At 40.9% G+C, this 144,179-nt stretch overlaps 3 protein-coding genes and 1 non-coding gene across 5 annotated transcripts; 3 read left to right on the top strand and 1 right to left on the bottom strand.

Annotated features, from left to right (window-relative positions):
- Positions 1–3,845: 3,845 nt before the first annotated feature.
- KLHDC1 (kelch domain containing 1) lies at positions 3,846–48,029 on the top strand. Of its 2 annotated transcripts, none has more exons than XM_004602006.2 (13): positions 3,846–4,241; positions 15,477–15,547; positions 16,000–16,117; positions 16,538–16,656; positions 20,254–20,332; positions 23,380–23,463; positions 27,222–27,305; positions 27,729–27,787; positions 29,639–29,751; positions 31,014–31,086; positions 35,752–35,836; positions 39,581–39,633; positions 46,179–48,029. In XM_004602006.2, the coding sequence occupies exons 1-13, from the start codon at positions 4,146–4,148 to the stop codon at positions 46,372–46,374; spliced, it is 1,230 nt and encodes a 409-aa protein (XP_004602063.1). In that variant the 5' UTR covers positions 3,846–4,145; the 3' UTR covers positions 46,375–48,029. The 2 variants fall into 2 exon arrangements, with proteins under 2 accessions (XP_004602063.1, XP_054986701.1); XM_055130726.1 differs by lacking the exon at positions 3,846–4,241 and adding an exon at positions 4,251–5,288.
- Positions 48,030–55,536: 7,507 nt separating this feature from the next.
- Positions 55,537–68,601, top strand: KLHDC2 (kelch domain containing 2). The gene is made up of 13 exons (XM_004601715.2): positions 55,537–55,972; positions 58,845–58,924; positions 61,689–61,806; positions 63,597–63,712; positions 63,970–64,051; positions 64,267–64,350; positions 65,033–65,113; positions 65,190–65,248; positions 65,717–65,826; positions 66,179–66,251; positions 67,463–67,550; positions 68,102–68,154; positions 68,308–68,601. Exons 1-13 carry the CDS (start codon positions 55,820–55,822, stop codon positions 68,429–68,431), a joined length of 1,221 nt encoding a protein of 406 aa, XP_004601772.1. The 5' UTR covers positions 55,537–55,819; the 3' UTR covers positions 68,432–68,601.
- Positions 68,602–69,062: 461 nt separating this feature from the next.
- On the bottom strand, positions 69,063–119,589 carry NEMF (nuclear export mediator factor). Its single transcript, XM_004601716.3, has 33 exons — positions 119,466–119,589; positions 118,574–118,642; positions 118,320–118,422; positions 111,847–111,972; positions 108,784–108,932; positions 106,757–106,824; positions 104,232–104,318; positions 102,568–102,641; positions 100,791–100,861; positions 100,633–100,708; positions 100,060–100,122; positions 97,526–97,603; positions 97,204–97,412; positions 96,789–96,980; positions 95,829–95,892; positions 92,688–92,776; positions 90,916–91,019; positions 90,446–90,508; positions 84,708–84,820; positions 82,888–82,945; positions 81,877–81,935; positions 81,662–81,782; positions 79,626–79,902; positions 77,524–77,566; positions 77,355–77,404; positions 76,119–76,272; positions 74,794–74,871; positions 74,046–74,243; positions 71,913–71,945; positions 70,491–70,591; positions 70,363–70,406; positions 70,198–70,277; positions 69,063–69,815 (listed from the first exon to the last, which is right to left on the bottom strand). Exons 1-33 carry the CDS (start codon positions 119,522–119,524, stop codon positions 69,738–69,740), a joined length of 3,231 nt encoding a protein of 1,076 aa, XP_004601773.2. The 5' UTR covers positions 119,525–119,589; the 3' UTR covers positions 69,063–69,737.
- Positions 119,590–133,350: 13,761 nt separating this feature from the next.
- Positions 133,351–133,454, top strand: LOC129403985 (small nucleolar RNA SNORA65). The gene has a single exon (XR_008629603.1). It is a non-coding gene; the product is annotated as a small nucleolar RNA SNORA65 (small nucleolar RNA).
- The last annotated feature ends 10,725 nt before the right edge of the window (positions 133,455–144,179 follow it).

Genomic DNA, 144,179 nt, shown 5'->3' with positions numbered 1-144,179 from the left:
CAAGTTTCATCCAAGATGCAGTGAACTCCAAGATTTTATCTTTTCTTTATAGTGGCATATTATTCCCTTGTGTGTATGATTTCTTTTTCTGTATGTCTTTCACTGGACATTTGAGTTGCTGCCATATCCTGGCTAAACACTGCAATGAACACAGGTTTACATATCATTTTGAATTAATATTTTTGCTTTGGGATTAATGCTAAAATTGGAATAGCTGGATCACATGCAAGATATATGTGTGTGTGTCTGTATTTTTTTTCTGTTCAGGCCACATCTGCTAGTGCCCAAGGCTTACTCCTGGCTCTGTACTCAAGGATCACTCCTGGCTAGACTCAGAACTCTGTATGTGATGCCAGGGATCATACCTGGGTTGGCCCCATGCAAGGCAAATGTCCTACCCTCTCTACTATAGTTCTGGCCCTGTGTTTTGCATGTTTTTAAACCTTACAGAATCATACCATAGGTATTCTCTAATTTGCTTTTTCTATTTTAACCCACTATCAAATGTCTGAGGTTAATTCAGGTGTACAAAGAAATAAACCTATCTTGGGGCTGGAGGGACAGTACAGCAGGAAGGGTGTTTGACTTGCATCGGCCGACCCAGGTTCGATTCCCAGCATCCCATATACTCCCCGAGCACACCAGGAGTAATTCCTGAGTGCAAAGTCAGGTGTGACCCAAAAAAGCAAAAATTAAAAAGAAGAAAGACAGAAAGAAACCAATATTTTCACTGCTATTGCATTTTACTCTGAATTTTTTCTGAATATATGTGTTCATTATGCTGTTAAAGGACACCTATATTCTTCCTGGTTTTAACGATCACAACAAGATTGTTATAAATTTTTGTGTGCATATCTTCTTGTGGACATATGAAAATTTTCCATAAATCAGAAGCCAACAAAATTTTATTGCCAAAATTTAGGGCCAGATGGTGAATATTTAAGGTCATATGACATAAAGATATTTGTTTCTTCTCTGGCTAAGTGCCAATGAACCCAGCTATCAGCACACAGATCAACTCTGTTAATACCTCCCAGAGACTTCCTGAGACATACTGAAGCCTGTTAAAATCCTGTCTTTTATTTCTATGAAGTAAGCTTAGTCCATACTAGACCCTTTTCTTCATTACAGTGGCTATATTGCCTAATAAAATCTATCCTCATTTCCTAAATTAGTGTCTATTTGTGACAAAAGCTGCAATGGTGGGATAGCTGGTGTTTCAGGAAAAAAGGAATTTGAAATAATTTTATTTCTGTGATACAGGTCTTCTATCTTTTTGTCATTGTTGCACATTTGCTTCTGCATGCAAAGGAGGCACCCAGCTGTGCTCAGGGCTTACTGCTGGCTCTGCACTAAAGGATCAGTACTGGCAGACTTGGGTGTTTCTGGGATTACAAAGTGGCTGGACTTGGAAAACCAAAAGCTCACTCACAAAGCCCTAGAAGCAGGATTTATTTCACTCCGGGAACCAGGTGGAGCTCATGCTCTTTCGGTCTGGGCCAGGAAAAAAGGTGAGAGTTCGGTTTTATAGAATATCTGATCCAGGGGATGAGGAATTTGCAGACAGCAAGGCAAGAGAGTAGAGAACCAGAAATTCTTTTTTTTTTTTGGTTTTTGGGTCACACCCAGCGATGCACAGGGGTTACTCCTGGCTCATGCACTCAGGAATTACTCCTGGCGGTCCTCGGGGGACCAGATGGGATGCTGGGATTCGAACCCGGGTTGGCCTTGTGCAAGGCAAACGCCCTACCCGCTGTGCTATTGCTCCAGCCCCAGAAACAGAAATTCTTTTTTTTTTTTCTTTTTGGGTCACACCTAGCTCTGCACAGGGGTTACTCCTGGCTCTGCACTCAGGAATTATCCCTGGCGGAGCTCAGGGGACCATATGGGATGCTGGGAATCGAACCTGGGTCGGCCGCATGCAAAGCAAACGCCCTACCCGCTGGGCTATCGCTCCAGTACCAGAAACAGAAATTCTTATGCACTTACTTTCTTAGCAGACCAACAACACTTCAAGGACACTCTGTGTCCATTCTGTGGTCACAATGTAGAGCACCATCCCCTAGTAGCAGTTTGTTTCTTGCAGTCGTTCATTTCTCCTGCTCCTCAACTGTTCCTGAAGGCAGGGTGGGCAGGGGCCTAGTTCCCCCATTAGAGGGCCATATAAAGTGCCAGGGATTGAACCAGGTTGGTGGCATGCAAGGAAAGTGCCATACCTGTTGTGCTATCTCTCCAACTCCACAAATATCTTAGTTTTTATTTTTTGCTTTTTGGGTCACACCCGGCGATGAACAGGGGTTACTCCTGGCTCATGCACTCAGGAATTACACCTGGTGGTGCTCAGGGGACCATATGGGATCCTGGGACTTGAACCTGGGTCGGCCATGTGCAAGGCAAATGCTCTCCCTGCTGTGCTATCACTCCATCTCCTACAAATACCTTATTTATTTAAAAATTATTGTTATTATTATTATTATTATATTACTTGTGACTTGGAGATCTCAGATCTCAGTCCTGGGTCCCACATACTGCCCCTGGTACCATGTAATCTCATCAATGGCCAAGATCCAAAGACTATAAAACAAAGCTCCTGGAAGAGAGCAATGCAGAGTCTCACATGGCAGAGCCTGACAAGCTACTAGTGGTGTATTTAGTATGCCAAAAACAGTAACAAAAATGGGCCCCATTTCCCTGATCTTGAACATGACAGGGATGAATGGAGATGTTACTGGCGCCTGCTCAAGCAAATCGATAAACAATGGGATTACAGTGATTATTATTATTATTAGGTTTCAGGCCTAGTAATGTTCAGGGATTATTATTGGATCTGCACTCAGGGCTGACTGACTCCTGGCAGCACTTGGGGGACCATAGGGGATGCCAAGGTTAGAATCTGGGTTGGCTGCATGCAAGGGAAGCGCCCCACCTGCTTCATCCCCTGACAATTTCCTTAAAAGTTAACTCTTTAAAACCTAACTCTAAAGCATTGGCAGAATTAGCTTCCTGCTAACCCAAATTTTACTTCAGTAGCAGCATTTTGTTCTAAGACTTAGACAATTCTCTATAGGAGTTTCTTAGAAAATATTCTCAGCAGGCAGACTATATGGTCTGGTCCTTGTTGAAAATACTCAGAACTCTAGTTTCGGTGTAGGTGTAAAAGTATTTGAAGAATGGGATGGCTGTATTCCATCAGAACTTGATTAAATAGTGAAATTTGATTTAGCACTATTTACAAATCCTTTCCATGGGGCCAGATAGATAGTACAGCAGGTAAGGCGCTTACTTTGAACATGACCCACCAGGAATCATTTTCCCAGCATGCCATGAGAACCCCCGAGCACCATTAGGATTGATTCTGGAGTACAGAGCTAGGAATAATCCTTGAGTATTGCCAGGTGTAGCCCAAAACAAAGAAACAAAACATTTAAATAAATTGACTAAAAAATGCCCTGCAACAGAAGGCGGACTAGGATTTAACTCCTGACTGTGACTTGCAGGCATACGTTTTAGGTGGGGGGAATATGTATATTTGTATATATATATATTTATAGGATATATGTAGATATATCCTATAAATATATGATATATCTCATATATGTGATATGTGTCACATATTCACATATTTATATATATCACATATTCACACCATTCTATGGATAGTTTTCTGTGCTGGGGGTCGACTGGAAAAGACAAACCCTCCATAAGCATCAATTTATTAACATACTGATTACCGATGTCTATCACAGCACCGGCAGCGGCAGCAGAGGCGGCGGCGGCACGGTGCAGCGGTCCAATCAGAAACAGGCTTAGATCGCACCGTCCAATCCGTGCAACCCTAAGCGGAGCCACCGGCCACCCCGGGGAGCGGGCAGCAGGAGCCATCCAGCAGCGGCCGAGGAACCTCCGTAGCCATCTTTCGAGCAAGTCGAACCCGGAGCAGCTCGGGGCCCGCCTCGGCGCTCCTGGGCACCGCGGGCCCCGGCCGCCGCCGCCGCCGCCGCCGCCGCCGCGCTGCTTCCGCCTCCCCAACAATCTCGACCCTCGCCGCGTTCCGTTCGTGCGCGGAGGAGCGGGGCGGGAGGAGAGGCTGCGCCCTGGGCCGGGGCCGAGACGCGTCGCGAACGGCCCGGCCCAGCGGCTGCGCGATGGCGGACGCGCAGCTCTTCTGCGTGGCCGAGGAGCGCAGCGGCCACTGCGCGGTGGTGGACGAAAACTTCCTCTACGTGTGGGGGGGCTACGTGGTAAGGGGAAGAGGCGGGACGGGGCGGCCTGGCGGCGGGAGCCCGCCGGCCCGGGGCCAAGAGCGGACGCCGAGCGCCCGCCCCTCCGCGGCCCCGAGGAGGGGGCCGGTCCGCGGCCGAGGCTCCCGGCGCTCCCGGGCTGGACGCCGCCCCACTCGTGCTTCCTCGGTGGTAGCCTTCCGAGGCGGCTTGGCGGGCGCTTCCCGGGGACTCGCCAGCCCCCTCCCCGGCTCCCAGCCGCGGCCCTCGAAGCCCAGAATCAGTTACTGCGCGATTCATTAGCCAGACTGAAAGGCACCCCGAGCACGCCGTGTGGTTTTTATAGACATATACATATGTATATAATATATATGTATATATGCATATTTCCCTTATTCTTGTGGCGTAATTCGAAATAATCGAAATCCCCGAAGCCTTTAAATATAACCTAGCCTTTTTTTTTTTCCGTTGCGCTTCCTTTCTAATGGGTAATGAGCAAAGCCCCCCTCCCCCATCTCAAATATAGCGTGTGTGTTGAAAAATTTCTATCACAATGAACGTTTGAATGTACGTACTTGTTTTTCTGTGATCATGGGATTATCGAATCATGGATTCTCCAGCTGGACAAATCGTTCAGAAATATATGCCTACGCCCTTAGTGTACAGATGATTAAAGACAAAAAAAAAAAAATACAAAACCCGGTCTGGAAGTTCTAGTGAAAGTAGAACTACGTCTCTGTTTCTATATTATTATGTGTGATGTAACCTGATTGAGTCACTCTCTGAAATAAAGTACGTACTGTCTATGCTAAGTGATTGTCACATGCAGGTTGGATCTCGATGTTTCGATTGTGTCTTTAGTGCAGAATGAGGATGAAAAAATGAAAACCTTTGAGTGCCTACTATACCTGGCAAGTGCTAGGAAGCGTTTATCCCTAATCTTATTAAGTCTTACGATACCTTGTTCCTAATATCCTTATCTTTATTTTTAAAGAGATGGATGAGTCACTGAATAGAAACAACTTAAGTCACCATTTGACTTCAGGGGCATCAGGTTCCAATCTTTAAGTATGTTGGATTTCTTAAAGTTTTTTTTTTCTAACAGATTAGGTTACTATGATTTCTTATCTTGTAATATTTGCACCATTTGTTTTTATAGACTGTATTTTGGTGGTTTATGCAGATGAAATATTTTTACCGTTTTTTGAACAGTCACTTGGGAGTGTAGAGATGCAAAGTTCATCTGCTACGTTGATTTTTAATATTGTAAAAGTAAATTTTTTTGTTTAAAACTAATGTTCCTTAATAGTTAACATCTGGTGGCTATAGATTTTTTGAATCCATAAATTTAATGTCTGAATTTTTGTTTACTTTTTGGTCAGACACAGTGGTACTCAGAGCTTACTCCTGACTCGGGATGGGGTATCACTTATGGCAGGGTTGAGGGTATTATATGTGGTACTGGGGATCAATCCCCAGCCTCTGCTTGCAAGAGACGCACCTTAACCCCTGTACTATTTCTCCAGCCCCCAATTCTGATTTTTTTCATCTAAATTTAATTGTGAAAAGGTGTGATTGATACATGCTAAGTCTTCAGGTGGTTGTCATTAAATAGAAGTATTTTTTTCCCCTGCTGTTTTACCTCCACAAATGGAGTGTTTGTCAGAACCATCTTCGAAAGGCCCACACAGATTTTGATCACGTCTACTACTTTTTAATTTCCAAGGATTATTGTTGCCGGAAATCAGGCTTAGGTAAAACCACAGAAATAAGGGAGGATTCAGTGAATTCCATCTCACTCCTGAACTTCTTGGGACACAGAAATGAGGGAGGACTTTGGTGGGAGACAGTTCAATGACTAAGGCACTTGCTTCTACATGGCCAACCCAAGTTAAGTCCTGGAACTACATATGGTCCCTTGAGCACTGCCAGAGTGATTCATGAGTACAAAGGCAGAAGTAAGCCCTGAGTGCCACTGTGTGGCAAAACCAAAAAAAATAATAAGGGAGGACCCAAGTAAATTCTTCCTTGGCAGTGGCAGTTACTTTGCCAATCCGCCCAAGTGGCCAGTAAAGTCACGCCTCACACCAGTCTGATTCATCTGCTTTGTCTTGGAATTAACCTTTGCCAACTAAGTCTCAGCAATAGCAACACCTAGGCTGGAACCAAAGAGCAAACTGAGCTCTTCGGTTCTCAGAGACATGAATCACCTTGAATGCAAGGTTCTTATTTACTTGCAGGAAAGAATTCAAGAACAAGATGGCATGTGGATAAGAGCAAAAAAGTTATCTTAAAGATAATACATATCTGAAGCATGGGTGTGGGTGTTCTGGGAGTTATTTCTACTTGATCTTAGAGCAAGGGTTTTGAATTTTTTGTTTGTTTTGGGTGCTTTTTTTTTTTTTTTTGCCTTTTGGGTCACACCTGGAAATGCTCAAGGGTTACTCCAGGCTCTGCACTCAGGAATTACTCCTGGCGGTGCTTGTGGAATCATGGGATGCTGAGTATCGAACAGGACTGACCATATGCAAGGGAAGTGCTCTACCCACTCTACTATTGATCTGACCCTTGGGGCAAGGGTTTTTAAGAAGTAAATTAAAGGGGAGACTGTGTAAGGGTTTGGGTATAACTTGTATGGTTTAGGTGTTGCTAAAGTTGTGCCATGTATAAGGACTAAATGCTCATACATCTTGTGTATCACTGGCATCTATACAGCTAGTGGCTGTGTGAATTAATATGTATTAGGTGCTTGATGAAGGGAAAACTGAAAATAAGGTCAGAATTCTGCTCTTTAAGCATGCTTTAGTAACTGGTTGAAATTGGCTTTTTTCCCTCTTCAGTTACTTGAGATGGTCCTTTTATCCACCTGATAACAGTTACCCATTCTGCCTCTCCTACCTCATTATCAGCAGTTAAAATATGTCTCAGGTATCTAAGTGGAAGAAAAGGGAGAGAGGAAGACTGAAAAGAATAAATGCCATAAAAGAAATATAATTTAGTAATTTTTTTGTTCAGATTTTTCTGAATAGAAGATAGCTATTCAAAATGATCATGGAATCTGGGAGTGATGCAATAGTAAGTCATTAAGAGTATGGTCAGATAATTCTAAATTGTGTTTTAAATGCAATTTTCCTTCTCATTAACACAGAGTCTACAATGAACATTTAAGTTGATAAACATATTTTGAATCCTAGAACTTTTATGGCTCATAATATTTATCTAAATTGCTTGTTGCTCTATTGTCACATATTCTAAAGGACACTATCAGAAAATAGCTCTGCCTCTGAAGATAAGAGTAGTAATGCTGATTCAAGTAAGTGGTAAATTCTATATGGTGCCAAATATTTTTTTGTTCTTTGTTCTCCCATGTTCTTTCCAAATTACTAAGCCATACAAGCCTCAGTGCTGCTACTAGGAATTTGTAAACATTGTGAGTGGTATCATGGCTTTGTTGAGAAAAAGTGGTGTGTCAGCATATTTGTGGATCATAAGCTTTCCTGTGTGACTTAATCATACCAATAGATTTAATTCCATAACACAATTGCTATTAATACATTTTGCCTTTCAGAACATATCTACATAAATTATATTAAGTTCATATTTCTATTATGGGTATGAACTTACAAGGAAGAATCTTAGAAATTTATAAATTTTTTTCAAAGAATCAAAATGGGAGGCTTGAAGAGTGAGGTATTAAAACATATCACAATAATATAATAATTCAGTCATTACTCATGTGTTGAGATATGTTGATGAATTGGAAAACAAATTACATAAACTGCCAAACTTGCAGAATTATTTTGTAGAACATTTCAATTCTGGAAAAAATGATTCCATATTCAAATATGTTCCTGGAATAAAGGAAAATTATATTGGTGTTATAAGATTGAAGAGTTATATGTAGAAAAATTAAACTATACCAGAAGAAAATTTGTGATTCAGGTAAAAGCATAAGTTGGGGAAAGAAAAATTGTCCAAAGAATAGGCAAATCAAACTTAAGAAAATACCATAAAATGAGAAGGCGAAATGATAAACCAGGAAGGGTATTTGCAAAGTAAATAACAGGAAAATTTGCCGTTATAAAGTGGGCAATGCATAAACAGTGTACAAAAGAAATACAAATACAGTAAGAATTAACGAAACCCAATTGAAAACTTCAATTAAGTCTCCATTTTGCAGAGATTAAGATGATTGTTGATAGAACATGGGCAATTGAATTTCACATAGATTAGTAAAGGGAGTACAAATTTGTGTAAACTTTTTTTGAAGAGAAATTAGCAATATGTATTAGAAACCTTTAGTGTGTATCCTCTATATAAAACATATATTCCTAGAAAATCAAATAGGTCATTTTTGTCATGTGGATGCCTAGAATTTAATTCACCTTCCTTTGTATTATTCCCCATGGAATATATAATAAAACATTATATATTCCTAGAAAATCAAATAGGTCATTTTTGTCATGTGGATGCCTAGAATTTAATTCACCTTCCTTTGTATTATTCCACATGGGCAATTGAATTTCACATAGATTAGTAAAGGGAGTACAAATTTGTGTAACCTTTTTTTGAAGAGAAATTAGCAATATGTATTAGAAACCTTTAGTGTGTATCCTCTATATAAAACATTATATATTCCTAGAAAATCAAATAGGTCATTTTTGTCATGTGGATGCCTAGAATTTAATTCACCTTCCTTTGTATTATTCCCCATGGAATGAGTCTTGTTTGGGTAATAATTGTTGGACTACTTCATTCCTACACTGGTAGAATGTGACTTTTTTAAAGGTAGGATTCGTATTTTCCTACTGTATCCCATGCCTAGAATTGTACATAACTCAGTAAAGCTGCCCAAATGAAAAATAATATGAAAAAGCCTGGTATTCACTTTTATAATCTCCTTTCTAGGTTGTAGGTAGCTGGCTTGGCCTCTGTTAGAATTCTCTGCTAGAAAGAAGTTGATGCAAGAGTTAAGATGTAGAATAAGGCTTGAAGGAGAGTTTGTATTAAGATCAAGGTCCTCCATAGAATGTGGTGCCACAATTGCTCCTTAGGCTGAATTTTGTTTGTTTTCTATGATGGTTCTGTGAACCACCTAATATTTCTTTTTCTTCGGGGGGGGGGGGGGGGGGGGGTGTGTGTGTGTGTGTGTGTGTGTGTGTGTGTGTGTGTGTGTGTGTGTGTGTGTGTGTGTGTGTGTGTGTGTGTGTGTGTGTGTGTGTGTGTGTGTGTGTGTGTGTGTGTGTGTGTGTGTGTGTGTGTGTGTGTGTGTGTGTGTGTGTGTGTGTGTGTGTGTGTGTGTGCGCGCGCGCTGTGGTGCTGTGCTTGGTGTACATATATATGGTACTGGGGATTGAACCCAGATTGATAGCATGCAACATAGGTGCCTTATCCCACTGTACAGTTGCTCCAGCCCTACTTAATAATTCTTAAATTTTAATTCATTAGTAATTTGAAGAATACTAATGAATGTAAAATAAGTATAAAGGCAAACATTTATTCAGTTTGCAGTGATTAAGAAATAGAATCATTAGATGCTTTCTGTTTATCCTTTATTACATTGCTCCTCCAACCCCATCTTTTTTTGTTTGTTTTTGCACCATATCTAGCTTTGCACAAGGATTTTCTCCTGGCTCTGCACTTAGGGATACTCTTAGGGGGGCTTGAGGGACCATAAGGGGTTCTGGAGATTGAATGCCAGTCAGATGCATGCAAGGCAAGTGCCTTCCATGCTGTACTATCCAGTCCCTCCAACTCCCATCTTTATAGGATATCTCTATATTGATTTCTTATTGATATTTTTTATTATATGTTTGTATCTCTGAACAGTACTTCTGGAACATCAGTTTGTTTTCTTTCGTGACAATTCTTTAGTTCACATGTTGTTAAGATTCGTACATTGGTTGGATTTTGCTTTTATGTAATTTAAGCTGTATCAATTTATGCTTGCTCTCCCAGCCAAGCTGTTCAGTACCATGTGGCTGAGTTTAATATTATGAAAATCACTTTGGACCTATCCATCAAATCAGAAGTAACCCTTAAATACTGGTTTGGCCCCAAAACAAACAAAAAATTTCAATGACAATTATTGGGTGAGGTGTTTTATATGTGTTCATTTCATCAGTTTTGCTAATTATATGGTTCAAATTACTTGTATCTTTATTGCTTTATTTCCTGTTCCATCAATTAGTGTCATGGGTATTAGAAACTTCTATTGTGGATATTGTAACTTCTCCCTATGATATAATCAGTTTTTTCCATGTATATCTGTATTTTTATGTGTAGCTTTTTTAGGTTTTTATTAATTTAGACTTATATCTTCCTAGTTAATTGCACATTTCATGGGTCTGTAATTATCTTCCTTATAGAAATATTTACCTTAACATCATTTTGGTTGTTTTTTTTTGTTTGTTTGTTTTTTTTTGGTTTTTGGGTCACACCCGATGATGCACAGGGGTTATTCCTGGCTCTTCACTCAAGAATTACCCCTGGCGGTGCTCAGGGGACCATATGGGATGCTGGGATTAGAACCCGGGTCGGCCGCGTGCAAGGCAAACGCCCTACCCGCTGTGCTATCGCTCCAGCCCCCTTAACATCATTTTGTTAACATTAAAACATCGATGTAGCTAGGACTATTATGACAGAGTATTGGTAAATATGAGAATAGATGCAAATATCAAAAGATATAAAGTTCTTTTGATGCTTATTTTGAAAGTAGAACTATGAAAGGGGTCATCAGACTTAAAACTCTTCTAAAGGTTTTATCTATGGGAAGAAGGAAATTAGTAGTTTTTGAATATTGCTAAGTATTAAAATAGAAATAGACTAATATATAACTAGAATCATATAGTTTATATAAAGTCAAAGCAAAGAGAAGAATTGGAAAAAAACAAAAGAAATGTAAAAAATCAAAAACTTTAATGGTTTTATAAAATCCTAAGCCTTTGTTACTTCAGATATTCCTTGTTTTCACTCTTTTAGTTCCTAATGTAGTATTGTTTTGTTTTGGCAGGGCAGGGGGGACGGGGCACGAGTTGATGCAGGAAATCAAATCCAGAGCCTCCCACATGTCATCAATATTCTACCCCTATTCCCAGCCCCCTGATCTTAATTCTGATTAGACTTAGTTTTACCACTTTATGTGTTTAAAATTCTTTAAAAGTATAGCCCATATTTCGGTCTATATTTCTATATACATTTATTTACTAGTTCTCTCTTTGTAGGGTTACTTTAATAAGAACAGTTTTAGTGTAATGATTGGGGTTGAAAAGCTAGATTAGTCTGGGTTATTGTAAGGTGAGAGGTGAGATACTGGATATAGCCCTGTAGTCAGTGAGTGTACTATGGAAGTTTTGTTAGAGGTATGAGAGTAGTAGGAATTAAGAAGGTTTTTTTTTAATATAAATTTGTTGGGGAGGGGGTGATACATCTGACAATGCTTTGGGCTTATTCTTGGATCTGTGCTCAGGAATCATTCCTGGCACTGGTCAGGGTACCAAATATGGTTTTTGGGAATGGAACTGGGGGGGTAGTCATCTGTATGCAAGGCAAGCATCTTAATCCCCCATACTATCTCTCTTGTCTCAAGAGGAAGTGTTTTTAAAGACGAGTATTATCAGGGAATATTTGAGTATTGATAGGGATTATTTAGTCAAGAAGGAAAACTTGAATCATTTCGAAGAAAAATATGTAAAAGAATAGGATTAGGTTCAACCTTTTCAGTTCTGCAGTTCACTGTGCTTTTGTATTATTGTTTTAAAAATTAGTGAAAAGAGCTTTTTAAAAAAATCAGAGTAGGAGGCTAATAACCAAAGGCAGTGGAAATAAGGGCGAGAACTGGACCATGGTTGGAAGCTTGCCACAAATTGTGGGTGGGGAGGACAGTTAGTACAAAGAAGAGACAACTATGACAATGATAGTTGGAAATGATCACTCTGGACAAGAACTGAGTGCTGAAAGGAGGTAAAGGAATTTACATGATAACTTTTCAGTACCTATATTGCAAACCATAATGCCTAAAAACAGTGTGGGGGGGGAGGTGGCGGAGGTGGCGGGAGGGAAATGTGGATTCTGGTGATAGAAAATGTACACTAGTAAAGGGATGGGGCTTGGAACATTGTACGATTGAAACCCCAGCATGAACAACTTTATATCTCATGGTGATTCGGTAAAATCTGAAAAAGAAAATCAGATGATGAATATACTGGAGAAATACTACAGAAGTTAAGGCATTACCTTGCTTGCAGCCAGTTTTGTTTTGATCCCTGGCATTGCATATGGTCTTTTGAATGACACCTCCTAGAGTGACCGCTAAACATAGAGCCATGAATATGCCCAGAGCACTGCTGGGAGTGACTCAGACAGAGCCCGGAGTAGTCCCTGAGCAGCACCAGCTATGTTCCCAACACTTCACAAAGAAAAATAGGTGGCACTGCACTTTTAGAATTGTTGAATTGCCTGCATCCCATATTGGGGTGTGTAATTTCTTTACTTCTTTTTGTCCATGGTCTCTTCCCTGTAGCCGTCTGGATACTCTTGGATAGTTTTTCTTCTTTCCCCTTTTAATGAAATGTCTGCTTCACACAAACACATACACACTAAAATGAAGTAAGCTTAGAGTTGATTTAACCGGTATTAATCACACATTCACTCATATCAACAAACAGTCCTGGAACCTTTTAATTTAATTTTTTTTTCAACTGGAGCAATAGCAAAGCGGATAGGGCGTTTGCCGTGCATACAGCTGACCTGTTGGGTGTGATTCCTTCATCCCTCTCGGAGAGCCTGGCAAGCTACCGAGAGTATCCCGCTAGCACAGCAGAGCCTGCAAGCTACCCGTGGTGTATTCAATATGCCAAAAACAGTAACAAGTCTCACAATGGAGATGTTACTGGTGCCCAAGCAAATCAATGAAAAACAGAACGACAGTGTTACAGTGCTTCTTCAAGGGTGTGTGTGTGTGTGGGAGGAGCACATCTATTTGTGCTTAGAGTTCTGTGCTCTAATGGGGTCATTCCTGGAGGTGTATGGAGGAATATATGCTATAACAGGGATTAAATGGATCTGGTGCATGCAAGGCAAACTCCTTATCCACTATACTATGTCTTTGGCCCAATCTTTTAATTTTATTCTAATAAATTAGAGAGAGATAACATTTAAACTGATTACTGAAGAATGAGCAAATAGCCAGACAAATTCTGGGGAAATGTTCCAAGAGAGAAGATCACAGATGAAGCTCCTAATACAAAGAAATTGCACAGATTTAGGAGCTCAAGATGAAGTTAGAAAAGATATCAAGTACTATGTAGCACAAAGTTATAATTATAGTAGACTTTCCTAAGAATAGTAGGGAACCATTTAAGAGATTCAAATAGAAAAGCCACAGAATCTGTTTTCATAATATTCCTATAATAAAGGTGTCCAATTGAGACGGCTAGAGTCGGAGATGCGTTAAACCTTAGGATCACGTAACTGACTCGTCTAACAGTTACTCTATTTGATAGTCATCTAATGTGGCTTCCCCAGACATGATTGGACATTTTCTTGGATTAGTAGAATGATTTTCTTTGTATGTGTTTATAGGGGAGGGGGGAAAAGAGCTAATAGTTAACTTATTTTAAAATTTTAATAGCAATAAGAAAATTGCCTAAGCTGCCATAGTATTTTATTAATTTAAGTATAAGATAGCCTTAGAAATTTTTCTTTTCTTTTTTTTTTTGCTAATAGCAGTGGACCCCAGAAATAAGGTGGTATAATGTACATATATCATACCAGGCATTGAGCTCAGTAGCTCATGCTTGCTCTGGGTACTTTCTCAGTCACTGAGCCATCTTTCAGGACTTTTTTCTGCCAGGATCATTACCAGCAGGGCTGTCAGGATGACGACATCACTTGTAGGTACTACTGGAGTTTGAACTCTTCATTGCTTTAAAGTCTTTTTTTTTTTTTTTTGCCTCTTTATGGCAGTCAAAAAATACACGACTCTTCTCAGTTCATGCAGTGGCACTAAGGTTTGAACTCATGACTTTGCTCTTTCTGGCCCCTTAAAAATTCCTAAATTGCTTTTAATGCTATTTTTAGAGACTAGACAGATGGTACAGGAATTAAGGCATATAACCTTGCATGCAGTTGACCTTGGTTTGATTCCTGTGGTCCCCCAAGTACTGATAAGTGACCCCTGAGCAGTACCAGGAAGTACCCTCCAATCATTCATAACCCAAACTATTTAAAATCATCATTGCATATTGGGCCACACCTGGTTATGCACAGCATTAACTCTTGGCTCTCTACTCAGGGATCACTCCTGATTGACTCGGGTGACCATACCTGAGGAATCTAAACCCAGTTCCACTGTGTGAAAAACAAATGCCCTACCCAATGTACTATTGCTCCAGCCTTAAAACTATTTATGGACTCAAGAAGTTTTGACAGATTTATGTAAGGATTTATTTTAACTCCTAACTTTTGTTGTTGTTGTGGAAGTTACACCCAGTGATGCTCAGGAGCCACACAGAGCTGAGATAGAATTCCTTGGGAGAGCATGCCCTATTACTGAGCCACATCCCTGGTTCAGTGGTTGATATGTATGTATATAAGTATGTATGTGTGATGCCAGAAATTGAACCTAGGGCCACGCATGCAAGGCAATTGTTATACCACTTGGCCACATCCCTGACCTGCTCTAACCCTGTAGCCCCTAAGGTTTTTAACTTCATAATCCACATTCTCATTTTGACTAATTAAATTTTTCTGGATCCTCAGATTCTACATTTTATAAATGCCATGCCATGTACATAGTAGGCACTCAAGATGTTAGCTGAATCAAGGTGATAAATCAATCTGGTACTGTTAATTAATTATACCTTAAAAAATACCTTTCCTTTATTCCTTCCCTTTATCCTGTGCTGCCTTTTCTGGTTTTGGGTTTTTTAAAAAAAAAATTTTGCTGATGTTACTTTTTTTCCCCTTAGCTTTATGTTTTTCAGCAGTCTGCCTCATAGGTAGTTATTTGACTCATTTCCCTTACATAGAATCCCCTTTTCAGTTTCACTTGTCCTGAGTCTTTTTCATAAACTTCTGTTTTGTATTCTAAATCTTTTTTTTCCCCACTTCTCTTAGAAAATGCCTTTATATTAAATGTTTTGATCCTGTTAATCTTTTTAATAGTATTTTTATTGCAGTTCCTCCAGCCTGAGAAAATACTTAATTGTTACTATATAATTGATAAACATAATTTTATGTATTCTATGTTTTTAGTCTATTGAAGACAATGAAGTATATTTGCCTAATGATGAAATTTGGACCTATGATATTGATAGTGGGTTGTGGTAAGTAATTTTAAATTGCAGAATGTCCAATATTAATATCATTGTAATTTTTTTCATAAGCTAAAGGGATTTAGGAAACCTAGAAACCTAGAACATACTGCGGCATTTCCTCCCCTTTTTAGTACTTTATTTTATTTTACTCTTTCCCTCTATCCTTTTTCCACCTTTTGTACTTTATCATGCCTTTTAAGACTAAAGCTATCTCTGAAGACTGTTTATTCTTCTAAGTATTCCTGATACTGGTGACAATAGAAGAATTTTTGTCATTTCCTGCCCCCCCCCCAGTAGGTTGAAAATTCTTTACCATGAACCTTAGAGTTTTTGCTGTATTGGTTGCCATTGCATATTAATTGTCAGTAACAGTGTTTATTGAAAAACTACTCATGGAAGTCAAAGGGAGTTTTATTTTGACTTTCTAAAGGTTATGGAATTCTATGTTATTCTTGCTACAGGACAATGCACCTAATGGAAGGAGAACTCCCTACCTCCATGTCAGGAAGTTGTGGTGCTTGCATTAATGGAAAGTTGTACGTTTTTGGCGGATATGATGACAAAGGATACAGCAATGGAGTAATATTTTCTTTCAATTCAGGAGTGAAGCAAATGTAGTTTTACTGTATTCTGTATTGTTTCTATCACAAGTTTGAAAATATTTATAAAAGAAGATATTTGTTGAAAATGTTTATTTTATGATTCTTAAGGGATGAAATATAGAGTAAAAATGCAGTAGTTTTGCTCTTCTGTGTCTCAGCTTCAAATTTAAGTACATAATTTGTTGACATAAATAGGTCAGTAGTATAATGGGAAATTATCTATCTCAGGATATTTTTTTGGGTATTATTTTTGCTTCTAAAGGAATCTAATTTTTATCAAGTATAAATTTTTATCTTTTAAAGGGAAAAAGTAGTAGTAGTAATTTTGCATTTCAAATAGATGTAAATTTAATTTTCAAGTAGCCTCTCTGCTAAATGTCTTCTCCTCTTTTAAAAGCTTTATTTTGTTAATTTGCGAAGAAGTGATGGAAACTACATTTGGGAAAAAGTCTCCAAAGTCAAAGGACGGCCACCCACACCACGTGATAAACTTTCCTGCTGGGTATACAATGACAGGTAGTACAGCAAAATCTTGTGAACAGCATTTCAGTTAGGAACCCTGAGAAAGAATCATACCATAGAAAAATAGTGGAAGCAACTGTTTGGTTTACTAAGCTGTATTTATTTATTTATTTATTTATTTGTTTATTTATTTTTGGGTCGCACCCAGTGATGCACAGGGATCACTGGGTCACTCCTGGCTCTGCACTCAGGAACCACCCCTGGCAGTGCTCAGGGGACCATATGGGATGCTGGGAATTGAACCCGGTCAGCAAGGCAAATGCCCTACCTGCTGTTCTATCACTCCAGCCCCTATATTTATTTATTTTGCTACACTCAGTTGTGCTCAGGACTTACCACTGGCTCTGCACTCAGGGATATCTGTGTGTGTATGTATGTGTTCCTTCTTCTCCTTCCTAACATAAATATGAGTTTATTCTTTATATTGTTCGGTAGCATGCTGTTTTTTCTTTTAGGTAACATTACATCATGGAGCTAAGACAAGATTAGGGTGCTTGCCTTGCACGAGACCAACCCTGGTTCAATCCCTGGCAGTGCAGTGGCCCCCCCCAAGCATTTCCAGGAATGATGGAATGATGGAGTGACCCCAAACATTTCCAGGAATGATGGAGTGATCCCTAAGTAGAGTTAAGAGTAAGCCCTAAGTTCCACTGGGTATAACAAAAAAAAAAAGTGTTTTTAATATACACATATGTATATATAAATGAATCACGAATCACGAAATCCCGTTGATCATCGATTTCTCGAGCGGGCTCAGTAACCTCTCCATTTGTCCTATCCCTGAGGTTTTAGAAGCCTCTCTCCACTCGGCCTTCCCAATGACGCTGCATTGGAGGCTCTTTCAGGGTCAGGGGAAGGAGATCCAACTTGTTACTGGCTTTAGCATATGAATACAACATGGGAAGCTTGTGAGGCTGTCCCATGTGGGCAGGAAACTCTCAGTAGCTTGCTAGTTTCTCTCATTCATATATATGTATATATATATTTATATTTTTATATATAAATGAACAATCTTTAAAACAAATTTTTAAAAGTGAACAGTCTTCATGAGTTACATAGGTATATGTGCATACACATACATTAATGTGTATATGTGTGTATATATTATGAAGATTTTTCAATTAAAAAATCTCTAAATAGGGGCTGGAGTGATAGCACAAGGGGTAGGGCGTTTGCCTTGCACGAGGCTGACCTGGGTTCGATTCCCAGCATCCCATATGGTTCCCTGAGCACCGCCAGGGGTAATTCCTGAGTGCAGAGCCAGGAATAACCCCTGTGCGTCGTTGAATGTGACCCAAAAAGGAAAAAACAAAAAAAACAAAAAATAATCTCTAAATATCTAGTTAGAAAACATATGTTTGCATGTTTTGGTTTTTGAGCCATACCTGACTGTGCTCAGGGATTATTACCTTTGGCTGTGAGCTCAGGGATCACTCCTACCAGGGTTTGCAGGGCTTGAGGGACCATATTGGGTGCTGGGGATCAAACCTGGTTGGACTTATGCAAGGCAAGTGCCTTACCAGCTGTACTGTCTCTCCAACTCGAAAGCCTATTTTTTTTTTAAAACAACTGCATAGCCATGTTGGTGTGGAGGGCCTGCCCTGGACCCGGGAGCCCTGCTGAGCGGAGCCCCACTCCAGTACCTGGTGCGTGACCAGATTCTCCCCAAAGCTGCTGCTAACCCCACATCTTCAGGCCCTCCCCACAGCCTCGGGGAGCCCCCAAGAGCCTTAGCCCCTCGGCTCCCTGCTTCCAACACCCTCCCAGTTCTGGGCTTCACCTGCATAAGGACCCAGCTGTGGACCCCCCTCCTCCCACCTACTCACCCGACATGTTCCCAGGCCCACCTGGATCTGCAGCCTCAGCAACTGGCTCTGGGTCTCTTAGCCCTTCTGCTTTGCTCTCATCCCTCTGTCTTTGTCTGTCACTCTGTCTATGCCCCTCTCGTCTTTTTGTCTGTTCGTGGGAAACTCATCACTGTCGGCCTTGGCACCTTCCCAGTCTGTCCCCAACTATCCTCCATAAACTCATCTTATTACCTGCAAAAAAAAAAACAAAAAAAAAAAACCAACTGCATGGTATTATCTTTTGTTGGTATACAGTAGTCTAACCTTTCCCTATACATGAAACAATGAAACAGTACTTAGATTGTTTCATTTCTTTTAGTGTTGAAAGGATTTTTAATGACTGTGTATGTGTGTGTGTGTGTGTGTGTGTGTGTGTGTGTACATACACACATATCTATGATGACAAATCTCTCAATTGGATAAAATTTCAGAATTTAATTGCTTGGCTAAAGTAATATACTTATAATTTTGATAAATACTTAATTTTCTAGGACTACTTAACAAAATATAAAACTAAATGGCTTAAACAACAGAAATGTTAGTTTAGAGTTTTGAATTCTAAGATCAAGGTATCAGACGTTGGCTCCTTTTCTTCTTTTTTTTTTGGGGGGGGGTCATACCCAGAGATGCTCAGGGTTTACTTCTGGATCATGCACTCAAGAAATACTCCTTGCAGTGCTCAGGGGACCATATGGGATGTTGGGAATTGAATTCGTGTCAGCTGCGTGCAAGGCAAACGCCCTACCTGCTCTGCTATCGCTTCAGCACCCTGGTGTTTTGGTTTTGTTTTTTTTGGGATGTTTGCTTGCTTTGTTTTGGGGCCACTCTCAGGGACTATCAGGGGTTACTCCTGGTTTTGTACTCAGAAATTACTCCTGTCAATGCTTGGGGGACCATATGGGATACCAGGGATCGTACCCGGGTTGGCTGTGTTCAAGATAAGTGCCCTACCTGCTGTACTATCTGTCTGGTCTCCAAAAATAAAAGCGTTTTTTATTTTGTTTGTTTCAGATGGAAACAATTTTTATTTGTTTCAATTTTTACTAATATTTATTAATTATAACAATTTAACATTATTTTCTAAACATGTATGGGGCTGGAGTGATAGTACAGCCCGTAGAGTACTTGACTTGTATGCAGCCAACACAGGTTTGATCCCTGGCACCACCTATGGTCCTCCAAGCCCCTCTAAGAGTGATTCCTGAGCACAGAGTCAGGAATAATCCCTGAATGTTTAAGGGCCATTTAGATATTCAAATATCTTTCCATCTTTGAATTCTTTCCTCCCTTGATCTGGTTCACTTTTATTTATGTTGGTTTGTTTTTTTATTTTGGGGCCACACACAGTGATGCTTAGGGATTACTCTGGCTCTGTGCTCAGGGGTTACTCCTGGCGGACTTGGGGAATCATGTTGGGTACTGGGGACTGAACCTAGGTTGGCCATGTGAAAGGCAAGTGTTCTACCTGCTATACTATCACTTTGGTCCTGGGTCATATTGATCTAAAAATTTGTTACAGCTTTAGTTTGTTTTAATTTTGCTACTAGCTTCAGATGTGTTTTGATTTTGTTTTTTTGGGTGCCACTTCTGGAGCAGGTTAGGTACCCAGAAACACATGGTCTCCTGAGAGCACTGAGCAGGGAGTGCATGCACATGTATAGATTTTTAGAGTGAGGAAAATGATCTCTTTCAACTTTCCATGAAAAAGTTGAACTTTGAGAAGTGTGTCTTTTTTGTCTTTCAGCATAATATATTTTGGTGGCTATGGGTGTAGGAGACACAATGAACTCCAAGACTGTTTTGATGTTCATGATGCATCTTGGGTAAGACAGTAATCACTGCTTTAATTTTTTCGCTCTTTTTATTTACCACTAATATAAGGTCTTATAAATAATGATCCTAACTTTTCTCATTTTATTTTGTTATCATTTACACCAGAAAAATGTGTTTTCTCTCTTTTGCTTTTGGACTTTTTCTGAGGAGGTTTTCTTCTTAGAGGTATTAGTCTTCATGGTTACTGGCAAAATTGTTTCTTGGACCTCATTAATTTGTTACACAGTATGTAAAGGCTCAAGGAAAAGTTGGACATTTTTGATTTTAGGTTATTGCTCATATATGCATACTTTTAGGTATGTTCGTCAGAACTACAGACTGGCCTCAGTATAAGTTAGCAAACTGGCAATGACATTACTTTTCCTCTTACTCTTTTTGTTTTTTGGTCACACCTGACTGTCCTCAGGCTTGCTCTTGGCTCTGCACTCAGGGATCACTCTTGGTGGTTCTTGTCCTCAGCATATGGGGTAACTGGGATGGAACCCAGGTTGGCCAAATGCAAGGCAGCAAATGCCCTACTTGCACTACTTTCACTCTGCCCTCCTATTTATTCTTATTGGTTCGTGGATAGGCTATTATTACTGAAAGACTTCATGACTTATAAAAGTAAAATATATTTTTGGGTTTACTCATTGACTTTTGGTGACAGCCAGCTGTGTTTAAGGGTTACCCACTGTACCCTTAATATTTCTCCTGCCCAGAAATACTTAATTTCTGGGCTCCTGCCCAGAAATATTTAATATATAACTGGAAAAAACATTAATTTCACCACCAAGATGTATAAGAACACTTCAGATTTACTATCTGTTAACATATTTCATTTTATATTATTAGTATAAATGTGTGTTGTATATTTTATGTATATACCTTTGGATATAGATATATTTTTTTTGTTTTTGTATTTTTTGTGCCATACTTGGCAGTGCTTAGAGCTTAGTCCTGACTCTCTGCTCGGGGGTCGCTGTTGGCAGTACTCAGGGACCATCTGTGGTTCCAGGGATTGAATCTGGCTCAGCTATTTTCAAGGCAAGTACTATATCTCTGGATTTGTTTATTTTTTAAAGTTCCCATGTGTTCACATGTCTTTCCAACTTTTTAAAAATGAAATATTATATGAGTCAGGAAATAGTATAGCAGGTAATGTGTGTGGCCAGTCCATTTCAATCCTTGGTAGTGCTGCTGGTCCCCCAAGCACTGCCGGGAGTGATTCCTGAGCAGAGAGCCAGGAGTAAGCCCTGAGCAGAGAGCTAGGAGTAAGCCCTGAGCACAGCTGGGTGTGGCCTAAAACACCCTCTAAAACACTTTATTTAGTGCCAGGAATTGAACCCAGGGCTCCCCTATGCAAAGAGTACACTCCAACCCTTTTTGCCATCTCCCTGTCCCTAAAATATACTTAAAACATTTCTACTTGCAGTACAATTAGGAGTACAATTAGGATACTGAATATATGCTAAAGTTTCTGATATATAAGTAGTTCAGTACAATCCCCTTATAGGGGATTTTAGTAATTTTTTTTCCTGATAAGTACTGAGTTTATTTTAAAATAAAATTTTCATAACCCAACATTCAGTTACATGACCCTGTGTGGGTGAATAGTAAGTTAGACTTTAAAGGAAATAAGTTTTAGCCTTGAATAGAAACAATTTTCTTCCCACTTCATTTTTCTTTCTGTTCTCACATCTTCCATCCATTAAACTAGAGCAAATATCCTTTTTTTAAAAAAATCCTTTTCCCATCCATTTTTGTTGTGGTGGTGATAGGGGATCACAGACCAGATTGTGCTGAGAATCAACCTTGGTGCATATGGGGCGATTTTAGTAATCTTAACTATAACTGCTAAGTCTTTATCTTGCAGACATTTTGGTCTTTTAAAAAATAAAGAAGGCAGGAGAGATAACCCAAGAGATAATGTGCCTGCCTTGCATGCAGCTGAGCCCAGATTCTGGGTACTGCATACGAAACCCTGACCCCTACCACTAGTGATACCTGAACACAGAGGCAGGAGTAAACCCAGAGCACTGCTGGATGTGACCTAACGCTCCACTTCCCTCAAAAAAAAGAAAGAAAATAAGAAAATGAGCACTAGTTTGATTAAAGAGAGCCTTATTGTTTGGATAATGGGAAGTCATTGAAACTTCTTAGAAAAAATAATCTAATCCCCTCCAGTATTTTCTCTAATGGCAGTAGTTTAAAATTCTAACCATATTCTTCAGGAAACCATATCTTGGAATAGATATATCTGTCCTCTTCAATAGTTTTTCAGTTGAATCACTGTGAAATAGACCCTTACAAAGCTGTTCCTGATTAGGTTTCAGTCATACAGTAATCCAACATCCATCCCCCCACCAGTGTACATTTCCCAGCACTAGTGTTCCCAGTTTCCCTCCCGTCATCCCCCACCCCAACTTCTTTTCAATTTTAAAAGAGAAAATTCTTTGAAAACATTGGAGTCAGTAACTAAAGTTTTGATTTATACCATCACATTTAGTGAGCCACTCTGTGGATTTAGTTTTATGCTAACACTTAGCTCTGTTTTTAAATTTTTTAAAATTTTATTCAATTTTTGTTTTGTTTTGTTTTGGGCGACCCTGGTAGTGCTCAGGGCTTAACTCCTAACTCTGTACTCAAGAATCACTACTGGTGGTGCTTGGAGTACCCTATGGGATGTCAGGGATTGAACTCTACCTGTTATGCTATTGTTCTGGCACCAGCTCTGTTTTTAAAAAAGTACCTATTATGCAGCACTGCGGGTAGGGAGTTTGCCTTGCACTCGGCAGACCCGAGTTTGATTCTTCCATCCCTTTTGGAGAGCCCGACAAGCTATCGAGAGTATCCCGCCCACATGACAGAGCCTGGCAAGCTACCCGTGGCGTATTCAATATGCCAAAAACATAACAAGTCTCACAATGGCTACACTACTGGTGCCAGCTCGAGCAAATCGATGAACAATGGGACAACAGTGCTGCAGTGCTAACTATTATGCAATGACACTATGGAAATCTGAAAATTATAAAAGTCTTAAATATTTCTGTTTTAGGAAGAGCAGATATTCTGGGGATGGCATAATGATGTTCATGTATTTGACACAAAGTCACAGACTTGGTTTCAACCAGAAATTAAAGTAAGTATTTTAAAAAGTTGCCTTATACTTGTATATTGATTGATACTTTAACAATGTTTTTAGGGAACAGAGAGAGTACAATAGACCTGAGAGCATGTAAAGAAGGCTTTGTATGTGGGATTCCATTCTGGGCACAGGAGGATTCTGTTCCAGACACTGCTGGGAGCAGTCATCGAGCCCAGGATTAGCCAGGATTAGCAGTAAGCACCACAGACTGTGTCACAAAAACAAACAAAAATGATAGTTTGTTTTGGGGTGGGGATGGTAGGGAGGAAACTGGGGACTCTGGTGGTGGGAAATGTACACTGGTGAAGGGAAGGGTGTAGGAACATTATATGACTGAAACCCAATCATGAACAACCTTGCTAACTGTTTATTTCACTGTGATTCAATTTAAACAAAAATAACAGCCAAAAATTATATATATACATATATATATATATTAGTTTAAGCAATAGTGGGGGCAGGAGAGATAGCACAGCAGGTAGGGCGTTTGCCTTGCACACAGCCGACCCAGGTTCGATTCCCAGCATCCCATATGGTCCCCTGAGCACTGCTGGGGTAATTCCTGAGTGCAGAGCCAGGAGTAACCTCTGAGCATTGCTGGGTGTGACCCCAAAAAAACAAAACAAAACAAAAATAGTGAATTTACATATAACTAGAAAGTATCTTTTGTAATGCCTTATGCAGTGAAAGCAAGAGCTATAGTATGAGGTTCTCAAAAGCTCGGAAGATGGAGCAAGTTATTCAAAACATCATAGTACTTGGCTTTCTTATATACAAATAATGAAAGAGAAGAAAGAGACATTAAAAAGAAAATCCCATTCACAATAGTACCTCAGAAAATCAAGTACCTTGGAATCAGCTTAACCAAAGAGGTGAAGGACCTGTACAAGGAAAATTACAAAACACTACTTCAAAAAATAAAGGAGGACACTAAGAAATGGAGACACATTCCCCTGCTCATGGATAGGGAGAATTAACATGATCAAAATGGCAGTACTGCCCAAAGCACTATACAAATTTAATGCAGTCCCTATCAGGATAACCATGACATTTTTAAAGAAATAGACAAAACACTCCTGAAATTTATATGGAACAATAACCCCCCCGAATAGCTAAAGACATCCTTGGTAAAAAGAAGATGGGTGGTGTCACCTTCCCCAACTTCAAACTCTATTACAAAGCAGTAGTAATTAAAACAGCATGGTATTAGGATAAAAACAGACCTGCAGACCAATGGAACAGAGCTGAATATCCTGTCACAGACCCCCAAATACATGGCCACTTAGTCTTTGACAAAGAAGCAAGAAATGCAAAGTGGAACAAGGAAAGCCTCTTCAACAAGTGGTGCTGGGAAAACTGGATAGCTACTTGGCCTCTGTCTAATGCCAGGCACAAAAGTCAGATCAAAGTGGATTAAAGACCTCAGTATCAGACATGAATCTATAAGGTTTATAGAAAAAAATGTAGGCAGAACTCTCAATGATATTGAAGCTAAAAGCATCTTTAAGGATGAAACAGCACTGACCATGCAAGTGGAAGCAAACATAAACAAATGGGACTACATCGAACTAAGAAGCTTCTGCACTTCAAAAGAAACAGTGACCTGTATTCTGCACTTCAAAATACAGAAAGAGCCCACAGAATGGGAAAGAATATTTACCCAATACCCATCTGATAAGGGATTAATATCCAGGATATACAAGACACTAGTAGAATTGTATAGAAAAAAACTTCAAACCCCATCAAAAAATGGGGAGAAGAAATGAACAGAATTTTCCTCAAAAAAGAAATACAAATGGTCAAAAGGCACATGAAAAAATGCTCCACATCACTACTCATCAGGGAGATGCAAATCAAAACAACAATGAGATATTATCTCACACCACAGAGACTGGCACACATTCAAAAGAACAAAAGCAACCAATGCTGGCGTGGATGTGGGGGAAAAAGGGACGCTCTTTCACTGTTGGTGGGAATGCTGAATGGTCCAGCCTTTATGGAAAACAATATGTCAATCCTTCAAAAACTAGAAATTGAGCTTCCATATGACCCCGCAATACCACTTCTGGGAATATATCCCGAGGATGCAACAAACACAGTAGAAATGACATCTGTACCTATATATTCATTGCAGCACTGTTCACAATAGCAAAAATCTGGAAACAACCCGAGTGCCCTAAAACAGATGACTGGTTAAAGAAACTTTGGTACCTCTACACAATGGAATACTATGCAGCTGCTAGGAGAGATGAAGTCATGAAATTTGCTTATAAATGGATACATGGAGAGTATCATGCTACGTGAAATGAGTCAGAAAGAGAGGGACAGACATAGAGGGACTGCACTCATTTGTGGAGTGTGGGGTAGCATCACATGAGGCTAACACCCAATGACAGTAGATACAAGGGCCAGGCGGATTGCCCCATAGCTGGAAGACTGCTTCATGAGTGGAGGGGAGAAGACAGATGGAATAGAAAAGGGATCACTAAGAAAATGATGGCTGGAGGAGCCAGTCGGGATGGGAGATGCATGTTGAAAGTAGATAATGGACACAAACATGATGACTTCTTAGTGTGTGTGTTGCAAGCAATAATGCCCAAAACTAGAGAGAGAGTATGGGGAATATTGTCTGCCATAGAGGCAGGGGGAGGGTGGGAAAGGGGGTGTATACCCGGGATATTGGTGGTGGGGAATGTGCACTGGTGGAGGGATGGGTATTTGATCATTGTGAGATTGTAACCCAAACATGAAAGCTTGTAATTATCTCACGGTGATTCAATAAAATTAAACAACAACAACAACAACAAAAAAAAACCACATGGTACTTTGCAGCTCTTCCTTGGCTTCTCCCTGCTTTTCTTTGTATACTATTTCTGTCTTTGGAAGAATAGTTTGCTCATTTAAGAAGAATATGGCTCTGGACACTCAAACAACTTCTACTGTTATTGCATAATCTCTCAGTGACTTTAACTTTTAAAAATGGGTTTTAACTCTTTTTTGAGAAAAGGACTGAGCATAGTCTTTATATTATCCAGACTGTATCTGTCCCTATTGCCAAAGTACAGAGTGACCAAGTCACAGTCTCCAGCCTATCTCTATGGGAGTAAGTCTTTATCACTGACAATTTACCAGAACTCTATAGATTGGAATGATTACTAGACAAAACCAAAATGTACATAAAATTTGATCTACTTTAATTTATTTTGATTTTAGGGCCACATCTGGCTCTGTTCAGGACTTACTCCTGGCTCTGCACTCAGAATGTTTGTGGGGGGGAATCTTGCCAATGTGTAAAAATTAATTTTTTATTGAGACACCAAGATTTACAAAGTTATTCCTTGTTGAATTTAAGCTATACAGTTTGTTAACAAATATCCCATTACCGGTGCTCACTTCCTTCCAGCAATGTCTCATTTTCTCTCTCACCCCCAGTCTGCCTCCTTGATAGGCACATTATTACGTTTGTTAAACATTAGTATTTATTTGTTATTTATTTTTGGATGCCTTACCTGCTGTTTATCTCTCCAGCCTCAGAAACCACTTTTAAAAGGTGAATAAATGTAATTCTAGAGAGTAGTACAGTACTTGTCTATAATTATTACTATCTTAAATAATATTTTGCATATGTTTTAATTAGCTTACACTGGTAATAGTAGCTAATCAGTGAGGGATTCCTTATACTGAGCATGAAATATTATTTCCTTTCACATGTTTTCATTTGTTGCATTCTATTTACTGATCTTTGTTTGCAGAGCGGAGTTCCACCACAGCCACGAGCAGCACACACTTGTGCAGTGCTTGGAAATAAAGGCTATGTCTTTGGAGGACGTGTTTTGGTTAGTGTTTTTAATGGAAATTGTCTTTTTATATGCTACGCTTCTAATAAAGTTTGCTCCTGATGTTTTGAAACTATTCATTATGTAAATAATCTAAATTGAAATGTAATTCAGCAAATTGGTTACTTATCCTTTACTCCCAAATCGATCATTTATGAGTAATCATTGCTAATTATACATGATAATGAGAAAACTTCATTTCAAATTACCAAAAAAGTTTGATGTATTTTCTAATGCAATTACTTTAAATTTATTTCTTTCTCCTTTGACATATTAATGTGGTGTCTCTGTTAATCTCATTAATGTGTGGTGTTGTTTCCTAGTATATAAACTTCTGGTGTTATAAATAATCTAATTTCGATCTGAATTTAGTTCTAGCCCATGAAAAATATTTAACACTAACTTGATACACTTTTATTTTAGCAAACTAGAATGAATGATTTGCATTATCTAAATTTAGATACCTGGACTTGGTCTGGAAGGTAAGTTTAAAATTTAAGTGCTTTAATCTATAGACATTTCTTTGTGTGTGTATGTTTCTGTGTGTGTGTGTGTGTGTGTGTGTGTGTGTGTGTGTGTGTGTGTTTGACATAATCTAAATTTGGGTGACTAAACATAACTTGCATTTTTACCCTTTAGGCCATTTATGTAAAACATGGTGTGTTAATTTAAATATATAATTGTTTTTAATCAAACAGTATAAAACAAGAATGCTAATCGCTGGAAATTGATTATGGGAAGTACTGATTTCATAACTATAATTAGGTGCTTCTCAGTAGATGAAAGAAAAGTATAGTAGGGTAATCATATGACAGATTTTATTTACAGCTCATTATCTATAAAATAAATATATCTAGCTATCATTTCAGCTCTTTATATAAAGAGGTAGAATTAGAATCCCAGGGGCCAGAGCGATGGTGTAGCTGGCAAGATGCTTGCTTGCCTTGCATTTGGCAGACCTGGATTCCATCCTGAGCACTGTCAGGTATGAAACAAAAACAAAAAATGAATTAGAGTCCTAAAGTATGATACTATCAAAAGAAAATATAACTGTCTATCTTTAATTTACCTCTCTCTTTCTCTTTCCCTCTCTCTCTCCCTCTGTCCCTCCCCCCCTTCCTTTTTTCCTTCCTCTTTGTTTTTGAACCACACTTCCTAGCTCTGTGTACTCAGTCTTGGCAGGGTTTGGGGGGACCCTATGGGTTTCCAGAGATTGAACCAGGTTGTTTGCATATGAGGCAAGAGCCCTTGGACTTCCTGCATGCAAAGCGTATGCACTAGACTTTTTTGTTTGTTTTTTGGTTCACACCTGGTGGCAGCAAGGCTTATAGGTTACTCCTGGCTCTGCGCTCAGAAATTACCTCTGGACCTTATGGCGTGCCAGGAATCCAACCCAAGTCATCTGTGTGCAAGACAAACGCCCTGCCCACTGTACTATATCACTCCGGCCCCCGCTCTGGACTTTTGAGTCCTCTCCCACCTCAAGTTTATTTATTTATTTAAAAAGTAGAAAAGAGGGGCTGGAGCAATAGCACAGCGGGTAAGGCGTTTGTCTTGCACGCGGCCGACCAGGGTTCGAATCCCAGCATCCCATATGGTCCCCTGATCACCGCCAGGGGTAATTCCTGAGTGCAAAGCCAGGAGTAACCCCTGTGCATCGCCAGGTGTGACCCAAAAAGCAAAAAAAAAAAAAAAAGTTTGCTGGAAGGAAGGAGAAAGAGGAAAAGTAACTCCCCATGTGGGAATTTAGTATAGGACTAAAGTTTGATAAACTTTTTAAAAGATGATATACGGTGATTCACTAATAAAAAAATAATAAATTTTAAAAAAGATATAAACATAAGATTTTAAAAAAATGAAGAATGATTGATAACATTGCTTAATAATGAAATATTTGGGGGCTTTAGAGATAGTACAGCGGGTAGGGCGCTTATCTTGCATGTGGCCAACCTGGGTTCAATCTCTAGCATCCCCTGAGTACTTCCAGGAATAATTCCAGAATGCAGAGCCAGGAGTAACCCCTGAGCATTGCCAGCTGTGGCCCCTCCAAACAAACAAATTAAATTTTGCTTTTGTTTTTGGGGCCATACCCAGCTGTGCTCAGGGCTCTTAATTTTCATTCTATGTTTTATAGCCAGGTGGGATAGAAATTTAGAGGGAAAATTCTTTCAAATTCATCTCAGAATTTTAAGAATGTTTTAAAAATAATCCTATTGGTAAGATTAGGAAATCAACACTTTTAAAGTAATGACGAATTTTTTCCCCTTCAGGTCAGAGCCTTAAAAAAAAATGAATACAATGCCTAAGTTTTAATATTTTGTTCTTTGTCACAGGATTTCTATTAAAGGAGAAAACCCTAGACATCGGTCATGGCATACTCTAACGGCAATAGCTGATGATAAGCTTTTCTTATTTGGTGGATTAAGTGCAGACAATATTCCCTTAAGTAAGTCAACTAAAGTTTAATCTGCATAATTTTTTTCATTGAGTTTGACACTTAACATCTCTCTCTTCATTTGTTTTATGAAATCTGATTTACATTAGTCTCCAGCTATATACTCACCTGAGGTGTAATTGAATATAGGATCTGGAAACGGTTTTTTTCAACAAAAACTTAGGACATTATCTGTGTACCTGCCAGTCTGCTGACCAGCAAATTCTACAATCTAGTTGGAGAAGCATTAGTTTCCAGTAGGAGATGTTAATTGCATATTGTTATGAATTTCCAGTGTGTGGATTTTTCAATTGATAGGTATTTATATTGGTTTTTTTGGAGGAAAATTATCTTTACCAGGAGTATGACACAGGATTAGACAGAATGAAGCAAATCTCTATTAAAAGAGATTTTCATCTATTTACTTATTTATTTATTTTGGTTTTGGGATCACACCTTACTGTGCTTAAGCCTTAACTCCTGATGGATTCAGGAAACCATTTAGGGTAGCAGGGATAGAATCTGAGTCGACTATGTGCAAGGTGAGCTGTAGTATTCAATCCACTGTATTATCTCTCTCGGCTCCAAGATTTGGGTCTAACTGAAACCTAACATGTATTCATTTCTGTTGGGTTTGTTTTCTTTTTTAGCATTTTAGCCTCATAAATTTAATGTTTTTAATTTCTGTTTACTATTGTTGGATATTGATTTATGGGAAATTAAGTGTCCAGTCACTTTCTTTTATATTCAGATTAAGATATCATCATATGATGGCTGGTGATGTGACTTAATGACAAGGTACATGCTTTGAAATACATGTCTCTTGGGTTCAGTCCCTGCCACATCACGCACCCCTGCCAGAAGCCCCAAAATACTGTTCATATGAATGAATATTATATGATACCAGTACTTTTTTTTTGTTTTGTTAATTGTGAAATGGCAATATGGTTTTGTAGAAGTACTCATTTTTTGAGGAGTGCTTGCTAAAATCTCTATGGGGAAGAAATAAGATCTAAGGTTTGTTTGATTGTAATTCAGCAACAAGAATAACAAAGACAAATGGAACTCATGTGGTAAATTTTTGGTAGTTGTTGAATCTAATATATGTGAGGTTTTATTCTCATGTCTACCCTAATTTTGTATATTATTAAAAATTTTTATGAAACACATACATATGGTAGTCTTATAAATGTAGTATCTTTATTTGGGGGAATAAATTTTAATTTTATCCTAAAGACCTAATCTTAATTTCTGAAATGTTCTGATGTTGGCAGGTGATGGTTGGATTCATAATATTAAAACAAATGGCTGGAAACAGCTTACTTACTTACCTAAAACAAGACCCAGGTAAGTCTAGAAGCTGACACATAGTTCAGTAGTTAAGAGTTTTTAAGTATTACATATATATGTTATATTTATAGTGTTTACTACTAAAAAACTATAAATCATAAGAGAGAATATTTTTCAAATAAACATGATGTAAACCAAATAATTATAATTTTAATTATATCTGATAGAAATATCTTTTCTGTTTTTACTCTTATTTTTTATATTTTATATTTACATTACATAAATGTCTTTTATGTAAATTCAAGATCTTGCCAACTAAATCTGAAAAGACTTAAAATTAAAAGTATCATAATAAAAAGTATAATATTGCTGTATTTAATAAGTAGATAAGAATGGGATTGCTATATTAGCAACTTTTTGAATGAGGGTTAGAGCATTTTATTGAGGAAATTGCTTTCATGTTTTTCAAGTATATGCAAGATATTATTTCATTATTTTATAAATATTAATGTGAGTTTAAAAAACAGTAAATAAAAACAATGTGCTTATATTAGACTACAAAGAAAGTCATATTGGTACTATAATTCTCAATTTGGTAATTTCATTGAGTAGTATAATAAAGATATGTTAATAGGAAAGTAAAATTCAACACATTATAATTTAGCATCGTTATAGTTAGCAATATATTTTATTCTTCATGTAATGTATTTCAGAACTTTTAAATCATAAATATGCTGTGTGAAGTCAATTTAATGATGTATGTATTTTAGCAATTTAATAAATAATGAGTAACTTATAAAAACAATCTGTAAATATCTCAGTGCATATATGTTAATATGCACAATGCATTTAGAATTTATCATAAGTTTATGATTCTTACATTTTTATGTATGAAGTTTACTGTATTTCAACAATTTCAGATTTTTTAGAGATTTAATGCTTTAAAGAGTTTTATATTAATATGTGGGAGTCAGAGTTCTAGTCCTTGCTCAGCTTTTTATTTCACTTTGAGAAATTCACCTAAAGAAACTGAGCATCTTCTACTTGTATGAGGCCTTGGGTTTGATCCCTGGCATACAAAAGGAAAAAAAAGGCATCATTTTCTTTATCTGTGAAATGAAAGAGTTGGATAGATAAGATTTTTTTCTCTTGTAGTTATTTGATTGTTTGAATGCATTAATTGTAGACCAGAGTGATAGTAAGAATGTTTAATTTTTTAATATTCCTATTTCATATTTCAATCCTTAATAAGTAATTAGAACAACAAAACTATTATCAATAATATATTAGTTAGATCTGAGCTATGTAAAGAGATTTCTTTGAATTCAGCTGATGTGTCATGTAAACATATGCTTTATTAGAATATTTAGGTGATAAGTTTAGAGCAGCTGTGAGAGGACATAAACTCTCAGTCTGTAGAAAAAACATCAGGTTGCAAGCTAGATGTCACCAAAATCAAGGCAGGAAAGGCTTTCCAGTGTTCCTCGATGATGAAGTCCAGGCCAGAGTTTCCCTAAGGCAGATAAGACAAGGCAGATCTATCTTCAGGTATGAGGTGAGGAGGAGAACAGGTGGGATACAGTTTAGTGTAAGGAGAACATGTGTGTGTATATATATATAATGTATATATATTAATTTTTTGAAAGTGAGAATATAATTAACATTTGAATGAATTTTGAATTCTGTGCAGACTTTTCCAAGTTTATTTTTAAGTGTAAGCTGCTCAATTCTCCTCTTGTACTCTACAGCAGGGATTCTCAACCTTGGCATTATTGACATTTTTTGGAACAAATATTTCTTTGTTGTTAGGGGCAATCCTGTGCACTGTTTGCTGTTCAGCAGCACCTTTGGCCTTCTCCCTATAGATGCCAGGAGCTCTCTTCCCCCAAATCTGTCGTACTACTGCCCTGGACAGCCAAGCATATTGTTCCATTTTGTATAACAGCCCCTTGGTAGCAACAAATCTTCTGGTTGAGAACCATTATACACTATACACTCTCTTTTTCAAGTCTCGGTATTTAAAAAAATCTGCTTGTCTGAAAAACCAATATATATGTCCTATACTTCGTAGAGGTGACTGCCAAGGACCCTTCCAAATATGTCTGTAAAATATGGTCTTGCCATATAGAGCCTTATTGGATTTCATAAATTTTGCCAAAGTTACATACAACTTTCTCTATCAGAATTTAAATGTTCCTTTCCACATAGAGGGTATTTGTTATAATTTATAGTTCTTGTACCTAAGTGTTTCTTTGGGTGCCCTAATGCCTCTGCTGGCCCCCCCAGACATCCCAAGGGGGGTCACAGAAAAAAATCATGTAAATGGGGTCCATGGCATGAGACCAATGAACCAACCAGAAAGACAGGGGGGCCACAGGAGGTAACAAGGTTGGAAGGGAGCCAAGGTCAGAAGAGGTTGAGAAACACTGTTTTACCCAATCCATCTTCCAATCCTCATCCCCATCCCAGTCCCATAATATAATCTGAAATTTTCTGAAGATGTACAGAGATTTCTATTGTGACATTGTAAGTTGGAGAATTGGGCAGTTTTTCATTAAATAAAATCTCTAATACTCAGCTACACTGAGTGCCAAGTGTGTTTATCCTTTCATGTGTGTGAGTGAAAAAGGTATTTTGTTTAAAAAATTGTGCACAATCCCACCGTTTGCACTAAGTAAAAAGTTAAGCTTAAAGGCTTAATGTGCTAAAGTAAGATATGGGACTGAGATGTTTCTTAGGAGTTGAGCACAAGCTTTGCACTTTTGGTCCTCTGAGTTTTACACCAAAGCTCCTCCTGCCCCCTGCCCAAAGTGTTGTCTGAATTTTAAAACTAAATTAATAAAAATAAGTCATAAAACAAGTGATAATATATTATTATCTGGGAAATATGGGAATTATGTTGCTTTAGTAATCTGGCCTAATAATATAAATTATCAAGGGCTGAAGAGCTAATAGAGGGGTTAAGGTGCTTATCTTGCAAACAACTGACCTGTATTCCATCCCCAGAACCAAATATGGTACCTTGGCACCACCATGAGTGATCCCTGAGCACAGAGCCAGAAATAAATATGTAGCACAACAGGGTGTAGACCAAACACAGAAAGAAAAAGAAAAGTAATAAAAATAGACTGATAGAAAGCAATGTTTTTTTAAAATATATTATTTGTTCTCTAAAATTGAGAAATATATGTGCACATTTTTTTCTGAGTTAGAACATCCCAAAGTATTAGACTTTATAAAGTCATAAAATTATTCTTGGTAAATAGTATGAAATTAGAATATCAGCTAGCTGACTATTTCCAAAAGAATATTAAATGTTATATTAGTTTATGAAATTGTTTAATCACTAAATATCTAATGTTAATATTTAATGTTTGCTTTTGTTAATCAAAAGTTTTTGAATATTGGATACAAAACACCTTATTTGGCCTTTTTAAGGAGTAGCTTAAACTTAAATTATCTAAGTTTCATTGGTATACTGGTAAATGGTTTACTGCTCTCCAGGAAAACAAAACAAAACAAAACAAAATCCTACTTTGCGGAATTGGCTGATGATTCGTTTTAGGCTTCTAATGCAATTTTGTTGGATTTGGATAGAGATACACATAATTGGCTTCAGGCAGCCAGTAAGCTGTTCCAGCACACGACAGTGTGAATTTTTCACCTGAAGGACGATAGGGTATTTGTGAGGAACTAGAGAACACACATATCAAACACTTAAGTAGTATAGAGGGTTTTTTTCCCCAATATAAATTGAGATTATAAAATGAGCTTCTAAATGTTTCTGCACAGAAAGGGTAATGGTCAGTTTGGATGGCTATTTAGATCACTTCCTAAAGATTTAGAACCTGTTGCTTTTAAACCTCAGAGCGAACGATCTGTCATTCCTAACCTACAAAATAGTTTGGGGAAAAAATAACAACCAAGAGGTGGATATAAGTGTTTCCCCATGGAATATTTGACTAAAATGAAGAGTTTATTTGAAAAGAGTTAAAAAGTCCAATTCTAGGAAAAATAGTTATTGGTCATAAATATTATGCTAAAAAATAGGGGCTTACTGATCAGAAAATATCTATGGTTAAAAACAATATTAGGAATAGTATAATTTGTCAGATATATATGTATATGTATATATATATGTATATATATATATGGGAGGAATTAGAGACAGAAAAATCTGTTACAAGCCATCTCCTTAATAACAGTGGTATTAGGGCCAGAACAATAGTACAGGTAGGCCTCTTGCCTTATACGAAGCCAGCCCAGGTTCTGTCTTTAGCATCCCATATCCTCTGAGCCCCTCCAGGACTAATCCTCAAGTGCAGAGCCAGGAGTAAGCCCTGAACACAGCTGGTGTGGCCCCCAAAACCAGAAAAAATAGGAGTGGGCTAGTTTAATTAAACTCTAGAATTGAGTTCTTTAGGTTTCTAGAGGAATCTTTAAAAATAAAACTTTTGGGGACCAGGGGTTAGGCACTTGCCTTATATATGACACCCCTGAGTACTCCTGAGTATTGCCAGGGGTAATTCTGAGTGCAGAGCAAGGAGTAATAACCCCTGAGCACAGCTGGGTGTGGCCCAAAAACAAACAAACAAAACACCTATAAGTTTAATCATATCTCTTTTATAAAATTTATAGTGTGCAATTGAAAAATTGGTTTATATGTGATATACAGTTTTTTCCTTGAGAGTATTTCATCTTACTTATAATTTTCAACCATAGGTTATGGCACACAGCCTGTTTGGGAAAAGAAAATGAAATAATGGTGTTTGGTGGGAGCAAAGATGATTTACTTTCCTTGGATACAGTAAGAAAATTTTATATCTAAATATTTCTTCTGAATAATTTTATTCAAATTAAATCATTGAAATAAGTTTAGTTTTATTCACACACTGCAAAATATAATGCAGAAATGTTACTTATGGTGAGATTAATTTTTAGAATGAATAACTACTGTGAATAATTTCCTGATGTTTTGGATTTAAAAATCTGAAGGTTCTAGTGAGCAGTTCCAGTTTGTGAGTGTGCATGTAGTAGAGTGGGGTGGAGGTAAGAGGATGTTCACTACACCAACATGTAATTTCCTCCACCAGATTGAGATCCTACAATTCAGCTCAATTCTCACTCTACACCTATCAGACTCACAGCTTAGCAGGTTTGTTCTACTGAACCTAAGCCCCTTCTTCCACAGACACTAGTGGTTAAGTTCAGGCTGTCAGCTGTGCTTCTGACTGACCAGCAGAATGTTGGAGATACCAGTAATTTCCTCTGTGTGGCTAGAGTAGCTCACAGAACGCAGACAAACGGTTTAATTACTAGATGACAGGTTTGTTTTAAAAGGTTTTCATTCATAGGCTGAGGAACAAATTTTGCATGCTGGAGCCCTATGGTTAATCCCTGGCACCACACGGTTTCCTGAACACTACCTGGAGCCACCTTTAAGCACCTATCTAGGAATATTTGTCTCTGAGCATCTCTGGGTGTGGCCCCAATCTCCCCCCCCCCCCGCATTGTTTTTTTTTAATGAGTGGTAATACAATGGTAGATCATTTACCTTGCACGCAGCTGACTTGGGTTTGATCCGCTGCATCCAATATGGTCCCCCAAGCACTGCCAGGAGTAATTTCTGAGTGCAGAGCCAGGAGTAACCGCTAACATCTCTGTATGTTGCCCAGAAAGCCACAGATAAATAAGAATAAATATTTTTCACTCAGAAGCAGCCAGAGGAAGATGCGCTTTGGGCTGGGGTATTGGGAGGATCTGGAAAGGTCATGCTCTCTGTGTGCACTGATTCCCCCAGATCTGTGAATGGGTACCAGCCCTCAGCTATTCTGATGCTCATCTGGGTGTCTGTGGAGGTTTCATTACAAAATCATGGGCCACTGGTGACTCAGCTTCATCTTCTGCCCATCTCCCCTTCTGAAATGGGAGTTTCAGCCTCCATTCACAGGGTTGAGTCTTCTAAGCACGCAGCCTCCATCCTTTTGTGACATAGGGACTTTTCCAAAAGTGACCTCCAGTGGAGCGAGTGTAACAGGGAAGGCACTGGCTGTCCCAGGATCGATTCTCAGCATAGCATATATGATCCTCAAGCCCTGCTAGGAGTGATCCCTGAGTGCTGACCCAGGAAGAACCCCTGAGCATAGCTAGGTGCGGGCCCCTCCAAAAAACGGTTACTTCTGAAAGTGAATAAATTTATAAAATATTTATAAAATAGAAGACACCTACTTCTCTCTCACTGTTTAGGAAATCCCCTGAAACTTACTGGAAACAGATGAAGACCAAATATATATTTGTTATTAAAAAATCACAATCATTAAATCAAATTAAGAAGCACTTTTAAAGGGTGACTTCCTTTTATTTTCTTTGTGAGTTTTCCTGTTGTTATGTATGTTATAATTTTATTGAATTAAAATATTTATAAGTAATATTTGATACAATTGATGAGCAACGGGGATGACAGTGACGGTGAATATTTGATACACTGATATAGGTTATATATGTATAAGTAGTATTTGATGCATAAAAAGATGACATAAAGGGGCTGGAGTGATAATACAGTGGGTAGGGTACTTGCCTTGCACATATCTGACCTGGGTTCGATCCATGGCACCCCATAAGGTGCCCTGAGCCCCACCAGGAGTGATGCCTGAGAGCCAGGAATAAACTCTTTAAGTACCTCTGGACCTGGCCTGAAAAATACCAAAATTTTAAAAAAATGATATATAATATGCTTAGTAGTGTAAACTGTTATGTAAGCTACTATTTATCCTACTACTATTATACAGGTAATAGTAAACTACTAAGTATCAAAATAACTGATCTGGGTTTGATCCCTGGCACCACCAGGAATGATCCCTGGGCATCTAACCTGAAAGGAAGCCCTGAGCAGTACTGAATGTGGCCCAAATCTCCTTTCCCCGCCCCAGTAAACCACCTTTCTCCGCCCCAGTAAAAATTACCAATGAAATAATTTTAGGGGCCAGAAAGATTCTACAGGGATTAAGGTACTTACCTTTAACACAACTGAACCAGCTTGATCCCAGCACTTTATACAATCCCCTGAGCATTACCAGGAGTGTGATCCCTGAGTACAGAGCCAGAAAGAAGCTCTGAGTAAACTCAAGCCTGATCTGACCCCCAAATCAATCTACACCAAACAAAAAACCCTCATGAAATTTGCTACTATTACCATCATTAGCACTAGCTTCTTTTTTTTTTTTTTTTTTTTTTTGGTTTTTGGGTCACACCCGGCGATGCACAGGGGTCACTCCTGGCTCATGCACTCAGGAATCACCCCTGGTGGTGCTCAGGGGACCATATGGGATGCTGGGATTCGAACCCGGGTTGGCCGCGTGCAAGGCAAATGCCCTACCCGCTGTGCTATTGCTCCAGCCCCAGCACTAGCTTCTTTTTAAGAGAAATCTATTTTGAAAAGTTTAAAGTGTGTTTTCTTTGTATTTTATCTTTTGTCATTGCTTCATCCTGTTTTACATTTGAATTTGGGGGCAGTTAGGCCACACCCAGCTATGCTCAGATTTACTCCTAACTTTGTGCTCAGAGATTATCACCATCAATCCTGATAGTGCTTGGGAGAGCCATATGTGGATTTAGCTTGATACAAGGCTTTTAACATTTGTGAATTTAGCTGGATATGTGGATTTAGCTGGATACAAGGCTTTTAACATTTGTGAATTTAGCTGGATATGTGGATTTAGCTGGATACAAGGCTTTTAACATTTGTGAATTTAGCTGGATATGTGGATTTAGCTGGATACAAGGCTATAAACATTTAAGTTTAAAGCGTCCTAGTTTTAAAATCTGATTAAACTAAGGTTATAGGAAGAAGTCACTAACTTTGAAAAAATTTTGTTCGTTCACTCCAATAACTTGGAAAATTCATTATAGGGTGACCACAGGCAGAACAGATGTTGAGTGACTGCTCTGGCTTACATAGGGTGCTTGTATATAGCAGGACACAACCATCAGGAGTCACACAATGCTAGATTCCACCTGGAGGGTGCCGGCTACATTGCTGCTCTTCAGACATAGTAGTCATCAGAGCAGTTTCTGAGGAGTAAGGTACCTACTAATGAAGTGGCATTTCTAAAGGGAAATTTGGTGATGCTCATGGGGCTTCAGTGCTGCACCCCATGATGCTTGGGGGACCATCTGGTACTAGATATTGAATCAGGGCCAGCTGCATACAGTGCATATACCTTAAGAGATATGCACTATCTCTTTGACCTCACTATTCTTATTTTTAATTCATTGCTCATGGAGAAAAGCATGTTTCTTATTTAGTTTATGATTATTAGGCCTGTGTTTAGGTAAAATTCACTGAGTAATGGTAACACTTATTCAGAGTTTGAGTAGATAGCAAATATATATATTATATACATATGTATGTAATTATGCATGTGTATGAATAGAGGTTTATTTGCTGCTTTAAATGGTTATTTTAATGTTTATAAGAATAAAATCACTCAATTATTAGTACATTATTATTTTTATAAAAAACCTTTATGATTTCTCTTTTTGTTTTCATTAGAGTCATTGTAATGATTTGTTGATATTTCAAACACAGCCTTATTCACTGGTCAGGTAAGGATATACTTTATTTTTTATTCTGTGCTATTATTAATATATAATGATTCCTTCTTTCATTTTGGTAATTATTTTAATATTTTCAAGGTAGTTTATGACTTGAATTTAAGAAGATAATTTACATCTTCTTTTTTTTTCTTTTTGGGTCATACCCGGCGATGCACAGGGTTATTCCTGGCTCTGCACTCGCGAATTACTCCTGGGGTACTCAGGGGATCATATGGGATGCTGGGAATCGAACCCAGGATTGCCGAGTGCAAGTCAACACCCTGCCCGTTATGCTATTGTTCCAGCCCCAGTTTACATCTTCTTAAGAGTATATTCAAACTTGTAGTGGTGAACCATATACCAGTGTAATTAAAAATGATAAAATACGCAGTGTCATCACATTTTTGTTTTGTTTGTCAAATTGCATTTATTTCATAGGAGAATGAAGCAGACTGTTTCCTTGAATCTAAACTGATGTTTTTGTTTGTTTGGGGACCACACCTAGCTGTTCTCTGGGCTTATTCCTGGCTGTGCACTCTGCTGTTCTCTGCACTTATTCCTGGACTTGATTTTGTCCCATAGGGGGTGCAACTGACCAAATCTGGGTTGGTTGTGTTGCAAGGCAAGCACTCTATCCACTGTACTATCACTCTGGTTCCTTAAACTGTCTTTTAAACATATTTTTTATTTTTTTGAATTTTGAATATATCTAATAATAGGCATTTGTATACATACACTTGTCATTGTCACTGTCATCCCATTGCTCATCAATTTGTTCAAGCGGGCACCAGTAACGTATCTCATTGAGAGACTTATTGTTGCTGTTCTTGGCATATCCAATATGCACGGGTAGCTTGCCAGGCTCTGCTGTGCGGCTAGATACTCTCCGTAGCTTGCCGGGCTCTCCGAGAGGGGCGGAGGAATCGAACACGGGTCAGCTGCGTGAAAGGCGACCGCCCTACCGCTATGCTAATACATACACTTAATGGATTTTTTTTCTTTTTTCAAAGTGACTTTTTAAATTATTTAAGAAATACAGGGCCCAGGGGCTGGAGCGATAGCACAGCAGGTAGGGCGTTTGCCTTGCACGCGGCCGACCCGGGTTCGAATCCCAGCATCCCATATGGTCCCCTGAGCACTGCCAGGAGTAATTCCTGAGTGTAGAACCAGGAGTAACCCCTGTGCATTGCCGGGTGTGACCCAAAAAGCAAAAAAAAAAAAAAATACAGGGCCCAGAGAGCTAGTACAGCATATGAGGTACTTGCCTTGCACAGAGCCGATGCTGGTTTCAATCCTTGGCATCCCATATGAGCACTACTAGGAGTACTTCTTCTTAAGTGCAGAATCAAGAGTAACCCCTGAGCATTACCAGGTATGTTCCAAAAGCTGAAGAAAAAAAGAAAAGAAATATATGTGGATAAATAGTATAGCGGGTAGGGTTCTTGCTTTGCATGTGGTCAACCTGGGTTTATCCCTGGCATCCCATATAGTCCCTGAGCAGCACCTGGAATAATTTCCAGAGTGCAGAACCAATACTGTTGGGTATGGCCCCCAAAGCATACATATACATAGGTACATATATGGATATGTACATGGGTACATATATGTACATATATGTATATGTACACACATATATACACACATGTGCCATATATTGAGTCATACACACACATACATACACATATGCACATATGTATATACTGAGCCAGAATTAACACAAGGGGTAAGATACTTACCCTGCAAATGACCGACCCAATTGGTGTGGGGGGGATCACATCTGGCAGTCCTGAGGGTTTAGTATGGGCTCTGTGCTCAGGAATCAATCCTGGCAGGGCTTAGCTAAGGATTGAACCCAAGTTGGTCATGTGCAAGGGAGGCACCCCACCTGCTGTACTATCTCTATTGCCCTAAATATATATCTTATTTCTCCAAACTTTTTTTTTTTTTTGCATTTTGGGTCACACTCAGCAAGGCTAAGGGGTTACTCCTGGCTCTACACTCAGGAATCACTCCTAGCAGTGCTCAGGGAACCATATGGGATGCCTGGGATTGAACCCAGGTCTGCCGCATGCAAGGCAAATGTTCTACCCACTGTACTATCGCTCTGGCCCCTCCAAACATTTTTTGATTTAAAAATTTTTCGTCTCCAATCATTTCTTCTCTTTTTTTTTTTTTTTTGCTTTTTGGGTCACACCCAGCGATGCTCAGGGGTCACTCCTGGCTCTGCACTCAGGAATTACCCCTGGCCATGCTCAGAGAACCATATGGGATGCTGGGAATCGAACCCGGGTTGGCCGCATGCAAGGCAACGCCCTACCCACTGTGCTATCACTCCAGCCCCTCCAATCATTTCTTGCTGGTTTTAATTTAATATCTGTTTTGAAATTTACTGCTAAGGGGCCCCCTACCTGACTGACTGTCTACCTAAGAACCATTCTCTGTCATAAGAATTTTATTTAATACAGTAACAGCGGGCTGGAGCAATAGCACAGCAGGTAGGGCATTTGCCTTGCATGAGGCCGACACAGGTTCGATTCCTCAGCCTCTCTCAGAGAGCCTGGCAAGCTACCAAGAGTATCTCGCCTGCATGGCAGAGCCAGGCAAGCTATCCATGGCGTATTTGATATGCCAAAAACAGTAATAACAAGTCACACCCTGGAGACGTTACTGGTGCCCGCTCGAGCAAATTGATGAACAGTCACAGTGGGCTGGAGTGATAGCACAGCAGGTATGGTGTTCAACTTGCACACGGCCGACCCGGGTTTGATTCCTCTGCCCCTCTCGGAGATCCCAGCAAGCTACCAAAAGTATCTCGCCTGCACAGCAGAGCCTGGCAAGCTACCCGTGGTGTATTCAATATGCCAAAAACAGTAACAACAAGTCTCACAAAGGAGACGTTACTGGTGTCCGCTTGAGCAAATCATTGAACAACAGGATGACAGTGACAGTGACAGTCACACTATTTGTAACAGTATATTGTATTGTTGCTTATATCTTCATTAAATTGTAATCTCCTTGAAGATTGAAATAGGGTTTTTGTCACTTTTGGGTTTCCTATGCCCCCAAACAATATGCTAATAGTTTGATGACAAAGAGTCCTCTTTTCCCCTGCTGTGGAAGCTCAGGAATTTTGTTGGGTTTTTTTTTGGGGGGGGTGGAGGAAGGATTTGGGGGCCACACATCGCTGTGTTCAGGACTTGGTCCTGGCTCTGCAATCCTGGAGCTTGGGTGACCATATGTGCCCGGGTGGAATCCGGCAAGGTGCGTGCAATGCAAACACTTTTCCCCCTGCACTATCTGGCACAAAAATCATTTTCTGAAAAGAATTATTTTTTGGTTTGAAAGTTTTATCTGTTGAGACATAAAAAGATTGCACTCATCTGTGTAATATAAAATAACAGAGTAGGAGACTAATACCCAAGAATAGTAGTATATAATACCAGGAGGTTGGCTCCATAGCTTGGAAGCTGGCCTCATATGCTGGGGAAAGTCATCCCAGATAGAGAAGGGAACACCAAGTAATATGTGATTGGAGATCCCGTGCGGGAAGGGAGATGCGTGCTAAAAGTGAACTAGTGACTGAACATGATGGCCACTCAATACCCCTATTGCAAACCACAACACCCAAAAGGAGAGAGAGAGAGAACAAATTGGAATGCCCTGCCACAGAGGCAGGGTGGGGTGGGCGGATGGGTTTGGGTGGTGGGAGGGATACTGGGTTCATTGGTAGTGGAGAATGGACACTGGTGGAGGGATGGGCTCTCGAACATTGCATGAGGGAAAAACAAGCACGAAAATGTGTGAATCTGTAACTGTACCCTCACTGTGACTCACATTAGTAATTTTTTTTATAAAAAATTTTAAAAAAAGAAAGTTTTATCTGTTGAAATAGATGCTTTTATGCTAGTTCTAAATCAGTTTGTTTTGTACCAAAGTACAGACCCCAGTTCAGAATAGTAAGTTAAAAAAGGATATTTGGTAGGATACAGATGTCCAGTGGAGTCAACGTGGGAAAATGAGTCCCTGGGCTCCCAGAAGGAGAGTATCTCAGTGGTGTCCTGGTGATTCTTTATTGCTGCACAGTTCCTCTCCTCACACCTAATCTCTCTTGCTCAGATTAAGTACTGTGTCACCCAGGGCAGCCATTAAAGATAGTGGTAGGGATAGTCACATGTTATGAAAATTGATGTCAGCTGCTTCATCTCAGGGGGAACAGATAGGCAGTTCTCAGAACAGAGTAAAGAGTTATTGGACCTGGGGCTAGAGTGATAGCACAGAGGGTAGGACGTTTGCCTTGCACATAGCCAACCCGGGTTCGATTCCCAGCATCTCATGGTCCCTGAGCACCGCCAAGGGTAATTCCTGAGTGCAGAGCCAGGAGTGACCCCTATGCATCACTGGGTGTGATTTAAAAAGCAAAAAAAAAAGAAAAAGTTATTGGACCAAACATGATGGTCACTTAGTGCCTGTATTGCAAACCATAACATCCAAAAGGAAAGAGAAGTAAGGATATGTGCCTGCCACAGAGGCCAGGGGGCGGGGATGGGGGTCGCGGCGGGTGGGAAGGATACTGGGAACATTGGTGGTGGAAAATAGGCACTGGTGAAGGGATGGGTAGTCAATCATTGTATGACTGAAATGTAAAAATGAAAATTTTTAAGTCTGTTAACTAGTTGTTTCTCATGGTTATTCAATTAAAAGCAATAAATGGAAAGGATATGGTACAAAATAATCTGCTTTAAAATCCAACCTGGAGCCAAGGGTTCAGCATAGAGTACTGTTTTGCTTTTAAGGCTCTTCACTTCTATCTCTAGCACTGCAGAAAAGGATAAGTAAATACATTTTTAATTAAGTTTGAATCTTTTTTACTTAACTTATACGTGGTAAGTTTTTTTTGTTTCCATTACATCTTGGTCATGAAGTCAATAAAAGAAATCAGAAGGGGCTGGAGCGATAGCACAGCGGGTAGGGCGTTTGCCTTGCACACGGCCCACCCGGGTTCGATTCCCAGCATCCCATATGGTCTCCTGAGCACCACCAGGAGTAATTCCTGAGTACAAAGCCAGGAGTAATCCCTGAGCATAGCTAGGTGTGACGCAAAAAAAAAAAAATTGGAAAAAAGTATGCATGTATATATGCACACACACATATATACACATATATGTGCACATACATATATGTATATGTTTATATGTGCATATATATGGGCTGGAGCAATAGTGCAGTGGGTAGGGCATTCGCCTTCACGCAGCCGACCCAGGTTCGACTCCTCCATCCCTCTCTGAGCGCCCGGCAAGCCACGGAGAGTATCTTGCCCACACGGCAGAGCCTGGCAAGATACCCGTGGCATATTCTATATGCCAAAAGCAGTAACAATATCTCAGAATGGAGATGTTACTGGTGCCCGCTCAAGCAAATCGATGAGCAACGGGATGACAGTGACAGTGACAATGCATATTACATATCTGCACAGCAGATATATATAGGTATATGTATATACCTATATATACAGCAGTTGGTAACTAGTATCTCAAAGTGGAAATATTTTCCTCTTTTACTTATTCTATGGGCTGGAGCGATAGCACAGAGGGTAGGGCATTTGCCTTGCATGAGGCTGACCCAGGTTCGATTCCTCCGTCTCTCTCGGAGAGGGTGGCAAGCTATTGAGAGTATCTCGCCTGCTCGGCAGAGCCTGGCAAGCTCCCCATGGCGTATTCGATATGCCAAAAAGAGTAACAACAAGTCATGATGTAGACATTACTGGTGCCCACTCAAGCAAATCGATGAACAACGGGACAACAGTGCTATAGTGCTACATCTTGGTCAGTTATAGTCTTTGTGCCATAAAAATATACATGTATTGGGGCTGGGGGGAAAACATTTCTCCCTTCATGATCAGGTAAAGATCTGGAGGCCCCTGAGCCCTGCTGTGTGACCTTGCTGGCAAACAGTGCCACCAGACCTGCCAGTGCTTCGTCCCTGGGCTGCAGTGAGTAGCTGCCAGGCCCTCAAGCTCTGCTGGGGAAGCGCTGGAGCGATAGCAAAGAATAAAATGTACACACATTATAATGCTCTGGAAGAGCATGTATTCTTCATGTGCAAAATGTACCATGGAGATAACCTCTCAGTATCTGTATTGGAGACCATGGTGACCAGAAAGTGAGGAGAGGGAAGAGAGAGAGTGGGGGCAGGTAGGGAAAAGAAGAGAAGAGAGAGGGAGGGTTGGAGGGAAGGAAGGGAGGAAGGTAGGTCTCTGTCACTGAGGCAGGCTGGAGGGGAGGTGGTAGAAACTGGGGTCATTGGTGGTGGGAAATGGACACTGGTGAAGGGATGGGTGTTGGATTATTGTATGACTGAAATCTGATTATGAACAGCTTTGTAACTATGTATCTCATGGTGACTGAAGTTAAAAAATAAAACCTAAAAAAAAAAGTACTGTGGAAGTACCTAATACTGTACAAATGTCATGATTTTTATATTTAATGCTTCTTATCTCTAGATATATTACTATTTCGGGATCAGAAACCAATAATTCTTCTGTGATTTGTTTCCAGGTTATGCCTTGACTGCATTGGTAGAAATGCTCTACTTTTAGAGACTCAGATATCTTTATTACCGCCTAAACTTCTGCAGCCAGTACTGAAAAAAATAACATTTTGGACGGCAACTAATCACCGAGAAGAACAGAAAGCCCAAAAAGAAAAAACCGGAAATAGATATCAGTGGACTAGTAGCTTTATAACAACTTGAAAATACAATTGTTAAATAATATTAATAGTATTCAGTTCTTTAATTATTAATTATATATAAATAAATATTAAATATTAAGCTGTTAAAAGAAAATGTTAATAAAGTAGGTATTAACAACGTTAAGTTGTTATATACCCAATATATATAATTTGTTTAAATACTTTAAACAGGCTGTATGTATATATATATACTCCCCAAATTGGAGGCTTTAGTTAGAAGAAAAAAACTTGAACAAAAATGCTGTGTTAAAGTAACTGTATGTCATGGGAGACATAAAAACAAGATGTTCTGATATATTAGTTTATATCTATGTTTGTAAGTTAACTTCCTTATAAATTGCAGAAAAAATATTATTTCTGAAAATGAGTAAATATTAAGGATTTTAATTAGTTGTATATGCTTTTGTAGAAAGATTCTATCTATTTGAGGAGAATAAGAAATTACCCAAAGTATTCAGAAATCTCCCAGGATTACAATAAATTACCATCACTTTCAGAAACTCAAGTGACCAAAAAAAATACCTGAAGCTCTCTTTAAATAACCAAGACATTTAAATAGCATCTCCTTAAAAAACTAGTACAAGCTGGCCAAAAATCATAAAATAGCCAAACCTAGTATGATATTAAATATTGAACTCCTATGCTTTTGGAACTCACCTAGTAACCTTAGATATTATTTATTTTTGAGTCGGGAAGAATGTCTTCTCTTGTCCTTTTCTTGTCTCTAGATTGTGTGTTTATCCAGTTTTATAATGACCATGTTTAAAGTTTAAACAGGAGATTTATTTAGCACACTGACTTTACGATGTTGAGAGTCATCTGTACTAGCTTTTCAGATGTGTTATAATACATTTTGCTCTTGAAGAGTATTCTTCAAGGCTGGGGAGATGGCTCAAAGTTCTGGATCGCATGTTTGGAACCATTATGTGATTCCCCAAAACAGCTGTGAGCAGTTCCCCACTCCTGGCACCGAGGCAGGAGTAATTTGGTATAGCAGAAAAAAAGAGAAAAGAAAACCAGAAATAAAAAGAAAAATAGTTCTCCTATGGTTCTTTTATAATGCTGTTATATAATGGTATATAACCTTATTACCAAATAAGGATGGTAATCTAATAATTTGCCTTTATAAATACCCTCTACTGAGCCTACACAGTACTACAGAGTTGGTGGTCAAAACTCAGAATATTGGAAACGTTAACTTCCTAGTTATGTTCAGTATTGATGCCTGTACAGCAATGGAACACTGTTTCTTTGGTATTTAACATTTTTCAAATGGTACTTTTATTAGAGTTAAGGAATTGTTCATATATCACAGTCATATCCTTTTACTGAACTACTAGCAAAGAATTACTAAAAGTTATGCATATAAAATTACTTCCCACAGTACAAAAATGCATGTTTTATCTGAAATTTTAAGTGTTAGAGAAAGCATATTTCTATATTAAGATGTAGAATTGTGTAATTTATAAAGAAAAAGTTGTTTGTAGTATCGTTGAATTTTGGAGATACATTTTATATATATGCTGTATTTTGGATGTGTAAAGCTTATACTATCCTAATACTTTGTGTTTACATTTTATTTATTGTACAAAGCATATACCAATGCTGTTTTCCTTGTTAGTGTGACTCCATCATTAGAATCGGTGGTTCAAGTGATATTATTGTGTAAGTTTTTTCTTTTTTCTTTTTTTTTTTGCCTCACTGTTTTTAGGCCAAATAACAAATTTAGAAAGTCAAACTCCCAGGTAATTAATCTCTTAGAGAAAAAGACCAAAAAAAAAAGAGGGAATAGAAAGATAGTATAGCTGGTACAACACTCGTCTTGTATGTAGCCAACCTGAGTTCATCCCCAGCACTGCACATATGCGTCCCTAAGCCCCACCAGGAGTGATCCTGAGGGCAGAGCCAAGAGTAAGCATTGAGCACTCCCCCACCCCCCAAAAAAAACAAACCACAAAAACCAACAACCAAAAAATCAGATGTAGTTAATTTATTACTATGAACTTTAGTATTAGCTTTTTTTTTTTTTTTGGTTTTTGGGTCACACCCAGCGATGCACAGGGGTCACTCCTGGCTCATGCACTCAGGAATGACTCCTGGCAGTGCTCGGGGAACCATATGGGATGCTGGGAATCGAACCCGGGCCGGCTGTGTGCAAGGCAAACACCCTACCCACTGTGCTATCACTCCAGCCCCAGTATTAGCTTTTTATATTTAAGAAAAGTATCAGGGCCAGAGAGAGACAGAGAGAGAGCTCAAGGGGCTGAATGCACACTTTGCAGCAGGATGCCCAGCTTCCAGGCTCCCATTGATAGTACCATGAGAACACCTGTGCACTCCAGGAACAACTTTAGCACTTCCCGGTGTACCCAAAAACCAAAAAAGTAAAAGAAAAATAGGAGCCAGAGAAAGAGTATACCTGCTAAGGCATGCACCCAACCACTCAGATTCAGTTTCCTACACCCTATTGGGCCCCTGAGCCATGCCAGGAATGTTCCCTGAGCACAGAGCCATGAGTAAGCTTGACCACCACCGGGTTTGCCCAAAATCCAAAAAGAAATAACATCAAGACCTATCAAACAGTGATGAACAACAGAGAGAAAACAATTTAAAAATAGCGTTTAGACTAAGTAAACAGCTTTTTTGTTTACTTATGTGTGTGTATACGTATGTATGTAGCAGATTTTTAACTTGTGTGTGAACCTTTTTTAATCTCTTACAAAAGCATTTCTATTTTATATTTTTTTGGTTCGGGGGCCATACCCATGGTGCTCAGGACTTATTCTGGCTCTGAGCTCAGAGGTCACTCCTGGCAGTGCTTGGGGGCACATATGGGGTTCCAGGGATCAAATCTGGGTCAGCTGCGTGCAGGGCAAGTGCTCTACCCACTGTATTATCACTCCTGCCCCTGCTTTTAAATAGTTTACTTAGGGATGGAGCAATAGTACAGTGGATTGGGCACTTGCCTTGCATGCGACTGACCCAGTTTTGATCCCTGACACCTTACCATATGTTTCCCCAAGCACTGCCAGGAGTGATCCCTGAGTGAAAGAGCCAGTAGTAACCCCTGAACATTACCAGGTATGCTCCCCTAAAATTCTTAAATATCATTTACTTAGAACAGAGGTCCCCAAACTTGTTTAGTTTACTGGTCCCTTTTGTGGAAAAAAATTAACTTTGCGCCCCCACCCCCATTCTTCCTTTTTCAGTGAACAATTGAAAAATTTAAATTTGGTAAGCCCCCTCAAAACAAAGTGATGGTGGTGGTGGTGGTGGTGGTGGTGGTGGTGGTGGTGGTGGTGGTGGTGTGTGTGTGTGTGTGAAAGAGAGAGGGTTCCAAGGCCTTGCACATGTGCCACACTGAGGTACATACCCATCCCTCCTATTTGACCTAATACACGCAGCTGTTTCAGAAAGTTTTATGTCCAAACAGTAGGACTCCCCAATCATTCTGGTTTTTACCTTGTTTCCAGAACTATGCTTCAACCAAGACATATCTACTGTTAAGATATAGTAGAAATTCTGGGAAATAGAAGGGCCAGTTAAGAATTTCCATAGCTGCAGAATCTCCTGCCCCCGCAGCAGGCTGTCTTCACTCTGGCTCCCTCAGAGGGGGCAGGTTGAATTTCCTTCCTAGCTCCAAGCAGAGCCCAGGCAGCCAAAAACCTCCAGAACCCAGCCACAGCTATGCTCAAGGCCACTTTCCACATGCTCGGATGAGCCTCACCCATGAAGGAACCGGCAGAGGAACTCAGGTATGCGGAACCCTTGGCTGAGATCCCCAAGCCTGCTTGAATTGGGACTGGGTCTCCTCCACCTAGATCCCCAGTTTTCCAGTAGCTTGATAGTCACACCCACAAACTGCCCCCTGCACCATGTAATATCAACAGCCAAGATCCAGAGACTATAAAACAAAGCTCCTGGAAGAGAGCGACACAATTTTTCCTGGAGTGCGCTAGCCCACTGATGTACCTAAGGCAGCACACATGTTTGGTTTTAATATACTTGCTTGTATTCTCTTTTGTACGGGCTTAAAGGGCCCCAGAATGAAATCAACATTTACACACTTCCCTCTTCTCATGGTGGGAAGATGCTAGCTAGTTGAGTGGGTGTTTGAGTACTATCTGTAATGAACTATTGTGAACTACCTTATGAAAATGTATAAAAATTGCAAAAAAAAAGAATTTCCATAGCCAAAGAGCATTCATCATTCACTGTTCCCAACTGATAGTTTTCTATTAATTTTTGTGCTGTTGACCTCCACATTGTATAGGAACCACAGATAATAACGACAATCTTATAACTCCCTGGTTTAGCCTTTCTGAACCCTTAAAATTCTGGTTGGAAGATAGTACTAGGGGAATGATGTTTTTGTTTTCCAGATGGCACACAAATGGGTTTTTCAGTCTAGTTTGCAAGGAAAAAGTTTTTCTGACCATCTTTATGATGTTTTGGAAGATATCTTTCAAGTTGTCAGGAAAAATTCATTTTTTTATGGTGCTAGGGATCAAGCCTAGAGGTTCACATTTATGAAGCTTGCACTGTACCACTGAGTTATTTTCCCAGCTCAGATATCTTTTTGTTGTGGGTGGTGATGGTGGGGGTACACATGACGGAGCTTGGGGGAACAGGTGCTCTAAATCGAAACTAGAACTCCTGCTTGCAGAGCATGTGCTCCTGCCTTTAAACTATCTCCCTGGATCTAGCCCCAAAATTATTTGAAATATTCTTTTAGCTATAGTATGGTAAACAGCCCATGAAAATTAATGGATGCTATTCTAAGTAGTGTCTTAGTACATTTTTCTTAAAGTTTGCCCTCTTGATAATCTAAAAGTATTCTTTAGGGGACCAGGAAGAGATCTGGTCCATGTTTTGTGCTTTCCCTCTCTAAACTGCCTTGAATATCTTTGTCTTGAATTCTTGATAGTTTTCCTGCTGAGGACTAATGTATATCCTTTGCATTTAGGTAATCAGGTGTTCTGCCTCTTCTCCAGGTCTGGGAAATTTGCAGCTATTATTTCTTTGAAAGGCATTCGGTATCTTTCTGTCTTATTTTAACAGTGAACCCAGTTTCCATGTGTCTGTCTTTTCTATTGGTGTCTGGTAGCTTTGTTTTGTCTCTTGAAATTTTTACATCTTATTTGTCTCTCCTTTTGAGACAGGGGAGTAGTCATTATACATGTAATATACTACTATGTCAGCTGTATTTCATATGTATACGACTTGACCTAGATGGGAAAGGAATCAAAACACTTTGTCTCTTGGGAAAACATTCCTTGCAGAGACACATAAAACTTGCCACACAATAGTCTGAGCCAGAGACATGGCTCAAAGGGTTGGCATGCAAAATTTTAGTGGGAGCTTTGCATTTGATCCCCAGCATCACACTGGTCCCTAAGTATCACTAATATGTGCCCCTGCACAAAACCAAATCAGAATGTAGGAAACTACAGCATTATATTATTATCTTATGCAACAAGTATCATTATATTATCTTATGCAAGTATCATTATATTATTATCTTATGCAATATCACAAAGATATTACTATACTTCATCCTTAAATGTGTTATCATCAATTACTCTCCCTTCTATCTTTGATAAGCTCCCATATCTGATGAGTTTTTTTTCTCTTTTTTGCGGGGTTGGGGATGGAGCCACACCTATTAAATGCTCCTGGTTTACTACTGGCTCTGTGCTCAGGGATCACTCCTGGCAGGGCTCAAGGAACCATATGGGATGCCAGGAATAGAGTTTGGAACACCTACATGCAAGATAAATGTCTCACTCTCAGTAAGAACTCTCTGGCAGCCTGATAGTTTTTTCTTGCAAAGCCCAGTGCCAGCAGTGCTAATGATCCATAGATGCTGGGTGAAAACATTTACATTATCAATATCATACCCACTTGTGCCAAGATAATTTACATTTGCTATAATGACCCAGATAGTGACCAGATATAGTTAGAATCTAGTAGTGCTTTTGGCTCTAGGTCACCAACTCCAAAGTTTCAGCCTTCTCTGAAATCCCATGCCCATCTCATCCCTTACTTGCCTCATTTCATTTTCTTTAGAAATGGTGCTGTTCTCTTAAGCATGCCGACATGCTGACTCTGTCTGGTCTTATGTTAGTAAACTGCTTTAGAAACAATGCAACTCTCTAGATTACATCTGCATTTTGATTCTTAATAAACTGCTTTCTGTGTTTTATCCTTCTGACTCACTCTCAAATTCTTTCCTGTATCCAAGTCCAGAAACTAATTACCCAGGTAGGGATAACAATTTTAGCTCTGACCAGGATTTCCCCATAACACTACCCGAATCATCTGTACTGTCTTTGAACTCATTTATTATTCCATGTGTCCTGCTTTCATAGCTTAATTCAGCATGCTCAGTCTTATTTGTTATTTTTCTCATGCACTGTACCCAGTCCTCACATAAGAGGACTTGAAGAGCATCATTTGTCACATGTTATTTTAGATTTTCTGGTAATTGGGTGAATCTACAGGCATCAGTCTGTTGTTAGCTAACTGAGTTGATCCAGAGGGAAAACCAACTTCTCTTTAAACTGAAGGTTGTTCTGCAACCTAGACCAAGATGCCTCTGAAAACAGGCTCTCCTGTGAAAATGGAAATAGGCGTGCAAGCACCCTTGATATTTTCTGGAGAAATACTTCTGGACCATAAATCTGGCAAAAGAAGACCTATTTTTAAATGTGCATTGCAAAGAAGTGGAAAATACACATTTTAAAAAATAAAAAGAGAGGTTACCTTCACTTTTTTCTACCAGGGATAACTAAGCTTACTATTTTAAATTTGTATTTGACTCTACTGTGCTACTTGCTTTTGCTTATAATGGTAAATATAACAGATGAAACTCTTGTTTCCTTGAAATTTTTTTGCCAAGGAATAATTATGTGATGGTTTTTATTAAGTACTATGAAGTCTAGATGTATGAATGGTATTAGATACGGAAATTACAAAGATCTGGAAAGTTTCCCTGAAGAAGTTCTATTGATTTGAGAGAGAAAGGACTTCCCAGGACAGGTAACAAGTATGGAGGCCCTGTTACTGAAAACACTAGGTGTGGCTGTAGATCTGAGAGAATGCTGAAAATATAACTGGAGCAAGCAATAGACAACCAAGAACTGAAGCAGAAAAAGGCCAGCTGAGGTCTGGACACGTAGGGTGTTGAATACCACTATGATCACTTCGGATTCACTCATAAAAACAGTGAGAGCAAACTCAAAGACTTAATGTATAGTGACAGGTTTAAATTGTTCACAGTTGGGTTAAACCTAAGTTCTGCTGAGAAGAAAAGCATTACACCAAGAGGGGACACATGCCAGAAATTCTGACGAGCTGAGAGACCTGAGACCCCAAACACAATGACAGGTACCCAGTGATCTGTTTGATCCCTGCTGAAGGCTTAAGTTAATCCTCACGGGTAACTGGCAAACACACAGGCAGTTGCTATGGAAGAAATTCCAGGCGATGGCATTTTTATTAAAATGTTGGTGATTTATGTAAGTGGGGAAGAGTAGGTGGCATCCTCAAGAAGGGAGTCTACTGCTTCCCTCTCTTCTCACCTAGGTCACCTGGGGAAATGACCCGGCAATTTGGACTGATGAAAGTTGGTGATGAGCACCTGCTTGGTACAGACCTTCCTTCTCACCAGCCCCAGGGGGGGATGATCAAACCACATCTGAGGTCGACTTGCTCTGCAGGTGTGGGAAATGATCCCTGGCCCCTGATTTCTCAAGGAGATAAGGAGCCTGGGGGAGTGAGGAATTACAGGCAATTTGTCAGCCCTAACTTCTGACTCTCTTGAAAGCTAAATTCTAGGTTTCCCAGGAACATCACTTTTCCTCGCAGAAAAGAATTTCAGGAAGGGGCTGAATAATGAGGTAAGATATGTTTATTTGGGAACCAAGGGGAGAGAAGGAGAGTTCCATGCTAAAGAGAGTGCAGCCTTCTCTAGGGTGCAGAGCACCAAGTACACAGCCACATCTTAAATAGACCTGCAGAGAATCTCAAGATGAAGAATGTGCACCATAAAGTCCACATCTCCGAGACACGGACCACTTCTCCAGAGTGGGGCAATGTGCCCTTTGACCTCTATCAAGTTTATATAGTTTTCCCAAGTCTTTCTGGGATGTTTGCCACGGGGGAGAGTAAGAACTATTGATGGTCTCCTCTGATTGTCTTTGTTTCGGGGCCACGCGGGCCTGGTTAGCCAACTGTGGCTCTGTGCTTCGGGGACCATAAGCGGTGCCAGGGATCGAACCGGTTCAGCTGCTAGCACTTTCCCCACTTGAATTATTTTCCTGGCCCTTCTTTGGCATAGCCTTTGTTCCAGGATGGAGCTGCTCCTCCGAGGGGGGAGAGGAGTCCAGACAAGCTCTGGACTTCAGATTCTGCATCTTTCCAGGCTCCTCAGATGGGTCTTGTCTGATTCCGTGTTTTTCTCCCAGTACGACTTACCGGCACCACTGTCCGCCCCCTCCCCCCCACCTGCAATAAGAGTATTTTTTTCTGCATACTGATCCCATGTGAAGATAGCAAATCCTTCTCATCCCAGTACGAAGGTCGGATTAGCATTTATTCCAGGAAAACTTTAAGATGAGCAGATTTAGACGATAGTGATTCTCCGTTTTCTTCTGACATGGTTGAAATGTATATATAAGACGTGAAAGTGTCATGAGTAGACCCTTTCCTCCCTGAGGCCGGGGGCGGTGACCGCTGCCAAACTCACTTTTCCTAGTACAACTGTCAAGCTGGGTGCAGGATGCAACAACCAAGCTCTTGGCAAAGTGCCCACCGGCCAGGAGCGGCGCTAAGCTCGGTCAGGCGGCGGCCTGCTCCCCGCGTCTGTCCACCGCGTCATCTGCACCGGGGGCAGCAAACGCTGCCAGGACACGGACCTCCCCCCTACCCCCATCCCCCCACTCTTATTCCTGCTCCGCGGTAGAACCCAATCCTCCGCTCCTGACTCGGAGCCCCGGAGTACACGCCCCTAGCCCGGAGTTTCCGGGAAGAGTCCCGTTCTGCAGAACCGAGCTGAAAGTCCAGCTCACTGCAGCTCCGACGGCGCTCGGAGACGGGCCCGGAACGCAGCTGCAACGGCGGCGGCGGGAGGACCCGGGAGACAGAGGGCGCCGAGCACTTCCGGGCTCGGGGGGCGGGGCGGCGGCGCGGGGCCCGGGCGCCGCGTAAACAAGGGCAGGCGGCCGCGAGCGGCGGCTGGAGGCGGGGCCCGGGCTGGCAGCTGGCAGCGGACCCGTAGCGGCCGCCGCGCTCCTGCCGCTCGCCCGCAGCGGCCCGCCGTGCTCGCGCTGCTCTGGGAGCGGCCTTCGCGCCGTGCCCGCCGCGCGCTTCTCTCGCGCTCCCTCTTTGTCTCTGAGCGCTCGCGAGCGCGGGGCTGCGGGGCCGAACCCGAGTGTCGCGTCAAGATGGCTGATGGCAACGAGGAGCAGCGGGCGGACGACTCGCCGGGGCCGGCCGACGAGAGCTACGAGTCCCTGGAGCTCGCCTGCCCCGCCGAGCGCAGCGGCCACATCGCCGTCGGCGACGGGCGTCACATGTTCGTCTGGGGCGGCTACAAGGTCGGCGGGGGCCGCGCCGTGGCGGGCCGCGCGCGGCGTCGGGGAGTTGGGTCGGTGTCTGTTAAGACACTGACGCTTTCTGAGGCGCGCGGGGCGGCGGCGCCAGGTGATGTCACGGTGGCTCTGTAGCGGGCGTTCTCCAGCCCGGGGGGCCTTCCGGGCGCGGCGTGGGGGGTGTGACCTGGTCGCGGGGAGCCCTTGATTCGGTCTTCCCGCCTCCCTCGGGGTCTCCGGGCAGGTGGCGCAGATATTCTTCCCTTGGGCAGCAGCCGCGTCCCTGAAGAAGCCCCTGCTGCAGGGGCCGCCGCGCTGGGCCCTTCTCCCCGTCGCGCGGCTGTTTGCCCAACGGCCGTGTGAGTTACGGGGCGGGGGAGCGAGTGTGTCGGATCATCCATCATCCGTTGCCCACCGTTTCCCGTTTCGCGTTTGCAGCGTCCCAGTGACATTCCAGATTCTAGGCTGGCCTCACTACACTGGCCGGGGTGAACCGAGGCTCCATGCCTCCCTAAATTAGGAACGTGGCCCCTCCCCCCCTCACACCCCTCTAGTCTGTCGTCTGATAGGTAGTCCGATCGCCGTCCCTCCTCCTGCTCTGTGATGGCTGGGTCTGGAACTGGCCACCTGGGAGAGGGCTAGCACGAGAGAGCACTGCCGCCGGCTGTCTTGAAAACCGTTGTTGGTGTAACCACGAAAGTGATTTTGTTGTTGTTGTTGTTGTTGTTGTTGTTCTCTGAAACGTAATCTGCAGTGTTTCAGCTTCCCATCAGTAGAGATGGGGAGTTGATTGAAAGAGGACCAGGTATGTGGTGAACATTTTAGTATGTACATGATCCCCTTGGAGAGAAGCCTCTGAGAGGCAGTCGCGGCAGGATTTATAATTTTGTCTGTGGAGATGGCAGCATTCAGGGAGTGCACTTGGCATAGGAGTGGGAATCGGGAGGGTGATCAGGGTAGCTGATGGTGCTGGTGATGAGTTTGGAGGGACCTGCAGCCTTCGGTCTGGCCAGTGTGGAGGCCACTCCACGGGCTCTTCATTTTTGACTGTGACCATGAGCCCTAGGGGTGATTGTTTTGAAAGCTGTAAGCCTAAGGTTTACTGTTCAGTTTCACACAGGCCATTTTCCTCACTCATGAGCCTGCTGTCACATTTCCAGCCTTGCCTTTTGTTAAGTGGTGCAGTGGAGAGAGAACTGTCAACAGGGTCAGCTGTTCTATTTCCGTGTGCATAATACTCAGGCTACTGACTCAACACCATTCACAGAGAACTGCTGTTGATGCTGTGTTGACACTGAGGATGTGGAAGAGCAAAGGCTGGAGATGGCTCGCAGCCGCTGAGGTTGCAAGTCCAGGGAAAGGTGGCTGGAATCCTGATTCCACCACTACTTTGCTAAGTGGCCTTGAGCAAATTATTTCTCTAAAATTCCTATATGGGGGGGGGGCAGAGAGAGAGAGAGGAGAGGAGAGAGAGGGAAGAGAGAAGAGGAGAGTGGAGAGGAGAGAGAGAAGAGAGGAGAGGAAGAGAGAAGAAAAGAGAAAGAAAGCAGAGCGGCTAAGGCTCCTTTTTTGTGTGTGTCAGTGACTGACCCAGCTTTGATCTCAAGCATCCAGTATGGTCCCCTGAACTCCTTACCAGAGTGATTCCTGAGCACAAAGCCAGGAGTAAGGCCTGAGCACAGCCAGTTATCCACCCTTCCCCCAATCCTGTTTTCTTGGAATATCAACTACTTTTCAGGATTGCTATCAGGATGAAGCACTCCATGGGTAGCACTCTAGTTCTGGCCTATTGGTAAATTCAATCTATTTATTAGGAATTATTATCTGAAAGGAAATGGTGCTCAACAAGGAATTTAAGTATTTGCATAAAGAATTAATACTGGCATCTTTGCAGTTTTGTGCTTTATCTCTGCTTCTTGAGAGCAGACAAGGGGTGAAAGGAAGCTTAGTTAGAAAATGATGCAAGCTGCATTAGTGTGGGTCAGGCATTTTCTGGATAGACCTCCAGATAGATTCTTTAGCCTGTCATCCATGGCACAGGACACATCTTGCAGCCCAACAGCTGGAATTTGGCATATGATCTATCAGAGATTTTCTTTTTTTTTTTTTCTTTTTGGGTCACACCCGGCAATGCACAGGGGTCATTCCTGGCTCATGCACTCAGGAATTACCCCTGGCGGTGCTCAGGGGACCATATGGGATGCTGGGATTCGAACCTGGGTCGGCCGCGTGCAAGGCAAATGCCTTACCCGCTGTGCTATCACTCCAGCCCCCCTATCAGAGATTTTCTAAACATCTCTTCCTGTGCAGTTGTAACTGCTGTATGAAAATTTTAAAATAGGAACTGGAGGGACAGTACAGCGGGTAGGGTGCTTGCAAGTTTGATCCATTCCCCTGCACTTGAAGGTTGTGCACTTGATAGCATTAAGACCATTGTTAAAACCCAAACATCACCAGGAGTAATTCCTGAATGCAACACCAGTAGTAACCCCTGAGCATCACCAGGTGTGGCTTCAAAACCAACAACAAAAAAGAGAATTTGAAAATACGGGCTGGAGAGAGTATAGCCACTAGGTGCTTGCTTTATACATGACTGACCGATGTTTAATCCTGCATCTCCATGTGGTCCCCTGAACCTGCCAGTAGTGACCACTGAGCACAGATGTCCTGGGCACAGCCAGGTATGACTCAAAAACCAAAGATAAAACCTAATAAACTACAAAAATTTGAAAATGAGTGATACTAAATGCTGCTTGAATATGTGGGATGGGAGGGAAGGTTGTGTACTTTGGTACCATTGTTAAAACCTGTTTAACTTTCCATAAGTAAAGAAAAAAATCCAGTAAAATCTTAAGTATGTTAATTTTTTTTTTCTTAGAGTAATCAAGTCAGAGGATTGTATGATTTTTATCTGCCTAGAGAAGAACTATGGATCTACAACATGGAGACTGGAAGATGGTAAGTGGACAGTATAAGGAGGCACTAAAAAAGTTCAAATACTGCTACAACGAAAAACTGTAAAAAAAACATTTTAACAGACAGAAAGGTTTAATTAAGGATGCTAAGGTATGTATATGTTTTTAAAACAGTGTTCTCCTCATTTAGCTTAGCAGAGAAATTTAGATACTTCAGACCTCCAGAAACTGATAATTACTAGATCTTTATATGACTTATGAAGAAATTTATCTTCAGGGTTCTTTAATTAAAGTATTATGATTATACTAAAAGCAAAGAAGCTTGAGAATCTGGAATGAAAATGTCATCAAAGTTTTGTTATGAATTCATCAAGATGTAGATCTAATATTTGAACAAGATGAGAATTTTTATATTTTATCTACTACAAGTAATGGTGTGGTATTCTGTCTTAATGAACTCTAACATTAAAATTTGGGGCTGTAGTGATGGTATGGCAGGTTGGGTGCTTGCTTTGCACATGGATGATGTGGTTCAATCTCTAGGACCACATATGGTCATCTCAACCCCTCCAGGAATGATCCCTGAACATACCTAGAAGGAAACCCTGAGCACAGGTGGGTGTGGCCCCCAAATCAAAAATTAAAAAAAAAAAAAGAAATTTATTTGCAGGTATCTCTAAAACAATATTGCTAGAAGAAAAGAACTAGTTGCCAGAAAGGTAGTACAGTGGGTAAAGCGTACAGTAGCTGGGTTACTCCTAAGTGGGGATTTATAGTCTTTCCCATGATTTGTTTTGTGAAAATTTTGTTCTTGTCATATTTTATGCATTTAAAATTTAGATCATTTGGAAGCTAAACTCAGCAGTGTTAAGGGAGCTGTGTGGTGCTAGGAAGCATATCTGAGGTTATAGCCTGTAAAGTGTGTGCTTCAGCCTTTGGAGCTATCTCCCCAGCTTTAAACATAGATTATCTTTTTTTTTTTTAATTTATTTTTGTTAGTGAATCACTGTGAGGTACAGTTACAAACTTATGAACTTTCATGTTTGCATTTTGTTTACATCCCTCCACCAGTGCCCAGTCCCCTCCATCAGTGTACCCAGTATCCCTCCCACCCTCCCACCCCATCCCCCCACCCCACCCCACCTCTGTGGCAGGGCATTCCCTTTTGTTCTCTCTCTCCTTTTGGGTTAAACATAGATTATCTTATGCACATAGAAAAACTGGTAATCTGAGCAATTTGCAAATCTTTTTATGGAGTAGAGACTTATAGTATTCTTTTTGTTTTCTTTTTTTGCTTTTTGGGTTACACCTGGCTTTGCACAGGGGTTAGTCCTGGCTCATGCATTCAGGAATTACCCCTGGTGGTGCTCAGGGAACCATATGGGATGCTGGGAATTGAACTCGGGTCAGCCATGTGCAAAGCAAATGCCCTCCCCACTGTGCTATCGCTCCAGCCCCATAGTATTCTTTTAATACAAGAATTAACCTTTTTTTTTTTTAAAAGAAACTGAGCCCCATCAGAAATGTTCTTAAGATCCAGAGAGATAGTATAGTGGGTAAAGCTCTTGCTTTGCACACAGCTCACCCGATTTTGATCCCTGGAACCCTATATGATCCCCCAAGCTCACCAGAAGTGGGGTAGCCTCTTCCAGTGATCATTTTAATTACTCTTAACTTAAATTTTAACCACCATACACATATCAAGGAAAAGTGTCTTTAAAAACAAATGCAAACCCTGAAATGTATATTTGGAACTATAGGGCAACTGCAAAAATGATACCTTGGGTACCCTGCTTCAAGTGGAAACTCCCCATTTTTTTCCCCCCAGGAGAGAGAGGTTGCTCCATGGATCTGTGTGTATACAGTGCAATTTTTATGAAAGTCCTTTGGGCACACATGAGGAACCACTGTGTACAGAAAGTGGCTAAGTGCTCCTGTGCAACAGGTTTCTGGGGGAAATTTCTGAAAGGCCTACACCACCACCAAAAAGGATTTTTAAAATAAATCTTTAAAATTATTTAAAAATATAATCTTCAATATGAAAACTTGAAATTAGTAAAAGTGGTAAACAGAAGAGCTAAGTATGCAATTAATATATTGAGTCTTGGATTTCTTAAGCTTTTAGATTCAAAATGAGTCTTAACTTTATTTTTAAGGAACTGAGTTGCAAAGCACTCAGGAGTGCCTGGCCTACAGTAAGCACTACCTCAGATAATTTACATAAAGTCTTCTTTTTTTTTGCTTTTTGGGTCACACCCGGCAATGCATAGGGGTTACTCCTGGCTCTGTGCTTAGGAATTACTCCTGGCAGTGGTTGGGGGACCATAAGGAATGCTAGGAATTGAATCCGGGTTGGCCTCGTGCAAGGCAAATGCCCTACCCACTGTGCTATTGCTCCAGCCCCATCAGATAATTTATATAACGTCTTAATCAGATTTCTTTGAATGACTAAAAACTGAGTAGAAAAACACCTATTATCAGGATTCGGATGCTAAGGTTTCTTTTGTAGCTCCTGGTTTACAGAAAAAAAAAACCCAAGGACCTCATACAGCAATATAAATAAAGATTAAAATGGTATGTTCCTAGAGTAAATGATATTTAGGCATCTAGAACCACTTATATGTAGGAACAGTTGGCATTATGTGAGAATGGGTGATAAGAGGGAAGAGCTCATGTTTTGAATCAAATTCAGAGCTAGAGGAAACTCTTAACCTACACATTCTATTTCTCCCCCTTTATTGTGAAGATAGAATTAAGACTTGTATTTCTTTTTTTTGGGAAACTTTTACACTGTTTTTACTTCATAGGAAAAAAGTTAACACCGAAGGTGATGTCCCTCCTTCCATGTCAGGAAGCTGTGCGGTATGCGTAGACAGGGTGCTGTACTTGTTTGGGGGACACCATTCAAGAGGCAATACGAATAAGGTCAGTGTTTGTAGGGATCGTAGTTCAGGGCAATTTCATTCTTTTCCAGGCAACTTACTATGACTGAGTTGTCATATATCTTCCTATCCCTGTTTAAAAGTGTTTTATTATGGTGTGAATGTGCATATATATTTTTTGGTTATTTTGTTTGGGAGCAGCACTCACAGTGTCGGGCTGGTAAGAGACAGATAAGTAAAAGTAGTAGTGGTCCATATGATACAGGTGGAATGATGCCATGCCCCCAGCTCTAGTTCATTTTTTAGAAGGGATACATCTAGGTAAGCAATTTCACTACTATGTGATAGATACTACAGAGTAATACGACAGTTCAGTAAATATTGTGAATCAAAGAGTCTTTGGCATTGTGTTTGGTAGGATTAGAAGAATAGAAAGTCTTCACCCAAGAAATGTTGAATAATAAAATTGGAAGCTGCAAAATCTGCAGTAAGATGCAGAGGTGTAAGTACACATGCCTTATTCCAGGAAATGCCATTGGTTTGGTGTAAATGGGAACATATTGCTGGTATAGTTTCAGATTTGCACTTGTAAAAACTCTTAAAGATTTGAGGTGCCTTGGGAATATAAGGGAATAGAATGATGTTGGGCAGACTCCAGGCTCCTGCCTCCTTTTTAAAAATTGAAGTCCCGCTATATATAGCTTTTGCTTATTTTCATGTTTGCATTTTGTTCTATGAAAGAGTTCTGTGCATAAAAGATTGTGAAGCCTGCTTGTAGGGGGAGAAAAACTAACAAACTTGCTTACGTTGTACAGTTAAGAAGTTATGAGGCTGGTAAGATAGTATAGTGGATAAGGTGCTTGATCCCTAGTACCACGTGGATTTCTGAGCCCTTCACAAGTGACCCCTGAGCAAAGATCTAGGCATAAGCCCTGAGCATTGCCAAGTATAGCCCGGAAATGAAAAATATTTTTCAAAAGCAACCACAGAAAAACTCCAAAGAAATTAAGCTTTTAACGAATGGTCAACAAAACACTAGAGGCTAGGGTTCAGTTGCTCACAAGGACGCTTAAGTCGGATATTTTGGTTTGTTTTTTGGGTCACACCAAGTGATGCTCATGGTTACTCGATTCTGCACTCAGGAGTTGCTCCTGATGGTGCTCCAAGGAACATATGGGATGCTGGGGATTGAACCTGGGTCAGGTGCATGCAAGGCAAGCACCCCACCCTCCCCACTGTACTGTCTCTCTGGCCTCATGTTTTTAATTCTGAATAATATATCAGAATTATTCAAGTACTGAGATGTGAACCCTTTGAAAGACATACCATACTTAATTTTTTAAGATTCATCCTTAACTCCTAGAGTTAAATATGCACTTAAAATGTGCTTATTAAATTGATGCTGAAATTTCTATCAGTACAACTCAAATGCATATCCAAGGCACTGATTGAATGTACTTCAACTTGCTTTTATCAAAACAGTGTGGCTAGGGCCAGGGAGATAGCTCAAAGGAGTGCTTTGCATGTGGGAGGCCTCTGTTCAAGAGTGCTAAGAGGTTCAGCATGGTCCTCTTAGCACTGCTTGATGTGGGTCAGAAACAAAACAAAGTGGCTGTGGACAAATCTAGCTGAACTAAATAAAAGGAGGATTGCTCAGTGACTGCAGAAAGTACATTCTTGTAAAAATTGCTTATCTAGACTCAGCTGCAATCATTTGTACACTGGCAGCCACAGTCAGAAACTACTGAGTTAGATACATTCTTAAAGATAAGATTAATTACTGAGGTTGGATTTGATAGAATCAAATCTAATTGAAACCATTGCTTCTGATAGTTCTACATGTTGGATACAAGGTCTACAGACAGAGCACTACAGTGGGAAAGAATTGATTGCCAAGGAATTCCTCCATCATCAAAGGATAAACTTGGTGTCTGGGTATATAAAAACAAGTAAGTGAAGTGAGCTAGCAACATTGAAAATTCAAATTTTATGTGAAAAGCGGTCTGCCATTCAAGTATCTTTGCCAAGAATATAGACCGTATTTCTTAGAATGTGAATTAATGTGAAAATAGGACCTAAAATTTGTTAGCCATATTAGCCATTGTTGAAGTATTTTTATATAATAAGTGTGCCTTTAAGGGAATACTACATCCTTAACTTATGGAGGTTTGACTTTTGAAGTATTTTTGTTTGTTTGGTCAAATAGGCTAATATTTTTTGGTGGATATGGATATTTGCCTGAAGATAAAGTATTGGGAACTTTTGAGTTTGATGAAACATCCTTTTGGGTAAGTAAATTTTCCTATTTTTGTATAACCTGTGCTCAATCACTTTGTTCATTTTTGCTTAGCTAATCAAATGCCAAAAACAGTAACAAGTCTCACAATGGAGATGTTACTGGTGCCCACTTGAGCAAATCGATGAACAACGGGATGACAGTGCTACAGTGCTAATCATACCATATCACTTTATAAACATTTTAACTGATTCTTACTTTTTATAGAATTCAAGTCATCCAAGAGGATGGAATGATCATGTACATATTTTAGACACTGAAACATTTATCTGGAGCCAGCCTATAACTACTGTGAGTTGCTGAAGAAAATAAAGCCTTAAGGAAGGGAATTTAAGAGGAGGGTATAAATTTGGCAGTTCATTCTTGTTTCCTGGAGAGATAAAGAGGCATGGTTTTCATTCTGCAAAGTGTAGAACACAGAAGCCTAATGGATGTAGACTAACCCGGCATCTATGAAATAACAGATTTAGGGGAGGCGGTTACACCCAGCAATATTAGGGTAACTCCTGGTTCTGCACTCAGGAATTACTCCAGGTGGTGCTTGTTATGCTGGGGTTTCAACCCAGATTGGCCACCTGCTGCTACCCACTGTATTATCTTTTTGGACCAATCAGATGTTTAAATGCTATTGATTATAATTAAGTAACTACTAAATAGAAATTAAATTTACTCAAATAATAGATCTATTTTCCCTCTGATAGAGATAACAGATGTCATACAAGGTGCTTTCATTTTAAGATAAAAATAAAACAGATAAGTTATATTAACTTATTCAGTAATGCATTTCAAAAATAAAAATTTTAAATTCCCAGTTTGGGGTGATTGGTAGACTTTAATACTATTTATTGAAAGTCTTATGTATGTCAGCTTAAAAACGCCAGTGTTCAACATTTTTAGCTCATGTCAGAGCGGATATTTTTCCCTCTATAAAAAGTTCATATTTGTTAATTTTTTTTTTATGACTTGTTAATAGGGTAGAGCACCTTCACCTCGTGCTGCTCATGCCTGTGCCACTGTCGGAAACAAAGGCTTTGTCTTTGGAGGCAGATACAGAGTAAGTTTATAGATAGTGTGAACTGCTTGCTTTTGAATTACTCAAAAATGATAACGGCTTAATTATCCTTTTTTAGGATGCTAGAATGAATGATCTTCACTGTCTTAATCTGGATACATGGGAGTGGAATGAATTGTAGGTATCACTTTAGACAATTTCAGAAAAAGTTCTAGGAAAATATTAATGAATTTTTCTTACTCTGTATCATTCGTGTATCATTACTTGCTTGAATTTGCTATAACTATAAACTAGAATGAAAATGATCATGGGAATGATTTTCAGTTCCCTTAATTGTGAGCCAGACATTGTGCTCAGTGTTGAAAAGGTCTAATATTTACTCATATGCAAAGAATATAATTCATGGGCAAGGGAGATTGCAAGGGTCTGTAGTACATGTCATTTTTGCCTTTGGGAGGCCATCACGTGGTCCCATGTAACCCCCAACCAAAATAATTCATTATAAAACAATTGTTAATACCAAGAAGTCTTTTAAAATTTAAAATCTTAATTTCATACAAAATTTTAAAAGCTTCAGTATGACTATGCATTAAACGCAGTGGCTGCTTTAAGTACAGACTTTATAACCTAAGCTATTATTTTCAGAATTCCACAAGGCATATGCCCAGTTGGTCGATCTTGGCACTCCCTAACACCAGTTTCTTCAGATCATCTCTTTCTTTTTGGAGGATTTACCACTGATAAACAGCCACTAAGTAAGTCCTTTATATAAGAAGTCCTTATGTAACACTTTTATTTAATACATAAGTAACTGGGGAAAAGGTTAAACCATTTTAATTATATTAGAAAGCTACATAGGACTGGCTGGATGATTTTCTATTGACAGTCTAAGGTATTTGCTTTCATGCAGCCATTCAGGGAAGTGTCAAAATGACCTGAACTCTTAAAAGCTCCACTGTAGGTTCAGTCGGTATAACATTTACAAGGACATACTTGATTACAGAGGGGAAAAAAATCTATTCAATCTGATTTATTACCTTCCTCACAAAGTTATGTACTAGGTTTTAGCAGAATACATACTTAGCTAGTTTTCTTTGCTTCAATCAGGTGATGCCTGGACATACTGCATCAGTAAAAATGAATGGATACAATTTCATCATCCTTATACTGAAAAGCCAAGGTAGGAATGCTTCAAAAGGTTAATTCTTAAACTGAATTTTAATAAGGCCCTTTGCTATATACAGGATTAATCATAAATGACATTTGACTATATAAATCATTATGAAAAATTAAACGAGACTATTTCAACATCTTAATGTATATGCAAAGAAAAAAGAACTTTCCATTTGCAATGTTTCTATAAAACAAAGTTTAAGAGATCAAATAGTCCAAAAATGCCTATTAAATACTGATAGCTATTCTTTGTTAATCTCCAAAAGAATTATTACAAAGATTGCTATCCCTAAGCCTCTAAACTAAGTAGAGTCATGCTACTTAGAATTTATTTGTACAGGATTAATCCTCTAGAATGGTCAGTCAGGCTTTCAGATGCCTTCATTGCAGGCAGACTCAGCATCCCTCAGGTATAGGGTGTAAGGCCAGCCTATACATGCCTATGTGCTTGCCTTCCCCTTCCCCCAAAAAGATTTTGTTTGTTGGGGACCTCACTCCACGATGGTCAGGATTTACTCCTGGCTGTACATTCAGGAATCACTCATGGTGGTGCTCAGAAAAGCACATGGGATGCTGGAGATTGAACTTGGTTTGGCTACAAGCAAGACAAGCATCCTCCCCACTGTACTATCTCTCCAGCACACTAAGAAGATTTTTATTACTAGCAAAGAGAAAAGATTGATTTATTAAACCCCTCATTGGCACAGAAAGAAAATAACAAAATTAGGCATTGATTTTCCAGTTTTTGTTATTTTTTCCTTAAGACTGTTTTGGTTTGAATTAAAGATCTCTATAGTTTTTGTTTTGGGGCCATGCTCAGGGGTTACTCCTGGTGAGGCTTAGAGGACCATATGGGATGCTGGGGATCTAACTAATGTCAAATGCATGCAAGCAGGAGCTCCATCTGCTGTACTATTTGGCTGCAAACTATATAGTCTTTTGAAAAATTTTTTGGGGAGGGCCACACCTTATGATTTGTAAGACTTACTCCCGGCTCTGCACTTAGAGATCACTTCTGGTGGGCTTGGGGGAGGGAACCATCTGGGGTTCCGGGGATTGATCCTATCCTAGGTCTGCTGTGTGCAAGGCAAGCACCCTGTATGTTGTACTATCACTTTGGCCCCAAGATCTCTAGTCTTTACACTACTAGCTGATGAAATAATTTATACTACTAGCTGATGAAATAATTTGGTGTTTTGGTGTTTGTTTAAAATATAGGTTATGGCATACAGCTTGTGCGAGTGATGAAGGAGAAGTAATTGTCTTTGGTGGGTGTGCCAATAACCTTCTTGTCCACCATAGAGCTGTAAGTATATAATCCTATATTACAAGTCACTTGTAATAGTGCTAAGACCTATTTGTGTGAAGTCATTGTTTTGGTTTGGTTGATTGGAGTGGTGGAAGAGGAGAGGTGTGACCCCCTGGCTCTGCACTCTGGAATTACTCCTGGTGGTGCTTAGGGGCCTTTGGGAGAAACTGGCAGTCTTCTGAGTTTCCTGCCCACATGGGACAGCCTTGCAAGCTTCCCATGGTGTATTCATATGCAAAATCCAGTAACAAGCTAGATCTCATTCCCGTGACCCTGAAGAGCCCCCAGTGCAACATCGTTGGGAGGGCCAAGTCTAGATGGACTTCTAAGATCTCAGGGAAAGGATGAAATGAGATGTTACTGGGCCCACCCGAGAAATCGGTGATTAACAGGCTATCGTGATCATGATCGTGGTGCTTAGGGGATCATACGGCAGGCCAGGGATCCAACCTGGGTCAGCTGCATGCAAGGCTAATGTCCTACCTGCTATACTCTTCCCAGCTCTGTCATTCCTTAATGTATTCTTTTACCTGTTTTTTTTTTTTTAGGCACACAGTAATGAAGTGCTTATATTTTCAGTTCAACCAAAATCTCTTGTAAGGTAAGTTCATTGTTTACTTGGTACTTAGGAGTTTAATGTTACTGCTCTTAGAATGACACTACTGAGCCTTTATTGATTTAAATTTCACTTTTTGTAATTTTTTAATTATGATGTACTTCTAAACAGTGAAGTTTTTCTCTTATTCACTTTCAGGCTAAGTTTAGAAGCAGTCATTTGCTTTAAGGAAATATTAGCCAACTCGTGGAACTGCCTTCCAAAACACTTACTTCACAGTATTAATCAGAGATTTGGCAGTAACAACACTTCTGGATCTTAAGGTTTCATAGCAATGCCTCTGATAACCTTGCATGGACCGCAATTCTGTAAACAGAGTGGCATAATTTGTAAAATTATATGTGTTGTTGTAGTTTGCAGTTTAATGTGCATGTGAATGAGCTAGAGAAATTATTTTTGTGTCTAAAGTTTACAATAAACGTATTTAACACAGTAACTGTCCTCTGTTCAAATGAAGGGAAAAGAAAATAACCTGGGCTGTTTACTTCAAGTAATGGTTATATTTCCTTATTTTAAAAAGTATTTTTAGATTTTTTTTAATGACAGCATAATTAGGTAATCTAGTGTTGTAAATACAACATAATAATTTCAAAAGGAAAAATGTTCACAATACACTAAGGAAAATATTTTGGAAGGACCAACAACTGTTGAGTACGTTACACTTTGCTGTATGGGCTGAGCAAGTGGTTATGTTCACTGTAAGCAGCTGTGCCTGATTAAGGTAAAGTTTTGTAGCTCAAGAGAAAAGCTGGGACAGAAGTAGGGAGTCTTTAGTGACTAGGTTTACAAGTATGCTTTTAATCTTTGATATAAGATTACCAATAATGCACTAGCCTTATTGGTAACAAGTAGTAAATAAAATGGTATAGAACTGAAGAGATTCTAAGAATGGGTGGAAATTCATTTAAGTATGGTGCCATTTATTTTTTAACAGGTTTATAGGTAAAGGCAGAAGAAAATTACTTCAACACATAGGACTTGTATTTTGGTTTGGTGAGGATACCAGGAAACAACCCAGGGCCTCACACCTGGTGGTACTCAGGTAGGGGTTATGCCTGACAGCAGGAAAAGAACTAGGGTCAGCCACATACAAGACAAGTCCTTCATAACCCCTAAGCGGTCTCTCCCTGGCCCTTAGTACACAAACGTTTCGACCACCCCAGCTTCCATAATACCAAAAATAATAATTTTAAAACTTGGTACTGGCCTGTAATAGATATTAGACATTATATACAGCAGACTACCAAATCATACCTAAGCAACTGAGCCACATTACTATTCAGTTTCTTTACAACATGAAATGAGTACATAATATTAACCTTAAATTCAAGAAAGAGTGTAGTAATAACTACAGCATTTAACTGTCCACAAGTATCTTAGGACTATCATAGACAGTGTTTCTCCTCTGTATAAAACTGGAAAAAACAGTAAGTCCTTTTGGTGAATGTATAGCAAGGCAATGTTTAGTTTATCTCAAGTGTGGAAGTCTTGTTACAGGGAGTTTTCATCTCAACTTCCAAAAGGCTATAAAATTGGCTCTTCTTAAATACTTTAGGATTTCATTTCAGCTATTTTCTTTTTACATTCAGAAGATTGGGTGCAGATACTTTCACTTTGCCAGGAATATTTCTTGATAAATCTGTGTCCTAAAAAAAGAAAATTGCTAATATGGTCAATCATGTTTCTTTATAAAAGAACTGTATTGTATATCTGCTGTTAAAAGGTATTTCAAAAAACTTCACCTGAAATAATTTATACTGCTTCAATTAATACAGTATTAAAAAAATATAATAGGTAATATTTTATTTGGGGGAGAACAGGGCCTCTAAGCAGTCCACCTTAGTGAGCCCAGCAGTGGATCAGTGCAAAGGCTGCAGGATGCACTGTGTTACCTGGGGCCACCACAATGGTGCTGGGAACTAAATTTGCATCAGACACAGTCTTTGTATGTGCCCTAACCATTGTACCAGCTAGCTCTAACATTCAAAATGCCCCACCAATATCCAAAGTTCAAAAGAAATATTTTACCTTTACGCTGCGAAATAAATCTTTTTCTCTTGCTGTTGCTTCTTTGAAATGCATGAAGCTATTCAAGGCTGTTTTTGCAGCTGTAAATGAGAAAGAGAAGACTCTAATTCTGTTCAACCATGAATTATTTAAAATTGTATTATTTAAAAAATTGAATTTAAATACCTTTCCCCTTTTTCTGAACACCAGGAGTAAGTTTCACTTTGTATCTTTAAAAAAGAATTGCATATATTTTACTAAATGGATATTACAAAACACTTTCTTAAGTTGTTTTGGTAAACTTATTTACTTACTTATAGTTTGTCATAGTGGTATAAGGAGCACAAATTGGAATAGCAAATAGTAGTATATCTTCAGGATGAGGCTGCCCAGTCAAAGAGTCAAACAGATTTTCCTGCAAAGGAAAATAATCATAAAAGTGACTGACTTTACCAATCCTAAAAATGGAAAACTCTAAAAACACTGTCAGATGTCAGCCTATTTTTTTTATCCTTTTCTGAGATAAGCAGAACTTTGAAGCCGGTATTTAAATATGTTTTATACTATTTATGCCTAGCATAGAGAGAAATGATAATAAATTTAAATGGCACATTTGAGAGAAAAAAATTAGAATATTAAGTTGTAGAAAAACTAGGTTAGGGGGCTGCAGCAATAGCACAGCAGGTAGAGTGTTTGCCTTGCATGCGGCTGACCCGGGTTCGATTCCCAGCATTCTATATGGTCCCCTGAGCACTGCCAGGAGTAATTCCTGAGTGCATGAGCCAGAAGTAACCCCTGTGCATCGCCAGGTGTGACCCCCCTTCCAAAAAAAAAAACTAGGTTAAAATGATACACAGGTGTTACCTGCATTCACAACATGTGAGGTGTACTTTTTCGTACTTGCCTCACATTTTCCCAAATAAAACTTGTTTAACACATATACATACACATGATGTACAAATAAATCTACTGCATATAAATGGAACTGATACTTTGGCTAAAGCAGTGTTTTTGACATGGACTTTGCCCCTTACAGGGTTTAGTTTGCTCAACTGAGGACCAGGGAGAAGGGCCATTAGGTATCAAGTGGATAGAGACTTAGGATGGACCTACTCCCTGTAGTAAAGAAACTGCCCCAAATGTCTTAGTGAACAGCATTATCTTAGGGCATCTTAGAGCTTCCACTTTGGACAATGCCTATATTTATTTTAAGGACATAAGTGTATTTAGATTTAGGACAAAATGAACAGTGCAGTTTTTTTCATATGCCATGAAATTTTTCTATGTGCATTTTAGGCTTCAAAACAACACTATTGATAGAATTACTGTTAGACTTCTCCAAATTTTTGGTAAAGGAAATTAAGACATAAAGATTGTGATTAATGAGCTACGGTTGAAATTTGCAGTGTTTCTTTTTCTTTTAAAGACTTCAGCAATGTTTTAAAATTATGATAATGTTGGGGCCGGAGCCATAGCACAGCGGGTAGGGCATTTGCCTTGCACGCAGCAGACCTGGGTTCGATTCCCAGCATCCCATATGGTCCCCCAACACCGCCAGGAGTAATTCCTGAGTGCAGAGCCAGGAGTAACCCCTGAGCATCGCTGGGTATGACCCAAAAAGAAAAAAAAAAACAAAATTATGATAATGTTGAGATTCAAATCCAGAATGTGATTCCCAAGCTTAGTCTTAAGTTTTCATTAGAAGTTTCAGTGCTGTTGTAGGAAATCTAACATACCTCATTTCCCTGTTGATCCAGTTCTTGCTCTTCCTGCTCCAAATATAAAAGTGAAAAACATGAGCTTTAATTTAAATAGAAAATATAAGAGCAAATACTGATAAACAAGATTGCTACATCTAACTCAAGATAAAGAACCCAAGATCATGTTACTTAAGTGTCTCAAAACTAAGTGAATTAGTGTGTAATATTTCAGAACAATGTATTCAAAGAGAAAAAGCTAAGGAAGTAAATGTTATAAAGATAATTTGATGGCCAAAAAAAAAATCAATTCTGGTGAACAGAACTTGTGTTAAAAAATTGTTTTTCAGGGCTGAATATATAATACAGAGGGTAAGGTGCTTGCCTTACATGGGTCTGGCCTGGGGTAGAACCCTAGAATCCCAGATGGTCCTCTGAGCACTGCCAGAAGTAGCCCCAAAACAAAATAATTTTCCTGGAGTGGAACAAATACTTTGCACACAAGAGACCCTTTTTGGTCCCCAGTACCAACTGGTTATTACCCATCTCCTGAACACTGCTGGCCAGCTGAGCCTCTTACCTGTTCTCCTCCCTGAATAATTCCAGCAAAACATTTTATTGAGTAGTTTTAGATAAGATTTTTCACATATCAAGGGCTAATTTCATTTAATTATTAAAAATTATCTGGAGGGGGGGGCTGGAGCTATAGCACAGTGGGTAGGGCATTTGCCTTGCACACGACCGACCCGGGTTCGATCCCCAGCATTCCAAATGATCCCCCAAGCACCACAAGGAGTAACTCCTGTGTGTTGCCGGGTGTAACCCAAATCTGGGGGGTGAGGGAAATTGCTCAGAGCAATGAAGAGCACCCATGATACCAGACAGTATCAGGCCCATAGTACCAGGCAGAGCCTCACTAGGGTGGCTGCTGGGCACTGCTGGAGAGACACTTACAAACTTACTCCCATGAGAAACAACCCCTGTAGACCAAATAGTCTGGAATTTATAGAGTAAATTATAAATGATACAAGCAATAAAGGACTGGAGCGATAGCACAGCAGGTAGGGCATTTGCCTTGCACATGGCCGACCCAGGTTCGACTTCCCTGTCCCTCTCAGAGAGCCCGGCAAGCTACCGAGAGTACCCTGTTCGCACGGCAGAGCCTGGCAAGCTACCTGTGGCGTATTCGATATGCCAAAAACAGTAACAAGTCTCACAATGGAGATGTTACTGGTGCCCGCTCGAGCAAATCGATGAACAATGGGACGACAGTGTGACAGTCCTACAAGCATAAAAATTTGAAGACCAGGGGGCTGGAGCAATAGCACAGCGGGTAGGGCGTTTGCCTTGCGCGCGGCCGACCCGGGTTCGATTCCCAGCATCCCATATGGTCCCCCGAGCACCGCCAGGGGTAATTCCTGAGTGCAGAGCCAGGAGCAACCCCTGTGCATCGCCAGGTGTGACCCAAAAAGCAAAAAAAAAAAAAAAAAAAAAAATTTGAAGACCAGGGGCTGGAGCAGTTAAGAAATTTGCCTTGTATGCAGCCAAGTTAGATTTGATTCCTGTCAGCCCATATGGTTCCCTGAGTCTGCCAGGACTGATCCTGGCAGAGAACAGAGCCAGGAATAAACCTGAGCGCTGCCAGGTATGTCCCCCGAAACCTTTCACAGTACCTGTGTTGTAGAACATAACAGGCAGGTTTGGGGGCAGGGGGCAGACAGGAAGGAAAGGGAACGTGAACTAGCACCAAATATAATAAAGTTTTATATAAAATTTGTTTTTTGGGGGGGCTGGAGTGATAGCACAGAGGGTAGGGCGTTTGCCTTGCATGCGGCCGACCCGGGTTTGATTCCCAGCATCCCATATGGTCCCCTGAGCACTACCAGGAGTAATCCCTGAGCATTGCCGAGTGTGACCCAAAAAGGGATAAATAAATAAACAAACAAACAAACAAACAAAGAAGAAAAAGGTCTTTGGGACTGGAGTGATAGTACAACAGGTAGGATGTTTGCCTTGCAAGCAGCTTAGTGTGATATCTCTGGCGTCTCATATGGTCCTCTGAACACTGCTAAGAGTAATTCCTGAGTTAACAGCAAGGAGTAAACTCAGGCATAGCTAGGTGTGGCCCAAAAGCAAAACAAAGAAGCAAACGGTTACATATGATAGCTTTACCTTATCATCATGTGGGTCATCCACAGATAAGTCTTGTACCTCATGAGTCACAACCTCAAGGAATGGAGTTTCTCTCTTTATGTAATCTGAAACCTTTGTTCCACCTCTAGGTTTCTGTTGTTGCTTCTTCACAGGTTCATCTTTTGTTTTTCCTTTCTTTCCCTTCTTCCCTTTTTCTTCTTTGTTGGAGCCCGCAGACTGGAGTTACAGAGAAAATTAGTGTTGATAGCACTTTCAGTACTGCCAATATGTTAACAATAGTAGCAGCCAGAGAGATGGTTCAGCAGGTAGGATACTTGCCTTGTGCATAGCTGACCCGGGTTTAATCCTTGGCACTGCCTATGGCCCCTGAACCCTGCCAGGAGTGATCTCTGAGCAGAGCTGGTGGGTGTGGCCCAAAACTAAAAACAAACTCAGTAATGTAGCATGTTGGGCCAGGAGATAGTCCAAGGGTTAAGACACCTGCCTTGCATGTGGCCACCTCTGATTTGATTCCCAACACGCTGGGCCTCCTGAGCACTGCTAGGTGTAACTGGAGGTCCATAGGAACCAAGCATCACTACACTCTTGGGCTGTTACACTTATCTCAGTTGACTGAGTACTGTTGGGAGTGGGCCTTGGGCCCAATGATCATTGCTTGGGAGTCCCCACCAAAAAAGGGGTCACTAAATGTCTGGACTGTGATAGGCAGTGGTTTGGATATGCCTCTAAAAGCAAAAGATAAAAGCAAGTTTTAGGTATTACTTACCCCAAGCAATTTCATGATAAGTTCTCGGTCTTCTTCATCTTGGTCCTTATATTTTTCCTTCATTTTTTTCATTTTACTCTGCAAAATCAAGATTTTTATTGATTAACTCAGCAATAAAATGTCAACAAATGTTTGTAAAGAAAATATACTTTAATTCTGCCAAAATCATGTTAGTATCATTAAAATAAACATCATAAAATTACCATTATAGTAATATGAAGACTATAAAGATGTAGAAACTATAATTTTCATCATCAAGAACTTTATCACAGTAATAAAGTTCTTTATTTTGGGGGGTGAAGTTTGGAATCCCCAGACAAGTGCTTAAGGACTGAAGTTGGGGATCCTGCATGCAAAGCATGTAACCAACCCTTGAGCCATTTCTTTGATCCCAACTTTAAATACTATAAGAAAGGTGCATATTATTTCCATGATTTAGAGGGAAAAAAGCATTTCTTTCAGAAAAAAAGTAGGGATGTTTGAAAGTTAAATTTTAGTATCCAGGAATGTAGAAAAGGTAAGATTAATAGGATAAAGACAGGACAGTGGTAATAACAAGTCATTGCATTTGGGTGAGTTCAGAATATACAAACAGAAATAAGATGAAAAAGCTAGGCTGGGTACTTATAGTAAAGTCTGATTTTGAAATTTTACTATTGAACCAATAATTTGTTTGGTTTTGGAGCCACGCCCAGGGAATACTCTGGGCTCAGGTTCACTTCTAGCAGTGCTTGGAGGACCAGGCAGTGCCAGAAATCAAATCCTCACACATGCAAGGCATACTTATTCTACCACTAAGCCACATCTTGGGTCGTCAAACCAGTGATTCTTTACTCTAGCCATATATGCAAATGAGCTTAGTGATATTTAAAACAAGGCTTCACATCCAAAGATAATTTGTCATGATTAGTTTAGCAGGGGTCCAAATGAAAAATTGTAAAAATGTAAAGATTTCTTTCAAGAGAACACAAAAATCATTAATAGTACAAAATTGCTAAAATCCAAGCTTCAAAATGTAATAGCTGTCCAATTTTAATCAACTGTATTCAGAGAACATGAAAAGATGAAACTCAATTTTGAGACAGACTCTTCACAGAAAAGGCATTGAAAAGTCCAATGATCATGGAAAAGTAAATCTGGGAAACAGAGAGGTCATCTAGATTATTTTAAAGGAATATATAATTGATTTTCATATTCCATAAACACTTCAATTAACTTTCAGAGTAAGCAATATAAGATTTTTTGTTTTGGCCTACATCTTGTAGTGTAGAGGAGGAGTCTCACAGCTATAGTGCTAACAGCTGACCTTTTAAATGTTTTACTACCTTTTGTCCTCGCTTCACTGGCTGTAAGGCTGGAATATTTTTGCTTATGTTCTGCTGAGTTTCAACATGTAGAGTGTTTTCTTTTTCTTTGTCTTTTCCTTCTATCACTTCTAAATCCACAGTATCATTTGGAAGCTTTTTCTTCTTCATTTCCCTGAACAGAAACAAAACATTTAATTCCTAGAACTTCAGACTTTCACTGCTGTAAAAAAATTACGTGGGGAAAGAATATAAAACATGGCTTCTGGGGCCAGAGTGATGGTACAGAGGGTATGGCATTTGCCTTGCATGCAGCAGACACAGGTTTTATCCCTGACTTCCCTTGTGGGCCTCCGAGCTCTGCCAGGAGCAATTCCTGGGTGCAGAGCCAGGAATTGCTCTGCAAGCCTTGAGCTTTGCCAAGTGTGATCCAAAAACAAAACAACAATGAAAAGCAAATAAAATTCATGGCTTCTGTATAACTCAAAAATCAAACTGCAATACACAAAAATATATAACTCATTAGACAGGACAGCTATTGATGTTCTCATGGATTTATCATTTATCATTCCTTCTGTCATCTAGGCTTAACACACTACCACCTGACTTACTACTCAGACATATCCAGTTCCCGAATACCTTGATGATCAGAGACTGGGATTTGTAGCTTTTATATGAGAATGGTATTAGAAAACCTTACTCAATTAAAATGTTTGTCGAGAGGCTAGAGATATACTATAGGGGATAGGTGCTTGCCATGCATGCAGCCAACCTGGATTTGATTCCCAGCACCTAACCAGGAGTGATTCCTCAGGAGAGCCAAGTGTGGCCCCCCAAGACAAAAATTTAAAAAAAAAACCATAAAAATAAAACGTTTTTTCAATGGCTGAATAAATGTATGAAATTTAAAAATTAAAGATGGAGGGGGAATGCTATTACTGTGATATTTTTCCTGTCTAATTTCTATACCAAATGCCAATATTCTGGTCCAATCCTCCGTCCCTCTCAGAGAGCCTGGCAAGCTACCGAGAGTATCTTGCCTGCATGGCAGAGCCTGGCAAGCTACCGTGGCATATTAACACTGAATATTAAAAATGCTTTAAGCAAGACTTACTTTAAATAAGAATATTAAAAACGTTTTAAACAACCCCCTATTTTTGATTAGGGGGTTCTTTAAAACAGCCCAGCACTCTGTAATAACTGAATTATCAATAACCAAAATATTGCATGCTTTTCAGTTAACTCAAGTACATTTACCTTCTTTCCTTGGCTGACAAATGTCTCCGGCTCTGTAATTTACTGTCACTCTATTAAAATGGAAACAAAACATAATATATTAATTTATAAAAAAGTAAAATTAAAAAGCAGAAAATTACCCTATCACTGAGGACTTGATGTTTATCACTAAACTTTAAGAACAGCTTACCACATTAGAAGATTCTTCTTTTGAAGCAAATTTCTGGAGGGACCTATTAAAACAAAGTAGTTGATGAGCTTGCAAAAAAGTTGAATTATTTGGGCCAGAGTGATAGTACAGTGGATAGGGCATTTGCCTTGCACATAGTCGACCCGGGTTCAATTCATGCATCCCATATGGTCCCTCAAGTAACTCATGGGTGTAGAGCCAGGAGGAACCCCTGAGCATTGCTGGTTGTGATTCCAAAACAAAAAAAAGCACCCAAAAAAGTCCAATTACTAAGGCCCAAAACATTCTCATATCATAATTATTGGAAACCTTATAAATTTTCAGTTTGGTAAAATTAGAAAACAATTTGCATCTCCTCATACTTTTATAAACTGAGGCAGGCTAGGATACTGAGCTCATTATGTACCAGGCACTGCTAGTTGCAAAGTCCCATGAAAAGGATCTTGTCATTTTCACCATGACAAAAACTCAAGATTTTTTTTTTTAGCAGGGGGTGTTTGGGCCACACCTGGAAATGCTCAGGGGTAACTCTTGGCTCTGAACTCAGTATTAATCCTGGTATTTGGGGGACCATATGGGATGCTAGGGATCAAACCCAGGTTGGCCATACTGGCTCTCTGGCCCTCCTAAGCCATTTTAAACTCCTCCAGTGATTATACTTTTTAAACTATCACTTTACTTACCAGGTAATCAGTAAGATATTAAAGATAAAGGAGCAATGACAGTATGACAATGATAGTTGGAAATGATCACCGAGTGCTGAAAGCGGGTAAAGGGATACACATGATAACCTCAGTACTTATAATGCAAACCATAATGCCCAGAAGGAAAGAGAGAGAGAGAGAGAGAGAGAGAGAGTGTGTGTGTGTGTGTGTGTGTGTGTGTGTGTGTGTGTGTGTGTGTGTGTGTGTGTGTGTGTGTGTGTGTGTGTGTGTGTGTGTGTGTGTGTGTGTGTGTGTGTGTGGAGAGAGAGAGAGAGAGAGAGCGAGCCTGTCATAAAGGAGGGTAGAGGGGCTGGAGCAATAGCACAGCGGGTAGGGCGTTTGCCTTGCACGCGGCTGACCCGGGTTTGATTCCCAGCATCCCATATGGTCCCCTGAGCACCGCCAGGAGTAACTCCTGAGTGCAAAGCCAGGAGTAACCACTGGGGCATTGGAACATACATGGTATGACTGAAACCCAGTCATGAACAACTTTGTTACTAAAAAAATATAAAGTAGCTGGAGAGATAGTACAGCATTTAGGGCATTTGCTTAGCACGTGGCCGACCTGGCTTCCATCTCTGATACTCCATATGGTCCCCTAAGCCCCACCAGGAGTGATCTCTGAGCACTGCATGGTATAGCCCAAAACAAAATAAGACAAAGACACCTACTCCTTCCTCTCTGTAGTGTTAAGAGAAAAAACTTGCAGCCCAGAAAACAAAGAAACCACTTCATCTTGAGAGAGCAGGCCCAGGTGCATAATATCCTCAAGCACCAAGTAGCTCAAGTACCAACAGATACGGCCGGAATACTTAAAAATATATAAAGGATTATAAAACACCTTACTTTTCCCTTTTTAATGAATTTCTCATATAAAGCATTTGTAATGTTTCTACAATGTTTCTACATTGATCTAGTTTTGCCACTTTCGTAATATTTGTTGTATTTTCCTATTCTGAATCCTGGGAAGTTTGGGGCTGGAGAAATAGCACAGCGGGTAGGGCGTTTGCCTTGCATGCAGCTGACCTGGGTTCGATTCCCAGCATCCCATATGGTCCCCTGAGCACTGCCAGGAGTAATTCCTGAGTGCAGAGCCAGGAGTAACCCCTGTGCATCGCCGGGTGTGACCCAAAAAGAAAAAAAAAAAAGAATCCTGGGAAGTTAGCTCTTAATTGAATGCTGAAAAGATAGTAAGACCATAGGATAATGAAGTATAAAAGTGCTGATGTCAATCCAGGTTTTATCTGTGTAGGGACTAACTTATTCCTAAGTTCATGAAAAACTTCCTTAGTGTGTGTGTGCAGTGCTGGGGCTCGAACCCAGGCTTCATGCGTGAGTGGCAGGTGCCCTACTGCTGAGTCACATCCCTGGCCCTAGACTTATGGGTTTTTTAATTACCTTTGGGACTGAAGGTGAGACAAATCAATCGTTGTATCGGGATAATTTACTGTCTCCTCCCCTTCATCCTTTGTTTCACCAATAGTTTCCTGATCTTTCACCACCTCATCAGATTCTCCTTCATCTTCAGAGCTTTCTTCCTGAATTAGTTCTTCATTTAGCTCATCTCCACCACTCTGAATAGTAGTGTCCTCTTGGTCAACCTGAGTTGCAAGTACTTCTACAGGAGTGTCATGCAATTCCTCTTTATCGTCTTCACTGCTACTGTCACCTCCATCTACAGAAATGACCGAAAAGAAAGTCAGAAAGAACCCACCACAACAAAACTAGATGATTCCCTTGAAAACCTCATAAAAAATATTCTATTTTCCTAAAAGATCATCCAAAAAATTCCTGATCATCCCCCAAGAGTCTCACTGGCAAAAAAACCCAGATATTCTATATCATGAATTTAGCCAGAATAAATGAACTCAAAGAAATCTCCAAGCTTAATTTCTGAGACATTTTTTGGCACAATCAATATATCTGATTGCTAGAAATGGTTGTTACGCCCATTTCTAGAGTAAAGACTGGTAATTTGTCTTTGTTAGGTATTTGCAAAAAGGGGAATACCTGAAGTAGTTCTATAAAATATTCTACCTTTTTTACTATAAGTTGCAGGTGAGAATGAAAACATTCATTCATTCATTTATTTGAACACCTAGTGTTCAATTAAAAATATATTTTTTCCTGTATTATATATTAAATAGCAAGTGGCACACAATTTTGCAAAAAGAGCACTCTCTAGTAGAAACAATACAGTCTAGCTGTCTCACTTGGAAATGAAATTTACTACCCATACTACCCAGGATATTAGTGGGAATTTGATAAAATCTAATGTAAACAAATGACTATGCGGTGTTACTGTACCATAACAACTGTAAATGAGACAATATAATATTAACTCTAGGAGAAAGAATGAAAATAATTTTGAGAGTGCATACCTCCCCTAGTTCCTTTAGGTTGGTAATTTTATTCCAATAAGCAGTTACTCTCTACTTGGAGCCAATATGTCATTAAATCAAGCTAAATTCTCTTATGAAAAATTTAACTTCTCATAAGTGCGATTCTGAATCCCTTCTGAGTTTTGAACCCAATAAGTAAACGCTCATTCTTATATACCTGAGTCATCTCTGTTACATTAATAAACTATGCATTAAATACTGAAGGGGAATTGTTTTATTTTGGGCTCCCATGAAGCAGAGCTGGGGTTACTGCTGTAGGTGCTTAGGGAATCAATCCTCGCAATGCTGCTTGAACTAAGCTGTGCCAAATCTTACCCAAACCTTCTGCCTACAAAGCATGCGCTCAATCCCACTGAGCTTTCTCTCTGACCCCAAATACTGAGGGTTTTACTCTGCAAACAAGTAACAGTCAAACATATAATATAAATCCAATTACTTTACAATTCCACTAGAAAAAGTATATTTGGGGCTGGAGCTATAGCACAGCAGATAGGGCGTTTTCCTTGCACGAGGCCGACCCAGGTTTGATTCCCAGCATCCCATATGGTCCCCTGAGCACCGCCCAGGAGCCAGGAGTAACCCCTAAGCACCACCGGGTGTGACACAAAAAGCAAAAATAAAAAGGGGAAAAAAAGTATATTTAACATAAGCAAAAATAAAATTCATGCAAGGCAAATAACCTCCCCACTGTGCTATCGCTCCAGCCCCAAGTTCAGATTTTAAAAGCATATGCTGCTGAGCCCATGTGCTGCTTGTGCCCACGTGCTGCCTGCATCTCCCCTCTTGAGATGTGACTCTCATTCTTTCATACTTGAACGTTGGGATGTATACTGGGGCTCTCTTTCCTCTTTGGAGAAACCCTGGTTCTCTCTCTGGAGTGCGTTTTTCTTTCTCTGTCTCTCTAGCCCCCTTCCTTAAAATTTCTAAATAAAATTGTTAGACTTAAAATATATGTATATGTATATGTATATGTGTGTATGTATTCTAGAAGAAAAACTAGACAACAGAAACCATTACAAGCTATTTTATTACCTAGTTGTTCCATTTCTTCTGATATGAGTTCACTCGTGCAACTTGCTAGTGTCTCCGTGTCTTCATCCTGTACTCTGACTTTTCGTTCACCCCGATGTCTCCAAATACAGGATTCATCTACCTGTAGAAAAAATTTTTCATTGATGGAAGAAAGACATCAATAAATAAGACCAATAAAAATTAGAAAGCAAAGTAACAGAGATGCTGAAGAGTACCTTAAAAAGGAAGCTGAACCCCATCATCAGATATGAAGGAGGAAGGAAATTCTTTTTTCCTACAAAAAGATAACGCACACAAATGTTTTAAAAATCCATTTTTCAATTTTAGCTTATCTTTTCTGTCTTCTGAAGGACATTTCACATTTGTAGAATTTGGTCATTAAGAAAGAAATATATCTGATTGCTAGTTCCTATCCTTTGGGTTCGTCAGACCCTGATTAATTTGTTTTCAGAAAAAAGTTTACATTTTCTTTTTTGGGGGGAGCACATGAGGTACCCCAACATGCTCAGGAGCCTAAGCATATAGGCATATTGGATATACTCTGGCGAGCCAAGTAGTTACAGGGATTGAATCCAGGGCCTCTGCATGCAAGGCATGAGTTCCAGTGCTTTGAGCTATATTCCTAGACCTTCCCTTAAAACGTTTTTTTAAATAGGCAACACTAATCCTTGGCTTTACAGTACAGGCCTGAAAGTTCAGTGCTTGGCAATACTGAAGGGCTACTAAGACCATACCTGACAGTGCTCATGGGAGTCATGTGTGGCAGAGATCAAACACATGCTGGGCCTATGTTCTGCCACTTCAGCAATCTCCCAGACCCATGTGATATTTTCTTTTCTTTTTTTTTTTTTTTTGCTTTTTGGGTCACACCCAGCACTGCTCAGGGGTTACTCCTGGCTTTGCACTCAGGAATTACTCCTGGCGGTGCTTGGGGGACCATATGGGATGCCAGGGATCGAACCCGGGTCGGCCGCGTGCAAGGCAAACGCCCTACCCGCTGTGCTATCGCTCCGGCCCCCATGTGATATTTTCTTAATCTTATAATAGTAAACTATGTAAAATTATAAATCATCAATATATATAGGATATCACCAATACTAAATTTGCCACACCAAGTCAAAAATTTTCTTAATAGACTTTCTGAATGAAAACATAAAAATCTGGTCTGAAAATATTTAGTATATGAATCCCAAATGCGTCTCCATAGTCCTTCACCAAATCATTACCTCTTATCATGAAGCTTCCTGTTGTCAAATATTCTCCAGTTGGTGCTGTTTTAGATACCTGAGAATACAATCATACATTATACTCTGGCCTTAAGAATCTGTTTTTATTTCTAGTTGAGAAAGCCATATTTAGGAAAATGGCAATATGTTCTGAGACTTAGCAACAATTATCAACAAAAATTATCAATTGGGTTGGAGAGATAGTATTGCAGGTAAGGTATTTGCAAACATCTGACCTGGGTTCAATTAACAGCACCCCATATGATCCCCAGAACCTGCCAGGAGTGATACCTGAGAATAGAGCTAGGAGTAAGCTCTGATTACCATAAGGTGTGGCCCCAAAATAAAAATCAAAGTGAAAAATATCTTTTCAAAAAGAAATGCCTTTGGCACTAACAAAGAAATGATAAAGGATGTACCCATAATTTTGTTACCATAGAGCAAAAACTACCCTATTTTTTTCTACGTATTTTTTCTACGTATAAAACATAAAATAAAAATTAAGGATACCTCAGAAAGGTTATTATAAAGGTCTACTTACTAAAATAAAACTATTAGAGCCCAAAGTATTTCCGGGGTTAAGGTGTGCTTGCCTTGCCTGTGGACCATCTCTGACTGATTCCCAATACCACATATGGTCCCCCTGAGCACAGAGCTAGGAATAAGTTCTGAGCACTTCCTGATGTGACCCTCAAACAAAAATAAAGCTTTGATTTACTTAATAATTTATTATTTAATTATTTATGTTAAATAAATTCCTTTCATGAGATAACTTTTTGGAGTGAAAATACCTTTTAAGAACTAAATATAAAAGTAGATTTTTTGGGGCTGGAGCAATAGCACAGCGGGTAGGGCGTTTGCCTTGCATGCAGTCAACCCGGGTTGGATTCCCAGCATCCCATATGGTCCCCTGAGAACCACCGGGAGTAATTTCTGAGTGTATGAGCCAGGAATAACCCCTGTGCATCGCCGGGTGTGACCCAAAAAGAAAAAAAAATATATGTTTTTTAACAGCATAATAACTCAATATGAAATGAAATATCATTGAATGAAAGCAAAAATGATAATAAGGACTGATAAATGCTGGATATACGTAGTATATTAAAAAAATAGAGTTCAGAAAACACCAACAAAGATGCACAGAAGAAAAGCCCTGTTAAGCCAGCGTTCCATTCATAACCAGAGCTGCACAAATCACTCTTCACCTAGTCTGCTCGAATCTTATCTTCCCCCACAGATCTTTCCTAATACTTTATTCAAAATGATTTTCTGCTTTAAAAAGCAAACTGGGGTAGGGGAGGTGAGGACAACCTGAGTTCAATCCCTGCACCCCATGTGGTCCCCAGAGCTTGCCAGGAGTAAGCCCTGAGTGCAGAGCCAGGAGAGGAAGCCCTGAGCACTGCCAGGTGTGGCCCCAAACCAATCCAAAAGCCCAACAGGGCCCCCCCAAACAGCTCAATGGCACAGCACCTGCCTTCCAGTTCAGTCCCTAGCACTATTCCACATGCAGGTGTGATCCCAGCATCACTGCCATTTGTGATTCCTAAGCACTGGAACATAGTGCATGATCCCCAGCAAGCACAAGGATGTGGACAGGCAACCAAGCACACTTGACCCCATCACAAATGATGGGAGGGGGAAATTCAATAGAGAACCAATTTTAAAAAATCTGGTTTCTTTTACCTGACAGATATTATATTTATCTTTTTCTCCACCACCAAAACAGCTCTGGCAAGGTAGCTACTTTGTTCACTTCTATACCTCAATATTTGGCGCACAGTAGCTCTTAACTGAGAGGGAAAAAACACACGGCTTATTACCTGATGATGGTACACCCACCAAGCACTAGTAATAACCCGCGCATCCCAAGCAGCGCTGTAGCAAAGTGCCATCGTGCCAGCTTCAGTTAAGGTCCGAGGGGGGATCGGTTCTCCTGGAACAATACAATACTTGAAGGACAACTCTATAGAGCAATATATGAAAATCACATGCAGCACGATAGGCACTTAGAGCTTAAGGTATAATAGTTTTATTTCAGTATTACTAAGGTCACTATTTTAATTAATTTATTTTGGTTTTTGGGCCACACCTAGTGATGCTCAAGAATTATTCTTGGCTTTGCACTCAGGACCAACTGGGATGCCAGGGATCAAACCTGGATTGGTTGTGTACAAGCCAAACGTCCTACCCACTGCACCATCTCTCTGGCCCCAAATTAAAAAGGTGACTTTTTAATTTACATGGCAGGCTTTTGGTTCTGGTTTTTGAACCACACCTAGGAGATGCTCAGGGCTTACTGTGGGTACTACACTCAGGTTATCACTCCTGGCAATGCCCATGGGAGTATATAGGGTGCTGACAATTCAAACCACGTTCAGCTTGTGTGCAAGGCAAGCGCCTAACCTCTGGCCCTTGCATGGCAGGCTTTTAGGAAGTCTCAGTGTATTTAAAAGCAAAACCAAACAAAAAACAAAACAAAGAAATATAATCTCATAGAAATAATTCTAACTTTATTCCAGAAAAGACAATTCAGAAAAATCTATTTAATGTTTGAGGCTGGAAGGCTGGAGCAGATAAAGCACTTGCCTTGCATGTGGCCAACCCAGGTTCCATCGCCAGCACCCCATATAGTCTCCCAAGCCCCACCAGGAATGATCCCTGAATGCAGAGCCAAGAGTAAGTCTTGAGCACTGCCGGCAGAGCCCTAAAACAAAATGCTGCCCCCCGACCCCAAGAAGCTTGGGGTAGAGTGATAGCTCAAAAATCTGAGCACATGCTTTGCATGCAGAGGGTTTAGATCTGATCCCCAGAATGTCATAGTCCCCAAAGCACTAATGTAAATGACCCCAAACAGATCCTGAACAGCAGCAATCCCTAAGCCCTGTAGCCCAAAAATCAAAATTAAAGTTTAGAGACTTTTTAAGAATTACTGTAAACTATTTAAAACATTTAAAAAATAGTATCTACCACTATACATTATACATATGAAAACTTATAGTTTGGTTTCAAATATTTTGAGATGTAATTCACATAATTTGGATTTAATTTACACTTCAGTAAATATATAATTACTGGCTTTCTGTATACTTGTAAAAATACAGAACCACACCTCTAATCCCAGAACTTTTTTTATCATCCTCCAAAAAAATACGACTATAGAGATAGCTTTTCTCTATCTTCCCCTAGAAATCACAGTATCTGTCTCTACAGATTGAGTATTTTAAATATTCTATATGTAGTACTGTAGCACCGTTGTCCCATTGTTCATCAATTTGCTCGAGTGGGCACCAGCAACATCTCCATTGTGAGACTTGTTATTGTTTTTGGCATATCGAATACGCCATGGTAGCTTGGCAGGCTCTGCCATGCGGGCGGGATACTCTCGGTCACTTGCCTGTTTCTCTGAGAGGAACGGAGGAATCGAACCCGGGTCGGTCATGTGCAAGACCCTACCCACTATTCCTCCAGCCCCCATGGGTGTTAATTTCTGCCAAAGGCATTTTTTTTCTTCCATTTTTTTGGTGTGAAATAAGATAATGTTATTGAGAGGTGGATACTATTTCTAAAATATGGGATGATTCAGGGACAGTTAAAGGAAAGAGAATGATCAAAAGCAAAAGCACAGCTCCATAGACTAATTTTCTTATGTTAAACCAACCTTGCATTCCTGGGATAAATCACACATGGTCATGGTGTCTAATACATTTAGTAGCACTGTAGCACTGTCATCCCGTTGTTTATCAATTTGCTTGAGTGGGCACCAGTAACGTCTCCACTATAAGACTTGTTGTTACTTTTGGCATATCGAATACGCCACGGGTAGCTTGCCAGGCTCTGCTCTTTGGGCGGGATACTCTGGATAGCTTGCTGAACTCTCTGAGAGGGATGGAGGAATCGAACTCGGGTCGGCCGTGTGCAAGGCAAATGCCCTATCCGCTGTGCTATCACTCCAGTGCTATCGCTTCTTTTCTATGTTTTAATTTTCATTTAAAAGAATTAGTAGAGGGAGCTGGAGCAACAGCACAGCGGGTAGGGCACTTGCCTTGCATGCGGCTGACCCGGGTTCGATTCCCAGCATCCCATATGGTCCCCCAAGCACCACCAGGAGTAATTCCTAAGTGCATGAGCCAGGAATAACCCCTGTGCATCACCGGGTGTGACCCAAAAAGCAAAAAAAAAAAAAAAAAAAAAAAAGAATTAGTAGAGAGAGGCTGGAGTGATAATACAGAGGCTAGGGTGCTTGCCATGCACACGCCAACCTGGGTTCAATCCCCAGTACTCCATATAGTCCCCCAAGCATGCCAGGAATAATCCCTGAGAGCAGAGCCAGGATTAACTCTAACACTGCTGGAGTAATTCTGAGCCTCAAAACAAAAACAAGGGGGCCTAGATATTGTACATTGGGTAGGACGCTTTGTTTGCTGACCAGAGTTCAATCACTGGCAAGCCACATGGACCCCCAAGCCTCCAAGAGAGATCCCTGAGCAAAGAGTCAGGGGTAAGGCCTGAGCACTGCCAGGAGTGGCCCCCAAACAAAAGCAAACCAACAATAACACAAAAACAAATTAGTAGAGGGCTAGATAGTTAAAGGGATTAATGTGCTGGCCTTTCAAGTGACTGGCCTGGCCCCAGTTAATCCCCACTACATATGCCATCCTCCCTTCTTCTCGGCATCCCCACCCCTACATAGCCAGAAGAGATTCCTGAGCAAAGACGGGGTGGGGGTGGGGGGAAAGCCCTAAGCACTGCCAGGTGTAGCCCATCATCAACATCATCATCATCCTGTTGATCGCTGAATTTCTCGAGTGGTCTCAGTAACATCTCCATTCGTCCTACCCCTGAGATTTTAGAAGCCTCTCTTAACTCGTCCTTCCCAACGATGCTGCATTAAAGGCTCTTTCGGGTCAGGGGAATGAGACCCAGCATTGTTACTGGCTTTGGCATATGAATACACCATGGGGAGTTTGTGAGGCTCTCCACGTGGGCAAAAAACTCTCAGTAGCTTGCCAGGTTCTCTCAGAGGGAGAAGTAGATGTCTTCCGGGAGCTTGGTTTTAAGTCTCTAGATGTTGGCCGTTGGTGGGATTACACGGCCCTGGGGTCAGTCCCTGGGTGTGACCGCCTAGCTACTGGAAAATGGGAAAGCTGGGTGGAAGAGGCCCAGTCCCGATCCGAGCAGGCTTGGAGGTCTCAGCCCTGGGTTCCACACACCTGGGTTCCTCTGCTGGTACCTTCATGCATGAGGTTTGTCCGAACGTGTGGAGAGGGGCCTTGAGCATGGCTGTGGCTAGGCTCCGGAGGTCTTCAGCCGCGGGAGCTCTGCTCGGGGCAGGGAGAGAAGCTGGAGCCCACCCCTTCGGAGGGGCCCTGGGGAAGACAGCCAGGCACGCGGGCAAGACACTCTCTGTAGCCCAGAAACCAAAATTCAATAGTGGAGCCACTTGAGCCTAAGATTTTGTGATTTAGGGCAGAGGGTGAGGACTTAGCCACACCTCCTGGTGCTCCTAGTTTACTCCTGGTGGTGGTGTCAGCATGTGCCAGGGCCAGCTGTGTGCAAGGGAAGTGCCTTCACCCCTGTAATATCGCTCTCTGTCCCCCATTTCTTTATGACAAAAAAGCCCACAAAAATAACAAAACTTGGGGCTGGAGCAATAGCACAGCGGGTAGGGTGTTTGCTTTGCACGCGGCTGACCCGGGTTCTATTCCCAGCATCCTATATGGTCCCCTGAGCAGCGCCAGGGGTAATTACTGAGTGCAGAGCCAGGAGTAACCCCTGTGCATCACCCGGTGAGACCCAAAAAGGAAAAAAAAAAAATAATAATAATAACAAAGCCAAAAGAGAAAACTATTTCTGTCTCTTATTAAAGGTGTGTTTTGTTTTTCTATTTTATCTTCAGTGCTGGTACTTTGTAAGAAATTTACCTTTTAAGAAATTTGCCTTTTACCTTTTAAGAAATTTTCCCATTACATTTAAGTTACCCAGTTGATTCATGTATTGTTGTACATAATACCTTGTTGACTGCAGCACTATTTACCTGTAGCCAAGATATGTAAACAATTTAAGTGCCCAATAACAGATGGATAAAGGAAATATAGAATATATGTGTATAGGCTGGAGCAACAGCAAAGCACATAGGGCATTTGCTTTGCACGCGGCCAACTCAGGTTCAATTCCTCCGTCCCTCGCAGAGAGCCTGGCAAGCTATCAAGAGTATCTTGCCCGAACAGCAGAGCCTGGCAAGCTACCTGTGGCGTATTAGATATGCCAAAAACAGTAACAAGTCTCACAATGGAGATGTTACTGGTGCCCGCTTGAGCAAATCGATGAACAACGGGATGACAGTGCAGTGCATATATATAAACACACAATGAAATAGTATTAAGACAAATGAAACTTGCTTTTGGAGTAACTAGAGGCGGTCATGTTAAGTGAAGTCAGTCAGAGGAAAACACAAATATCAAATCATCTCATTCCTATGTGGGATATAGAGAAGCAAAGCAGTGGGACTAGACAGTCATGAAAAAGAAACTCACTGTCTCAGACTACAGGATTATGACTAAAAGAAGAGGTGAGAGGACTGAAGAAAAGAAATCCTTGGATTGTAATGAAGGGACTTTGGTTGTGGAACAGGTAACATATACTTTGAAGAAGTATGAAATTATATCCCCAAAACATATATAATCATATTATTTAAAACATAAAAGAGGGCTGGAGCGATAGCACAGCGGGTAGGGCGTTTGCCTTGCACGCGGCCGACCCGGGTTCGAATCCCAGCATCCCATATGGTCCCCTGAGCACCGCCAGGGGTGATTCCTGAGTGTAGAACCAGGAGTAACCCCTGTGCATCGCCGGGTATGACCCAAAAAAGCAAAAAAAAAAAAAAAAAAAATAAAATAAAATAAAAAAAAATAAAACATAAAAGAGCTGAGGGGCTGGAGCGATAGCACAGCGGGTAGGGCGTTTGCCTTGCACGCGGCCGACCCGGGTTCTAATCCCAGCATCCCATATGGTCCCCTGAGCACCGCCAGAGGTAATTCCTGAGTGAAGAGCCAGGAGTAACCCCTGTGCATCGCCAGGTGTGACCCCCCCTCCAAAAAATAAATAAATTAGGATGATAATTTAAAAAAAAAAAAAAAAGAGCTGAATATTGAAGTCTTGTTGAATTGACTATTTCTCCCCTAAATTCTGTCAGATTCTGTTTCATGTATTCAAAGATTTTTTAATTCTTATTTATCAATTTCATACTTTATTGATGAATTTATCAATAGTCATTAAAGGATCTTTTTGTGGGGCTGGAGCAATAGCACAGCGAGTAGGGCGTTTGCCTTGCACACGGCCAACCCGGGTTCGATTCCCAGCATCCCATATGGTCCCCGAGCACCACCAGGAGTTATTCCTGAGTGCATGAGCCAGGAGTAATCCCTGTGCATTGCCTGGTATGACCCAAAAAAAGAAAAAAAAAAGGGATCTTTTTGTCTAGTAACTTTTATAGTAATACTAAAAATATTTTAAATACTTGAAAGTAATTGCAATTCTGAGTAATGGAAAAAAATATTACCTGTTGGATTCTTAATTACACAGCTAGTAGCTCCATGAAGATCAGCATGTACATAAATGTCCCCTTGAAGAGAATAAGTGATACTTTGAGTTCTATTTCTAAATTTTAATAAAATGATTACAAGCTTTAGTACTGAAAATTACACAGTAGCTCCATGAAGATTAGGTTTGAAAATAGGCTTGAAGAAATTTTAGCTACTATGACTTGCAGGATTAAATACTACTTTGTCAACATAATAGAAAATCGACAGTGCAATAATGCAGGTTAGTTCCATATTACTACTTTATGTTGACTTAAAATGAGGCTTAAGTGTCAATATGCTTATTCATGAGCTTTAAACCATCAGGTATCAAATTCTTTCTACTAATTTAATCTATCAAAGGAAAATAAGATAAAAAATCTACAAATCTACATATAATTTGAAAATGGACTTTCTTGAAAAAATTCTGTAGGATTTTAATCTTGCCTACCTGGTGTCAAGTATCTTTTCACAATCATTTCATTCTGTTGCTGATCTCGTCCACCTATAATTAGATAGTTCTCTGAGCTAATGAACCACAGAAATTTCTCAAACCTACCAAATTAAAAGAAAAAAGGTTAACATTTCTTTACCTTTCTAACTGAATGTGCATTGTTTCAACAAACAGGACAAAATGAGAAGGTGTCCTATGTGTGAAAGTTAAGACAATCTGATGCTTTATTGTTTTTTCAAGGGATCAATTTCATGTAAAGGAAGTTGCCCTAGGATAATTTTGTTTGTTTCTGGATCACAATCATTGGTGCCAAATGTGCTGCTGGAGACCAAACTGGGGACAGCCCATACAAATAAAAGCCTTAAAGCCTACAGTATCTCTAGCACCCCAGAACTCCAGGATGATTTTATAATCTTTTTATTGGGGGGCAGAAAGTGGGGAGTGGGAAGGAGGTAGAATTAAATGCAGGTCAGCTGCAAGCAAGACAAGTACCCTGCCCTCAGTACCATCTTTTGGGCTCCACCTTAGGATAATCTTAAAAAAGTTTTAGAAGTATTTTAATTCATCAGTACTTGGGGGCTTCTCCCAGCCTGTTGCATGAAGGTCCTCCTGGTGGTGCTAGGGACCATGAGGTTCTAGGGATCAATCCCAAGCCACCTAACATACCAAGCAGCTCTCCCAGCTCAAAAATATATTCTCTGAGCTTTGTTAACCCTAGGAAACTTAAAGTAATGGAATACACAGAGCAAATGCATAAAATGTCACATGGTTTAGCTTTCTTTCAGAGGGGCACTACTTAGGCTTTGGGAACTATTAGAAAAGTTGCTCTGTCTTTAATTAGGTGAAGAGAGAAATGGCTTTCTTCTCTTATTCTTTTCTTTATGATTTACTCTATAATTTATAAAACTTCTGGCTAAAGATGACAGATTAAGCATCCTTCATAGTTTCTGTTCTGTTTGGGAGGAAGTTTGACCATACCTGGCTGTGCCCAGGTGCTACCTACTCTTGGCTTTCTGCATGGGGGTCATTCCTGGTAGTGCTGATGAGACATGTAATGTGGGATGAACTGGGCCAATCACATGCAAAGCAAGCTCCATAAAGCCTCTATGATCTTTCTAATCTCTTCATATATATTTTTTACTATTTCCTAATCTGTTTTTTGATTAATCCACCCAGGCAATTTAAAATCTTTTTGTACAGAGATTGTTTTTAGTTTTGATTACCATTAGCTTGATGTGCTCCTTTCTACATACAAAAGCTAAAATAGAAACCTACTTTCTTTTTGGTTTTGGTTTTGTTTTGTTTTGGGGTCACAGATACACTCCTGGTAATCCTGGAGGACCAGATGTGGTACCAAGGATAAAGTCCACATTGGCAGCATGCAAGGCAAGCACCCTACCCACTGTAATATTGCTCTGGTCCCTATAACAGGCTTTGTATAGTGCTTGTTTTAAATGGATAATTTTGACTAAAAACAAGACCCGTAGTGGTAGGGGACATAGCTCAAAGGGCTGGAAGTGTGTGCCTGGCATGCGCAGAAGCCCTGGCCCCAAGTCTGGTCACGGGTACTGCATGCCACCTCTTGGCACTGTCAGGGTGGCCCTGTTGGGTCCAAGCAGCACCAGCCAACACCACACCACTAGGCACCACACCACTAGGCCTTGAACTGTCAGGCCAAGTATCTCCTGGAAGATCCCCTAGGCCCTCTGAGCATTGTCTGAGTGGACATCCTCTCCCCAAACACTATTCTGAAAAAGCAGAACACTTACCAATACACTTTTCTTGCTTTCTGAATAGAAGTAACTGTTTGGACCTCTTTTAAGGTTTGCTTTGTTTTCTTTTCTGCTGACTTGAATGCCTATTTATTTAGAAAAAAAAATAATAATGATGATGTTGAGAATTTAATGAAGTAACACCAATCGGGCAATAATGTTTTACAAATGTCACAAAACAGCACTATCTACACACATACACACAACATATATACATGCAAAGTAATGAAAAAAATATTCTACCTTCAGGGACCCAAGAGATAGTGCAGTGGTTAAGGCACTTGCCTTGAATGCAGCTGACCCAAGTTTAATACCTAGCTCCACATCTGGTCCCATGAGCCCCACTAGGAACAGTCCCCAAGTACAGAGCCAGGAATAAGTCATGAACACAGCTGAATGTGGCACCAAACAAAAAAAAATTAAAACAAGAACATTTAGCTTAAATATTAAGATCATTTAGGTCAAAATTTACTGTAGAGTCCTGCCGCCGAGATGTGATCCCGGGGGCCGCATGTGTGTGCGGCCTCTCCGCAGATGCATGAGCGTGAATCCAGACCCAGCTAAACTACTTTCGGCATGGGCAGCTCCTCGCAGAATGTCTCCAGCCTGAGAACTAAGCCTCGGCCCCATGCCCGCCCAGGAGGGGAAAGGTATTTCTCTCTCTGCCTCTTCCTTTCCAGGGATGAAGGGCATGGTGACCGCCATATTATGACGACCACAGATGGGGTTTACAAGCTTGCAATGATCCAATATCTGGAAGAAATCTCCCTGGACTTAGTTGTTAAAGTACAGAAATCCAAAACCTCATTTCTCTTCACAACAGGTCTAACTCTAGTGGGGTACTCCTAACAATAATAGTGAGGTTTGTGTTGAAATATTGAATGTAACCAAAGTAAACAGAAAGTAAAGTGAAACTTATCAGTTACAAAGCGAAGGGGAGGTAAGGGGGGGATGGGAGGTGTACTGTGTGGGGTTTTTTGTTTTTTTTTGGTGGTGGGATATGGGCACTGGTGAAGGGATGGTTGTTTCAGCATTGTATAACTGAGACTTAAGCCTGAAAGCATTGTAATTTTCCACATGGTGATTCAATAAAATAAAATTCTTATTAAAAAAATTTACTGTATAGAAATATTTGATCAAGACTTAAAAATTTAGAAGAATATCATTCATTTACCAGACAATGCATGCCTGCCATGAAATTGCAGACAAATATAAAATGCATAATTATGCAAATAAACATGGTAAATGCTTTTAAGGACAGTATAAAAGTATAACATGAACACTTAATATATACATTATAAATAAAGATCTCTGAGGAAATGTTAATTATGCTGACGAGTGAAGGATTAATGGCAAACAGGAAAAAGCACTGTAAGCAGTGTTTTTGTAAGATACAAGTGGTTTTGTACGACAAAACCAACTTGACTACCAAGTAGTGATCACAAGGTAAAATGTCAAGAAACTGAGGGAGAGAGAGAGAGAGAAGGAAAGAAAAAGAGAGAGGGAGAAGGAAAGAGAAGGAGAGAGGAAGAGAAAGAGTGAGGGAGAGGGGGATATAGAGATAGATAGAGATCAGATCAGATGGGGGTTATTCATTCATCAAATATTTTATGTAACAACATTCCAGGAAGTATTCTAGGGACTGAGATATAGCAATAAGCAAAAGATCCTATTTTCATGCAACCTATAGACCTAAAGAGGTGAGAGAGAAATACATGTTGATAAGAGTGTTTTGAAGGAAGACAAATCAGAATAAAGAGAAGTTATGGAGGGCTAATATTTTCTGAAAGAGTTATTAGTAAAGACTCAGCAGACATGTAAATAAAGTGAGGACTAGACCAAAGAAATTTCAAGCAAAGAGCATTCTTGGTACAAAGAGCAGCAAGTAAAAAGTCCCAGAGAAAGGCAGCATGGGTTACTGTTATAAGAATAGTTGAGATCACAGAGTAGCTGGAAGGTGTAATAAGAGCTGAACAAGTAGTAAAATAGAACAGGTAAAACCTTGTATAGTAAAGGAAGGACTTACAATTGTCTTGAGTAATATGGAAAACAAAATATTTATTTTTGAAGAGAGAAACCACTTCTAGTTTGAGTAAAAGCAATCTCTATGGCTGCTGTGAACAATACTCTGCCTCTTCAGTACAGTGAGAAAGGGGACTCGGGGAAATCCCTTAAGAAATTACTAATTTAGTCACATGAACACAGATGAGAACCTGGACACCCGAAAAGTGGTGTTTCTGATTATGCTCAAAAAGAAGAACGAAAAGGATTTGCTGATAGTTTGGATATAGTTTAAGAGAAGAGTCCAAATGACTCCAACAGGGGCTGGAGCAATAGCACAGCGGGTAGGGTGTTTGCCTTGGACGCGGCCAACCCGGGTTTGATTCCCAGCATCTCATATGGTCCCCCTGAGTACTGCCAGGAGTAATTCCTGAGTGCAGAGCCAGGACTAACCCCTGTGCATCGCCGGGTGTGACCCAAAAAGCAAAAAAAAACCCCAAAAAACAAAAAACAAAATGACTCCAACATTCCTCACCTGAGCAAAGAGGAAAACAAAAATGCTGTTTACTGAAATGAGGATGATGGGAAGAGCAGGTCTGGTAAAGAAAATAAGTACTAGAAAAAAAAAAACATTTAAAGCAAAAAGAGGGGCTGGTGTGATAGCACAGCGGGTAGGGCATTTGCCTTGCAAGTGGCCGACCCGGGTTCGATTGCCAGCATCCCATATGGTCCCCTGAGCACCGCCATATGGTCCCCCTGAGTACTGCCAGGAGTAATTCCTGAGTGCAAAAGCCAGGAGTAACCTCTGAGCATCACCAGGTGTGACCCAAAAAGCCAAGAAAAAAAAAAAGGCAAAAAGAATGTTTGAATTAGAAAAACCTTATTTTGAAATAAATAAGAAATACAATCCTGTTTATCTTCTCTGAAATTAGAAAATCTTGGCTTTTCTGGGCTACCCTCTGCGGTGTGCAGGGACTACTCCTGGCTCTGCCGGGCTGCTCCCCAGGCCTCCTGCATGGGACATGAGTCCAGGTGACATGCAACATGAGCTATCTCTACTCCCAAAAAAAATCTTACTCAGAAAATAATTAAGGCCACTGAAGCTGAGAAAAACACACTGTAAAAAATATTAAGTACCTTCTCAGCAGCTTCAACAGTCTTTTGTGTTTTCTTAGCAGCATATCTCTTGTGATCATAATACCTAGAAAAACATATTTATCATCAATTTTAAGTAAAACCTTTGTTCTTCACTTATCTGTTACATTATTTTGTCCTGTTTTGTGTGGGAAGCCTTGCCAGTGGTGCAAAAGGACACCGTGGCCTGCACCTAGTGCTGCCCGAGATGTCATGATATTCCAGTAAGTGAGCCCTGTGAGCCTTAGTCCTTTGGGCTAGTGCCAAGGCACATTATTTCTAATTTTAAGAGTCTCATATTGAAATTTGTGCATCCTAGAACTATTATGTGTATATCAAGTATGAAAAAGCTGTATAATATACAAAATTAGATTTTTTAAGGAGCATGTTCACCCAAAAGTATATACACAGGCAAAATAATCTTTTTGTATCTGTAATAACATAGTTGGACTGGAGCGACAGTACAGCAGGTAGGGCATTTGCCTTGCAAGCGGCCGACTCGGTTCAATTCCTTCGCTCTTTTCAGAGAGCCCAGCAAGCTACTGAGAGTATCTTGCCCGCATGGCAGAGCCTGGTAAGCTACCCATGGCATATTCAATATGCCAAAAACAGTAACAAGTCTCACAATAGAGACATTACTGGTGCCCAATCAAGCAAATCGATGGACAACGGGACGACAATGCTACAGTGCTAATAACACAGTTAATTTAGCCACAGAACATACTTTACATAAAATTTATTCTCAAATCTGGAGGATAGAATTTAGTAATCTGGAGGATAGAATTTAGTAATTTGTGGGGTCAAAGAGATTGTAAGTGGGTAGGGCGTATCTCTGGCATCCTGTATGGTCCCCCAAGCACCACCAGGTTTAATTCCTGAGCACAGAGCTAAGAGTCATCCCTGAACAACAACTGGGTGTGGTCAAAAAACAAAACAAAATTTGTACTCAAATTTAAGACTTACTTTTTGGCATTGGCATATGCTGACAAGCTGAGATCAACATCAATAAGTAATGGCCTATTTTTCTGAGGCTTCTGTAGCTGTTTATTCTTTTGCTTTTTCTTTTTTCCTTTTGGTGGCTCAGTTTCATTTTTCTCATCACTCATGTCAACATCAACATCGTCATCTTCCTCCTCTGATAATAAGTATGGATTTCTATTAAAAATATCCAATAGTATTTCACTAATGTCAACGACATCACTTTATTTTCAACTTTTCCCTCATTGATACTACAAATAATTTATGAAATCTATACAGTTGCATCACTTTAGCAAATTCATTTCTGTATCTTCAGAGCTAAATTTCCAAACATAAATTTTTTTTTACTGAATAATGAAATAGCAAAATAAAGGATTGCTTAACCGAGAATTAAGCTTACCTTAGCAGCATTGTAACATGATTTGTTTGCAGTTTTAATTCTTTGATTGCATTTGCAACGGGGTCTCCTTGAGCTTGGGCTTCTTTCACAATGATCCCAATTTCTGTCCAATCAATCTGGTTGGCTAACGCACTTCGAACTACCTGGATGGCTCTGTCCACTATCTCTAGGTTCATTTCTATGAGCTCACCTTTAAGTTTGTCTATTTCCTTAAAGAAATAATTTGAAAACATTTACATACTGTCAGTTAATACTGCCATTAAAAATTAACATTATTTTTAGAAAGCATCTAAAAAAAAAGCCAAATGTAAACAAAAAATACCTGTGCCTGCTGAAGAGCTTCTAGTCTGTTTTCATGATCCTTTCGGACATTATCTAATTTCTTCAGTGCTTGTTTTTCCTTTTGTTGACAAAACAGATTTGTTAAAACCAGTTTTCCTACCTCTTGTGCCTTCTCTTGCTCACTGAAACTCACCAACCCGCTCCCATTTCTATGTCATCAAATTCTGTTATCTACTAACAGTTCACACTTCCTCAGATCTACCCTAACTCAAAATGTTTTATGCTCCAAAACTTCCTCCCGTGTCCAACTTCCCACTCCCTACACAGGAAGGTGTTTTGATTACAGGCTAGACTGTATGCAAGATATGGCCCCTTAATGCCCTTATGTTATGTAAACAAGCACAATTCAAATTCAAGACATTTTTCCTAAATCATGAAAATTTAAGTTTGGGAAAATGTATTCTTAGAGAACACTAATTACCAAAAGAGGTTCTTCTGATTTTACGGATGCTTTTCATTTTTCTCAGTATTATTCTTAGTATTCTACAAATGGCTCTTTCCTTAAGTTACCAACTTCAAAAGCTCCTGGCAGTTATTTTACTTCTATTGTGCAGTGCATCATATATAATTTATCAAGTTACTGAATTGAGGCAAATTTTCTAACACTAGTAATCGCACAGTGGATAGGGCATTTGCCTTGCACACCACCGACCCGGGTTTGGTCCCTCTCGACCCAGGTTCAATCCCTCTCGGAGAGTCCGGCAAGCTACCAAGAGTATCCCCCCACACGGCAGAGCCTGGCAAGCTACCCATGGTGTATTTGATAAATCAAAACAGTAACAAGTTTCACAATGGAGACCTTACTGGTGCCTACTCGATAAAATCGGTGAACAATGGGATGACAGTGATACAGTGATAACAGTAATAGCACCTGCAATTAGCCAATATTTATAAGCTGAATATGTAGTGACATTAAAAATGTATTATAAAAACTACAACTATTAGGGGGCCGGAGCAATAGCACAGCGGGTAAGGCATTTGCCTTGCACGCGGCCAACCCGGGTTCAATCCCCGGCATCCCATATGGTCCCCCAAGCACCGCCAGGAGTAATTCCTGAGTGCAAAGCCAGGAGTAACCCCTGAGCATTGCTGGGTGTGACCCAAAAAGCAAAAAAAAAAAAACTACAACTATTAGAATAACATAGGATAACTACAATAAAACTCCAGTATTTTCTAAAGCACATTAAATCATGGGGATTAGGGGCTGGAGCAATAGCACAGCAGGTAGGGCATTTACCCTGCATGAGGTCGACCCCGGTTCAATTTCCCCAACCCTCTCGGAGAGCCCGGCAAAAATTAACATCCATGGGGGCTGGAGGAATAGCACAGTGGGTAGGGCGTTTGCCTTGCACGTGGCCAACCCAGGTTCGATTCCCAGGATCCCATATGGTCCCTTGAGCACCGACAGGGGTAATTCCTGAGTGCAGAGCCAGGAGTAACCCCTCAGCATTGCTGGGTATGACCCAAAAAGCAAAAAAACCCAACCAAACAAAAAACATGGGGATCAGGGACTGAAGCGATAGTACAGTGGATAGGGTACTTGCCCTGCATGCAGCCGACCCTGGTTCGATGCTCAGCATCCGATAGAGTTCCCTGAGCACTGCCACTTCCAGGAGCAATTCCTGAGTGCAGAGCCAGGAGTAACCCCTGAGCATGACTGGGTATTGCCCCCAAACTAAAACAAAAACACAGGGTTCATCTAGGTCTTTGAATGCAAAACTGAGGTTACTAGGGGTGGGGAGAAAGGGTTGAGGGATGGGGGGAAAACGTGTTGGAAGAAGTGACACAATGGTGAAGGTCTAGTGAATTTGTACAACAAAACCATAAATGTTAATATTATTTTAACCACGTTCCCTAAGCTATAAAAAAATCAATGTGAAATAAAAACAAGACAGAGTTCCGTGTTACTGATGAACACCTGGGTACTAGCTGAAGTGCTGCCATCATGTGGCAGTCAGGGTCATTCAATCCTCCTGCTTTTATTTTCTTTTTATTTTTTTAAATATGTACAATTTTTATTTGTCAAGTATACCACAATAAAGATGGAAAAAAAGAAAATTTCAAAATATACATGAAAATTATAATTCCTTCTGCTTTTAAATTGCATCTAATATAGTAAACAAACAAGGGTATACTTTTAGGGTTTTTAATGTTTGTTTTTTGGGCCACAACTAGTGTTGCTAAAGGCTTTCTCCTAACTCTGCACTCATTGGTCACTCCTGGAAGGGCTTACAGGGCCATACGGGGTGCCAAGAATTGAACCCGAGTCAGCTGCACGCAAGGGAAGCACTCTACCCACTGTACCATCTCTATGGCCTCAATAAGAGTATATATTTCAATAGAAAGCTCTCCTGGTTCTTATCAATAAACCAAGAGATTAGGGCATTCCCAGATCACTGCTGAAAGGCTGCCTAGTACTGAACACAACATCCACCCAGCAAACCACACTAAGGCTAGTTGGTTTATATATTTAATATTTAATAGACTTAATGTGTGTTTTTAGTAATACCATACCTGTTGTAAAGCTTTTAAATCTATTTTCTGACCTTCTATTTTGGAATAAAATTCATCCACGGCCTTAAAAAAATTAAAAAGACAATAACTACAAAAATTAATTATGGTTTCTATTTCAACTTACACAGAATTCATCAAACAACTTGTTTTTTATATAGCTCAATAGTCAGATTAATGAGACTGGAGTGATAGTACAGCAGGCAAGGCAACTGCCTTGCACACAGCCAACCTACTTTAATCCATGACATCCCAAATGGTCCTCCCCAAACCCCACCGGGAGTGATCCCTGAGCGCAGAGCCAGGAATTAAGTCCTGAGCACTCCTTGTGATTCCCCACCCACCCACCAAAAAAATCAAATTAAATTAAAATCCTTGGACTTTCATCTGGAAATAAAGTGGCAGCAAGCATTTCCAACAGTCTTTATGGACTGCAATGATCTTTAAGGCAAGATAAAGAGTGATTGTGAAGCCAAGAAAATCTTCCATTTTCTTTTTTTTTGCAATCAAAACAAGTTGATAATAATTTAACAATTCATATCACACTGTGCCAAAAAATGGAACTTGAAAACACACCTTGTCAAATGATTCAAATTCTATGTATGGACATTGTGAATGTTGAGAAAACAAGAAAGGATGAAATTCCTCATACCTGTAAAACATATTTATTATATTATATTCAATAACATTAATAAACCCATCCAAAGCAAATCAATCCATGTCTCCATGCTTACGTGAGTATGTCTTCAGTTGGTTTATCTACTTCCAGGCTTGGTTTTACTTCTCTTTTCTGAATAATATAACCCTATAAAAATCCAATATTATAACTCACTTCTATCCATGTCACTCCTCAAAATTGTTTTGTAGACTCAAGTATTATTAGAAAATACTGGTTCATTCATATGGACAATAGAAGCAAAAAGAAAAGGGAAATGAAAACTAATGATTTCATATATTATACATATACATACACACATATATAATGTATATATTGAATTTTTCTTTTTACCCCAATTTTTTAGACAGTCTGCAATTTTGAAACATTTAAGGTACTTTATTTTCAGCAAAACAACTTTTAGGCTCACTTTAATTCACTAAAAAGAAAGTTCTATCACTCCTTTACATCACTGATATACTCAGACTCCCTTAACCCTTGTCCCTCGTTGCTTCCTGTCTATCTCTTCTTCCCTAGAGATTTCTTTCCTTCTCTGCCTTTCTTCTCCCCATATGCTGGGACCATGGGTGATTAAGGCATCCCCACTCTCAAATCCTGCATTCTGTCATCTGTTTATTCTATATTGATAGTGTAAAGAAGCAGTAGAGCTAATACCTACACCAGAGTCAAGAGCACTAAAAAGAGATCCAAACTTAAATATGTGCCTGTCAAGGTGGCAGGCTGGGGATGGGGGTGGGGTGGATGGCTGGGAGGGAACCTGGGAACCCTTTTGGAGGGAAGACACTGGTGATGAGATCTCTGCTGGAACATGGTATGTCTAAAATCCAACCATGAATTACTTTGTAAGTCATGGTGCTTTGATTTGAAAAAATAAAATAAAAGCAGGTGAAGTTGGACTGAATTAAACTCTAATGATCTGCTAAACTATTTCTTATAAATAATTTTCAGTAGGGAAGATCATAAAGATAATTCTGTGCATGTTTAACATTGTTTTAAGGTGTTGGCAAATTAATATTACTTCTTTGAGATAAGTTGGAGTTGGAAGGGACAAGATGCTTTGTTTTGTTTTTTGCACACACCTGGCACTTTGGCAGTATTTGGGGGACCGTTTGGGATACCAGGGATCGAACTGCATGCAAAGCAAGTGCCCCTTCTGCTGTATAACTGCTCCAGCCCCAGGAGGAACAGAATGGACTAGAAGTGACCTAAGGTGGTGGTAACAGCAATTTTGTATACACAAAGCATAATTCTACTATTGTAAATCATGTTATCTCAGTAAAAATAACATTTACAAGAATGTGCTTCTTGGGATGGGAGAGATAGTACAGCAGAGAGGATGTGCTTGCCCAAAAACCAAAATATGTGTTTCTAGGGGCCTGACAACTGAGAGGGTTGGTGTTCTGACTTGTAGGGGACTAGGATTTGACCTTGGGCATCAGATGGTTCCCAAGCACCAAGGGAAGTAACCCTAAGCAATACTAGCAGTAACCTCTGAGCGCCACTGGGTGTGGCCCACAAAACAAAAAGATAAATTAAAAGGCTTTAGATTTAAAATCAACTTAGGAGTAAATATTTTCAAGTTTTTAGATCTCCCTACAGTGCCAATATTGTCTCAACCAAGCATTTTCTATAAAAGGTAAGGAACAAAAATAAAAAACAAAAGCAATTTTTTAAAAAAGAAAAACCACCCCAGAATAAGGATTTAAATATGTTCATTTTCCAAATCACAACAGAATTACATAAATTGATCCCTTGATAAACCTTTAAATTCTGAAAAGCAAATAAAGCCACAGTATACCACAAGGACAGTATACAACAAGAACATATGGTGTTACCTTCCCACTGAAGTTGGATGTTGTTTTCATATAGTCTTCTGCTTTTTGCAGACAAACAAGTACTTTCTCAATATCTAAAAGAGCGGGGGAAATGGAGTCAATCAAGCATCAGCGAACTGTTACTAACTATAAAGGAAAGAGGCATGCTTATAAAGTAAGTGTTCAAGAAAATCAGGGCCAGAGAGATAGCTTAATGGGCTAGAACCCATGTTTTGTATGTAGAATGCCAGGGTTTGATTCCCAGTAGTCCCTGAGCACCCAGCCAGGAGTAGCCCCTGAGCACTGCTGGAGATGGTTCCAAAATCAAATAAAAATTATTTTGGGGTCCGAAAGATAGTATGGGGGGCAGGCTGCATGATGCAACTGACCTAGGTTCAGGATTTCCAACACTCTATGGTTCCCCAAGCTCTGCCAGAAGTGATGCCAGAGCACAGAGCCAGGAGTAAGCCCTGAGCATAGCCAGGTGTAGCCCAAAATTTAAAAAGAAAATCACATTTGTGGGGCTGGAGTGATAGCACAGCGGGTAGGGCATTTGTCTTGCACGCGGCCGACCCAGGTTCTATTCCCAGCATCCCATATGGTCCCCTAAGCACCGCCAGGGGTAATTCCTGAGTGCATAGCCAAGAGTGACCCCTGTGCATCGCCGGGTGTGACCCAAAACTAAAAAAAAAAAAAAAAAAAAAAGACAGTAAGGCAGATAAAGAGATTAAATAGCACATAACCAAGGATAAAGGGTCACATTAGAATTGGAAGTCAGGAATATAGAAAGAAATCTCTGGGCCTATATGTTTTCAAATTTATTATTTAATAAACTAAAAAGTATCACTTTGCCAGAAATAATTTTTTTTCTTTCTTTGGGGCCACAGCCAACTGGTACTCAATCTTACTCCTGGCTCTGTGCTCAGGGACCACTCCTGGAGAGTGGTTAGAATAATGAAACATATGAGGAAATTGGGGGACCATATGTGGTGCCACTGATCAAACTGGAAATGGCCATGTTCAAGGCAGGTGCCTTAATCCTGGCCATCTCTCTGACACTCTTAACTTCAAAGTTGTATTTTCAATATAAGGAAAAAAAATACTCAAAAGGTGTGACATATTTTAGAAGATGTTTAAAGGGGCCTGGGATGTGGCTCAGTGGTAAAGTATTTGCCTAGCATGTGGGGGATCCTGGATTCATTTCCAGCACTCCAAAACAATACTAATAACAATACTAACAATAACAATAATACAAATGGAGGGATATATATCATCAAAAATTTTGGTGCTGTTTCATGCCACACCTGGCAATGTTCAGGGCTTACTTTTAGATGTGTGCTCAGGGATCACTCCTGGTGCAGATGGAGGGATCCTATGTGGTGCCAGAGATCAAACTTAGAGTTGCATGTAAAGCAAGCACCTTCCTTCAGCCCTATTCTCCAGCCCCTAATATCAATGTTTTTGAAGTGCCAGCACATTTAGATGCTTCTCTAAAATCAATCTAAAAGCAATTAAAAGTTTTTTCCCATTTTTTTAGACAGAAATTTTGGGACCAGGGAGATGACTCAAAGGCTGAAGTGCAAGCCTTGCAAGCAGAATCTGCAGGTTCAATTCCCCCATGAATTTGTCAAGAGGTCTGAAAATAAAAAGAGAAAGATGGACATCCTTGAACCCTGTAGGCATACCTTTGCTTTCAAATTTTTCATCCACTTTGACGTTGCCAGAGAATCCATTTTCTATTAGACAGTGTTCAATGAGAGCTGCTCCATAGGCTATAAAAGCAGAGGGTATTGTTTTTAGTATTTTCCTATAAAACTCATATTGAAATTATTAGAAAGGACAATTCAAGAATTTGCAGAAACTTCAGTATATAATAAAATTGCAGAGGTCAGCAAAATTTATAGGAATTTAATGAACTCTCACTACATAAGAAGGATTATCAGGCTGGGGATGTGACTCAATAGCAAAGCACACGCCTGAATGCAAGAGACTTAGGCCCAAACCCTGGCTCTGCAAAAATAAATAGAAGGGAAAAGAATAGAACAGAACAGAATGAATAAAAAAGAAAACAAAAGAGCATAACAGAATGGATTATAAATCAGGAATGAAAAAATAGCTGAGCATTCAAAGGTTAGTAAATGCAGTACACTAGCATTTTGTTTGTCTTGCTTTTGGGGCCACACCAAGCCATGTTCAGGGCTTACTCCTGGCTCTGTTCAGGGTTCACTCCTGTTGGTGCAAAAACTACTTTTTTCTCCAGTCCCCGTACATCATATTTTAATAGCATAAAGAAATAATAAGAAAACCTAAGCTTACACTGAAGTGCTATACTAGCAGTTGTAAAGTCCTAAAGGCAACTTTATTTTTGTGTTTTAGAGACACAGTGCAGTGATTCTCAGGGAACTATGCAGTGCTGGGGATCAGACCCAGGCTTCCTGCATGCAAAGCCTGTTCTCTGGCCTCTGAGCCAAGTCCCCCAGTCCTTAAAGACACCTTTTGTTGGGAGTCCCAATGATCAGGGGCAACTCCCAGTTTAGTGCTCAGGGATCACTTCCACATGCAAAACATGAACTCAGCCTATTGAGCTATTTCTCCAGCCCTAAAGGTAAATTTTGAATGCATTCTAGCTTCATAGGAGAAAGAATAATTCCCTAATGTTCAGTCATCAAGGCTATCTGCCTGCCTCTATGCCCTCTCAATTCCTTCTTGTAGAAATGTTTTCCTCAATTATAACAGTTGACCGGAACCAGAGAGATAGCTCAGCCAGCTGAGTGCACGCTTTGCATACAAGAGACCTGTGCTCCATCCCTAGCACTGCAGAGTTCTTTGAGCACTGCCGAGAATAACTGGAGCACAGAGTCAGGAGTAAACCCAGAGCTCTAGTTGGAAGTGACCCAAAAAGGGAAAAAAAAAAGTTTACTGAATCTGGGGCCAGAGCCATAATACAATGGGTAGAACAATGGCCTTGTATGTGACCCACCGGTGTTTAATCTCCAGCATCCCCAAGCCCACCAGGAGTATTCTTGAGCACAGAACCAGGAGTAACCCCTGAGCATCACCGGATTGGCCCCCTAAACTGAGATAAATAAATTTAAAAAATAAAACAAAGTTTACTGAATCATCTTTACCCAGGTTATCAAAAAATAAAACAAAACAAAACCCTGGCAGATGATACGAAACTTACCAATAAAAAAAAAAACAAACAAACTAAATGATTATTAAACTGAGGAGTCAAACTACTGGGGCCAGAGAGATAGCTCGACTTATACAGCTGAATGAGTACCAAAGAGCTTTCTCTTTGGTTTTATTTTTATTTTTTGCAATTGGGAGCTAGAACCCAAGGCTTAATGCATATTAGACAAGCACTCTACCAGAGTCATATCTATAGTTTTGGGGGCTAGGGGAGGTTGGGCCACACCTGCTGCTCAAAGGCCACTTCCACCTCAGTGCCTGGAGACTGATTCAGGTTGTTGGTTCTTGGAGGACCATGAATGCCTGAAGTTCTGAACCCTGAATCTGGGGTTCCTACATGTGAAGTGTGAGCTCTAGCCCTTTAAGTCATCTCTCCTGGCCTTAAGTTCCTTTTACTTTTCTCCGCCCCTGATCCTTTTCCTCCTATCTTCTACTTTTTCCTCCTATTTCCTTCTACTTTTCAGGAAGCTATTTCAACTTTTACAAGTGCTTAATTTGCTCAATATAAACATTAGTTCTCTTAACTAGAATCTTGTCATTTGTTTATAGTAATGCAAATAAGACTGACCTTAGAGTCATACAGTTTACCAGGGTAACATCTGTGGGGCATTCCCTTTGTGTCTACTATATCACCTTTCTTGTAAATCTTCGTGTATGTGGGCAAACAGAGGCTTGGGCCTCTCTTTCTCTTTGTTGGTCATTTTGGGGATCTACTGGAGACGGCAGTTCTGATCAAAAGGTGTATTTTAGGGGCTGGAGTGATAGCACAGCGGGTAGGGCGTTTGCCTTGCACGAGGCCAACCCGGGTTCGAATCCCAGCATCCCATATGGTCCCCTGAGCACTGCCAGGGGTAATTCCTGAGTGCAGAGCCAGGAGTAACCCCTGTGCATCGCCAGGTGTGACCCAAAAAGCAAAAAAAAAAAAAAAAAAAAAAAAAAAAAAAAAGGTGTATTTTATATTTCTGAAAACCACCATATTTTACAAACATATCTCATTGTTCTATTTAGTAATACTCACGAAGTAATGGGTTAAGAACTCTTTTCAGTGGTTCACCCTTGGGTGCATTGGTTATTACTTCAGTCAATCTGTGAAACATAACAGACATTCCTCTCACATGCTTAAATTTAATAAATCCTATATAGCACTATTCATACTCATAATGTTTACATAAGCAGCCTGAACTTCATAATAAAATGAATAAAATGGGCCACAAAGTAATCCAAGAGACAGAGATGTTTCAGATAACTAGACAGCATACTTTGATGCAGGAGTCCCAGTTTCAGTCCTGGTACCACCTGGTCTCCTAAGCATTTCTGAAAACGCTGCTCTCCCCACCAACTAAAGAATTAGAAGTAATTTATCCAAAGTAAGTAGGTTCTTCAACAGCAGACTGGACTTAAAACCAGATTTTCAAAGGAAAAATCAATGATTTTTATCAACTACGCCAGCCATATTGCTTATCACTGATGTGTTAATGTGTAACATCAAAAAAATATACTCAGGGCTGGAGCGATAGCACAGTGGGTAGGGTGTTTGCCTTGCATGCGGCCGACCCGAGTTCAATTCCCAGCATCCCATATGGTCTCCTGAGCACCGCCAGGAGTGATTCCTGAGTGCAGAGCTAGGAGTAACCCCTGAGCATTGCGGGGCGTGACCCAAAAAGAAAAAAAAAAAGATATACTCAATCAGAAATAGGAGAAGAGATGGTGGCAGAAATCTGTTTTATCAATCCCTCCAGGAGAGATTCTCGATCACAGAGCCAGGTGTGAGCAGGCTGGGTATGGCCCTATCCAAAAAAAAAAAGTCTTCCAACTTCCAAATAGCTTTACACAGCACTTTACAGCACTTTATTCAATCCTACTCTTTTCCTAGTCAAACCAGAATTTCAATCTTCTTTTGCATCATGCCCAACATCTGTCTTTTCATGGAATAACTAATAAATCCCCTCCACTAAGAAATCATAACATCAACCCAGAGTAACACCAACACTAAGGTTAAAAATACACGCCTACTAAATGTGTGCTTTGAACTTGAAACAGCCGCAGGATACAGAGCCAGCCCTAGTCGGGCCCGTGCTCGGCTCCGGCCGGCCGGGTTTTCGGCCCGGGCGCCCATGCCCCTGCAGAGCCGGTGGGTGTGGAACAAGCGGGAACCAGAGACAGCTTTAGGAATTGGGGTTCCAGCAAGTGCCTGCACCCATGTATGGAGACTGTGAATTAAGCCTTTGCCCCACGCCGGCTAACGGAGGAAATATGTAATTTCTGGCAGAATTTTCCCAGGACTTTATACAGAAATCCAAAACCGCGCGGACGCGGCAGCGTCCGCGCGACTTAACATTTATAATTGTCATCAATGTGAAAGGGTTCCATTTGAACAGGTCAGACTTGGGGGGGAAACTCCAAATAATAACAGTAAGTTTTTGTTGAAATATTGAAGGTTCTTAATGTAACAGCCACCTCTGGACTATGAGCTAAGCAAAAGCCCCACGCTGGCTAACGTGGCGTGGAGTACACCATACTATGAGGCGCAGGAAGGGGGATGAGGGGGAAAAATTAAAAAAAAAAAAAAATGGAAAAGGAAAAAGAGAAAAAAAAGAGAGAGAGTTATGTCAACTATAGTGAGTTTTGTGTTGAATTATGGAATGTAATCAAGGTAAAGAAAAAAATGAAGTGAAATTCATTAGTTATACAGTAGGGGGTAGGGGGGTGGGGGCGGGGGGTAAACTGGGGTTTCTGGTGGTGGAATTTGGGCACTGGTGAAGGGATGGGTGTTTGAATATTGTATAACTGACATATAAACCTGAGAACTTTGTAACTTTCCACATGGTGATTTAATAAAAATTTAAAAAAAAAAAAAAAAAAAATACACGCCTACTGCTCCCAAATATGGGATACTTATCTATGTGCACATTTATGTAGTTCAGGCAGTTCACATTTAATTATCTTATCCAAGTAAATTAAAATGTCTTAAGTGAGAATTCCTTTACATTCTGACCGGTGACCTATCTCAGTGCATTATGAACTGAGTTTATAATAAGACGTTACCTTTCCAAAGTAAATGAAGGTTCAGCAGCTCTAGCATGATCAACTGGATAGCGTTCACGAACAGCAAATTTGACATCATCTGACTCATCAGTTCGAAATCTCAAGATATTTAAAATTAGGTACTCATAATCTGTGAGAACAATGTTCCCCTGGAATGAAATAAAGAAAAATGTAATGCTTTTCCTAAATTATTCAAACCACTGACAAATCAAGGTGACAATAATGATGTCATAAAAAACACTGAAGTCATGGGATCAGAGCAATTGTACAGAGGTAGGGCACTTGCCTTGCATGCGGTTGACCTGAGTTCAATCCTCGTACCCTATATAGTTCCCTGAGCCCACCAGGAGTAATTTCTGAGCAGAGGGCCACAAATCAGCTCTGAGCATTGCAGAATGTGGAGAATGTGGCCCCACCCCCCAAAAAACATTTGTCATGTCTGAACAATTTTCTTTACATTTATCCAACAGATTTTTTTGTTTTGTTTTTGGCTTTTTTGCGTCACACTTGGAGATACTGAGGGGTAACTTACTCTACACTTAGGAATTATTCCTGGCAGTGCTCAGAGGACCATATGGGATGCTGAGGATCGAACCTGGGTTGGCTGCATACAAGGCAAATACCCTATCTGTTGTACCATTCTCCAACCCCCCAAAATGAGATATTTAGACGACTGGAGAGACACTTGCTGTAAGGGTAAGGCACCTCCCTTGCACGTGGTTAACCAGGGTTTGATTCCCGACACCACATATGTACCTTGAGCAAAGCCAGGAATGATCCCTGAGTACAAAGCATGGAATAAGCTCTAAGTACCACTGAGTGTTGCCCCCACCCAAAAAAAAAAAAAAAAAAAACCAACTTCAGAAAAAAAAAAAGACCCCAAACAAAAACAGTAAATCTAAAAAATAAAATCCCAAGTTTGAAATATAATGAAGGCATAGAGCTAAATTTAAAATTGCCGGAGGCTGGAGCAGTACAGCAGGTAGGGCATTTGCCTTGCACGCAGCTGACCCGGGTTCGATTCCTAGCATCCCATATGGTCCCCCGAGCATCACTAGGAGCAATACCTGAGTGCAAAGCCAAGAGTAACCCCTGTGTATCAACAGGTGTGACCCAAAAAGAAAAAAAATTGCCTGACAGTTCTACAGAAGTCAGTAATAGATGGCTGACCTGGATTTGATCCCCAGCACCCCATATAGTTCCGAGCTCTCAATGAGTGATCCCTGAGCACAAAGTCAGGAGTAAGCCCAGAGTAGAGCAAATTGTATCCCCCACCAAAAAAAAAAATGTCAGTAATAGAACAAAAAAGGTATAAAGTCTTGATGGCCACCATTCCAACTTTTTCTTTTGTTTCCTTTTGCTGTTGTAATTTTGTTTCTTTTTGATCACTGGCCAGTATTGAGCAGTGCTCAAGGACAATGAGTTGCCAAGACAATGCATCTTCTGCACCTTATGAATGCAGAACACTGACCTTACTATTTTATTTGTGTGAAGTAGGTCTACAAACACTGACTTATTAAGAAAAACAGTATAGGGCCAGACAAATAGTACAGGGGCATGGTGCTAGTCTTCCTTTGCCCCAAACTCAGTTCAAATCCCTGACTTCACATACAGTGGGACTGTCAGGGGTCACTCCTAAGTACAAAATAGTCCCTGAGTACCTAAAGCAAAAAAGAAAAGCAGAAAAGATAGGTATTCCAGAAACCAAGCATAGAGCTATTACAGGTTCACCTGTAATTTGTCTCTTAGTAACAATAATTAAGTGGCAAGATCAATAAAGTTTTTGCCATCACCATTTGTTAAAAATTCTTTCCCCTAGGGCAACTCAGAGAAGCGATCACCAACTATAATGTAGTCGAAGGCCATGCGGGGGAAGGGAGTTGCGGGCTGAATGAGGGCTAGAGACTGAGCACAGTGGCCACTCAACACCTTTATTGCGGGCGGGCCCGTAGAAGCTAAATAGAGAGAGAGAACAGAAGGGAATGCCCTGCCACAGTGGCAGGGTGGGGTGGGGGGGAGATGGGATTGGGGAGGGGGGGAGGGACGCTGGGTTTACGGGTGGTGGAGAATGGGCACTGGTGAAGGGATGGGTTCCTAAACTTTGTATGAGGGAAGTATAAGCACAAAAGTGTATAAATCTGTAACTGTACCCTCACGGTGATTCTCTAATTAAAAATAAATAAATTTAAAAATAAAATAAAATAAAATAAATTTTAAGAATTTTATATAAAAAAAAATCTTTCCCCTATTGTATATTGTATAAAGACAGAATTGTATATTCTTACCCTTGCCATAAATTAATTAACCAATAAGGTCTGGGTTACTTTTTAGGCTCATTATACTGATTGGTGTCTGTGTGTTGGAGTCAGGCCAATCCAACAGCATGTTTTGATGACAACTACAGCTTTGTAATAGTTTGAAATCAGGGAGTTTCTAGTTCAGTTGTTTTTCAAGATCATGTTTGCTACTTAGGGTCTTTTGTGATTCCACATAAACTTTAGAAGTTTTTGTTACATTTCTGTGATTCCTGAGTACAGAGCCAGGACTGACCCCTGAGCATTGCTGGGTTTGGCAAAAAAAACAAAACAAAACAAAAAAACCTAAAAAAACAAACAAACAGATTTAATTAAAAAAATTTAAAATTAAATTAAAAAATTTTAAAAGATAAGAAACAAAAATGTTATGCCTCTTAACAAACTGCTGATAGTACGGAAACATGGCAATATCCCTGAGTCTCAACTATTGTATTAACTACAGCTACTTGACAGTTTTCTCACTACACAGTAGTAGTCATAAAATGTAAAGCACCATACAATTTCTTCATTTTTCAATCTTCATCTACTACAGTCCTGTTATGGCTATGCCTTGTCAAAATTCTGACCTTCAGATAAAATGATGGTACATCTTAGAAAATGACATTTTACTTGCATAGCAGCTGTTATCCAAGTGTATCAATACCTCTGAAACAAGAAAAATGTCTCAGCCAGGTTTTAAGTTCCAATACATGAACAAAGAATAATAATAAAAGATAAATTTGTCATGCCACTCTAAATTTTAACTTACCCTATCATAGAGCTCAATAATCAAGTGATAAGCAGCTTCATCACTCCCAAACTGAAAATCTACTATTCTATCCACACCAAGCTGCTTTGCGCTGACTAACCTCCGACTCTTCAAATGTTTTCGGCACTAGAAAAAAAAACAGAAGAAAACAGCATTAATACTGTAAAAGTAAAATCCAAATCACGTGCTATAAATTTATGTTTCTTATATTACAATAAGGAATACTTAACAAGTAATAGACAAACAGTATGGTCATAAAAGCTTGCAGATAATAAGAAAAAAATGTATTTTATAAATTAACTGTTACCTCTAAAATTATATACAGGTGATCTGTGAATAATATGAGGACTGGCGCTGGAGTGATAATTGGGGCCAAAGTGCTTGCTCTGCACACAGCCAACCAGAGTTTAATCCCTGGCACCTGATATGGTTCCCTAAGCCCTGCCAGGAGTGATCCTTGAGTGCAGGGCCAGGGAATTAAGTTTTACGGGGTCTCCTCCCACCACCCACCAAATAAAAAAATGCAGTGGTTAGGGGTGTTCACTCCCACTGCAGGTGAAAATTCTGTTAAAAAAAACATGAATGGGGCTGGAGTGATAGCACAGCGGGTAGGGCATTTGCCTTGCACGTGGCCGACCCGGGTTCCATTCCCAGCATCCCATATGGTCCCCTGAGCACCGCCAGGAGTGGTTCCTGAGTGCAGAACCAGAAATAACCCCTGTGCATCACCAGGTGTGACCCAAAAAGCAAAAAAATAAAAAAAATTTTTTTAAAATATGAATAATTTATAATTGGTCTTCCTTACACTGCAATTCCCTAGATATACCCAACTCATAACAGAGGGTAGCTGAAACCAAGAACCTACAAAAAGGAAAATAAAACAAACACAAGTATAAATGTGCAGTTCAAACACATGCTGTTCGAGGATCAACTCACTGTTTTTTATACTTAGTACAAAATGAGATATATTCAAAATTTACTTTGTTGCTTATGTGACTGATAAATCTCTCATCCCTAATGACTGCACTCAAAGCAAAAGCCTTTTTTAAAAAGTCTTTTTCAACTTTAATCTTGAGTAACACAAATTTCCTTCTATGTACTTCAAATTAGTTCCACTAACCTTCCCACTTTATTTTTAAATGTTTTTGGCCACACCCAACTGTGCTCAGGGATTACTTACAAGCAGGCTCAGGGAACCATAGGGATGCTGGGGATTGAACCCAGGCCAGGTGCATGCAAGGCGAGTATCCTACCCACTGTACTATCACTCTGGCCCTAACCTTCCAAGTTAAATACAAACTCTAAAGCACAAACTTACTGGTTTTCTTAAGTTAGTCCCCAAACTTATATATAAATTAGTTCCACAAACTTTATTAACATAGACTATTTCTAAGCTTTGATCAACCTACTTCAAATACAAATACAGTAACTCCTATTCCTGGTGGTTTTGGCTTCTGGGTTACACTCAGCAGTGCTCAGGGCTTACTCTTTGCTCTCTTCTCAGGGACCATTCCTGGTGGAGCTTGTGAGAACAGGGTTCAAACCGAATGCACCTTACCTGCCGTACCCACAACCTCTACTCTTTATAAAGCCTCATTCATCCTATTCCTAACTATAAGGTTTTTATGTTTATTGCAATTAAAATAAATCTAGCATAAGGGCCAGGAGGATCGCTCCATGGCTTGGGGAAAAAGGCAAGTGAGATAGAGAAGGGACCACCAAGTAAATGATGCATGGAGGGCTTGCTCGGGATGGGAGATATGTGCTGAAAGTAGACTATGGGACCATAGTCCAACATGATGGCCACTTAGTAGTTGTATTGCAAACCATAAGACCCAAAAAGGTGGGGGGAGGAGAGACAGACAGACAGACAGACAGAGACAGAGAGAGAGAGAATGTGCCTGCCACAGAGGCGGGGGGGGGGGGGCGGTGGGCGGTGAGGAGACACACACACGAGTTGGGGAGTGGTATGAAGCAAACAGGATGCAAGAGCAACGGTACAGCGGTTAAGGTGCTTGCCTTGTACAATCCCTGGTACCCCATATGGTCCCCCGAACCCACTAGAGGTGATCCTTGAATATAGAATAAGCCCTGAGCACAGTGAGGTGTGGCTCAAAAACCAGGAGGGGAAAAAAAACCTAGACAAATAGATAAATTACAGAAAAAAAGGAATTTAACAAGAGAATTAAAAAATATAAAATAGGGGCAGGAGTGATAATAGGGGCAGGAGTGATAATACAGCTGGTAGGGTGTTTGCCTTGCATCAGACTAACCCAAGTTCGATTTTGGCATCCCGCACAATGCCCTGAGCACCGGCAGGAGTAATTCCAGAGTGTGGAGCCAGGATTAATCCCTGAGCGTTGTCAGGTGTGACCCAAAAAGCAAAAATAGTTTAAATATAAATATTAAATATATTTAATATTTAAATATTAAATATAATTAAAAATAATAAAACCAAAAATATGTAGATTCAGTCGGGAAGATTGGGTTCTATGGGTTTGAGCACATGCTTTGCATGTGAGAATCCTGGGTTTGGACCCCCTGCCCTGTATGGAACCCTGAAAGTGACAGGCCCTCTAAGCTGGGAACATTTCCCAAGCTATGTAGGGTGTGGTCTCCCCTGAAAAAACAGATTTTTAGAATGTGAATTAGAAGTTGCAAGGTGATTCATACTCAAGGCCCCTCTCCACACGTTTGGACGAGCCTCACGCATGAAAGAACCAGCAGAGAAACCCAGGTGTGTAGGACCCAGGGCTGAGATCTCCAAGCCTGCTCAGATCGGGACTGGACCTCTTCCGCCCATATCCCCCATTTTCCAGTAGCCTGGTGGTTACACCCAGAAACTGCCCCTGGCACCCCGTGTAGTCCCATCAACGGCCAATATTCAGAGACCATAAAACCAAGCTCCCAGAAGCCCATGGCTGCTTTGTAGCCACGCAACATCTTATAGCCTAGTTCTCCCTCTCGGAGGACCTGGCAAGCTACGGAGAGTTTCCTGCCCACATGGGACGGCCTGGCAAACTCCCCATGAAGTATTCACATGCCAAAACCAGTAACAATGATGGGTCTCATTCCCCTGACCCTGAAAGAGCCTCCAATACGGCACTGTTGGGATGAACAAGTAATGAGAGGCTTCTAAAAATCTCAGGGCTAGGATGAATGGAGACGTTACTGAGACCGCTTGAGAAATTCGAACATCAACGGGATGATGATGGGGATGATGATGATGGGGATGATGATGATGATGATGATGATGATGATGATGATTCTGTTAGCAAGTTATTGATAACAAGCAATGTCACTGTCACTGTCATCCCATTGCTCATCAATTTGCTCGAGCGGGTACCAGTAACGTCTCCATTATGAGACTTGTTGCTACTGTCTGTGGCATATCGAATATGCCACAGGTAGCTTGCCAGGCTATGCCGTGCGGGCAAGATACTCTCGGTAGCTTGCGGGGTTCTCCGAGAGGGGCAGAGGAATCGAACCCGGATCAGCCACATGCAAAGCAAATACCCTATCCCTGTACTATTCCCCCTGACCCCTTACCCCTTACCCATATAACAATAATAAAGTTCAATAGGTTAAGTAATTTCTGGTTTAAAAAACTACGTAGAAGAAAAAAAGAGATAAAGTTATCGTTCCTTTTGGTCACACAAATTTTCAGCCTACCTGCTAAATATGGACTGGAGCGATAGTACAGCAGGTGGGGCATTTGCGTTGCACACGGCCGACCCGGGTTCAATTCCTCCATCCCTCTTGGAGAGCCCGGCAAACTACCAAGAGTATCCCACCTGCATGGTAGAGCCTGGCAAGCTACCTGTGGCTTATTCGATATGCCAAAACCAGTAACAAGTCTCACAATGGAGACGTTACTGGCGCCCACTCGAGCAAATCGATGAACAATGGGACGGCAGTGCTACAGTGCTACCTGCTAAATAGAAAAGCTAGGCCGCCAAGATGTGATCCCAGGGGCCACACGTGTGTGCGGCCTCTCCGAAGCTGCATGAGGGTGACTCCAGACACCAGCTAAATTTTTCGGCATGGGCAGCTCCTCGCAGAATGTCTCCAGCCTGAGAACTAAGCCTCGGCCCCGTGCCCGCCCAGGAGGGGAAAGATATTTCTCTCTCTTGCCTCTTCCTTGCCGGGGGTGAAGGGTGTGGTGACCGCCATGTTATGATGACCACAGATGGGGTTTACAAGCTTGCAATGATCCAATATTTGGAAGAAATCTCCCTGGACTTAGTTGCTAAAGTACAGAAATCCAAAACCGCACGGCCGCGGTAGACCTCATATCTCTTCATAACAGGTCTGACTAGTGGGGTACTCCTAACAATAATAGTGAGGTTTGTGTTGAAATATTGAATGTAATCATAGTAAATAGAAAATAAAGTGAAATTTATCAGTTACATGGGGGGGAGGGGGGAGGGGGCGGGGCACGGCGGGGGCGGGATGGGAGGTGTGCTTTTTTTTTTTGTCTGTTTTTTTTTTATTTTTTATTTTTTGGTGGTGGGATATGGGCACTGGTGAAGGGATGGTTGTTTCAGCATTGTATAACTGAGACTTAAGCCTGAAAGCATTGTAATTTTCCACATGGTGATTCAATGAAATAAAACTCTTAAAAAAAAAAAAAAGCTAATGGGTAGGTGCAGAGAGATAGTACAGCAGGTAGCCTGCACAGACTGGCTGAGGTTCCATTGCCAAGATTTCAGATTTAACAGTAAAATCAAAGCAAAAAAAAAGAAGCAGTGACAGAATAGGGGTAAGGAACCTTGCCTTGACAATGACAAGAGTTCTATTCCTGGCACCACATAGGGTCCCCTGAGCGCCACTAGAAGTGGTCTCTGAGCACAGAGACAGGAGTAAACCCATTGGTTTCTGGGTGCAGTCCAAATACCAATGGGAGTTAAAAAAAAAAAATTAAGGGGCTGGAGCAATAGTACAGCGGGTAGGGCGTTTGCCTTGCAAGCGGCCAACCTGGGTTCAATTCCCAGCATCCCATATGGTCCCCTGAACACCGCCAGGGGTGATTCCTGAGTGCAGAGCCAGGAGTAATCCCTGTGCATTGCCGGGTGTGACCCAAAAAGAAAAAAAAAAAATTAAGTCAGAATGGTGAATGGGTACAGAAAAATTTGGAGCATGATGAGGATCTGAAGTGTAATACAGATAAATTAATCACTGTCACTGTCATCCCATTGCTCATTGATTTGCTCAAGCGGGCACCAGTAACGTCTCTATTGTGAGACTTGTTGTTATTGTTTTTGGCATATCGAATGAGCACGGGTACCTTGCCAGGCTCTGCCGTGCGGGTGGGATACTCTCGGTAGCTTTGATGCTCAGAGCTTATTCCTGTGCTAAGAGGTCACTCCTGGGGATCAAACCCGGGCTGACCAGGTGCAAGGCAAACACCTTGCCTGCTATGCTATTGCTCTAGCCAACAACAGTAAATTTGGGTAGATTTTTTCCCCTTTGTTTGCTTTTTGTTTAGGGGCCACGCCTGGTCATGCTCAGGGCTTACTCCTGGTCCTGTGCTCAGAGATCACTCCTGGCAAGGCTTGGGAGACCATATGGGGTGGTAGGGATTAAACCTGAGTTGGCTGCATTCAAGGCAAGTCCTACAGACTGTACTATCTTTCCCTCCCCCACAGTGAGTATTCTTAAATAAATGTTTTTGTGGATTTTTAAAACACAAAATACACACAGTTGATGGGGCTGGAGTGATAGCACAGCGGGAGGGCGTTTGCCTTGCACGCGGCCAACCCGGGTTCGAATCCCAGCATCCCATATGGTCCCCTGAGCACCGCCAGGGGTAATTCCTGAGTGCAGAGCCAGGAGTAACCCCTGTGCATCGCCAGGTGTGACCCAAAAAGCAAAAAAAAAAAAATAATACACACAGTTGCTACTCAGTATATTTTACCTGCCTGCTATTTTCCATAGAAATACCATTTTATTTGTCGTTTGTTTTGAGCAACACTCAGTGGTACACAGGGCTTACTCTTAGCTCTGGACTGGAGGATCACTCCTGGCTAAACTCTGAGGACGTTATGGAGTGCTGGGGGTCAATTCTGTGTCAGCCACATCCAAGGCAAGCACCTTACCTATTGCGCTATCTCTCCAGCTCCAGAAGTATCATTTTAAATTGTTGCCAATTCGATATCTCAGTGTTTTCATTTATGTCTTTACTAATAGAAAATATATGCTACCTTCAGATGTTCTTTTCTTTTAAGTCTTAATCATCTTTTTGATTACACTGCTTTGTATTTCGTTATTCTGGACTGTGGTGATAGCACAGCAGGTAGGGCATTTGCCTTGCACGTGGCCAACAAAAATAAATTAATATTCATCTATATTATTCATTCCAGTAATATAAATTATATCTTTATTTCATCTCTATTTATTCATGACGATGAAGGAGAATCCAACAGCTTAAGAGTTATTAGTGACAAATCTCAGGGTCTCAAAATTCAGCTTACCTTCATGGCAAAACTAGACGGCATCATATTCTTGGGCCACTCAAATTCTGTTGTGTGAATTCGTATGCCAGATTCAAGTAAAAGTGTAGCTTTAAAGTCTGGTCTGTAGAAGAAAAAAAAAAAAAAACCAAAAATCTCTTTAGGGTATTTAGCCTTATGTGAGAAATAAAGTCTAAAAACAGAGGTTAAAAAAGAAGAAAACAATCTCATTTCACTTTAAAATAATAAAAACAAGGCCATAAAGGTACTCTTACTTTTGAAGACGAATAAGGTAAGTCTTGTTATCCACATCATAAACATTATTTACTCTCATTCCCAGCAAGCTGTAAAAGAGAAACAAACCGCGTAAAAAATCATACCACTTGAAACATAGTTACCCCCGGCAATTCCACAGGTAGGTAAAAGTTGGGCCTGGGGTAAAAGGAGGTGGCGGGTGGGGGGCGGGAGTGTCGATTCCAAGGATCAGGCGTTAGGCCAGGATCAGAGCTTGAAGGTCATCACACCAGTAGCCCAAAGTGATCGATTAGCCAGCCGTGGAAGATTCAAGGTGCACAGAGTCATTTTGGAAACACAGTCATACCTGACCCACGGATTGAAAACGGGGGTGGGGTGGGGGCGGGTAGGAAACGAGGCGCTGAGAACTATGACAAAGCTCGTGGCGCTGAAGAACAGAAACCGGACAATAAACTCGATCTCAGGCCTGATCTGTTGGATGCAGCCTCAGCAGCGAGGCTCTCGGTCTCCGGGGATGCCGCGGGCGGGGGCGGGGGCGGGGGGTGTCCGAGAAACCCGGCCTCGCATCTCTGGGAACCTCGCGAGCAGAGAACCACCCCGGGGGCGCCGCGTCCCCCTGGCAGCGCAGCTTCTTCTAAACGTTTGCTGCGGACCGACCCGGCGAGACCGGCGGCGGGGCTGGGGGTGGGGCGCAGAGAGGGAACGTGGCCGCTGGGGTCACCTCGGAGCCCGAGCGGCCGGAAAGCTGCCAGGCGACCCCCCGACCTCCCCCTCAAGAGACCCAGCCTAAGTCCGCGGCAGCCCAGCACAGGGGAGGCGAAAAAGAAAACAGCCGGCAGGCCTGATCGCCACCTTGGCGCCGGGCTCCTGCCACGGTGACTTTCCGTACGAGCCCGCCCCCTGTCCCTTTACCTGTCATTCAGCTCCGCGAGTACCGCGCGGAGATCGATCGTGCTGAAGCGGGTCTTCATGGCGAGGCAGGAGGGTCGCGACCGCAGCTTCCTCCCCTGCCAGCCAGGCTCGACGCCGCCACACCTCTGCGCAGGCGCGACTGGAGAAGCTCTACGGCCGCGCAGCAGAGCCAATATTCCTCGAAGCGAAGGCTTGCGTCACTTTTCTGAGGAATTTGGTAATCTAATTTTAGCTGATGTCTGGGTTTCCTTGCACCACCCTTCAGCCGATTCTAAATGGATCCAAACTATTTCCTTGGAAACTTACTCCGTGGAAAGTTTACGAAGCATTAGTTTTACCTCGCATCCTTGTGTTGGGGGGTGGGGGTGGGAATGGGGAGCGGGGGTGGGGGAACTCAAGTCTACCTCCACAGTGATTCCTTGCGGCTCGTAAAATATTTAAAAGGAGAGTTTCGGGAAGATTTCCAGACCGTAAGGGCTCTGGATAGGAAAGCAAAGACCTCTTTTCATTCGGTTACAAGGACGAAGCGGATTTTAAAATGTAGCAAAGTAGAGCAGTTTTATTTGCTCCACGATTACCCCCAGCGATAGAAATAAACCTAGCCCCTAAAAGGTGTGTTTTGACGGGCTCTGCTCTTCCGAGGAGCTGCCTTACGCTTATTCTGAGACCAAGGTCTTCATAATGTACCGGGCGGGGGTGGGCACCATAAACCCTTGGAAACCTGAGAACTCACGTGTTTTGCAAATCAGTTGAGAGAAAAATAGAAAGTGCGAGAGGGTAATAACAGCAGCTTTTAGAAGCGTAGGAGGAAAGGCTATTTTGGAGAGGAGAATAGTAGAAACTAGATCTCCCGGTTGCCCAGGCGGGAGTGCAATGACTTCACAGGCACGACCCCCACTACTGATCAGCATGGGAGTTTTACAAGTGGAAGCCCAGGGTTTGGTTTCCACTTCCCATGGAACCCCCAAAGTTCCCTTAAATGACTCTGGTGCACCTGAGAACGCAGAATCTAAATAAATAAAAAGTAAAAACTAAAATGAGAATTTACATATCACATATTTCCGTTTAATGTAAATGCAGTAACATGAAAACACATTCAAGACTTTTAAACTTGAAAAGTTGCCCTGAAGAAACACCCAAAAGGAGAGAGAACAAAAGGGAATGCCCTGCCACAGAGGCAGGGTGGGGTGGTAGGGGATGGGCTAGCGGTGGTGAGAGGGATACTGGGAACATTGGTGGAGGAGAATGGGTACTGGTGGAGGGATGGGTAAATAATTACTGTATGACTGAAATGCAAATACGAAATTTCATAAGTTTGTAACTGTACCTCACTAATAAATTTTTTTTAAGTTGCCTGGAAGAACTGGAATAAGATTTATGGAGATGTAGACAGTAGACCTAAAATCACCCAAAGGAAAATACCTGTTCCATTAAAGGAGAGCCGTTAGTAATAATTATGTGGAATAAGCATTCTCAAAAGCAAAACAAGAACAACAAAATTCCCAAACATAATACATTAACTTTGTGAAAAATCTCCTTCCTTGTCCTTTTCTTCAGTTTACAAGTAGTGAAAATCTGATTAGTGCTTTTACGTTTTAAATCAATTCTCTGTTTAATGTTAAGATTGATGAATGAGGGGCTGGAGTGATAGTACAGTGGGTAGGGCATTTGCCTTGCACGCTGTCCACCTGGGTTCCATTCCCAGCATCCCATATGGTCCCCTGAGCACCGACAGGACTAATTCCTGAGCGAAGAGCCAGGAATAACCCCTGTGCATCGCCAGGTGTGACCCAAAAAGGAATAAAAAAAAAAAAAAAAGATTGATAGATTCCCACTAATCCTAAAATGATTGAATTTCAAATGGAACCTCTAAATTTTTTCATGAAGAATGAAATTACTATCAGAGATCACTAACACATGTAACAGTTGCAAAGTCTTTCTCCTTTCATACTGTATTTATTCTTTTCTAAGAACAAGGATGCAAAACTTGTTCACCATCGCCCAGAACGGCTCTGATCCCGCCGCTCAGCGTTGTAAACAGGTTTTGAATCCAAGGGCAACATGTTGGAAATCAAGATTCAGGGTGATATAGTGCCGACATTCTGTCACGGTGACCCCTTCCCTTCAGATCTCAAGAGCATCTGGGCCGCATTAGTCCCTTTCACCTACTAGCATTTTTTTTAACCCGTTCGAGAGAGGTAGCGGGGTACCCAATGGAAAAATTAACCCTATCTACAAACGGAAAGGATGAAAAGATTCTGGTAAAAGAGGGATAGTCAGCTCTCCAGATTTGTAACATTTAAAAGCAAATATCTGTGGGAAAACAAAGATGACATCTGTGGCGGGATAAAATGTTCCAACAGTGCAGAGAAACGGGCTAACAAAGGAGCAGGCTGACCCGCGGCAAGAGGAACTTAGGAATTTTGGAGTCAGAAGTCACATTTATCTGCACGGTTGAAGGGCAGCCTTTTTCTGCAACAGCTTGAGAGTAAACGCGCACCCCCTGTTGGTGCAGAGGCCGATAACAGCTTTTTTGCAGAGACATTTTTACAAAGATCCAGCAGGGGTCAGCGATGAGACGGCTACAAATCGAGGACACCGGTGAGTTTTTAACCTAAAAAGATTAAAAAATACACTAAAGAAGAGGGCGGGAAGGAGAAATAAACAAAGACAAAGAACAATTGAAAAAATACTTGTTAAAAAAGAAATGAAAAAAGTTTTAAAAAAAGAACTGATTACATTCCATTAATTTTAGATGTTGCATTTAGAAAAATAGAGAAAAATTTCTTATCCCCAGAAGGCTCAAAAGAGACAGGGTCTCGCTATGTTGCCCAGGCTGGAGTGCAGTGGCTATTCACAGGCGCGATCCCACTACTGATCAGCACGGGAGTTTTGACCTGCTCCGTTTCCGACCTGGGCCGGTTCACCCCTCCTTAGGCAACCTGGTGGTCCTCCGCTCCCGGAGGGTCACCATATTGATGCCGAACTTAGTGCGGACACCCGATCGGCATAGCGCACTACAGCCCAGAACTCCTGGACTCAAGCGATCCTCCGGCCTCAGCCTCCCGAGTAGCTGGGACTACAGGCGCGCGCCACCACGCCCGGCGATCGGCAGTGCAGTTCTGAGATCTTAGAAGCTGTGTCTTCGTGACGTCACCGGGCGGAGCCAGGGGCGGGACCAAGCTGGGCACACCCGCTCAGCACTTAGGAAGGCGGGGTGAGTGACATCATCGGGGCGGGATCGCCGTCCCGACCTGCTGGGTTAGTAGAGCTTCACGCTCTGTTTTTCATTGTTCTGCTCGGGTTCAGCATGTTTTTCTTAGACACCTGTTTCTTGTGTAACAGAAATTGGTTACTGTTCCCTTAACGCTACTCGGCTCGTAGGGAAAAAGGAAACGCGATCGTTTCTCTGTAGTGCCTTGCTTCTGCAGGCCTTAATATACGCTCCACCTTTGGGACGGCAAGGCAAGCAATTAGGAAGTAAGAGGTAGTTTAACCCATAGCTGTGGAGCTTGGGTTCCGCAAAAGTGCACGAGACCAGTTCGGTCTTCATTATTAGAACGAAGGAAACCGAGGGTAGCAGTCGAATTTCCTCTCGCCTTTATTCATTGGCCGATATTGATGAAAACTCTATCTGGGTAAATTGGTGCAAGAATTACCCAGATAGGTAATGGCAGTCTGATTTTTTTTGTTGTTGTTTAACTAGCTTATGTTAGTAAAAAAGAAGGAAAGGAAGAAAACATTTTCAGCATGCAACTAGAAAACTTTATTTTTCTCCGTGGCGATTTTTCCATTCCTCGTTTCTCCTAGTAACAAGTTCAAACTTTCCTTCACTTCCTCCCTAAATTTACGCTCTTCACTAAATATAAGGCCATCAGGAAAATTTCTTCCAAATCCTTGTTACTGTCATCTCTGAGTTTCTTCTTTACATCTTCAAGGAAGGTCAGTTCTTTCATTTCTCAAACCCCCGGTTAGAATTCCTCTACCAATCATTTCCATGCCCAGCCCCTCTCTCTCTTTACATAATGAAATTCCAAGCTTTCCTACGTCTTAAAAATGGCTCTGCTTTGACCTTACCTCTCCAAATCAAGTCTCTCCTTTTCATGGGATCACTTCTTAAGAGCATGTTCTTCAATTACTATATTCGCTTCCTTTCATTCGGTTTTCAGTCCATTACCCATCAATCTACTGAAATTATTCTAAGGTTTCCAATCCTAAACTTTTTAATTGGTCATTCTAAGGGAAAATTTAAGCTTTTATGTGGCATCATTTATTCCTCTGTCCACCCAATCTCTACCACTTGTAAGCACTACCTCCTCCCTGAGTATTTCTTCTCAAAGCTATTGGCAGCTCTGGCAGTTTCTCTTAGTCTTTGCTGGTCTCTCCTCTGTCCACTTTACAAGTGCTGCTGTTCCCTGTAGCTCCCTCCTAAGTCTTCTTTGATCTTTTGCCATGCTTTTGATGCACTACCTCATCAGTTCTTGAGACTTCAAAATCTGTACACAGTTCTAATCTGCTGCTTTTTCCAAAACTCCAGATCTCTCTTGTAGGTGCCTAACTAGATGCCACCTCAACATTATTCAAAACTTTAAATTCAAATGTGTGAGCAAAAATGATCATGTTTTGATCACTTCCTTCGAACTTTCCCAACTTCCTGCTTTTTAACTTTCACCAATATATTTAGTTGGTTACTTCAGAACTCTCTGAGTCATCCTTGATTACCGTTGCATTAATTTAATGCTAAATATTTATTTCTTGCCTACCCATGGTAGGCACTGTGCTAGATGAGGATGATGCTATAGTAATGAGACATGTGAAGAAGGTCAAAACATTGTAAAACAAAACAAATTCTTTAGTTAGAGAAATAGTTAGTGCAGGGTTAAGGCGCCTGTGCTCAATCCCTGGCACCACATGTGGTCATCCAGGATGTGACCACCAGGAGTGATCCCTGAGCATATAGGGTTATGGTCCAAACCCCAGCCCAACTCCAATTTTTAAAATTATAAGTGCCATGAAGAAAACAAAATCCTAGGATAAAAACAATGGTGACTGGAAAAGGGAAGAAGACCTGTTTTAGATAGTCAGGTGACTATTTGAGTCCTTTAAAAGGGATAATTTCTACTGGGGTCTGAAGAGAAGCATAACTTATGGCACTTCAATTGCAACCCATAGGGATTGTCTGTAAAGTAAAGCAACTCCTCTTAGGAAGGAATTAATTCAAAGGAAATGGGAGAAATGGGGGCTGAAGGACAATTATTTCACCAAACTCTGTTCTTCCCCTCTCACTACACTAATAAAATTTTAATTGAGTATATGGGTTCTAGTAAGAGACCATATTTCCCAACTCATGTTATAACCTAGGGTATTCTCACCAACAGGGTATGGTGTACATGATACGTGTGATTCCTTATCCTGACTTGAAAAATCAGATGTCTTCCATTTCTGCTCTTATACCCTTCCTCAGATAGATGGCGACAATGCCCATAGAAATGCCCAACAAAGGCCTACTCTCAGCAGCAAAAGGAAGGAAACCAGGGTTCAGTCAGGACTTAGAACTGAACAATCTTGTCAGCCTGGCCATTACCACTGGACACATTTATATCACTATTTACTTGTGGGTCTGTTGTTACTGCAGCATATTCTGTATTCTAACTTACTGATGGTCCTAAGGGGACATATGAGATAATAGGAATTGAACCAGGGTTTCCCTACTATACCCTGCAATACTGCTTGGGCCCCAAATCAATTGGATAGAGGTAATCCTTTCATAATTATGAATCCTTTCAAATGTATATTAGTCACATAATCGTTTTGTATACTTTGTGTTTTCTTTTTGCAGTGCCAGATATTAAACCCAGAACCTCATACAAGGCAAGAGAAAACCCTGCATAGTCAAAACTCAGAGCCATAGAAATCCAGGCACTCCAATGGGATAGAAGTACCTTAATCCCCTATAAGAATTTGCTTTTCTAGTTTGAGTATTATACAGCATATAATCTCTGTTTTACATACATTTTATTATGATTTTGTTGTCAATAAATTACGTAGTTTTATTTCTGTATTTTGGGGCTACACCTGGTAGTGCTGAGGGCTTACCCTGAGCAGTGTTCAGGGTACCATATGTAGATCAAGGGATTGAACCTGGGTCAGCCATGTGCACCTACCCATCATCCTATCTCTCTGATCCCAATTTTTATGTTTTTTTCCCCCGCTTATCTCTGTATGTTCAGTGGCAGTAAAACAATCTAATTTGTGATTATTTAGCACAGCGGTTGGGCGTTCACCTTTCACACGGCAGACCTGAGTTCGATTCCTCTGCCCCCTCTCGGAGAGCCCGGCAAGCTACTGAGAGTATGGAGCCCGCTCGGCAGAGCCTGGCAAGCTACCCGTGCGGATTGGATATGCCAAAAAACAGTAACAATAAGTCTCTCAATGAGAGACGTTACTGGTGCCCGCTCGAACAAATCGATGAGCAACGGGATGACAGTGACAGTGACTATTAATCATACTAACGGCCACTTCAAAATTCTGTGCATTATATATATCAGGGATTGTTCTGCCTCTGGACTCAGAATTTACTTCTACTCAGCTCAGGGGACCATACGGAGTGCCAGGTGTTGTATCCAGGTTGGCTGTGTGCAAGGCAAGCACCCTACCTGCTGCGATTTTGTTCTGGCCCATAATATTGATGAAATAATGATATTCATTATGCCCAGTACTAGGGTCTGTTTATGCACAAATTTATTTTTACAATATATTTTTTATTGAATATCTGTAAGATAGACCATTACAAAGCTATTCATGATTGAGTTTCAGTCAGTCACACAATGATCCAATACCCATCGCTCCACCACTGGACATTTCCCTCCCACCATCCACCAATACTGCCTACTCCCAGCCCACCTCTATGGTAGGCACTTTTCTCCTTTCTCTCTCCTTTTGTGATAAAAATACAAGTACTAAGAGGTCATCGTGTTTGTGTAGTATTTCTGTCAGGAGGATAAGGCTGGAGTAGCTTTTTTAATTGGGTGACAGCTTTGGGGTGTGGAATTAACTGCTGAGGTTTCTGGAAGTACAGGGAGATGGGGATAAGTAGCCCATCCCAACCCCAAGAAAGCCTGGAGATTTCAGTCACAAAACCCTCATTCTGGGATTTTTAGCAGATTACATCTTGGTGTGGACCGTCCTAAGATGGTAGAATCTGGCCATGGGCATGGTCGAACTCTTTTGAGATTTATTTATTTATTTATTTATTTATTTATCTCTGAAGAAGACCAGTAGAAGAGCTTACTTGGTGACACTGGAGTTAGTTCATGGGGGTGACTGTGGTGCTTCCAGGAATATAGGGAAGTGGGAGAAGATGGTCCATCCCAACCCCAAGAAAACCTGGAGATTTCAATCACAAATCTTGCATACCAGAATTTTCAGCAGATAATGTCTAGGTGAGGTTCAACTTGAGATGGTGGAGTCTGGCCTGGGGCATGGCAGTGATTTTGGATTGTGCGAGCTAGTGGCTGCCAGGGGGCTCTGCTTAGGCGAGCATCTCCGATTCACCCTGGTCTGTTCAGCTTTGTGCAGGTCTGAGATTAATGGCAGCTTTTGATCTCTTTTGAGATTAATTTATGGAAGCAAGGCTGATAAATGAGCTTATATAGCTGAGCTGGAAGTGGTTTGTGGGTATAGCTCTCACACACCTAACGTTTGGCTGTTTAATTTCTCAGGAAACTTGGTTCTGAGTTGTTGGGGTCTGGTTAGAGACACAACGGCAATTTGGGGGTATCAGAAAGCCTGAAAGCACCATCAGGCTGCTTATGTACTTGCTCCACCGGTACAGGTTGACCTGCTGGCAGCATTGTACCCCCCATGCACAAATTTAAATTAGTATTTCTTGTTTTTGTTGCTGTTTTGTGACACTCAGCTCCACTGAGGTATACAAAAATAAGAAACAACAACAAAAACAAGAAACATTAGTTTTTAATATATAATATATATTTAATGTCTAATATATATTTAATATATAGATATATTAAATATTTAAATAAATTAAACATAAATTTAATTTTTAAAATTTCCACATATAAGTGACCCTATGCTGTATGTTTTGCTCTAATTGGCTTACCATAAAGGCCTTTATTCAGATTATTGAAAATGACAGGAACAACATTTTTAAAGCTGAATAAGATTCTATTGTATAGATCCTGAATTTTTTTGATTCATCCATCTGTTTCAGCTAGTTTCTTTCCTATGCGGCTCCAGTGAACGGGAAGTACAGTTATCTCTTCCAGATAATAGTTTCCTTCTCTTTGGATCTATACCCAAAAGTGGGACTGTGGCATCATATGATAGTTCTATTTCGTTTCCTGAGGCACTTCCATACTGTTTTCCATAGTGACTGTACTAGTTTATATTCTCACCAACAGTATGCAAGGATTCCCTTTTCCCCTTGCCCCATTTGTTACGCAAATTAATAATTTTTAAGCAATGCAAAGAAACCTAGCTCCGTGTCTGGTTACAGGGGATTTTTGCAGTTTGAAAACAAACTGAAACTTGGCTGGTTTTGAGGCATTTAACAAGACATCTTAGCGTCTCGTTCCAAATTTGCTATCTCAATCTGTTTACAAAACTCCAACCCAAGATGCTCAAGACATTCTGGGGAGAGCGCGGAGGCTAGGAGGGGGCGGGGGGCACACCCTGCGCTACTCGGGGCTTGCTCCTGGCGCTGCGCACAGGGATCGCTCCTGCTGGTACTCCTGCTGGACCCTATGGGATACCGAGGATGGAACCCGGGTGGGCCGCCGTGTGCAACGAGGGCGCCATCCCCGCTCTACTATCGCTTGGCCCTCGAGATATTTCTAATCTAAACCAGTCCTTTCCAGACGTTAGAGGCGAACAACATGGGGTCGGGTTTGCGGGCGTCGTTCGTGCAGAAAAAGCTTTGGCTCAATTGGGTTCAGCCCTTGGGTCTCAGCAGCTATCAAACCTAGAGCACCAGCCGGCCGAGCGGCCGGACACGTCTCCCAGCGCCCATTTCTAGGTCCCCGAGAGACCACTGGGGAAGGGGTGGACGCGGCGGAAGAGAAGTGGGGGCCTTGGGGGCGCACCCAACCAGTGCACGGAGGCGCTCCCCTCCCACTGGGTCTCAGCGCTGCGCTCCAGAGTTAGCAGCCCGCGCGGAGGGCGCCTGGCCCCCAAAGGCAGGAGCTGGCAGGAGGGAAGGGGGACCACAGGGCGGGCGGTGGGGTGTGGGGGGCAGAGGAGAGGTGCTGGGCAGAGCCCGGCTGGAGTTGGAGGGCTGCTCCCCCCGGGAGAAGCGGGGCCACCCGAAGGGGTTGCGGGACCCGCAGCCCAAGTGGGGTTCGGCTGGGGGACAGGAGGACTAAGTCACCTGGGTGGCCTCGGTTCCTGCTAGCGCTCCGGCCCTGGGTTGCGTCCCCCTGCTTGGGACAGCCTGCAGCCCGTTTGCTCTCGCTGACTCGCTACTGCCGGAGTGCGTTGTTTGCCGGCTAGAGATTTGCCCCTGCGAACTGACGCTGATTGTACTACTTACAAAACACTTGGACTTAAAACACCTACGTCTGAGCCACACCTGCGGAGAGGATCTTTAATAGGGTGACTCGTTGATCAAGAAAATCCTTTCTGGCCGAAGGGTTTTAAATGCGAGACTAGATCCTAACCATGCACCAAGGCGCTTGTCCAGCGTTAGAGTTTAAGAAGTACAGCTCTAAGTGAAACTAAGCCTGTTCTCTTCGGCGTGGATAGACTTGGACTTTCACTCCACAGTTCGCTGGAAGTGTTTTTAAGAGTTTTAGAAGTTGGTGGGATGCCATTATACTCGGGCCATTTGTTACACTGATTCTGATCTAACCAGGAATAAATCATCTCCTCACACAAAAACTTTATACATTGAAATTCAAGATTTAACAGACCTTATTGCAGCTATTGATTCTATCTCTTCACACCAGTGTTTCAAAAGCTTTCCATTGTATTTTATTGACCGGTTATGAAAGCATTAGAATGCATTAGAATATCTCACTTTTGACATATAACACTGTCAGATAACACTTGAGTACTTCCTTTGTTTGGCACTTTACAAACATGTTAAAAATCACACTCAGTAAGAGTAATTAGCGGTGCATGAATGATAGAACATTAAGTAAGGGGCTTGTCTTGCCAACCAGGGTTCCATTCCCACACCCCATACAGTCCCCTGAGCACCAGGAATGATTCCTGAGTACAGAATCAGGAGTAACCCCTGAGCACTGCAAGGGTGACCCAAAAAACAAAACAAAAATAAGAATTGCAAATCTGTTTTTTGTTAAGTCCTTTATTTTGGGGGGAGGGGGTCACACCCGGCAATGCACAGGGATTTTTTTTTAAGTTTTTGTTAAGTCCTTTTTTTTGAGGGGGGGTCACACCCCGTAATGCAAAGCCTCCTGGCTTTGCACTCAGGAATTAACTCCTGGCAGTGCTCAGAGGACCATATGGGATGCTGGGAATCAAACCCAGGTTGGCCGTGTGCAAGGCAAACGCCCTACCCGCTGTGCTATTGCTCCAGCCCCGAGATAGCAATCTTAAACTATTCATTTACTTTTCATTCATTTCATTACTTTTCATTAATTCATCCAATTAATTGAGCACCTGTCAATAAATCTTGTAGATAAAGGTTAGTTTTAAGAATAAAAGTGTAGGGGTATGGTGATGCCAACAGGTCAAACTGTACCGTGGGGTGAGTGCATCAGCAGCCTGATGGTGCCTTCAGGCTTCCTGATACCCCAAAATTGCTGCTGAGCCTTTGGCCGGACTCCAACAACTTGGGACCAAGTTTACCAAGAAATTAAATGGCCAAAAGTTAGGTATGTGTAGGAGCCATGTCCACAAACCACCTCCAGCTCAGCTATACAAGCTCATTTATTGGCGTTATTTCAGAGACCCATAGAAAAATCTCGAAAGAGATCAAAAGCCACAGTTAATCTTGGACCCAGACGTGGCTGAACAGACTGGGGTAAATTGGAGGGGAGCAGGTTGACCTGTGCCTACCCAACTGGAGCCCCCAGCAACTGCTTGCTTCCATAATCCAAAATTGCCACCATAGCCCCGGCCTGATTCAACCATCTCAGGATGGACCTCACCAAGATATAATGTGCTGAAAATTCAGATTTTTTTTTTTGTGGCTGAAATCTTCAGGCTTTCACAGAGTTGGAGTGGGGTACATTCCCCACTTCTCTGTACACATGAAGCACTGGCAGTCACCCCCACGAACCAACTCCAGTGCCATCCTGTAAACTCTATTACTGGCCTTGCTTCAGAGACCCATAAATAAATCTCAAAAGAGATCAAAAGCCAGAGACACAGCAGCAAGTCCCGGAAGACACCACAGAGCCAGAGATCTCTCTGAGCCCCATACCGAACCAATTTCACTGGGGAACCCCAGATGGAGCAGATGCACTCTCCCCGCCTACTCCAGATGGAATCCTGGTTACCAAGAGCTTCCACAAGCAAGGCCCAGGTATGTGGGTTCCAGGATTAAATCTCTATGCTGCATGGCGGCAGAGGTGCCAGGCTGTCCCTCCCCAGCTCCCTGCCCACTTGTCGGCCTGGTTGTCACCTCCACAATGTGCCTCCAGGCACTATCTTAGCACACCAATAGCCCTGGTCCAGAGACACCTAATTGAATCTCAAAATGAATTAGTGCCCTATAGAAATTTCTCTGGAACCCAATCGTTTACAATCTAGGATTCCAGAAGCACATGGACCATGATATTAAAAATGAGCAATGGACAATAAATGATCTAGCATCTATCCCTGGCAGGCAGGCTTGAATGATGGTGGGAAAATTTGAGGAAAACATAATGTCCAAAGGTAGAGAGAAAGTATTAGGGAAATTGCCTGCCATGGAGGCAGGGTGAGGACTGGGATGGGGGCAGGGGGATGGACTGGGGACACTGGTAGTGGAGAGTGTGCATTAGTGGAAGGATGGGGTGACACTGGTGGTGGAGAGTGTGCATTGGTGGAGGGATGGGTGTTCGATCATTGTATGGCTGAATCTCAAACATGAAAGCTTTGTAACTATCTCATTTCATGGTGATCCAATAATAATAATAATTAAAAAATTAATGTAGAGTTCATGCCCAATTCAATCAGCTTAATCAATGGCTGAATAAATAGCAGTACTTCTACATTAAAAAAAAGAATAAAAGTACAAAGAGAAATACAATCAAGTTACTTGGTGTGGTGTAATTAGACAACATAAAGGTTTGTATTACTCACCTTGGACCCTGAAAGGGCTTTATTAACTACTAAGATAGGAAAAATTTTAAAAGTATTTAATCTTGCTGGACTGCTGGCCCCAACTATGGCAGCTGTAAAAATCCTAGAGCTTTCCCTAAGTGGAAGTGATGGAGGAGAAAAGATATCCTCTATTGGGGACAGGCCTGGGCACCCCCTGCCTTAGTTCCTGTAAACGGGAATGAATATGGAGAAATGTGGCGTGAGGGCGAGTCATCCCCTGACAGCCAACCTTGACAGGCAGCCAAAGGGCCACCATGCTCTGGCGACCAGCCTGGAAAGGGGGTCGAAGGGCCACCATGCTCTGGCGACCTGCCTCGAGAGAAAAGTTAAAGGGCCACCATGCTCTGGCAGCTGGACTTGAGAGGAGGCTGAAGGGAGGATTGGCTCGTGTCTGCCATGGCCATGCTCAAGGCCATATCTGCTTTCCCATGTTTCTCAAGGCTGAGAGAAGGAACCGAAAAACAAGTAAGATTGGCAAAAATAAAGATGCTCTCACCACTTAATAATGTTTATGCCACTTATGTAACCTGCTGATCATTGCTAAGCTAAGACTATATAAACCTGCTTGGATTTCAATAAACTTGCTGTATGCCCCATATTGCATGCAGTCCTCCCTAGCCCACTCAACTCTCATTCCCTCTCTCCGGCCGAGGTTCAAGTTGGCCGCGCAGGCCGCGGCAATCCTCAGCTGGAAGAACATAGACTTTCTAAGATTCAAATGACAGCCTACTTTCACTTTATTTCAGAGGGATGAATTTTATTTTATTTTTTATTTTTAAAATTTTATTGAATCACTGTGAGATAGTTACAAGCCTTCATGTTTGGGTTACAATCACACAATGATGAAGCACCCATCCCTCCACCAGTGCACATTTCCCACCACCAATATCCCCGATGTACCCCCCCTTTCCCACCCTCCCCCTTCCTCCATGGCAGACAATATTCCCCATACTCTCTCTCTACATTTGGGCAATATGACTTGCAACACAGACACTGAGAGGTCATCATATTTGTTCCATTATCTACTTTTGGCACGCATCTCCCATCCCGACTGATTCCTCCAGCCATCATTTTCTTAGTGATCCCTTCTCTATTCCATCTGCCTTCTCCCCTCTGCTCATGAAGCAGTCTTCCAGCTACAGAGGGGTGTATTTTAAGCCTTTGTGTGAGGCTTAGATACTTTTAACATTACTCTGTAGAGAAGTTATGATGTGATAACTGAATGGTATTATATGTTCAGACAGAGAAACAGAAAGCAGGTAAAGGTTGCCTTATAAATCTATGTTATCAGCGGGGACAGACATAGAAAAATTGCACTCATTTGTGGAGTATAAAGTAACAGAATGGGAGACTTACACCCAAAAATAGTAGAGATAAGTACCATGAGGATTGCACCATGGCTTGGAAGCCGGCCTCACATGCTGGGGGAAAGGAAGCCCAGATAGAGAAGGGATCACCTTTACTTGGGTGCTTGGAGGACCCGCTCGGGATGGGAGATGCGAGCTGAAAGTAGACTATAGGCCAAACATGATGGCCACTCAGTACCTACTTTGCAAACCACAACACCCAAGAGGAGAGAGAGAGCAAAAGGGAATGCCCTGCCACTAGTGCAATCCAGTGGTGAGTTGAGACTAAACCCCAGTTTAGGAAACAGGGCTGTTCTTCATAGGATGGCTCTGTGCTGAAACCATGGGAACAGCCTGAATGGGGTGTGTTTTGTGGTGGTAGGAAATTGAACACTAGGACTTAGTTACTGGTGTATAAATGTTTGCTGCAGCATTATTCACAAAAGCCAAATGATGGAAACACACCAACTGTCCATCAACAGAGGAATGGGTGAACAAAATGTGGAATTACAGAATATTTATTTAGCCACAGAAAGTCTTAATATACGCTACATCATGGACAAATCTTGAAAACATACTAACTGAAGTAAGTCATATAGTATATATATAAAAGTATTAAGAAGTATCAAATGCACATAGATAAATAAAGTCAAGTTTGAGGGAAGTAAGAAATGGGGAGTTAGTTATTGCTAATAGAAATATAGTTTCTATTTTGGGGGTAATGAAATTTCGGAAATAGTAGCAATGGTTACACAATTGTGAACATATCAATGCTTCTAAATTCTATACTTTATGGAGTTTTTAATTGTTGCTGTTGTTCCAGGGATCTAACCCAGGGTTTCACATATGCAAGGCAATTGTATTAATACATCCCTGATTCCTGAATTCTATACTTTAAAGCATTATGATAACAAACTCTGTTTTATACATTAAGCACAATAATATATTTCTATGTAATATGTAGTTTAAAATTATATACATACATGTATATATGCAGAAGCATATCCCTTAAACATATTTATGTGGGTATATTTCTGGATTATCCATTGTGGCATTCTGCCCCATATGTCTCTGCCTCTCTCAGGCTGCCATCTTTAAAAATATTTTCAGAGCACACATTCTTATTAGTGTAGTGGGTAGAAAATTTTCTTTTGCTTTTCTTTTAAAAATTGTTTAGCTATTTTGATTCCTCTGTGTATTTCTGGGATTTTGGTAGGAATTGGCTCTGGACTAAACGACATCTGGCGGGGCTTAGGTGACCCTATGTTGGTGTTAAGGATTAAACCTGGGTTGGCCATGTGCAAAGCAAGTGTTTTCCTACTGCTAAAGTTGTACTATCTTTCTGGGCCAGAAAGACATATTTTACATTTTTAAAAATTATTTCAAACATCAGAAACTGTTTCAAAATCTCTCTGGAATTAATCTAGTTAAGTTGGAAGTCTGCACACTGGGTAGCCGACCTCCTTTAGAAACTGTCACCCTAATTCATCAGAGAGGGTTACAGCACCCTCTTGACCCTTGTTTATGAAATTGGAATGTTATCCCTGAAATCAGCCTTTCATTCAATAAGTTTATGTTATCCAGCTCTTACTCGTGGATGTAAATCCAGTAGGTGTCATTCTAAGCCATTGGCATATAAATCTTTCCTCCTGAAATAGAAACAGCCCCATAAATTTTTACAGCTAAGCCTTGTTAAATTGGTTACAGTGTAACATTTACCTAAGATTTTACCATTTCCACACTCATAAATCTTGGTCTATGTGCTCAAAACCATATCTTATGATATAAGCAATTATACACTGGTAGTTCAAAGGTATTGAACAGTAAAAAAACGACTCCAACGATTTTTCCTGGCACACAAACTATGTGTGCACAAAGCAAGATTTTAAAAACACTGGATAGGAAATGTCACATGAATCTACCTGGTCATGCTTTTATGACATATTTTCTCTTTCCACCTCAAAATTGGTTTTTGAATCAGGTCAGCGTATCAGTTTACAACATTGCCTAGACTGTCTCTTAAAATACAATATTTTTTTCTTTCTTTCTTGTTTAATTTTCCTCAAAGATTCTTCCTTTCTTCTCTTCCAATAATTTAAAAATTCATTCAGTTATTTTCTCTCTTTAAATATAAATTTACTGACTTGTCAACTTTTTCAAAGACTATTTTTCCATCTGTGTTCTGTAACATGGCATGTCCTTCCACCTTGTTTTTACTATCAACTATGTCTTTAGAAGGATCTCTTATAGTTGCTGAATGTCTAAACAACAAGTCAGGAAATAAGATAGGGCATCTATTTGTTTGGTATCATTGTCACTCATGTGACAATGTGACTCATGTCAGTGTCTTTCTTATATGCTATATTCTTTACGTATCTTAACAGTAAGGGAAAACCAACAAAAACAGAAACAAACATAGGAAACATTAAAAAAAAAAACCAAAAAACAATGTCCATAGAGCTGGAGAGATAGTACAGGGGGTAAGATGCTTGCCCTGCAATGCTGACTCCAGGGTTCAGTCCCTGGCAATAGCCAGGCATATGGGTTTAGCCCACATGTTACGCAAGCCCATATGCAAGGCTGATGGCAGGGTTCAATCCCTGACATCTCACATGCTCCCCCAAGCACCATAAGGATAATTCCTGAGTGTAGAGCCAGAAGCATCCTCTGAGCATTCCTAGGTGTGACCTCCCAAACAAACAAACAAACAAACAAACAAACATTGCCTGTAATTCAGAAAATGTAAAGCTAACACCACTATAGCACAGGGACTGGAGTGATAGTACAGCGGGTAGGGTATTTGCCTTGCATGCGGCTGACCCAGGTTCGATTCCTCCGTCCCTCTCAGAGAGCCCGGAAAGCTACTAAGAGTATCCCACCTACACAGCAGAGCCTGGCAAGCTACCCGTGTTGTATCCGATATGCAAAAAAAACAGTAACAACAAGTCTCACAATGGAGACGTTACTGGTGCCCGCTCAAGCAAATCAATGAACAACTGGACAACAGTGCTACAGTGCTACAGCACTACTATATAGATAAGACATGGATTTAAAAAAATGAGTCACTGTGAGACCCTTACAAGTTGTTCATGACTAGGTTTCATCATACAATGTTCCAACACCCATCACTCCACCAGTGTACATTTCTCAGCACCAGTGTCCCCAATTTCCCCTCCCATTAGCCCCACCCCCTCTCTAGTGCCTCTCCTCCCCTTTTGGGCATTGTAGTTTGCAGTACGGATACTGAAAGCTTGTCAGAAATATCTTTTTACCTACTTTTAACACTCAGTTCTTGTTCAGCGTGATCATTTCCAGCTATTATTATCATACTGGTCCCCCCCACATTTTTTTTTTTTGCTTTTTGGGTCACACCCAGCAAAGCACAGGGGTTACTCCTGGCTCTGCACTCAGGAATTACTCCAGTTACTCCTAGCAGTACTCAGGGGATACTGGTTCCATTTCTATTTTATCTATCCTCCACCCCACACACACTTGTGGTTGATTCCAGCCATTGACCAGTACTCCTAGGCCCTGTTTTCCTTGGCTATGGTCTATATATATATATATATATATATATATATATATATATATCCCACAAATGAATGCAGTCATTCTTTATCTGTCCCTCTCCTTCTGACTCATTTCACTCAGCATGATACTCTCCATGTCCATCCTTTTATAAACAAATTTCATGACTTAATTTTTCCTAACAGTTGTGTAGTATTCCATTGTGCAGATGTGTCATAGTTTCTATATCTATTCATCTGTTCTCAGGCACTCAGGTAAGACAAGAACTTTTTTTGCCTATAGATATGTGATTCCCTTAAAAGTCATACTCAGGCTCTATAGTAAAAACACACATGAGCTTTCTCCAAGCCCAATAAATGTTGACAAATCCAAGCCGAACAACTGATACTGCATACATCATGTGCACTGCTGCTTTATTACTTAATCACAAGGTTTGGGGATTCCAATTAAATAGGACGAATTATTTAGTTCTTCCTGCTCTGAAAAAGCCAAACAAAACTTTTCCCCCCAGAGCATTAATACTGTAAACTCTGCATCAGTCAAGCTGAAGTAGTAATTTTCCTTTAGCTGAAAAATATTCTTCTGATATAGGAAATAAAATTTTATTTTGAGATCTATCATTACTACTTTTAACAGTTAAGCATGTGGGCACAAAACATGATACAGCAGGTAGGTATTTTTCTTGTTTGTGACTGATCCAGGTTCGATCCCTAGCATCCCATATGGTCCCCAAGCACTGCCAGGAGTGATTCCTGAATGCCAAGCCAGAAGTTATGCCTGACCACAGTGGCCTATCACAAAAGCAAAACCAAAAACATTGTTAAGTGTGAGCTGGTCTCATATTCACACAAACTAAAGTAAATGGTCAATGTTTTGACTGAACATAGTTCCTCTATGGTTAAAGAGAAAGAATTACAAAGTAGTTGGGTACTGGTGTGGGAGAGGATGAGAGTATGAACTATTATTTTGGTTTCTGCAATATCCCTTCAATTATTTTTAAATAATCTCAACCTCTTAGCTTAACAATAATATTTGTTAATAAAATTATTTTCTTTTCATTGTGTATTTATTTATTGACTTTTTTGTTTTATTTTCAAGTTTCTCTTTCTTTACTGTATTGACATAAATAATGTTTGAAATTTCATTTTACTATATACCATCATTATGCAGGTACTAAGGATTCAAATGAAAAGGATAGAAAATTTATCTTGGAAGTTTCAAATAGCTCAAGTTAAGTCTCAAATTTCAATTGGAAAGTAATTTTTCTAAAGATTTATTTTATTATAGCTTCTTAATGTCTTGCTATTTCTAGTGCTAATAGATACATGAGGACTTTTAGGTAAATAGATCTCTGGGTAAGTCTGAACTAAGGACTCAAAATAACAGTATGCAAACATAACAGGAGACAACCATATTTCCCAAACAGGTATGTGGTCAGACTACCCTTACCACGTGATCAGAATTGCTTTTGGTGCTGCACGAATAAAAATAATGCATAAATAAATATAGACAGAGTCATTATGGAATGAATTTTCAGAGATATAGAAGTTAAATAGGGCCAAGTAACAAGGTACTATTAAAGAATGTTTATTTATTATTTGGGGAATGAGCTTGGTCCATACCTGGCAGTGTTCAGGGGTTACTCTTGACTATGTGCTTGGGGGAACCATATGCAGTGTCAGGGATCAAAACAGGGTTGATTGCATGAAGGCGAGTGCCTTAGCCCCTGTACTATATTTCTGGCCTCTTTATTTTATTTTATTTTATTTTATTTATTTTTGGTTATTTTGGGCCACATCCGGTGATGTTCAGGGTCACTCCTAGCAGTGCTCAGGAGACCATTGAGATGCTGAGGATTAAACCCAAGTTGAGCACGTTCAAGGCAAGTAACCAACCACTGTACTATCTCTCCAGTCCCCTTCATATTAAAGGCAGAAAATTCAGCCATTTAAAACATAAGGTTAGAGGGGCTGGAGCTATAGCACAGTGGGTAGGGCATTTGTTTTGCACACGGCTGACCCGGGTTCGATTCCCAGCATCCCATATGGTCCCCTGAGCACTGTCAGGAGTAATTCCTGAGTGCATGAGCCAGGAGTAACCCCTGTGCATCGCCGGGTGTGACCCAAAAAGCAAAAGAACAAAAAACAAAAAACAAAAAACCCCACAAAAAACACATAAGGTTAGGGGCCGGAGCCATAGCACAGCAGGTAGGACTTTGCACACCTTGCACGCAGCCAACCCGGGTTCAATCCCCGGCACCCGGTTCAATCCTGGCACCCCATCGCTGGGTGTGACCCAAAAAGAAAAAAAAAGTTAATTTTAATCAGTATCCAATTAAAATTTTTGTTTTGTTTTGGGCTTTATTTGGGGGGGGGCACATCTGATGGTGCTCTGGGCTTACTCCTAGCTCGGTGCTCAGGGATCACTCTTTTTTCTTTCTTTTTTGGGTCTCACGCAGTGATGTTCAGGGGTTACTCCTGGCTCTGAACTCAGGAATAACTCCTGGCGGTGCTTAGGAGACCATATGGAATGCCGGGGATTGAACCTGGGTCGGCCTCGTGCAAGGCAACTGCCCTGCCGGCTGTACTATCGCTCCAGCCCGGCAGGGATCACTCTTAGGGGTGTGTAGGAGGCCAGGGATCAAACCAGGCTCAGCCTTTTGCAAGGCAAGCACCTTAACCCCTATAAAGTCTGTCTGGCTTTGTTAGTCATTTTTCTTTTCCTGATGTTATGGTTCAGAAATTTTATATTTACTAATTTTATATGCACTCCTATGTTTTCTTTCAATATTTTGGTTTTGCATTTTGTATTTTGTTTATTTTTGTTTGCTTTGTTTTTGAAAGTGGCACTCAGTGGTCACTTCTGGAAGTGCTTGGGAGACCATGTGGGATGCCAGAGAGCAAACGTGGGTCTGCTATGTGCAAGGCAAGTGCCCTACCTGCTGAACTATCTATCCATTCCCTTGTTTACATTTTTAAAACTTCAAAATGTTAATATCTTTAACTACAGCAGTGAAAACCACACCATTTCCCCCTCCCCCCTCTCCCACCCCACCTTTCCTGTATGGGTAACTTCAGTTCTGTCTTGTTTTCTTTTGGGGTCATACCCAGTGGTGCTCAAGGATTACTTATGGTTTGTGCTCAGGGATGGTAAGGATCATTTCTGGTGGGGCTCTGAGGACCATATGGGGGTCTCTATCCAGGGGTAGATCCTAGGTTTGCTGCACGCAAAGCATGTGTCTTACCTGCTGTGCTGTCTTTCTAGCCCAACAGTCTTTTTGATGGAATTCATTGATGCAGTATGAGATAGTTTATTCTTGTGGCTTTGATTTGTATTTCTTTAATAGTAAGTCATATGAGCATTCCTTTTCATGTGTATTTTGGTCATCTAAATGTCCTCTTTGGAGAAGTATCTATTTAAATATTCTGCCCACTTTTTCATTTGGCTATATTTCAAAATTATTGAGAGCAAAACATCTTTTCCCATTTGTGTAAACCCCCACTCTCGGGCTGTGTAAACCCCTCATGCACGTGGAGCTGTGTAAACTCCTTTCGCTCAGGGATTACACGTGAACAGATGTTGGTGGGCTCTCCAGGTGGCTCTCGCTCGAAGCCCGAGTTCAGTGCTCTCGAGCCATTTCTCCATCCGGGACAGCTGTTGCCTTGGATGGATGAAGAAAGAACGAGGGCCAAGCTGGTTGCTGATTAGTTGCTGTTTATTCAATCTCTTGTCTCTCCCAGCTCTCTCTAACCCTCTCTCTCTCTCTCTGTGTCTATCTCTCTCTAACCACACAATTCTTTCTTACTGTTATATCAATCTCCTCTCTCTCTCTGTCTCTCTCTGTCTCTCTCTCCCCCCGCTGTCTATCTCCTCTTCTTCATTTCTCTCTCAATTCCCTCTCTCCTTCACTCCCCTCTCTCCTTGAATCCCCTCCTCTTTCTCCCCAAGCTTCTCTTTTTTATCCTCTCCCCACGCCTCCCCATGGGAAGCGTGATCAAAAATGTTTTTCCAGTCTTCCCGACCACCTGCAGCCCACAAGGGCAAAACAGCCCTTAAGGTGTGTTTCTCTTCTCCTTAGACCTGCAACTTAATTAACATCTTTAATTCTACGTCCTAATATTTACCAATCTGTATGGACACAGTAATACACTTTGAAGTTTGTAGGGTGACTCTCCTGAGGACATCTCACCACAAACTCAGACTACAGTGTTCAGGCTGGATTAATCATTCCTAACCCCAGCAGGGTCCAAATCTAGTTATTACTTTTGGATCATGATAGAATTTGTCCATAACTAAGCTCTTAACTTATAGTTAAGCATTAGGGTACTTTGGCCAGGCACATTTCGATGCCAGGGTAGCTCATAGCTGACGCTTGCCCTGGGTCCATCCAGTGCCTCGTTGGGACCCTGCTTTTGGGGATCTAGGAAGTAAGGGCAACTGAGGCTTAAGTCGAGAGAGCAGTTATCCTGGAGGTAATATTATCTGGAATCTATCAATTCCCAAGCTACAGGCTTGTCTTTCTTTTTTTTTTTTTTTTGGTTTTTGGGTCACACACGGCGATGCACAGGGGTTACTCCTGGCTCTTCACTCAGGAATTACCCCTGGCGGTGCTCAGGGAACCGTATGGGATGCTGGGATTAGAACCCGGGTCGGCCGCGTGCAAGGCAAACGCCCTACCCGCTGTGCTATTGCTCCAGCCCCTACAGGCTTGTCTTTTTAACTGTCTTCCTGCATCCATACAAAAAGCAATTGCTCTGAAATAGTGAACCATGCAAAGAACATTAAAGAGAAGAGAAAGACAGTATTTACAAGTCAGAGTTTGGTTAGGAGACAAAGGTAATTGACAGGTTGAGGGGCAATCAACAAACGCAAGCTCCCAGCGGCAGTGGAGGAAGGGCAAACTAACATTATCCTACACACATTCAGTAGATTATCTTTTCATTCTTCTGGTATTTTCCCCCCTCATCTTACAGAAACCTTTTGATTTGGTACTATTAATTTGTTGTCTTTCCCTTGCAATTGAGACCGAATCCTCAAAGACATCTCTATGTATTTTTGTCTCTGTATTTTATGGTTTCAGATCTGATATTCCAATGTTTAATCAATTTAAAATTTATTTTTTGTGTATAGAGTTACAGAATGGCCTTGTTTCACTCTTTTGACTTTCAATATCCAGTTTGCCCAACGTCATTGTTGAAGAGGTTTTTGTTTGTCTGGTTTTGCTTTGTGTTTTTGGCCACAAATGGCGATGCTAGGGTTACTGTTGGCTCTACACTTGGGAATCACTCCTGGTGGTGCTAAGGGGGACAATATGGGATACCAAGGATTGAATCTAGGTAAGTAGTATACAAAGCAAGCATCCTACCTGCTGTACTAAATCCCCAGAGCCCATAAAGAGCTTTTCTTTTCTCTCTCTCTCTCTCTCTCTCTCTCTCTCTCTCTCTCTATATATATATATATATATATATATATATATATATATATATATGTGTGTGTGTGTGTGTGTGTGTGTGTGTTGATCTATGTGTGTGTATATATATATATGCATATTGACATGTATATGGTTTATTTCTGAGAGGGGTGTTGATTCTATTCCACTGACCTGTGTATTTATTTTTACTGTTACTATATGGTTGTACTGTCACTTTTTTTTTTTTTTTTTGGGTCACACCTGGTGATGCACAGGGGTTACTCCTGGATCTGCCCTCAGGAATTACCCCTGGCGGTACTCGGGGGACCATATGGGATGCTGGGAATCAAACCAGGGTTGGCTTCGTGTCAGGCAAATGCCCTACCCGCTGTGCTATCACTCCAGACCCACTGTCACTTTATAATATAGTTTAAGTCAGGTAGCATGATGCCTCCATTCATTTTTTCTCCAGATTGTCTTAACTGTTCAGGGTCCTTGTGCTTTCCATGTAAATTTTAGCTGTTTTATCTAGGAATATCATATGCATGTCACATCTGTTTATCGTTGATCAGAAATAATATCTGATAAACAGTATCTGTCACATCTGTTATATGTTTATCAGAAATCATGAAATGATGTAGTTCACTGATACAGGTGTGAGATGTTTATTATTGTGACTTTGATTTGTATTTCTTTAATAGTAAGTCATATGAGCATTTCTTTTCCATGTTCCAAAAGAGAAGCCTTATAAGTAGCTTGCAGAAATCTTTTTCTAGACTTTAAGTAGAATAATTTTTTCTCCTAAAGTTTTTAGAACTTCTATTTGTGTTTAAAACTTTATAGAGTAAAACAGTACAAACTGGGAACTGTAATATTTTGTTTCATAAATGCCATTTTAGTTTTCTGTAAGACTTTATTGACTGGAAAGTTTTAAATTAGAAGTTTACTTTTTGAATCAAGAAAACAAATTATTTTATCAGTGAATGACATAGTTGTTGGTTAAATTGTTACTTCTCGTAGATATTTTGGTTTCATTAAAATTCAACCTTTTTAAACTGTCATATAGCTAAATGATTTCAGTTTTAAAATTCTTGCTGGAGTGCCTTGCATGCGGCCAACCAGAGTTTGATGGCCAGCATCCCATATGATCCCCTTAGTACGGCCTGAAATAATTCCTAAGTGCAGAGCCAGGAGTAACTCCTGAGCATCACTGGGTGTGATCCCCAAACAAATAAACAAAAATTTAAAAATATTAATGTTATTGGCACTGGAGAAATAGTACAATATGTAGGGTAGTTGCCCTGCACGTTGCTTACCAAGCTTTGATCCCCAGCATACTCTATGGTCTCAGAAGCCCTGAGGAAGGAGGCGAGAGGAGGGGAATCCCAGAGCACAGAGCCAGGACTAACCCCTGAGAATCGCTGGGTGTGGCCTCCAAACAAAACAAATGAAAAATTCTATTACTTTGCTGTGTGATTATTACTTAAAAATAATGAAAGCTGGAGCGGGTGGCGACACATTGAACCTCAATCGATTTATCTTTTTTTAGTAGTACAACACTAGTTTTTAAAATGTAGGGGAATAAATTGAGAGACTATTATAAACTTTAGCATGCCCACTTCAGGCTTATATTTCATTAAATTGTAAAATTCTAAAAAATCATGCCAACATATACTACTTTTTCTTTTTTTTTTTTTTTCTTTTTGGATTACACCCGGCAATGCACAGGGATTACCTGCTGGCTTTGCACTCAGGAATTACTCCTGGCAATACTCAGGGGACCATATGGAAATGCTGGGAATCAAACCCGGATCAGCCACGTGCAAGGCAAACGCCCTATCCGCTGTGCTAATGCTCCAGCCCCACTGCTCTTTTTTTTCCCTTAAAAAAAAAAATTCTCCCCTTCCTGTTGTGGTTAATTTATGACTCCACCCTATGTTATTTATTTGATTTTTGGGGGCCATATCTGCGGTGCTGAGGGATTATTCCTGACTGGGCGTGGTGAACCTATGCCGTGCTGGCGATTGAATCGAATTCAGTACGCTGTGTGCAAAGTATGCACCCTAACCCCTGTTCCACCTTCCTGCCCCTCCACCCATCTCAACTTTAATTGTCGCTTTATTACCAAACAGGTGATATAAA

The sequence above is a fragment of the Sorex araneus genome, chromosome 3 (assembly GCF_027595985.1).
Source record: "Sorex araneus isolate mSorAra2 chromosome 3, mSorAra2.pri, whole genome shotgun sequence".
Lineage (NCBI taxonomy): Eukaryota > Metazoa > Chordata > Mammalia > Eulipotyphla > Soricidae > Sorex > Sorex araneus.
Note: the sequence above shows the minus strand (reverse complement) of the source record. Positions and strands in the feature narration are given on the sequence as shown.

Bases quoted from the DNA above. Each gene is read 5' to 3' on its own strand.
- NEMF (XM_004601716.3), bottom strand. From the start codon at position 119,524: ATGAAGACCCGCTTCAGCACGATCGATCTCCGCGCGGTACTCGCGGAG. The intron at 100,862-102,567 runs GTAACACCATAT...GGATTTTTATAG, and splicing joins CATCCAACTTCAGTGGGAAG to GGTTATATTATTCAGAAAAG. The intron at 91,020-92,687 runs GTAAGTGTTCTG...TTAATTTGGTAG, and splicing joins AAAGCAAGAAAAGTGTATTG to GTTTGAGAAATTTCTGTGGT.
- KLHDC1 (XM_004602006.2), top strand. From the start codon at position 4,146: ATGGCGGACGCGCAGCTCTTCTGCGTGGCCGAGGAGCGCAGCGGCCAC. The intron at 20,333-23,379 runs GTAAGACAGTAA...TTTCTGTTTTAG, and splicing joins ATGTTCATGATGCATCTTGG to GAAGAGCAGATATTCTGGGG. The intron at 35,837-39,580 runs GTAAGAAAATTT...TGTTTTCATTAG, and splicing joins ATTTACTTTCCTTGGATACA to AGTCATTGTAATGATTTGTT.
- KLHDC2 (XM_004601715.2), top strand. From the start codon at position 55,820: ATGGCTGATGGCAACGAGGAGCAGCGGGCGGACGACTCGCCGGGGCCG. The intron at 63,713-63,969 runs GTAAGTGAAGTG...TTGGTCAAATAG, and splicing joins GTCTGGGTATATAAAAACAA to GCTAATATTTTTTGGTGGAT. The intron at 68,155-68,307 runs GTAAGTTCATTG...ATTCACTTTCAG, and splicing joins CAACCAAAATCTCTTGTAAG to GCTAAGTTTAGAAGCAGTCA.